General features: G+C 42.9%; 1 protein-coding gene across 1 annotated transcript; it reads right to left on the bottom strand.

Annotated features, from left to right (window-relative positions):
- Window positions 1–27,685: 27,685 nt before the first annotated feature.
- On the bottom strand, window positions 27,686–118,878 carry LOC137373883 (rho GTPase-activating protein 11A-like). Its single transcript, XM_068039413.1, has 13 exons — window positions 118,624–118,878; window positions 101,219–101,304; window positions 100,059–100,155; window positions 94,019–94,272; window positions 88,094–88,257; window positions 69,152–69,298; window positions 65,845–65,919; window positions 60,773–60,869; window positions 57,147–57,244; window positions 52,057–52,189; window positions 46,938–47,043; window positions 33,429–33,576; window positions 27,686–30,396 (listed from the first exon to the last, which is right to left on the bottom strand). The coding sequence occupies exons 1-13, from the start codon at window positions 118,747–118,749 to the stop codon at window positions 28,673–28,675; spliced, it is 3,255 nt and encodes a 1,084-aa protein (XP_067895514.1). The 5' UTR covers window positions 118,750–118,878; the 3' UTR covers window positions 27,686–28,672.
- Between the last annotated feature and the right edge of the window lie 25,301 nt (window positions 118,879–144,179).

Here is a 144,179-nt window from a genome sequence, read left to right as displayed (position 1 = left end):
TGAATGGAAAGTGGTTTCCAGTGGTGTTCCACAGGGCTTGGGTCCCTTGCTGTTTATGGTATATATTAATGGTTTGGACTAAAATGTGGGAGGCTTGATTGGGAAATTTGCTGATGACATAAAAATTGGCCGTGTAGTTGAAAGTGAGGAGGAGAGTCGTGGACTCCAGGGCGGCACAGTGGCGCAGTGGTTAGCACTGCAGCCTCACAGCTCCAGCGACCCAGGTTCAATTCTGGGTCCTGCCTGTGTGGAGTTTGCAAGTTCTCCCTGTGTCTGCGTGGGTTTCCTCCGGGTGCTCCGGTTTCCTCCAACAGCCAAAAGATTGCAGGTTGATCGGTGAATTGGCCATTATAAATTGCCACTAGTATAGGTAGGTGGTAGGGGAATATAGGGACAGGTGAGGATGTGGTAGAAATATGGGATAAGTGTGGGTTTAGTATAAATGGGTGGTTAATGGTCGGCACAGACTCGGTGGGCCGAAGGGCCTGTTTCAGTTCTGCATATCTAAATATAAAAACAATCTAAAATTATATCAATGGTTTGGTTGAGTGGGCGGGAAAGTGGCAAATGGAATTCAATCCTGAGAAGTGTGAGGTGATGCATTTGGGGAGGGCAAATAAAGTGAGGGAATATACAATAAACGGGAGGATATCGAGAGGTGTAAAAGAAGTGAGAGACCTTGGAGTGCATGTTCACAGGTCCCTGAATGTGGCAGGACAGGTAGATAGAGTAGTGAAGAATGCATATGGATTGCTTTCCTTTATTGGCTGAGATTTAGCGTACAAAAGCAGGGATGTGATGCTGGAGCTGTATAGAGCACTGGTTAGGCCGTAGCTGGAGTATTGCACGCAGTTCTGGTCACATTACAGAAAGGACATAATTGATCTGGAGAGAGTACAGAGGAGATTTGAGGGCTTGAGGGTTGCAGCATTGAGGAAAGATTGGATAGGTTGGGGTTGTTTTTCCTGGAATTGAGGAGGCTGAGGGGTGACTTGATTGAGGTGTACAAAATTACGAGGGGCCTAGATAGAGTGGACAGGAAGGACTTGTTTCCCCTGGCAGGGAGGTCAGTTACCAGGGACACAGATTTAAGGTGATTGGTAGAAGGATTAAAGGGGACATGAGGAGAAACTTTTTCACCCAGAGGCTGGTGGGTGTCTCGAATTCACTGCCAGGATTGGGGAGTGGAGGCAGAGACCCTCAATTCTTTTAAAAGGTACCTGGACATGTACCTAAGGTGCTGTAGCAGTGGGGCTATGGACCAGGTGCTGGAAGGTTGGATTAGTTTGGGTGGATAGCTTATTCGGCCGGCACAGACACATTGGGCTGAATGGCCTCCTTCTGTGCTGTACTTTGTTCTATGTTCTCTGAAAGGTGCAAAGGAAATGCATGCTCTTCCTTTCCTTCTCACCACCAATCAGCTGTATAACTCACCTTATCTGGCACATATTCATACACACTCTCTCCCTCTGACAAATACACACCTCATAATGCATGCTTCAAGTTGAAGTCTGCACAGTTCAGTTGCAGAATATTAAATAGAGAATAAGAGAATGGGAAAGGTTGGAGTGCTATATGCAAGGATAGTCTTTGTCATTATGTGAGTCCAGCAGGACCTCTTTCTTTGCATCCTCCTCACAGCTTGCTTTTAGTATTCTGAATGATGTAGCTCCTAGTTTTAATGCTGGAGCCCCTTGTTCTGATTCCTGGCCATTGGTGGACTGGCTTCCAGGATGGGCTGGGGAATGGTCAAGTAAAATGGAGACACGAATTTGTGGACTATGTCATTGTACCAAAATGAGAAAACAGCTAATTTATTACATGTATAAGGGTCAGTTTCCACTGCCTTTGCCTGGCACTAATGAGGCAGTAACAACCTGTTTCAAATGATAGACAAATATAATGTGGACCCCTGCTACCCAGTGACCCCACCCTTCATGATCATGACCCCTCCTCTCCCAGCCACTTACCTTGCTAGCGGTAGCCCCTGCCCTATTTCCAAGTTTCAGTCTGGTGAGTTGTGTCGGGGTGCCTCTTTGGAGCCCTGCAGCTCACCTGGTGGATTTAAATGGCAGCTGTTTTACCACAGGATTTAGTGGCTGGTCAGCGCTTTACCAAATGGCCAACCAAAAGTCACATTTAAAAGTAAAATCATTTTATTATAAAAATCGAAGGGATGATTGTGTAAAATCGATCATACTCATTTCATATGCGAGGCTGTTACAAATGAGGATATAAACTACTCAATTAGGGAAGAAGTTTGGGAGATTGCTAGGCGTATTCCTTTGATATCCTAACCTTTAAGATGTTCCTTAAAACCTACCTCTTTTACCAAGCTTTTGGTCATCTGTCCTAATATCTTTTGTCAAATCTTTGTCCGATAACACTCTTGTGAAGCACCTTGAGAAGTTCTACTGCATTAAAGGTGCTATATAAATGAAAATTGTTGTTGTAGATTAAACTGGATTGATTATAGAAGCTCCTTCCATCCTTCAGAGTTTTTTCCATGGCTTTTCTAGTGATATTTAGGATCAAATACAGAAAGTAAGCTTGTTGCTTAACCAATTTACTGCTTTACTTCTTACTGAGCAACACAATCCAAGCTGTGTTAATTTGAACACTTAAAGTGTATTAGAAATACAAATGATTTCAAGGAGTTTGTGTATGAAATTCTAAATATGTTTCCCTGATGGGTGTATTGCTTCAAGGGTGGGCAATAATCTAGGACACCAAGGATTTGGCATTTTGTGACCTACCTTGTGAGTTATCAGTTTCATCTTCACTGGAATGATCACTACAGCTATTTCCAATACTGAGGCATGTTTTGATTTTTATTTTATAGTCCTTAGTATAGGTGGCCTATGGATTTGGTCTCAGAGAGGAAGCCTCTGTTCTCCACTTCTCCATCTGACTCTGCTTCTCTTAACGTGCATTTGATCATTTTTTCAGCTCTTCTTTCAGCTTTCATTTTTTTACTCTTAATGCTGGGCAAAGCAGGTTATCTGCCCATCAAATCCCCTCTGCTTTTCCATTCTCATGCTCCATTGTTTGCTATTTTTAGATTTCTCAAAGCCTTGGTAGAGGGAGTCCTTTAACTTCAGTCTGTCCAATAGCATACCATCTGACTTCAGATGGTGGAATCCTGGTCTAATGTTAAATTTCTAATTTGAAACAGTATTAACGACAGAGCAGAGGAACACAAGGCTGGAGACTGGACAATGAGATAGTGATAGGGCTCATTATCCAATTTTGCCCATTCTCCCACCACTATCCTAACTGATTTGAAAGGAAATTCTAGTTGCACATGTAACAAAACTTTTCATATTATACTTCAAAAAAGTATAAAGATCTCTACAGGAACGTAAAATATCAGGGCCAGGTTGTCTTCAGTCTCTGTGGTAGGAAAATAATAGCATCTTTACTGTGGTAGGAAAGATAATTAGAATTTTTATTGAAAGATACAATAGAAAAACAGCTAGAAACTGAAAATATAATGAAGTATAGTCAGCACAGATTTCAAAAGGAAAGATCATGTTTGACTAACTTTATTGAATTCTTTGAAGAAGTAATAGAAACAGTATACAAGGATAAAGTAATAAATCTGAATTTTCAAAAGGCCTTCAATAAGCAAACTCCTAAGTAAGGTCAGAACATATGGCGCTGGATTTTAAAGCCCTTCCGCCGCTGGGACCGTTGGCGGGGGTGGCAATGAAGATCAGTACAGCAGAGGCCCGCCACCGACCCCAACGGTGGCAGACCCCATACTGATCTCAGCGGCGACAGTGAGGCCTCATGGCAGTCGTCCCGCCGCTCAGCGACGGGACAACGATTTCCATATGGAAATTAATTTACATCCTGATTTAATGAAGGTCCTGTTGCCTCCTTTATCACTGCACCAATCTTCAACTGGGCAGCCGACAATGCTGTGCCTTCAAATCCCTGTTCAGGGAAATGAGGTGCGACACCCGGGGGAGGGGGGAGGAGTTTTTATCCTCTGTACGAGAGAGTGGGAGCAAGGTTACAACGCTGCGGATTGGTCGGAGGGTGTGATGGGAATGGGGTTATGGACATAGGTGTCAAACTTTGGGGGTGGGAAGGACAAATTTTCAATATCTGTATTCCAGGGGGGAAAGGGCAGGAATGTTGCGATATGTCATTGGGGGAGTGGGACAGTGCATGGTTAGGTTATTTTATTCAGTTTTACGATACTTGACATTACCTGGTCCTCTTATTTTAAAATGCACAGTAAGCCCTTTAAAATAGTGCCGGCGCCTGCGCATTGGCACCAAAAGCTGTTGCCGGTGACAGCTTACCCGCTCCCTCCACATCATTATGGGGGGCGGGTGCCGCAGCCGTGCAAATGAGCTCTGTGATGTGGTCCCCATGCGCGCGGGCCACATTTTTTTTTACGTCCGTCACCTACTTCGGCGGCAGAGTCTTAAAATGCAGCCCATGGTGTCAGGGGACAAGTAGCCAAATGGATAACAAGTTGGCTGCAGAACCGAAAGCAGAGAATAGGGGTTAAGTATAGCTACTCAGACTGGCAAAAGGTGGGAAATGGTGATCCACAAGGATCACTGTTCTTCTCAATTTACATAAACAATTTGGACTCAGAAATCAGAAGTACAATTTCAAAATCTGTGGGCAACACCAAATTGGGGTTATAGATAATACTGAGGAAGTCTGTGACAAAGTACAAGAAGGCATTAATATACTTGCAGAATAAGTGTGTAATTGACAGATGAATTTCAATATAGATAAGTGTGAGGTGTTACATTTTGGTAAGTAGAATAAGGAAGCCAACCTCATACTGCTTGGATAATAAGAGTCTAAATGGAGTAGAGGATCTGGAGGTACAGATACACAATTTACTATAAGTAGCAATACAGGTTGATAAAGCCATAAAAAAGCAGTGCAGTTCATCTCTAGAGGGATAGAATTGAAACGCAAAGAAGTTATATTAAACTTGTTTAGAACGTTAGTTGAACCACACTTAGAGTTCTGTGTATAGCTCTGGTCTTCATATTAGAAAAGGGATATAGAGGCACTATAATGGGTGCAAAAAGGATTTACTAAGATGATACCAGAACTGAGTGGATATATATCAATCAGGAAAGATTGGAACAGCTCGAGGCTCTTTAGAGATCTTTAAAATTATGAAAGGGTTTGATAGGATAGCTGTAGAGAAAATGTTTCCGCTTGTATTGGAGACCAAAACTAGGGAGTATAAATATAAGCCAGGCACCAATAAACCCAATACAGAATTTAGTAGACTCTTCTTTACCCTAAGATAGGTAAGAATGTGGAATGTGCAATTTTTTGGATTAAAAACAGCAACATCATAAACTGTAGATCGGAACACCTAAAAAAATGGTCCCCACTGATTCAGCTGTGGGATCAATGACTGCTCAGATTGGACACAGACTATTCCACTTTAAATTGGTATGATTTGTGTCTGTTTTATGCCTGAAAATGGGCGGAATACATACCAATTTCTGCCCCATGATATACAGTTATATGGGGGTCTTATTGTTACACCTATGGGTTACGCTATCTTAAAGCTAGATATTAGGCAGCATGGAACACACTTAAATACAAGAGACTCAGACTGCTTATGGGAATAACCAGAGCCATTGTACCTGAGAGAAGGCGCAATTTGAAAATCGCAACATAAACCTTTAGTTACAGTGTGGTATTCCACTCCAGTATAATTATTGCAGTGATTTTTTTTATAAACGAGTTATGCAGAAATATGTGGGGAATTATTTACAGAATCAATGTTCTGATGTCTGAATGTGTTATCTTATTCATTAAATAAGTGGTAATAACAGCCAATAATCAAAGCTCGATCTCCAGCCTGCTCTTTGCTGACATGAATCTTTTTTGTGGGTAGCTAAAGCGATTTTAAAAAATTACAGCAGAATCAGATGAGAAATCCATATAAAAACCTGGTTATCTCAATGGAAATGAACATTGCAAATGCATTGCATAATCTGGATGTTTTAAAAATCTAGTCCACATTTAGTAATAAAGGATTGTATCAGTTTGTGTTTGTAGCTGTTTACTTGCTTTTATTCACTCAAAAAATCTCATTATTCAATTGTTTGTCTCTAAAATTCGATTATTAATATAAAACTGTGTGCAGGTACAGTTAAATAATGTGCAATTTTACTTGCTCGCTTTAGTGAGCAAAATTAGTCAAATATGTGGAACATGTTTTTGACTATAATAGTCCAATAGCGACAGCTAAAGAATGATAAAAGATGCTGTTCATTATTATTGCTGGAACAGTTAGTTGCATGCATTGTACTACACTGTAATTGAAGCTTTCTAAATGTTCCCATTTCCTTTGTACAAAAGCTAACTTTGTATTAGATCAAACCACAAAGCAAAAGACATTATTTGAAAAACACCGGTCTCCAATATGTAGCTATTTGCTGAACAATATATCTCTTGGAAATCTGTAACAGCTGAAAAAAAATGCTGTTGCTCTTTTTTTCCTGTGTTGATTTTTCTTTAAAATAAACAGGTCTTAAATAAGATGACTAAAAGAACTGTGGGTTGATTTTAAATTGATTAAAGTTGATATCTCAACGGAAGAAGTTCACTTTCAACAAGTTCTCATCAGGCAACAGTACTATTTTTACCAACCATTTTAATAACTTAACCAAGTGCAAACTTGTAATTTGATAATGTGTATATTGTTATGACCGAGCCGGGTGTAATGCACTGTCAATTCAGCCCCATTACTCCACAGGTCACAGCACATTATTAAAGTTTCCCACCTACCAGAAATTAGCCAAATTAAACACTTTATTAAGCCCCCAGAATAAAACGCACCAAACCAGGTATCTTTAAACAACAGCAAATTAACTATTCATTAATAAACTAAATCTTAAACAATACTGAGATAAATCTATGTCTGAAAAGACTTTATAACTTCTTATTCCTTCTAACCCTCATGCACACACACGTACATTCAAAAAGCAATGGTTAACTGTTCCAAAAATAATGTTTTATATTAGAGCTGTTTCTTGGGAATAATAAAATAACTGGGTTGTAAGTCCTGGTGGGTTATGTTCCCGGTTGAGTGAGGTGTCCCAGAGTCAAATAGTCAGAGGCCACTTGAAGTCTCCAGGTCAGTTTGATGAACAGTCTGTAATGGATAGACATTCAAGGTACTTCAGCTGTAGCAGGCATCACACAGATCTTTCAACGAGGAGTATAACAACAGGTCTATTTAGATTTTGAATTAGCAGTCTATCAGTAGAAACTTTACTGCATTTCCAGAACTCCCAGAAACACAAAAGACACATGGACTGCAGCGGTTTAAGAAGGCAGCTCACCACCACCCTCTCAAGGGCAATTAGGGTTGGGTAATAAATGATGGCCAAGCCACCAACGTCCGCATCCCATGAATGAATAAATAAAAGTCATTCCTGAGGCAGAGACTTCTCAGAGATGGGAGTAAAAAGGAATTTGCTGCTTCCAATAATGCAAAGATTCCTTTACAGGGGTCGTTTCCTCTTTAGGTGAAACTCAGTCAGTAGGCCAATGTAGATTTTCTGCTGGTCTGCCAGATCAAACCGGTTCTAGCCAGTCTTTACACACAGTCAAACTGCTACAATATGGCATGAGACTGCATCTCTCTTGCTGTTGCTTAGGAACAGGCTTATAGCTCGCACACACTATTCCCAGAGAATATTAAAACTTCTTTCAGTCTTAAAGGCACACAGACTCCCCTTAATTTTTAAACAGAGAGAAAAAAACACTTCCATAACAATATACATGTATGCAAAATATCGCAGATGGATAGTAGATACCTAATTTGTCAAATAACATGAGTGCGATTAAAATCAGTACAAATAAAATGTATAGTACCTTGTATCAAAATATTAATACTAAGTGTTGTCAACAGTCGCAATGATGTGATGGAGTTTGTTTAAATTTGATAATATTTAAATAACCTTTAGTTTTAATATAATTTTGCTGGCATCCTGTCATACAGTTATGTCACTATGACCAGTAGACGAGTTACTGTTGCTGTCCCCTGGTGGATTTTAATTTAATTGCAAGGGCTGATATGAGCAAAATAGATTTCTGTGATAAATGCCTTTACATAGCCTTTTGAATCATCCAGTTAACTTCCATCATAGAGGCATCTAATGCACACTACAATATGCATCATGCTGCTTGTTCAATTGAAGGAAACAAATAATAGTACTGGTCTAAGAGAGAAAAGAAATAATTAGATGATTCAAAAGGCTATGTAAAGACATTTATCATAGAAATCTAGTTTGCTTCTATCAGTCCTTGCAATTAAATTAAAATCCACTAGCGGGTTTCTCTTATCTACTCTGTCCAGATCCCTCATCATTTTAAACATCTCTATCAAATCTCCTCTTGACCTTGTCTTTTCTAAAGAGAACAGCTCCAACTTTGCCAATCTATTCACATAACTGAAGTCTTTTCTCCCGGGAACTATTCTTGTAAATCTTTTCTGCACCCTCTCCAATGCCTTCACATCCTTGTGAAAGTGTGGTGCCCAGAATTGCAGTTGAAGCCAAATCAGTGTTTTATACAGGTTTATCATAACTTCCTTGCTTTTGTACTCTATGCCTCAATTTAAAAAGCGCAGGATCCTGTATGTCTTTTTAACCACTTTCTCAACCTGCCCTGCTACCTTCAATGATTTGCGCACGTATACTCCCAGGTCCCTCTGCTCCTGCACCACCTTTAGAATTGTATCCTTTATTTTATATTGCCTTTCCTCATTCTTCTTACCAAAATGTATCACTTCACACTTCTCTGCTTTAAATTTCATCTGCCACGTGTCCGCCCATTCCACCAACCTCTTAATGTCTATCACTATCCTCCTCACAATTCACAATACTTCCAAGTTTTGTGTCATCTGCAAACACTGAAATTGCGCCCTGTACACCCAAGTCTAGGTTCATTAGTACATATCAAGAAAAGTAATGGTCTTAATGCAACATCAAGACCATGGAGGAGTCCAGCGCCAACTTGTCACAGGGCTTTGTGAAGAACTTGGAACTCATCTATTCTGTCATGAAACAGGTGGCCAACTGCATCAACACACTTGTGGAACCCACCATGATGCAGCATCTGAAGAAGTCTGAAGGGTTCTGAAGAAGGGTCACTGATCTGAAACGTTAACTCTGCTTCTCTCCACAGATGCTGCCAGACCTGCTGAGTATTTCCAGCATTTCTTGTTTTTATTTCAGATTTCCAGCATCTGCAGTATTTTGCTTTTATATTATGATGCAGCGTCTAATGGCTGATGTCTCATTTTCTATTGCAACACAAACATCATCCACCCAACATTTGAGTGCTGCAGTGTAAGCTCAGACTGCTGCCATTGTGGCTCTGGCTACCAGTGTTCAAAGGGCCTTTCAGGGTGTCACAGCGGTCCAGCAATCTGTTCTCCAATGGATTACTAGGCTTGCAGAGGCACTGCCCTAGGAGAGTGGCCACAGCTCCATAGCTCTTTCCAGAAGACAGCATTCTTGCTCCTACCAATGCCGCTCTGCCAGTGCCTTTACCATTGTCTGTCAGTCAGCCAGACCAGACTGCTGCCACCAATGCCAAGATGATGCAGTTTGAAGCTGGGCCTTCTGGGCTCAGAGCTGCTCAAGGTTGTCCTCCAAGGCCATCTGCAGTTGCCCCCAGTGAAAGTCAGCAGCCTTCCACCAGCCATGCTGCAGCCATTAGGGTAGCACTGCGTGGTAGAACGAGGACAGGCAAGGGCACACACAAGACAGGGACGAAAGAAATGCACAAGGGTGATTGATATATTTTTGAATGCAATATGGCATGATTTAATTTATAAATTTGGATTGGAATGTGTATTTTGTGTTGACTTTTATTTTTGCATTGTAGACGAGGACGTTGTGATGTTCAGTGACAGAGGCAATGTAAAAATGTTAGTCCCTGAGTATTTTTTAGGTTCAAATAAACAGAGAAATTATTTTTTTTTAACCTATGAGAAAACCTGTTTTTACACAATTCCTGAAATAGTCGCAACCTCACTCACGCACACACATTCCCTCACACACACACATAGACCAGAATAGATAGATAGAGAGAAAAGGGTAGGATGTTGTTCAAAATGAAGAAGGTGTTCATGATTTACAGTAAACCTGTTGAATCTTCTAAAGAGTACAGTCTCTTTTAAAATTGCAGTCCTGGGTGTTTGTAGTTTTGACCGTATTGCTGTGTTGTAGGTTTTGGGTGGTTAATACTTCAGACTGGAGGTGGTGGTTACTTTAAGTTCTCTGCTGCAGCAAGTTGAAGTTTAAAATCATAAGAACACAAGAAATAGGAGCAGAAGTAGACTATATAGCTCATTGAGCCATTCAATACAATCATGGCTGATCTCAGGCTTCAATGCCACTTTCCTGCCCTCTCCTCTTTTTCCCTTGATTCCCTGTGAGACCAAAAATCTATCTAAACCAGCCTTACATGTATTCAATGATGGAACGTCCACAACCCTCTGGGGTAGAGAATTCCAAAGATTCACAACTCTTTGAGTGGAGTAATTTCTTCTCATCTCAGTCCTGGATGATTGGCCATTACTCTGAGACTGTATCCCTGTGTTCTAGATTCCCTGGCCAGTGGGAACAATCTCTCAGCTTCTACCCTATCAAGCCCTTTTAGAATCTTGTACGTCTCAATTAGATCATGTCTCATTCTTCTAAACTCCAGAGAATATAGGCCCAATTTACTCAGCCTCTCATCATAGAACAACCACCTCATCCCAGGGACTAATTTAGTAAATCTTTGCTGCACTGCCTCAAGTGCAAGTGTATCCTTTCTTAAATGTGGAGACAAAAACAGTATTCCAGGTGCAGTCTCACCAAAGCCCTGTACAATTTTAGTAAGACTTCTTTATTCCCATACTCCAATCCCCTTGCAATAAAGGCCAACATGCCATTTGCCTTCCTAATAGCCTGCTGCAACCTGCATGTTAACTTTGTGTGTTCCTGTTCGAGTACCCCCTAGTCTCTCTGAACATCAACACTTACCAGTTTCATATCTTTTAAAAAATATTCTGCTTTTCGATTGTTACGACCAAAGTAAACAATTCACTACTCCATTTGCCATCTTGTTGCCCACTCACTTAACCTTTCTATATTTCTTTGCAGCCTCTCTACTTCCTCCCCGCAGCATACCTTCCCACCGAGCTTTGTATGATCAGCAAACTTAGATATATTACTCTCCGTCTCTTCATCTAATTAATATAGAGTGTAAATAGCTGAGGCTCCAGTACTGATCCTTGCAGCACCCCACTATTCACTGCCTGCCAACTTGAAAATGCCCCATTTATGCCCACCCTCTGCTTCCTGTCTGTTAATCAATCCTCTATCCAGGCTAATATATTACCCCCAACACCATGAGCCCTTATCTTGCCTATTAATCTTTTATGTGGCACATTATTGAATGCCTTTTGAAAATCCATGTATACTACATCTACAGCAGCAGGCCTTCTTCTTGCTTGGCTGGATCTCTTTCCACAGCCTCTGGCTGGACTGCTTTCTGAAGGTGTTGGCTTGATCTCCCCTCCCTCTCCAGAGGGCTACCTTTTAAGGTCAAAATCCATCACATTGAGGTTCTTTTAGTTGACACATGGCCTTCTCCCCTGGTGTGATCACATAATGGACCAGGATGTGGAATCCATGGTTATCTATTAATGTCTGGATGAGTGCCATTCTGTTATGATGTGTCTACTTCACTCCTATTTATTTTTGCTAAAGCCTGTAAGTCCATCTGTCGCCAGAACCCTTTGCTCATTAATTCTTGTAGCTAGAAGTTATCAATATGCAATAGTGCTCCTTTCCATTTCAATGGGCTTTTCCAGAGATATTTCAGACAAGGTTAAAGTTCCATTGTTGCAGACAGGTTTGTAGAATCCCAGTACAGGAGGGGTCATGTGACCACTACTCCATTTTGACTGTGGTCCCAGCGCCCGTGTTCTAGTGGTTTTAATTATTGACTTTTTCAATTCATCATCCTTACATTTCATTGTTTACTTCATCATGGCTTCTTCTGTGCATGGCGCTCCTGCTACTCCAGCAGTGTGCTTGCTGGTGCTTGTCAACCAGCTCACATTCCTGCAGCCCATGCCAAGATGGCACAGTCTAAAGCTGAGCCTTCTAGGCCCAGAGCTGCTCGAGATCATCATTTAAGGCCATTTGCAATCTCTTCCACTGAAAATCAGCAGACTTCCACTAATCATACTGCTGCCACTGAGGTAGCACCTTGCAGCAGCACTATGGCAGGTAAAGGGAGACAGAACACAAGCACTAAGGGAATGGACAAGGATAATTAGTTTAATTTTGTATGCAGTATAGAGTCATAGAGAGATACAGCACTGAAACAGGCCCTTCGGCCCACTGAGTCTGTGCCGACCAACAACCACCCATTTATACTAATCCTACATTAATCCCATATTCCCTACCACATCCCCACCATTCTCCTACCACCTACCTACACTAGGGGCAATTTACAATGGCCAATTTACCTATCAACCTGCAAGTCTTTGGCTGTGGGAGGAAACCGGAGCACCCGGCGGAAACCCACGCGGTCACAGAGAGAACTTGCAAACTCCTCACAGGCAGTACCCAGAAGTGAACCTGGGTCACTGGAGCTGTGAGGCTGCGGTGCTAACCACGGCACCAAATATGGCATAATTTCATTTATAAATTGGATTGGAATGTGTATTTTGTGTTGATTTCTATTTTTTCATTGTGGCCAAGAGGACACTGTGATAATCAGTGACAGAGGGAATGTAGGGATTATGGGATTGTTGGTGAAAGGGGAATTGGGGTTTGAGATTACCAGTATTGTTCTTGAATTAGTTGTTCACGTATGCTGCAGGCAGAAAGGGGCTGTCTGTGTTGCAACCTCCTTTCCTCTTCCTCCACCTCCTCTTGTCATAAATGTGCATGCCCACTGTGGACCCATTTTGGAATCTAAAGGGGCCTTATAACCTCTCAAACAAAGGGCACTACCTAACCCAATTTCTTTCCCTATATATTGATTATTCACTGCTTCCTTCAAGGTCCTTAATTCTAAATGTACATTTGCTCACTGAAAGCAGTCATGGAGGCATCGGGATCCAGAGACGCCTTCCGGGAACACAATCTTCATTTCGTGTCCCCACTCGTGGTTGCCCCCAAAGTGCTTTGAAAATCTAGCCCCTGGACTCAGTTCTCTTTTACTTCCATTTGATGTTTTTAAATTTGCTCACAACACATGTGCCATACTTAGGATTTAAGGATGATTAGAACTTAGAATCTAATAGAGCCTGCCATGTTTTTTTTTTAACACTGCACTGATCTCCATGCCAAGATAAAAGAGTCCATGGCATTACTCAAAGAGCAAGGGAGGTCTCCCAGTGTCCTGACCAATATGAATCTGTCACACACACCAGAAGTACGATGATACAATGATCATGGACTAACTCTGAAGAGTTATGAAAAACAAACTTTGTCTTTAAAAAATGAACCTTTGTTTTAAAAAGTGAACAATGGTCCAAAATGGCCACCAAAGTAAAGGGGATTGGCCTTTTGTGTATTCAAACTGTCTGACAAAGACAAAGGACAAATCTTCAAAACCCAAAAGATGTTAATGGAACCCATCTTACATCGATCCTAAAACATTCCAGAATTGAATGTATTCTTCTGAAACAAAGGAGGTGTGAAGTAGCCACATCCTGGGTCACTGTGCGATCACCATGGGGAAAGAACCAGTGTGTCTCCTAACAGGAGGTGAGAGATAACAGCTTTTCCTAAAAAAAAAAGAGATAGCCAGGGAGAGGGAGAGACTCACCCAGAAGGAGAAGCAACATCTAACAGTTTGTATTTCCAGCAAGCCAGAAAGCACATGCCCTGCTGAAAAAATCTGACATCTACATTATACAGCAGTGAGAGCTAGACGTAATCCACTGTTTTCAACAGAACCTACAATCAAGAGAGAAATCTACAATCATCTCAGGCCTGTATCCATCTAGAACTTGATTCTCAAGAGAATTCAACAGGTTTTTCGTAACATTTCCCTCCCCCACTGAAAGCCACCTTCCTTTTTCCCTTCTCTATGTTTCTTCGTGTATGTGTGTGTGTGTGCGTGTGTGTGTATGTGTGTGCGCACGTGCACACACGTGAATGCATGAGTGGATGCAGTTATGACAATTTGGGATAAGGTGTACTGATCAATAAACAATTGATTTTCTGTTTTTAAAACCTACAAGAAAACCTGTCGCTGTCTGGTTATTTGAAAAATAAAACACCAAGGGACTGAACTCTAATACATATACTCTTGCTGCTGTCAGGTGGGGAGTTGAACAGTGGGAACCACCCACGTCACACCACATGGCCGTAATAGTATCCGTCAATCAATATCACAAAAAATAGATTATCGGGTCATTACCTCATGGCTGTATGTGGGACCTTGCTGTATGCAATTTAACTACCACATTTCCCTACATTACAATAATGACTACACTTCAAAAAAACATTAAATTGGCTGTAAAGCACTGTGGGACAACATGAGGCCATGATAGGCATTACATACGTGCTTCCTTCTTCTTAAATGAAATCACGGAGTGTCTGAAGACATTTCTTTGACCTCTCCTGAGAACTGAGAGACCATAAATCATAGTTTCGTGGAAGCACCATAATGTGTAACAATATGCCGTAATACAGAGCAACAAAAAGTGATCTTCTATCTTGGAACTTCCATGCAGTGATTTCCCTCTATTTGGGAGCTGAGGACAAATGGGGGAAAAAATGACATGCCAACACTGTGAGTTTCACTTGTGCATCTTCTAGTCCACCTGTGTAAGGAAAATATCTATAAAGAGTGTATGAACCACTAATTATATAACTATTGATTTTTTACAAAAGTAATCTGTTGGAGTGGAGGTTCAGGATAAAGTTTCCTTGGCTTCCCTTTTTAACATCTAATTGCAGTTCTTTCGCCCTTCAATTCACTCTTCACTTAGAAGGAAATGCATACAAACAAATGTTTGCTAAATATCTGAGTACATGTTCAATGTTTTGAAAGTGTTAATTTCACAGTGTCGGCTGTGGGTCCGTTGGTAGCACTCGTGCCCCCGAGTCAGAAGATGGGTTCAAGTTCCATTCCAGGGACTTGAGCACAATAAATCTAAGCTGACACTCCAGTGCAACACTGAGAGAGTGGTGCACAGACACAGAGGTGCTTGCAGATGAGATGTTAAGTCGAGGCCTTATTTGCCCTCTCGGGTGGATTCAAAAGATTCCATGGCACTATTTCAAAGAAGAGCAGGAGCATTAACCCTGGTGTGCTGACCAATATTTATTCCTCAAACAACATTAAAAAAAGGTCATTATAACATTGCTGTTTGTGGGAGCTTGCTGTGTGAAAATTGGCTGCTGTGTCTCCTACAATAGCGACTACACTTCAAAAGTACTTCATTGATTGTAAACCACTTTGGGACGCCCTGAGGTTGTGAAACGCTCCATATAAATGTAAGTCTTTCTTTCACGCAGTGCTCTTTTTGATGTATCCTGGTACAGGGATCAGTGCTGGAGCCTCAACTATTTATAATCTATATGAATGACTTGGATGACGGGATCAAGTGTATGGTAGCCAAATTTGCTGCCAATACAAAGTTAGGTCAGAAATCCAGTTGTGAGGAGGACACAAAGAGTCTGCAAAGGGATATAGATAGGTTAAGTGAGTGGACAAAAATTTGGCAGATGGGATATAATGTGGGAAAATGTGAGGTTGTCCACTTTGGCAGGAAGAATAGTAAAGTAGAATATTATTTAAACTGAGGCACTGCAGAATGCTGTGTACAGAGGGATCTGGTTGTCCTTGTACATGAATCACAAAAGGTTAGCATGCAGGTACAGCAAGTAATTAGGAAGACAAATGGAATGTTGGTCTTTATTGGAAGAGGGATGGAGTATAAAAATAGGGTAGTCTTGCTACAACTTTACAGGGTGTTGGTGAGACCACACCTAGAGTACTGTGTACAGTTTTCATCTCCTTATTTAAGGAGAGATATACTTGCATTGGAAGCAGTTCAGAGAAGATTTACAAGGCTGCTTCCTGGGATGAAGGGGTTTTACAAGGAAAGATTGAACTGTTTGGGCCTATACTCACTGGAGTTTAGAAAAATAAGAGGCAACTTATTGAAACATATAAGATTCTGAGGGGACTTGACAGGATAGATACTGAGAGAATACTTTCCCGAGGGGGAACCTAGAACTAGGAGCAGTTTCTCTCAGAGCGTCATAATGTTTGGAATTCTGTTCCCCAGAGTGCAGTGGAGGCTGAGTCATTGACTATATTCAAGGCTGAGTTAAACAGATATTTGAATTACAAGTGTGTCAAGGGTTATGGGATGCTGGCAGGAAAGTGGAGTTAAGGCCAATCAGATCAGCCATGATCTTATTGAATGGCGGAGGAGGCTTGAGGGGCGGAATGTTCTACTCATGCTCCTATTTCTTATTATCTTAAAACCCCGTGCCTTTATAGATCTGGCACCTTCATATACTCTTCAAAAAACTCCAGGACTGCTGAAGCTCCTATATGTAGAAGATTTGCAGTAAATATTTGCCATATATCTAATGTATAATAGATGGAAACAGACTGAAATGCAAAGACATGACCACCAAAAGTTCATAGCCAACAAAAAGGAAAACTTCAGCTGAAAATTCTGATGATGGTAGAGGATCAACCAGATTTTTGAAAAAGCCATTAATATGAAGGCTGTGCAAGAATTACCCATCCTTGGAGTCTTCACGTATTGTATGCAAATGTAGTTCTTGGAGAAGTATCTCCGTTCCAGCAATGTTGAGGAGATCTTACTTCTGCCTTGGTTGCTGATGGCTGGTTGAATTTTAGAGACTAGAAAGCTAGTTGACTCCTCCTTGTCAGTGTTGACGAGAGGAGATCACTGGACAAGCACCAAATGAAATAAGAGCTGTATCAACCAATTTGGTATTTACAGAAGTCCACAGCTTTGGCATTAGCATTGAGGAAGGGAGAGATGAAACAAAGATTGAGAAATTTTCAAAAATGCCCCTATTTTTGGCAGATGCAATCTTTCATCAGGATATCCAAAAGATAGAAAGAAATACATCAGAAATTACTCGGCAATAAATGGCATCTGCACATCTAAATACAGTATGCATTCATAAAAAGCTTGTTGATGTCATTATGACAATTTAGGTGAAAATATATAGGGTTCGAAATTCATTTCGGGCGGTGGTGCAGGACGGACGGTATTGGATTGTCCGCCCCATATGTGCAGCCCCCGATATTTAATTCCATTGCAGTCAATGGAACTGAATGTCAGACACCATGTGAAATGGGCAGTCGATCCAGAGTCAAATTTTTATCCCATAAGCTCTACTTCTCAAATTCTTTTTATAGGTAAAAGTGCTCAAAATTGCACTGTCTCAGGAGAGTACTGAATACTTGTATAAAACTTGGACGGCACAATTGGCACCTCTTTAAAAAAAAGAACAAAATAGGAAACACATGGACTTCATGTATTCTTGGAACAAAATAAATCTTGAATAACCCTTTCCTTCTCATGCACCACTTCCTAACCTCCCTCTTCAACATCCTCACAGACCATAAAGGTGAAATACTCACATTGGAGATAGTCGGCAACACCGTTAAACCACATACCTTTCACAATGGATAGGTCAGAATTAAATTGTGAAAACACAGGAATACTACTTTTGAGGCTGAATGAAGCGAAAGTGTTTAATTTTGTAGTATCCAGGCTCCAAAGTAGCCAACTTCAATTTTTTGTGACCATTAAAGAAAAAAACTTGCACTTATATAACACCTTTCCAAGCTTAGGACATCTCAAAGCACTTGACAGCCAAATGAAATACTTTTGAATTGTAATTGCTGTTAAGTCCAGTTACTGCTGTAATATAAAGAAAAATAGCAGCCAATTTGCACACAGTAAGGTCCCACAAACAGCAAATGTATAATGATCAGATAATGTGTTTTTCAGTGATGTTGGTTGAGGTACAGGCCAGGACACCAGAGAGAATCCGCTGCTCTTCGAATAATGCCATGGGATCTTTTACATTACCAGAGGGCAAACAGTTTTAATGTTTCATCCAAAAGATGGCATCTCAAGACAGTGCAGCACTGCTCCCTCAATGCTACACTTAAGTATCAGCCCAGATTTTGTACCTAAATCTCTGGAGTGAGTCTTGAACCCACCACCTTATGACACAGAGGAAAGAGTGCGACCAATAAGTCAGGCACTAAAGGCATAATGCAATGGTAAATAATCCACATGGGATCCTAAGCCTTTGTAATTAATTTGGGAATTTTATGACTGCAATTTAAAGCTATATTTTGTTTGATAAGTAGGTAATTCTATACACAATGAGCAGCACCACACCATCAGGTGTTAAGTAGATAGGGAAAATCTTAAGCCAGCCATGTAAGGCATCTTCATCAAAAGAATATTGCATATAATTGACCTCAAGAACAAGAAAGAAGATATAATGCCTTTTACAACCACAGAATGTCCGAAAGTGCTTTACAGCCAATGAAGTACTTTGAAGTGTAGGGTGGAATTTTATGCTCTCCCCCGTGACAGGTTTGGAACCCTGCCACCATCCCGCCTCCGCCAAAATTTGGTCCAGATCGGGAAGGCCTGTGAAAACCTTCCCGCCCCACTGCCAATTGAGGCCCTTAACTGGGTAATTGAACCCTAATTAAGGGCCTTTCCCACTGCAGCTGCAATTATCCATTGCGGGGCCCTGTCGCCACAGGGGAAACATGGCACAAAAAAGCACTGCTTCCACGCTCCAAGGTGGGCAAGGGCTCTTGTTCAAAGGCACTTAGTGCCTGAACAAGGGACACGGCATTGAGTAAGGGGGAGGCCCGCTGCTGACCCCCACCTCATGAGACCCTCCCCGCACTGATTCCAGCGATGCTCCTCTGCCTCTGGTAGGTGGAGCTACAGCAGCAGCCACCGCTTCTGCAGTGGTGCTGCAGCTGCCGGCCTCTGATTGGCCAGCAGCTGGGCAAGGCCGGGACTTGTAGCGTTGGGATCCTAAATCCTATGGAAGGCCTGCCGCTATCCAGTTAAGTGCCCGATTGGCACTAAATTCGGCGGGCCTTCCATAGAAGAGGCAACATGGGAATCTCGGTGTAGGTTTCCCCCGACATCAAGATCCCCGTTGCCAGCATAAAATTCTCCCCCCCACCAAAATCACTGTTGTAGTATAGCAAATGTGATACCCTACCTGGGCACAGCTAGGTCTCAAAAAGAAATGGGATAATGATCAGGGCTGGAAATTTACCCTTGCCGGACAGAAGCTGTCCACCGACTCAAAAGTCGGTGGCGAACCCACCTCTGCCTGGCCTGGGCACCTGATCTGCATTTTGCAGTCCCCAAGCCCTTAATTGGTCTGAGGCAGGACTTCCACCTCATTGGGGCAGGAAGTCCTGCCTAATAGAACTGCCGGCCAATCAGAGGGCCAGCAGCTCTCTGTCCCAGCACCACCACCGGGAGTGGTGGCCACTGCTGGGACTGCAACCCAGCTTCCACAAGATGATGTCAGAGAGCCCTGTAACCAAGGTAAGTTTTTGGTGCCCTGCCGGGGGTGATTGGTCATGCCCCGGCAAGGCAAGCATGATCGATTGGGGGTTGGGGGTGTGTTGGGTGCTGGGGGTGTTTGGGTCAGTGGCAGTGGCTCTCCATCGGGCACAGGGTGCCTGATCGTGAGGGTTCTTTCCCTACCCCTCCAAGGCCATGAGAGCCATCTGCTTTTGTCAGGGGGCTTCTCTTGGGTCTGGGCTGCCCAACTGGCAGCGGGCAGAGGCCCTTAAGTGGCCACTTAAGGACCTTGATTGGCTTGGGGCGGGCAGGCCGTTTTTTGCCACCACCCTGCATAAAATGACGGCAGAGGCGGGAGAGGCCCGCTCCATTTTACTCCCCCTCCCCGCCACCTTCCCACTCTTTGGGGGATGTAAAATTCTGGCCCAGATCATGTTTCTGTGATGTTGGTTGCGGGTTAAGTGTTGGTCAGGACACTGGTGATATGTGCCCTTCTTATCATCAACATACTGCCATGGGATCTTTTACATCAAACCAAGGAGGCAGACGGGGCTTGGTTTAACATCTCATTCAAAAGACAGCACCTCCGACTGTGCAGCACTCCCTCGTAGTGCACTGGAGTGTCAACCTATTCAGGAAAGGCCATTTTAAGCCATCCACTGGTCATGTGCAATGCAAAGTTTCTTTCTTCATCAGCTTACTCTATCTCCCAAAGATTGTATCTAATGATTAATTCATTAGCAGAAAACATGAAGCTTTTCTTTCAGTATCATCTTATTCTTAGTTTCTTTTCCCATATTTTATTTCTCTGGACACTGTCTCCAACTCTTGACCAGTCATGGGCATTTGCTCAGATACATTCCCCTTAATGCCATGCACTGCCCGTCAAATGTAGTTGAAGTGAATTAGTTATAATTTCGCACTTTGTGGAAATAATGCAGCTCATCTGGTTATGTGGAGCCATCCTTCCTGTATAATTTTTTTCCAACCAATAAGTCTTCCTAGTTATCTATAAAGTAACTGTCAGATAAAGCCCTTTAGGCTAGCCTGACGATGTTATAGTTACTCTAGAAGTAAAGACCTTGCATTTTATATAGTAATTCCTCCCCTGTTCACAATGGAACTGCCACCCTTGAATGCTGTCTTATATTTCCTTAATTTCTCTTACCTGTCCATTATATCATTTGTCTACATGTGGAATATCATGACTCAACTCCCCTCCTCTTTATTAGCTCATCAGTCTTGTACTCTTCATCGAACCATTGAATGTGATATGTAGACATATTACCATCCTCATCTCTGCACAACTCATTATCTGCATCTTATATTTAAGTCCCCTTTGGCAGCCCTATTACAGATCTATATAATAGCAAATGCACTTTAGTCATCCACAAGGTGCTGCAATATGAGATGTGATACATCATATAAATGCAATTTAAAAAAAATCTAGTTACATAATTGTCTTCTATTGCCTACATTTCACCTTTATTACCACTATGACATTTGCCTTTCTTACCTTTTCCCTCTTTCACCCAAGGATCTAGTACTGTGCACCTGTTGAAGGTCCCCACAGCATTGTCCCCTACGTATGTATGTGTGACAACCTCAAGCAGCTTCTGGTTCTCTTGTAAAACTTACTATTAAATTCAGTTTTGAAATTCAACTCAACTAAGCTCTCCCATTTTGCAAACATTTTCTAGATTTTTCTTAGTTTATATCCCTCATCTTTTTAGCACAAGTCTCCATCTAATATTCTCCATGAAATCTCAGATTTCAAATTTCATTATTTCAATTAATTATTTTTTGGATTAAATTTAGGTGATTTAATCCTTTTAATAGTACTGCCATCAATGCAACCCTAGCCTTCATTGTTTGAACTGTAATGTAAAGGACTAGCACTACTGCCTTAATAAGAGGAGAATCACCTTAAGAGGTGGTAGTCCTATGCTTCTCTCAAGGTTGCAACACCACTAGAAGGCAAGTATGAATGTTTTTGGTGGTTGATACTTTTGCTAGTCATCAACAGGTTGAGCATTCAGCCTGCACAAGCTGATTCAGTTCTTCAGCACTGGCAGACTCTTCATTCTGGAACAGGAACAAAAAGGTGAAACTAAAAAATGATTATCCCTGGGCAGTTTTCAAGCTAAAACATAACAGCAGGACAAGGTGAAATAGCTTCTGAAGTAGAGTGTATGGGCTGATGTGAGACAGCACTTCTTTACACAAAGAATACCTTGAACCTTGAACCAAAGAATACCTGGTTAGGTTAGTGGAGGCAAAAACTCTTGAACCATTCCAGCATTGATGGGGAGGAACCATGGGTTTCAAAATGGACCAAAATATCTCTCTCAGCTGTAATTACTTTTGTGATAATTATTTGAAATCTTGACACTAGCCTTAATGAAGAATAAACTGGTTCTCATGTTATTTTAAGTATATAGCATCAATAAACAATGCCTGCATTGTTCATTGAGCCACCTGATCCAGATTGCCTTTTACATCTTTAGTTTATAAAAAACCATGAGCTGAAAGCCATGTTCTGTAACCATGTCCAGTGTTAATATCTAGATGAATGGGAATTGGTGATTATAAGGTTTGGAAGCAATAGTTCATAAATCTATAAATTCAGATGTGGGTAGAAAACAAATAGCTGTTTCACATACTCCAATAGACCCATTGCAGAAGTTCCTAGCATGTTGGAATATATTTTACTCTGCAAAACAAATTTCAAAATCTCCACTGAAAGAAAGCATTGCATTTATTTATTACTTCATCACATCTCTCAGGATGTCCCAAAGTCCTTCACATATAGAATAAATTAACTCAATGTGCAGTTACTGTTACTATGCAAGCGTTTTGCATGAACAGCAATGAAACAATTGAAGAGTTAATTAACTTTTGGTAGTATATTGGTTGAGGAAAGAAAGTTATGCAGGAGTATGGAAGAACTCACTTTCTTTTAAGAACAAGTATGGTTAATGTCTAGCTGAACAGGCAGATGAAGTTTCAGTTTAATATCTTATCCAAAGGAAAACCATGCAATATTACACTAAACCATCAGTTTAGATTACATATTCAGATCCTGGAGTGGGAGGCAAAACCGTCAATCTACTGACTCACAGGCAAGACTGTCACAACAAAAGAAAATTTACTTTTGTGCACCAACCACAAGATACTTTAATTTGCAGCCATCATTTTGTACTAGTCTGTGTCCCCAATAATCAGTTTGTGATCTTAATCTATCTCAGTTAGTGATTAAAATATTAGATTCAGGTTTTCAAGGGAGACCTTTAAACATTTACTGGGATAGTAGGTTTGTCTAATCTAGTGGGAGATAAGGACAGAATAAGGAGATCACAGTACTATGACTAGTTTTGAGAGCCAACGGAATGACTTATGATCCTGCTGCTGGAACTCTGAGTCTTTTGGGACTTCAGAAGGGTACAAAATGTATGTAGGAGCATCCCTGTATGCACAACGGGACAGAAAATGAAACACCAGGATTTCAGGTTGTTTTCTGAATATGTAAAACATTCAAGAAACATTCATTATCCCTCAAGATAAAACAGCACACTTCTAAGCACATCCACATCTGCGAAATCATCATTTTTTAAATTTTGCATTCACTCATAAGGTTAGAGCATACTTCTCTTAAATCTAAGTATAATCCGGCAGTATACTTGATAAATTCCAGGAAATTAGCTACATCCAAAATCTCAAGTAGTAATGAATCAAGTTGTCACGTGTCTTTGTACAAACCTTTGTACTGCCTGTTTGTACCATGTTGGTATTGATCACCTGCACTAAAAGGACACACTAATCAAGTCATTCTTGGTGTTTAAGGTGTGCGACCAGTGACTGTTATCTGTAAAAACCACAGGAGCCAGGACAAAACAGAGGAACAATATTAATTCGACATTCTTTTTAACTTGAAGGCAAAGAATTGTTTGGCTGGCACTACATTGTCATATCAAAGCATGCAACTTCGAGGTGAAAGATCAATGGCAAATTTGATTCCTTCTTGAGAATGAGGCATTGCACAATTTGATGCCAAAATATTAGGTGTTGTGTAAACTCAGTACAATACTATTATGAACAGGTAGCACCACAAATTGTGAATTGATTGCTTATGCACTAAGGTTACTACATCAGTTCTAGCATCACCTCATAGATTCTTTTATAGAATCATAGAATGGTTACAACACAGGCGGCCATTTGGCCCATCATGTCTGTGCCAGCTCTCTGCAAGAGCAGCTCAATTAGTCCCATTCCCCTGCCTTTTCCCTGTAGCCCTGCAATTTTTTTCTCTTCAGATTCTTATCCAATTCCCTTTTGAAAACCACAATTAAATCTGCCTCCACCACACTCTCAGGCAGTGCATTCCAGATCCTAACCACTTGCTGTGTAAAAAAAGTTTTTCCTCCTGTCGCCTTTGGTTCTTTTGCCATTCACCTTAAATCAGTGTCATCTGGTTCTCGACTCGTCCACCAACGGGAACAGTTTCTTCCAATCTACTCTGTCCAGACCCCTCCTGATTTTGAACATCTTTATCAAATCTTCTCTTTCCTCTTCTCTTCTCTAAGGAGAACAGCCCCAGCTTCTCCAATCTATCCACGTAACTGAAGCTCCTCATCTCTAGGACTGTTCTCATAAATCTTTTCTGCACTCTCTAATGCCTTTACATCCTTGCTAAAGTATCGTGTCCACAATTGGAACACTAATGTCTGCTATGGCTGAACCAATGTTTTATAAAAGGTTCACCATAACTTCTGTGCTTTTGTAATCTCTGCCTCCATTTATAAAACCTAGGATCCTGTATGACATTAACCAGTTTCTCAACCTGCCCTGCCATTTTAAGTGATTTGTGCACATATACCCTCCAGGTCCCTCCACTCCTGCACTCTTTAGAATGTTATCACTTATTTTATATTGCCTCTCTTCATACTTCCTACCAAAATGTGTCACTTCACACTTCTCTGCATTAGATTTCATCTGCCACATGTCTGCCCATTCCACCAGCCTTGGCCATTTTGCAGTCTGTCACTATCCTCCTGTTCAGAGTACTCCCACATTTTGTCATCCACAAATTTTGAAATTGTATCCTGCACACCCAAGTCTAGGGATCATTAATATAGATCAAGAAAAGCAGTGGTCCTAATACTAACCCCTGGGAAGCCCTACTGTGCACCTTGCCTGAAAAACAACCATTCACCACTACTGCTTCCTGTCACTCAGCCAACTTCATATCCATGCTGCCACTGTCCCTTTTATTCCATGCGCTTTAACTTTGCTGACAAACCTGTTACGTGGCACCTTATCAAACGCCTTGTGGAAGTCCATGTACACATCAACCGTATTACCCTCATCAACCTGCTACCTCATCAAAAAACTCAAATCAAATTAGTTAAATACAATTTGCCTTTAACAAATCCGTACTGGCTTTCCTTAATGAACCCACATTTGTCCAAGTGACTTAATCTGGAATAAAATTCTCCTTTCAAAAGCTTTCCCACCACAAACGTTAAACTGACTGGCCTGTAGTTGCTGGACTTATCCTTACACCCTTGTTCAAAAAAGGGTATAACATTTGTAATTCTCCAGTCCTCTGGCAGAATCCCTGTAACTAAGGAGGATTGAAAGATTTTGGCGAGTACCTCCACAATTTCCACTCTTACTTCTCTCAGTATCCTTGGATGCATCTGATCCAGTCCTGATGACCTATCAACTTTAAGTACAGACAGCCTTTCTAAGACCTTCATCAATTTTTAGCCCAGTATCTCAATTATCTCCTCTCTCACTATGACTTGGGCAGCATCGTCTTCCTCTGTAAAGATACTCATTTAGTACCTCAGCCACGCCCGTGCTTCCATGTATAAATCCTCTTTTTGGTTCCTAATTGGCCCCACTTCTCCTTTTGCTACCTTTTTATGATTTATAATTATAGAAGACTTTTGGATTCTCTATTATGTTAGCTTCCAGTCTCTTCTCATACTCTCTTTGCTTCTCTTATTTTTTCACTTCCCCTCTAAACTTTCTATTGTCAGGCAAGCCCCCCCCCTCCCACCCCCACCCTCCAAGACTGAGGCACACATTATTTTGCCACATGAACATTAAAACTTAAAATTGTAAGTCCCCGACTGTAAAGACATTTGCATAGTAACAGTGTTGGAACAATGAGGAACCAGTCCCTGCCTCAATACACAGAAGAGACCTGGTCAAACCAGTCAGTCACGTGACCACCTGCTGGCCAACAGGATTTGAACTCAGAAAGCAGTGTTCCTGGTTGGACCAGAACCTCCTCTCCAGTCCTGCCTGCCTCAATCTCTTCCATGGAACTGAATCTTGTGAAAACAGATGATCCTCAAAAGAGAGAAGTCTCCTACGTGAACAAGGTTTAAGAACACTGGAGGACAGCGAATGTGGTACCATTATTCAAGAAGGACACTAGGGATAAATCAGATAATTACAGGCCAGTGAGTCTATCTGTGGTAGGGAAACTAAGCCTGTGACCAGTGGTGTACCATGGGGATTAGTGCTGGGACCCTTGCTGTTTGTAGTGTACATTAATGATGTAGACGTGAATATAGGAATATCATACGATCAGTAAGCTCGCAGATGACAGGAAAATTGGTAGTGTCGTAAATAGTGAGGAGGAAACCCTTAGATTACAGGACGATATAGTAAGATAGGCAGATGAAATTTAATCCTGAGAAGTGAGGTGATGCATTTTGGGAGGACTAACAAGACAAGGGAATATACAATGGATGGTAGGACCCTAGGAAGTAGAAGGTCAGAGGCACCGTGATGTACTTGTCCATAGATCACTGAAGGCAGCAGCACAGGTAGATAAGGTGGTTAGGAAGGCATATGGGATACTTGCCTTTATTAGCCGAGGCATAGAATATAAGAGCAGGGAGGTTATGATGGAGCTATATAAAATGCTAGTTAGGCCACAGCTGGAGTACTGTGTATAGTTCTGGTCACCACTCTATAGGAAGGATGTGATTGCACTGGAAAGGGTGCAGAGGAGATTCACCAGAATGTTGCCTGGGCTGGAGCATTTCAGCTATGAAGAAAGACTGGATAGGCTAGGGCTGTTTTCCTTAGAGCAGAGAAGGCTGAGGGGGGAACCTAATTCAGGCATACAAAACTATGAGGGGCATAGATAGGAAGAAATTTTTTCCCTTAGCGGAGGTGTCAATAACCAGGGGGCATCTATTTAAGGTAAGGGGCAGGAGGATTAGAGGGGATTTGAGGAAAAATGTCTTCACTCAGAGAGTGGATGGAATCTGGAACACACTGCCTGAAGCGGTGGTATAGGCAGGAATCCTCAACATTTAAGTAGTATTTCGATAAGCACTTGAAACACCATTGCATACAAGGCTACGAGCCAAGTGCTGGAAAATGGGATTAGAATAAATAGGTGCTTGATGACCGGCAGGGACACGATGGGCCGAAGGGCTTGTTACTGTGCTGTATAACTCTATGATTGGGCCTCGACAAACAGCAAGACTACCTGCAATCAAGTGAGCTCGAAGCACAGTAAACAAGAAACTCTTCTGATATTGCCTCTATTATATTTTCCTCTCCTCTTTTCTGTCCTTATTTGCATGTATCACATGTGCATGCTAGTGTGGACACGTCGTATATCTGTTGACGTTAACCATATTAGAGATTAAGTTTAAATAAAATTTCATCTTTCTTCTTTAAACCTCAGAAAACCTGTGTGAATTGGTTTCTTTGTCTTATAATTGGAAAGCTGTGAACAAGGATTCACAAAGGGGGAGCTCAAAACAGTGCATTTAAAATTAAATCCTGTTACAATAAGACCAGATGAAGATAGCAACAGACCCCTAGACACCTTTCGCACCTGGTTCTAACACTATATTCAGCCTGGTTCTCACATGTATTATCAACCTGACATCAGTTATATGCATCCTTTTTCTGCTTCATCTTACTCTCTATCTCTTTCATCATCTAGGGAGCTCTGGGTTGGTTTGTCCTACCTTTCCCCATCAAACAGAGCTCTTCAGTAGTCAAGTCAACTACAACATTTTTAAAACAACTGCACAGCAATTAGAAAAGAATATTTTTTTTATTTCAAATTCTGCTCCACTCAAGTCAAATGCTGTAAACATATACACGTATACTCAAAAATACATTGAGTATGTGTGAACAATTTCTTACCGTTTACATTTATGCTCAAATCAACCGACAATGATCTCATTGGAATAATTGCAGTATTAAGTCACACCCAATAGGATTGGTAGTAAAAAGTTGAGACAGACAACTTACATGTGTATTTCATAATAAAGCACAGTAATCTTAATTTATAGAGTACAACTTGAAATATTCCTGTTCATTTTAAATGAATATAAACTACAGTACAATATACTGTATTAAAAATTACAGTACAATAAACTAAAGGTGCTTACTGGGATTTTTGGAAGAGGAGACTTTAATGTACAGAGAGAAATATTTTTAAATAGAATCAGCATGACAAAATAAAATTCAGCCTAGCCCATCAACCTGCTTTACATGTTAGTAGAATTCAGGACATCATTGAGAAGCAGGTGAAATTTTACAATGATTCATTGCTTTAAAATCTTTAAACTTAAATTTCAAAGGGAATTTCGATTCCCCATCATACCACTAAGTTAAACATTAATAAAGCCTTATTGAGAATTACTCAGTAGTAAATTTGAAAAAAAAAATGCATTTAAAAAAAAATGACCTTGTATTTCTAAGAAAGCTACCACCACAAAATGACAAAAACTATTAGTTGACTAATAACACTCAAAAGTAAAGGGCAAAAACTCAACTTTATAGTATACACTACAGCATAAGTGAAATATATACTAATATAGAAAATATTTAAATACAAAAATTGTTCAGCATTATACATTGGAAAGTAGTTACCTAATTTATCAAATTCCAGCATTCCAAATAATTATAACCTGAAAGTCAAAGCTGAAGCTCACTTTAGAAGCTCAACTCGTGCAATTAGAAGCATCAAACAGCAGCAATGAAGAATGACAACAGAATAAGCTTTTCCCCACATATTTATAGGTCTATAGGTTTAATTATGAGTTTTGCTGATGACATAGGACACTTTGGTGAACCTTTATAACGATTTTTCTCTTTTTCTGAGACTTTATGCAGCATGGAATTACAAATAGATTTTTCTGGAGTTACACTAGACATTCTCTCAATAATTGCACTATGCTTTGGCAGCACACAATCAACTGGATGGATTCGTGACATTTTCCCATTCGTCAAATCCTCAAAAACTGACTGGTTAATATTTTGATCAAAGGAATTCTTCTGCTGGGTGATTAAATGCTCTTGTTTAAAGGCAGCAGAATATTGTGCTTGTATTGCTGATTTGGTTTTGCAAAATCCTTCAACAGATAAATTATTTAGCTGTACATCACTTTTGTGTTTACTTTGCTTTACATTTGCATTTTGTGTGAATGAAAATGAATTTGGATTAAATGACAGAGCACTTTCATGACTTACTGACTTAACCAATGGAGAGCCAACTGCAATTTTACATGATCTGGTCCTATTTGCTATTGATTTGTCATTGCCATACAATAATGAATTCATCCTTTTAATAGACTGACGAACTGGGGTACGCTTGAACTTTAAAGGTGATTGGACAGTTTTGTATTTTGGAGTTTGATCATTTAATGAAAGACTATTAAACCACTGAATATGTTCAACCACTTTGAAGTGATGACCACATTCAGTCTCTGTCAGAACTTCTTCTGAAATCTTCCTCAAAGAAGCATCCAAAGCAAGCATCTTTGAAGGAAATTCCAAAGCTGGAGTTCCACCTGTAGATAATAAGTTGTCATCCCTCTGGTTTAAAGTAGGTTCCAATTCATTAGGTAAGAGCACAGACTGGTGTAATTCAGGGGGATGATGACTTCGATCTGTGCCTGCAGATTTTGGCACAGTTAAACTTTCTACAGAACTAATAGGTTCATCTTGTTGTTTCAATTCTTTATAATTTGATGGCACCTCATCAGGAGATGCTTGTCCTGTGAATGAAAATACTGTAACACGCTTAAAGGATGTTTGGGTTTTGTTTAAATTACTATGATCATCATCTAAAGGTAGAAAATACATGTTTTTGTCTTGTAGAACTGCAGCTCCATTTATATCTTGCTGATCCAAATTACTAATGCAATTTAAATTATTGCTGATGCCAAGTGTTTTGCTCATGTCTGTTGAGCAGGGATCCACTTTAGCATTTTGAAGCTTTATTTCAGAAACTTGTTGGGATGGCAATTCACAGTGATCTGATGAATCTTCAAATGGTCTAACAGGTTTCTCAGGGGCAGCCACATTCCGAGTCTGCTGGAAAAGCAAGTCACTTTTACACAAGTCATTCACAGTGGAAGGTTTATGGTCTCCAATCAACGAAGACCTGTCACTTTCCAATTCAGAAAATGCCCTTTTAATTTTTAACATAGTTTCTCCAGTCACAATGTTTGCATCCTCACTTAAAGAATCTCTGCTCTTTCTACTATCATTTCTCCGAGTTACACTCTGACTCCGGAAATCTCCTGGTATGGTGGGTGGTTTTCCGATGACCAGTGCAGGTTCTGATTGGTAACTTCTTGAATTTAGATAACACTCTAATGGGGTCCCCATATCCACATAGCCACAAATTACTTGGGACTCTGTAGGACTGGCACCATTCCAAGACATTCGATGAGTATCTTTATTGCATGCTGGAGTGAGAAGATTTTCTTCTGATTTACTTATGCACTTTGAGCCTGAAAGGAAACAAAGTGATTATAAAACCTAATTTTAAACGAGGTGTACTAGTACAAGGTGGAGCATGGAACGAATATCAAAAAGAACACATATCAAAACCTAGAAGATGAATCTTATCTGTTATGTAGTTAGGGATGATGAGCTGTTTAAATGGCCTACCATACTGGAATCATAACATATTTATTACAGAAATTTATAATTGTTTCGATCTTTGATCATTAATTAATAATGGCACACCATTAAGGAGATAGGTACAAGACCAAAAGGACCTGGTCTTGCTGAGTATATTAAATACACTTCACCACTGAAAGAAAATTCACAATCCATTTGAGAACAGGGATCTCCTCTCTTAAAGGCATGAATCTCTATTTTCTCCCAAATCCTTCATTAGTGCAAGAATTTGGGCAGAAAACATACTCCCAGGCCTTCGTTGATTTGAGCTGACTACGAGGTGCACCACAGCAGTCCAGTGAAAAGATCTCTATTTTGCTTTTCCCTGTGGAGAGTCACCTGACATCCATTCAATAGAATAGGCAGCTCAACAGCATGAGAAATTCAAGGCAGTGCTCAAGTACCACATCTAAAAATCAAACAAAAACTACTTAAATACAATCTTTTAGTAGCAAGAACCCATTGCTTACGATGATTTCATCTTGATTCCAAAAACGAAAATAGGTAAATTCTTTGATAGATTTCTTTTCCCTTTAACATTTTTGTTAAAACTACAACCTGCATCAAATTGCATTGATAATGGCATTTAAAAAAAAAAAAATTTACTTACTGACACATGGGGGCGAGTGGTGGGGGGTGTGGGGGTAGCGCCCGGGAAACCTGGAAGTATGGGTTTCCCAACATTCTGTGGAGTTTTAACTCCAGTGTACTTCTTTTCTCATTGACAGGCTCCCCAAGCAGAAGTCAGCCTGATTGATAGGCTTGACCAGGTTGAGTAGGGAAAACGCCAGAGGCGGCTGCAGGACCAGATAGGCATGATGCATGTCTGTAGGGAGGCTGGGCAACCATTCTTCAAATGGGGTACAATCTTGGGTGATTGGGAGGTAAAATCTGATGGTGGGGGACATGGGAGGGCCAGGAGGAAGCACTTGTACTCTTCCTGGCCCACAAAGTGCTGGAAAAGCAATTTAAAAAAAAATTTGTTCTGGGGATGTGGGCGTCACTGGCTAGGCCAGCATTTATTGACCATCCCTAATTGCCCTCGATAAGGTGGTAGTGAGCTGCCTTCTTGAATTGCTGCAGTTCTTAGGGTGTAGGTACACCAACAGTGCTGGTAGAAAGGGTGTTCCAGGATTTTGATCCAGCAACAGTGAAGGAATGGCAATATAGTTCCAAGTCAGGATGGTGTGTGGCTTGGAGGGGAAGCTGCAGGTGGTGGTGTTCCCATGCATCTACTGCCCTTGCTCTTTTAGAAGGTTGAGGTCACGGGCTTGAAAGGAGCCTTGGTGAGTTGCTGCAGTGCATCGTGTAAATGATACACATTGCTGCAACTGTGAATCTGTGGTGGAGGGAGTGAATGTTGAAAGTGGGGGATGGGGTGCCAATCATGAGGACTGCTTTGTTCTGGATGGTGTTGAGCTTCTTGAGTGTTGTTGGAGCTGCACAGGTCCAGGCAGGTTGAGAATATTCTATCGCACTCCTGACTTGTACCATGTAGATGGTGGACAGGCATCAGGGAGACAGGGGGTGATTTACTCATCACAGAATTCCCAGTCTCTAACCTGCTCTTGCATTTATGTGGCTGGTCCAGTGCATTTTATGATCAATGGTGACCTCCAGGATGTTGATAGTGGGGGATTCAGGGATAGTAATGCCATTGAACGTCCAGGGGAGATGGCTAGATTATCTCTTGTTTGAGATGGTCATTGCCTGGCACTTGTGTGGTGTGAATGTTACTTGCTACTCATCAGCCCAAACCTGGATGTTGTCCAGGTCTTGCTGCACATGGACATGGGCTGCTTCAGTATCTCAGGAGTCGCAAATGGTGCTGAAAATTGTACAATCATCAGTGAACATCCCCACTTCTGACCTTCTCCACAAGGCTGTCCTCATCCCGCTGCACCAGTGTTGTTTCTTCGAGGGCTGGAAAACCCAGCCGGTCACAGTTAAAGCTGCAAAGCAGGTTAAATCTGAGGCTTTCAGCCTCTTTAGCATATTTAAAATGGCTACCCACCTCCTAGGAGCACATTGGCTGTCTGCCCTCTCCCATCTCATTAAAACCTGCAAGTTGGCAGGTTGAAGACGGTTTGCTCATGTGCTTGGAATTTTTGCCCATTTAAACCAACCCCCACCCCACCCCCAATCCTACATGCTCACCCATGTTAAATTCTCCCCCCTCCCCCACAACCCCAAGTGTCAACATGAAGCACTTCCTTTGTCTGTCTCAACCTCGAAATGTGAATTTTTCCAGTTTTTCTGACCAAATGGCAACAGAGTGCAAAATATGAAAAAAAGTGATAATTTTGTGTTTCAAACCCATACCTACTGGGGACAGGGTCGAAACTCCCCAAACTCATTTCACTTAAGATTCTTGTGGAAGAGACCTCTATCTCATTAGTCTGGGCTGAATTGGAATTCATCCCAAAAACAAAAGAACAACTGTACTTAGCAACAGCACCATTTGTTGCTCCATTGTAGGGTTCAACATTCCGCAATTGATTCTCGAGAGTTTTCAGCATCAATCCCCTTTTACTTCAGAGTTTCTTCATTTTTATGGCAACTGAAGGGCAAAGAAATACTCTATTATCTGACTCCTGGATAAAGGCTGAAGATTTGGCAAATATTTTGGCAACAAAAAAGGTCCAACTCAAGGAGAAGCAAGTTTTTAAATAGGGATAAATAAAACTGAAAAAATGCAGATCTGGAACATTATACAATAAGGAGACTACTTGCAGTACTGCCTAGCCACAATCTCATGATAATTTCATTTTTGCGCTCAGCACATGACTATTCTAAAACCTATCATGCCACGTATGTGGAGGGTGCCTGATGAAAATAAATGAACTTTATCCACATTTACCTTTTGTATCTTTGTGCCTTACAACTGGGGTAAATGGGAGGTCTTCCGCTGAGAACCAATTGTAGTTGTGAACGTCACGCTGATTTGCAAGTCGCCAGCCAATGTTTTCTGATCCATTTGGAGCTGAGCCTCCAGAGGATAATGTATTCTGTGCAAAAGCAAAAAATGCATATAATATTTAATTTGAAATAATGCACTGCATATAACCCAAGATTTAAACTGGTGCACCTGTTTAACTGGTCAGCAATTTACATAAATACAGAAATGGATCATTCTGAGATACAATGCAAATTTTGTGAAAGCTTAAAGTACACTTCGGACCAGATTTTGTATTAATAATAATAGTGAGACCAACAGTGCTCACAGCCATTTTGGAGTAAATTGGACAGCGACGTCTTGCGTCCACATGTGCATTCAAATGCTGAAATTTGGAGTGGGTGTCAGATGGCTACGTTTGCTGACAACGCAACCACTAGATAGCGCAGTACGGGCACATGCACAAATGCAGCCTCATCAACCGAAACGTCACTATCTGTGGCGTCTCAGGCAGCTTTTTTTTTAGTTCCTGGGGTGTGGGCGTCGCTGGCTAGGCTAGCATTTATTGCCCATCCCCAATTGCCCTCGAGTAGGTGGTGGTGAGCTACCTTCCTGAACCGCAGCAGTCCATGTGGGATAGGTACACCTACAGTACTGTTAGGAAGGGAGTTCCAGGATTTTGACCCAGCGACAGTGAAGGAACAGCGATATAGTTCCAAATCAGGATGGTGTGTGGCTTGCAGGGGAATTTGCAGGTGGTGGTGTTCCCATGCATCACTGCCCTTGTCCTTCTAGGTGGTAGAGGTCAGAGGTTTGGAAGGTGCTGTCTAAGGAGCCTTGGTGCGTTGATGCACTGTATTGTCCAGATGGTACACACTGCTGCCACTGTGAGTCAGTGGTGGCGGGAGTGAATGTTTGTAGATGGGGTGCCAATCAAGTGGGCTGCTTTGTCCTGGATGGTGTCGAGCTTCTTGAGTGTTGTTGGAGTTGCACCCATCTAGGCAAGTGGAGAGTATTCCATCACACTCTTGACTTGTGCCTTGTAGATGGACAGGCTTTGGGGAGTCAGGAGGAGAGTTACTCACCACAGGATTCCTAGCCTCTGACCTACTCTTGTAGCCACATTATTTATTGTTCAGTTTCTGGTCAATGGTCACCACCAGGATGTTGATAGTGGGGGAACTCAGCGATTGTAATGCCAATGAATGTAAAGGGAAGATGGTTAGATTCTCTCTTGTTGTAGATGGTCATTGCCTGGTACATGTGTGGTGCGCAAGTTACTTGCCACTTATCAGCCCAAGCCTAGATATTGTCCAGGTCTTGTTGCATTTCTACATGGACTGCTTCACAATCTGAGGAGTCGAGAATGGTGCTGGACATTGTGCAATCATCAGCGAATATTCCCACATCTGACCTTATGATTGAAGGAAGGTCATTGATGAAGCAGCTGAAGATGGTTGGGCCTAGGACACTAACATGAGGAACTCCTGCAGTGATGTCCTGGTAAATTGGCCGTTGTAAATTGCCCCTACAGTAGGTAGGTGGTAGGAGAATGGTGGGGACGTGGTAGGGAATATGGGATTAATATAGGATTAGTATAAATGGGTGGTTGTTGGTCAGCACAGACCCGGTGGGCCGAAGGGCCTGTTTCAGTGCTATATCTCTATGACTAGCGCAGATGATTGACCTCCAACAACCACAACCATCTTCCTTTGCGCAAGGCAAGACTCCAACCAGTGGAGAGTTTTCCCCCTGATTCCAGTTTTACTAGGACTCCATGATGCCATACTCTGTCAAATGCTGCCTTGATGTCAAGGGCAGTCACTCTCACCTCACCTCTGGAGTTCAGCTCTTTTGTCCATGTTTGAACCAAGGCTGACATGAGTTCTGGAGCCGAGTAGCCCTGGTGGAACCCTAATAGAGTGTCACTGAACAGGTTATTGCTAAGCAAGTGCCGCTTGTAGCACTTTCGATGATACCTTCCATCACTTTACTGATGATTGAGAGTAGACTGATGGGGCAGTAATTGGCCGGTTTGGACCTGTCCTGCTTTTTGTGTACAGGACATACCTGTTAATTTTCCACGTTGCTGGGAAGGTGCCAGTGAGTAGCTGTACTGGAACAGCTTGGCTAGCGGCACGGCAAGTTCTGGAGCACAGGACTTCAGTACTATTGCTGGAATGTTGTCAGGGCTCATAGCCTTTGCAGTATCCAGTGCCTTCAGTCGTTTCTTGATATCATGCGGAGTGAATCAAATTGGCTGAAGGCTGGTATCTGTGATGCTGAGGTCTTCAGGAGGAGGCAGAGATGGATCATCCACTCAGCACTTCTGGCTGAAGATTGTTGCAAATGCTTCAGCCTCATCTTTTGCACTGATGTGCTGGGCTCCCCCCTTATTGAGGATTGGGATATTTGTGGAGCCACCTCCTCCAGTTTGTTGTTTAATTGTCCACCATCATTCACAACTGGATGTGGCAGGACTGCAGAGCTTAGATCTGATCTGTTGGTCATGGGATCGTTTAGCTCTGTCTATCGCATGTTGCTTATGCATTTTGGCACACCAGGTTGACACCTCATTTTGAGGTATGCCTGGTGCTGCTCCTGGCATGCCCTCCTGCACTCTTCATTGAACCAGGGTTGGTCCCCCGGCTTGATAGTAATGGTCGAGTGGGGGATATGCCGGGCCATGAGGTTACAGATTGTGGTTGAGTACAATTAGGCTACTGCTGATGGCCAACAGCGCCTCATGGATGCCCAGTTTTGTCTTGCTAGATCTATTCAAAATCTATCCCATTTAGCATGGTGGTACTGCCACACAACACGATGGAGAGTAACCTCAACGTGAAGACGGGACTTTGTCCCCACAAGGACAGTGTGGTGGCCACTCCGACCAATACTGTCATGGACAGATGCATCTGCCACAGGCAGACTCGTGAGGATGAGGTCAAGTATATTTTTCCCTCTTGTTGGTTCCCTCATCACCTGCAGCAGACTGAGTCCAGCAGCTATGTCCTTTAGGACTCAGCCTGCTCGGTCAGTAGTGGTGTTACTGAGCCACTCTTGGTGATAGACATTGAAGTCCTTCACCCAGAGTACATTCTGCGCCCGTGCCACTCTTAGTGCTTCCTCCAAGTGCTGTTCAACATGGAGGAGTACCGATTCATCAGCCAAGGGGGGGGGGGGATGGGGGGGGGTGCAGTAGGTGGTAATCAGCAGGAGGTTTCCTTGCCCATGTCTGAGCTGATGCCATGAGACTTCATGGGATCTGGAGACGATGTTGAGGACTCCCAGGGTGACTTCCTCCAACTGTATACCACTGTGCCGCCACTACTGCTGTGTCTGTCCTGCCAGCAGGACAGGACATACCCAGGGATGGTGATGGCAGCGTCTAGGACATTGGTTGTAAGGTATGATTCCATGAGTATGACTATGTCAGGTTGTTGCACGACTAGTCTGTGGGACAGCTCTCCCAACTTTGGCACAAGCCCCCAGCTGTGAGCAAGGAGGACTTTGCTGGTTTGACATGGCTGGATTTGCCGTTGTCGTTTCCTGTGTTTGCCTGCCAGTAATAAAGATTGCACTGCTCAATTTGAAAAAAAAAATGAATTCCCAAACCCCCTCAATGGCTGTGATCGCCACCTTCATCTCACCCCTAACAGCAGCCCACTCCCTCCTGCCATCGCCGTTTATCTTCACTGCTCCCTCTACTGACCACCTCGATCCCCGCCTTACTGCTCCCGCCACCAGGCCGCTCATTCCCTGCCTCGCCTCTTTCTCCCCTCAGCCGCTCCCCCCAACCCCTGGCCGCTCACTCCCCGACTGCTTGCCGCACCCCCCCGGAGAAGCAGCAGATGTGGGGCGGCAGGAAGTGAACGGGGAGCAAGTGGCTGGGAGGGGTGGGGTGAGGGGGGAAGCAATGAAGCAGGAAGCGAACGGTCAGGGTTGGGGGGTGGGGAAGCGGCAAGTAGGCGGGAGCGGGAAACTGAAAGTGGCGATCGAGGTGGGGATGGCAGGAGGGAGTGGGGTACTGCTGGGGAGAATGGAGGCAGTGATTGCGGTCATTGAGGGGTGAGGCGATGCTCGAACATCTTCGTGTGGTGACGTCAGCGCGCACATGCATGCATTGATACTGGCAAGCTAGCAAATGTTCGGATGCACTAATGACATCCATGATCACTCCGCGCATGCTGTGCATAGTTAGGAGGCACTCCGGTTAGAGATATCCCATTCCTCCACAAAGTGCACCAGAACAGTCTTCACCGATAGATTCGACATTGAAAGACATGCAATGGCATGAAGTTTTGGTACTTGCCCATTAGTTCTACACTAAGGACAGCATAAAAATTTAGGCTGCTGCAATCAGGAATAAGTGAATTAACAGTGTGAGAAACAGTCGTTTATGAGTAGAGAACTTAAGTATTGTTGGAAATAGAGACATGTTGTCGAAGCTTTTCGTCTTGCAATAAGAACATAAGAAATAGGAGCAGGTGTCGGCCATTCAGCCCCTCAAGCCTGCCCCACCATTCAATAAGATCATGGCTGATCTGTCGAAGGCCTCAACTCCTCTGACGGGCCTGCTCTGCATAATCCTCGACTTCGAGATTTCAACCATCTATCTACTTCCTCCTTAAATACATTTAGTGATCTAGCCTTCACGACTCTGAGGTAGAGAATTCCAGAGATTCACCACCCTCTGAGGGAAGAAATTCCTTCACATCTCAGTTTTAAATGTGTGACACCCTTATTCTGTAACTATGCCCCCTAGTTGGAGATTCCCCCACCAATGGAAACATATTCTCAACATTTACCCTGTCAAGCCCCCTTAGAATCTTATATGTTTCAATAAGATCACCTCTCATTCTTCTAAACTCCAATGAACAAAGGCCTAACTTGTTTAGCCGTTCTTGATAAGACAACCCTTTCATCCCAGGAATCAGCCTCGTGAACCTTTTCTGAACTGCCTCCAATGCAGTTGGGACCAAAACTATACGCAGTACTCCAGGTGTGGCCTCACCAACACCCTGTACAGTTGTAACAAGACTTCCCTATTTTTAAACTCTAACCCCCCTAGCAATAAAGGTTAAAATTCCATTTGCCTTCCTAATTACTTGCTGCACCTGCATGCTAACTTTTTGTGTTTCATGTACAAGAACACCCAGATCCCTCTGTGCTGCAGTATTTTGTAGTCTTCTCCATCTAAGTAATAATCTGCCTTTTCATTCTTCCTACCAAAGTGGATGTCCTCATACTTTCCCACACTGAATTCCATCTGCCAAGGTTTTGCCCACTCACTTAACCTATCTATATTCCTTTGCAGATTCTGTGTCCTCATCACAACATACCTTCCCACCTATTTCTGTATCATCAGCAAATTTGGATACACTACGCTCTGTCCCTTCCTCCAAGTCATTAATACAGATAGTAAATAGTTGAGGCCTTAGAACCGACCCTTGTGGCACTCCACTAGTTATGGCTTTCCAACCTGAAAAAGACCCATTAATCCCGACTCTCTGCCTTCTGTGTGTTAGCCAATTCTCAATCCATGCCAACACATTGCCCCCAAAAGGCTGAGCTCCTATTTTGTGCAATAACCTTTTACATGGCACCTTATCGAATGCCTTCTGAAAATCCAAATACACCACATCTACCGGTTCCCCTTTATCCACTCTGCTAGTTATATCCTCAAAGAACAAATTTGTCAAACATGATTTCCCTTTCATAAAACCATGTTGACTCTGTTTGATTGCATTATGTTTTTCTAAATGTCCTATTTCTTCCTTAATAATGGACTCTAGCATTTTCCCAATAACAGATGTTGAGCTAACTGGTCTGTAGTTTCCCGGTTTCTGTCTCCCTCCATTCTTGAATAGGAGTGTCACATTAGCGGTTTTCCAATCCGCTGGTACTCTACCGGAATCCAGTGAGTTTTGGTATGTTATGACCAATGCCTCTACTATCTCTGCAACCATTTCCAACTATTCTCAAGAATAACCAATATAAGGGAAAACAACAACTTATGCTGCATGAGAAGAGAGTGCCAATCAGTTGGCAAGTAAACTCTGATTGGTAGAGGTATTGCCACAGAGAATGCACCAGTTTACAGTGACTGACAGTTAATTGCCAAGCTTTTTTGAAATTTAAACCAGGCAGCTTGACCATGATTAGTCAAGGCATTGCCCTGAGGAATGAACCAGCCAATTGTTGTCACTTATCTTGTTCAGCTGAAACAGGCATAAGGTTTGTACATATTCTGTCTGCAAAGAACAGGGCCCTGTGTATTAATATATGTAGCTTCCAGTACGCGCAAATGCGCCACACTGCGAGCCCGGACAATCTTAAATTGGTTGTCAGCGTAATTCTTCGCACACTGAGGATTATTTAGCAAATGTTGTCCAATCGCGGAATCACATCTAATGTTGGACACTGTGTTTTGAGTTTTGCAAGCACGGGCTGGTTGGGTATGGTCCATACCTTGCCCATTGCGAACAGCAGAAGGGACATGTTGTCTGATGTGATCCGCCAGTCTTTGGGACATACGGCCTTTATATCTAGTATCACACTGGCATTGAAATTCACATATCACATTACTCATTTGTGTGATAGGCAAGATGTCTTTTTGGCTTGACGGCAGCATCCTGTCAGTGGCAAACACCACACGTGTTGTTACTGCAAAGTAGCAGTGTGAAACAGCTAGCTTTACCTTTTGCTCAAATTTTTGGGATACATTACCCTTCCAGGGTAATTTGAGGTGGACTGGGCACTTTTCAGGGCCGAAAAAGTCAGCCTTAGGCCCATTCATAAGTTTGCGCGATGTACAGCGAGAAATAATCTGACCAGGGTCGCCATTGTCTCGAAGGATGTCTTTGATTCGCCCTATCTCAGCATCAAGCTTGCATGGTGAGAAAATGGCTCGGGTTCCATTTACGAGGTTGCCGATAAGGCCAATCTTAAAGCGCATGGAACTGTAAGAATCCCAACGCGTGTATTGAACAGCGAAGGCAGGTTTGCGATAGACCGTGTTAAAGAACCCCTTAACAGATTTCTGATGAGTGTGAGAAATGCTAATTACTGCCAAATAATTGTGGCTCTGAAAAATTCAGAGTATTCCTTCAGAAGTTAGTATTGGAGATCTTTAAAATTTTTACTTTTTCTATCCATCTCTTACCTCTCTTAATTCCATGCATCTTTCCCAACCATTTTTTCTGCTTTCTGTACATTATTTAAATCTAATTTATATTTTCTGGTTTAGACTCTGCACGTCTTAGTGAAGGATTTGTCCACCTGATTAGTTGAAGAGTCTCGCTGTTTCTTGCCCTGCTCACAGACACCATAGATGCCCTGTAGAGGGAGACGCACTAAATCCGCCGCTCAAAAGCCCACAAATATTTGTGGGCAGCTGTCAATAAACTGAATGGCGAGAACTATTCATGTGCTGCTGACTGCAAAATCTGGGCCTATAAGTATAAATCTGATCCTTAGCTACTTCAAATCCTTTGTATTTTCGAAAAATTACAGCCTTGTACCCTGTAGATTTAGAAACATGCCGATTGTTTTGTCAACAGTGGACTTCAGCATCAATAAAATGAAGTGGATTAAAAAGGAACAAAAGCAAATATAAATTAAACTTTAAAAATGTAAGATGCAAAGGTCATTAGCACTTTGATAACTAGGTTTTTTTGCATATCAATAGTCTGGAACTTTAAGATGCGTCATAACCTCCAGGTACTTCCACTCAATTACACTGACATCTTCACACTAATCAAGTTGCTAATTTTAAAACACCAGAAACTCCATTCTACTGCCTAGTCTAGTTTTTGTTAAAAATTTGCTTTAATATAACAAGCACAATTATGACAACATGCTTTTAGTTTACTTATAGTTATCTAAAATTATGTGCCCACTCTCATTGTGTAGGCAGCAGAGTCAGGGCATGTCATAAAACATTTTTCTCAAACCAAAAAAAATTTAACAAAAGAAACAATATTACAAAAACAGTCTTGCAACATTTCCCTCAGAAATTAAATTCTAGGACCTATTAGTCTTATAGCCCCAGACAAGGAAATCTACTGTAATGTATTTCTGAATCAAATACCTATTGCACATCAACAACCTTTAACTTTCCAATCATGATGTCTAATTTAGTGTAGAATACTACCAACCAGATTAGGAGTCCCAGATATACCCATCTCCCAACTGAGCAATCCGTTTTCAGTCAGGAGCACAGATCGCAATACTAAAGCAAAGCATTGCACCAAAAATATTTGGAAGCAAGGTAACACAAATTGAACTTATCCAATTAGACTTTGGCTGATCACAAACATATTGAAGATGGAGAGATTAGCAAGGGGAATACAATCAAAGAGATGATAAAGATAAACATCAAATTAGTATAATGAACCACCTGATTAGCAAACGGCAACACCATAAATCAGCTGTATACTACAGTAAAAGTTTTGTTATCTGGCACTTTACCAACCGGCAAGCTTCATTATCTGAAATTTCCACAGAAATTCAGGTTGCCATCTGCGGTTAGAAATGCTACCTTGCCTCGGTGACTGGTTTCCTATTGACTATAATGGGCTTCTCAGTCTCTGCAGTCAGACGTGTTTTGCTCCGGAGTTCTGCATCTGATCTTCACTGGGGATGGCTCACTGGAAAGGGTGGACTCTCCTACGTACTATATTGGTGCACAGACCCTGAAGCGTTATGGGAAAATTACAAACTCGGCTTTCCCGATGCTGGCCCCTGGGTACCCTTTGCTCTCGCGACAATAATTCGAGGCTGAAGGTCAGATCTCCACCTGCCTTGGTAAGTACAACTCTTAAATAACCGGACATTTTGATTATCTGGCACCTCTCAGGTATGGCACATTAGAATTAGAATTAGAACATTACAGCACAGTACAGGCCCTTCGGCCCTCAATGTTGCGCCGACCTGCGAAACCATCTGACCTACACTATTCCATTTTCATCCATATGTCTATCCAATGACCACTTAAATGCCCTTAAAGTTGGCGAGTCTACTACTGTTGCAGGCAGGGCGTTCCACGCCCCTACTACTCTCTGCGTAAAGAAACTACCTCTGACATCTGTCCTATATCTTTCACCCCTCATCTTAAAGCTATGTCCCCTCGTGTTTGCCATCATCATCCAAGGAAAAAGACTCTCACTATCCACCCTATCTAACCCTCTGATTATCTTGTATGTCTCTATTAAGTCACCTCTCCTCCTCCTTCTCTCTAACGAAAACAACCCCAAGTCCCTCAGCCTTTCCTCGTAAGACCTTCCCTCCATATCAGGCAACATCCTAGTAAATCTCCTCTGCACCCTTTCCAAAGCTTCCACATCCTTCCGATAATGCGGTGACCAGAACTGCACGCAATACTCAAGGTGCGGCCTCACCAGAGTTTTGTACAGCTGCATCATGACCTCGTGGCTCCGAAACTCGATCCCCCTACTAATAAAAGCTAACACACCATATGCCTTCTTAACAGCCCTATTAACCTGGGTAGCAACTTTCAGGGATTTATGTACCTGGACACCAAGATCTCTCTGCTCATCTACACTACCAAGAATCTTCCCATTAGCCCAGTACTCTGCATTGCTGTTACTCCTTCCAAAGTGAATCACCTCACACTTCTCCGCATTAAACTCCATTTGCCATCTCTCAGCCCAGCTCTGCAGCCTATCTATGTCCCTCTGTACCCTACAACACCCTTCGACACGATCCACAACTCCACCGACCTTCGTGTCATCCGCAAATTTACTAACCCACCCTTCTACACCCTCATCCAGGTCATTTATAAAAATGACAAACAGCAGTGGCCCCAAAACAGAACCTTGCGGTACACCACTAGTAACTAAACTCCAGGATGAACATTTGCCATCAACCACCACCCTCTGTCTTCTTTCAGCTAGCCAATTTCTGATCCAAAGCTCTAAATCACCTTCAACCCCATACTTCCGTATTTTCTGCAATAGCCTACCGTGGGGAACCTTATCAAACGCCTTACTGAAATCCATATACACCACATCCACGGCTTTACCCTCATCCACCTGTTTGGTCACCTTCTCGAAAAACTCAATAAGGTTTGTGAGGCACAACCTACCTTTCACAAAACCGTGCTGACTATCGCAAATGAACTTATTCTTTTCAAGATGATTATAAATCCTATCTCTTATAACCTTTTCCAACATTTTACCCACAACCGAAGTAAGGCTCACAGGTCTATAATTACCAGGGCTGTCTCTACTCCCCTTCTTGAACAAGGGGACAACATTTGCTATCCTCCAGTCTTCCGGCACTACTCCTGTCGACAATGACGACATAAAGATCAACAACAACGGCTCTGCAATCTCCTCCCTGGCTTCCCAGAGAATCCTAGGATAAATCCCATCTGGCCCAGGGAACTTATCTATTTTCACTCTTTCCAAAATTGCTCACACCTCCTCCTTGTGAATCTCAATCCCATCTAGCCTAGTAGGCTGTATCTCAGTAATCTCCTCGACAACATTTTCTTTCTCTACTGTAAATACTGATGAAAAATATTCATTTAACGCTTCCCCTATCTCCTCTGATTCCGCACACAACTTCCCACTACTATCCTTGATTGGCCCTGTTCTAACTCTCATCATTCTTTTATTCCTGATATACCTATAGAAAGCCTTAGGGTTTTCTTTGATCCTATCCGCCAATGACTTCTCGTGTCCTCTCCTTGCTCTTCTTAGCCCTCCCTTTAGATCCTTCCTGGCTAGCTTGTAACTCTCAAGCGCCCTAACTGAGCCTTCACGTCTCATCCTAACATAAGCCGCCCTCTTCCTCTTGACAAGCGCTTCAACTTCTTGAGTAAACCACGGCTCCCTCGCTCGACAACTTCCTCCCTGCCTGACAGGTACATACTTATCAAGGACACGCATTAGCTGCTCCTTGAATAAGCTCCACATTTCGTTTGTGCCCATCCCCTGCAGTTTCCTTCCCCATCCTACACATCCTAAATCTTGCCTAATCGCGTCATAATTTCCTTTCCCCCAGCTATAATTCTTGCCCTGCGGTATATACCTGTCCCTGCCCATCGCTAAGGTAAACCTAACCGAATTGTGATCACTATCGCCAAAGTGCTCACCTACATCTAAATCGAACACCTGGCCGGGTTCATTACCCAGTACCAAATCCAATGTGGCATCGCCCCTGGTTGGCCTGTCCACATACTGTGTCAGAAAACCCTCCTGCACACACTGGACAAAAACAGACCCATCTAAAGTACTCGAACTATAGTATTTCCAGTCAATATTTGGAAAGTTAAAGTCCCCCATAACCACTACCCTGTTACTCTCGCTCCTGTCGAGAATCATCTTCGCTATCCTTTCCTCTACATCTCTGGAACTATTCGGAGGTCTATAGAAAACTCCCAACAGGGTGACCTCTCCTCTCCTGTTTCTAACCTCGGCCCATACTACCTCAGTAGACGAGTCCTCAAACGTCCTTTCTGCCGCTGTAATCCTTTCCTTGATTAACAATGCCACACCCCCCCCTCTTTTACCCTCTTCTCTGTTCTTACTGAAACATCTAAATCCCGGAACCTGCAACATCCATTCCTGCCCCTGCTCTACCCATGTCTCTGAAATGGCCACAACATCAGGATCCCAGGTACCAACCCATGCTGCAAGCTCACCCACCTTATTCCGGATGCTCCTGGCGTTGAAGTAGACACACTTTAAACCAAGTTCTTGCTTGCCAGTGCCCTCTTGCGTCCCTGTAACCTTATCCCCTACCTCACTACTCTCAACAGCCTGTACACTGGAACTACAATTTAGGTTCCCATTCCTCTGCTGATTTAGTTTAAACCCCCCCGAAGAGCACTAACAAATCTCCCCCCCCAGGATATTGGTACCCCTCTGGTTCAGGTGAAGACCATCCTGTTTGTAGAGGTCCCACCGACCCCAGAAAGAGCCCCAATTATCCAGGAAACCAAAACCCTCCCTCCTACACCATCCCTGCAGCCACGTGTTCAACTCCTCTCTCTCCCTATTCCTCTCTTCGCTAGCACATGGCACGGGCAACAACCCAGAGATAACAACTCTGGTTGTTCTCGCTCTAAGCTTCCACCCTAGCTCCCTGAATTTCTGCCTTAAATCCCCATCTTTCTTCCTACCTATGTCGTTGGTGCCTATGTGGACCACGACTTGGGGGTGCTCCCCCTCCCCCTTAAGGATCCCAAAAACACGATCAGAGACATCACGTACCCTGGCACCTGGGAGGCAACACACCAACCGCGAGTCTCTCTCGTTCCCACAGAACCTCCTATCTGTTCCCCTAACTATGGAGTCCCCAATGACTAATGCTCTGCTCCTCTTCCCCTTTCCCTTCTGAGCAACAGGGACAGACTCTGTGCCAGAGACCTGCACCCCATTGCTTACCCCTGGTAAGTCGTCCCCCTCAACAGTATCCAAAACGGTATACCTGTTGTTGAGGGAAACGGCCACAGGGGATCCCTGCACTGCCTGCTGGTTCCCTTTCCTTCCCCTGACGGTAACCCATGCTGGATAACAAAGCTTTTAGTGCATTTTTTTTTTAAACTTGGGCTTACTTTGATTTTTATTTTATGATGGATAGTGAGAAAAGCATTTTGGCATTAATAACATAACAGGTTCCAATCAGGCTTCTCATTTAACCCAAAACAACATTCAACAACATATTATGTATTTATGTCTAATATAGATAAAAGATTTATTCATTTTTACAGACACAACATTCAAATAATGTTATCAATTTAAGCTATTAGAGGCATATGCACTCCAACTTCATGCAGGTTATGGTGTTTTCTTTTTTTAAAATGCATTTTTAAATAACATCCAAGTAATGCTTCATTCCCAAGGCTGCCATCTTTATGAACTACACCAGTTATTTTCCATAAGGTTCAGCAATAAGACCATTGAAAACTCCATTCCACGATGACACGAACAGATAAAAAGTTATTGTGTATGCTCAACAAAGAGTGGGGAAAAGGGAAAAAACAGTGAAGGGGCAGGGATGACTGCAAGGCACTAGTTCCATTGGATTGCTCCGGGATGTGGTCCTTTTGAAGTTAATGCTTACTTGGTAAAGCAGTGCTTCAATAATTTCAAGCAATCTAATCAAAACACCTGGATGAAATGGAGACAAATCGGTAGAAAATAATAATAAAGTACAGTGGATGTCAAGAACAGGTACAAAATAGTGGAAAAAATACTACTGGCAAGTCAAGCAATGCTTGAAGCTGGATATGGAGAGTAAAATAAAAAAATTCTGAAAAACCCATGGAATAGTAGGTCATGTGGGAAATACCAGACATTAAAGGTTCAAGGCATACCGTCGTCAGAATTTTATGTTTGTTATCCATGCTTATTCCTTATGGTACATGGAGCATCTAAATTGAGTGGGCATATACACATAATAGGGTACCAATTTTAAATGGTTAATACAAAATCAACTTACTGGGTCTCTGCTTTTTCCAAGGCTAAACCTTAAACGCAAGGACTTGCGGACTATTCCTTTTTGATTAAGCTTGGGAGAAAAGCAACCAGTTTTTCCAGACTCCATCCTACAAGACAAATAAATCCTAAATGATTATGGAATTTTGATCAACATAAGGTAATAATTATTCTAGTCTTTCAACTTATTGGCAACAGCATTCTTTCTTTCTTTGTCAACTTTCTCCCCTCCTCATAAAGGTGCTAGCCACTTTCTGCAAGAAACATCAAAGCCAAGCCTGATCGCGTCTTTACACGATGCATACACATGCACACTTCTAGCAGGATCTACTGGATAGCAACTAGAACTGGAAACCCTGGATGATTTCTATCCCCTCTCTCAAACCCACCAGGATCGAGTGCACTTGGAGTGGCCCCATTACTGACCAGCTGAAGTCAACACAGAAATTTGGACCTTCTTGGTTTACATGGCTAAAATACTTGCGTGTCAGCTAAAGATTTCATTACGGAAAAACAATTTTTGAATGCCTCCAATGAGGCAAAACAAAATTCTTCAAAGGTGCAAATACTAATACACAACAAATTCACAGACGCTGCTAAGTGCAGCATTACTGAATTAGGAGGAAATAAATGTTGCCATCTCAAAAAAAATCCAATTGTATTGGAGATAACCTTGCAAGGGCTCAAGCAAAGCATCATCAAAACAAACTCAGTGCTAGTTTTCACTGGTTAAATAATTAACAGACACAAGGCATTTTCCAAACTACAATACAAAACAAGAAACAGTAAAAGCATCCACTAATTACTTATAACTATCAGAATGTTAGATCATTTGAATAAATGCAAGCGATCTATTAATAATTGTATGGCAACTTGCCTTTAATGTTTTAAAAAAAGTCCCAAGGCACTTCACAGATGGGCATAAGGAAAGCAGACACCAAACTGATAAAGAGGTAATCATAAGTTTGGTTGAAGAGATGGGCTTTGAGGAGGTTTTAAAAAGCAGGAGACGTGGAAAGGTTTAGGGAGGGAATTCCAAGAGCAGGTTCCAAGTAACTTTAAAACTCTGCCACTAATGGTGGGACAGAAGAATCGCAACAGCGCAAAAAGCTGGATTCAGTGGAAAAGAGTATCCAAGGAGGGACTGTGGGGGTAAAGAAAATATAGGACTACAGAAGATTACAGATAGGGTGGAGTAAGGTCATGGACGAATTTAAGGACAAGGAAGAGAATTTTATTTTTAAAAAGATGCGCCGTAAACCTTTTAGGGGATGGGGAGCCAATGCAGATTACAAGGACAAAGCTTATGGGTAAACGGGACTAAATGTCGGAGTAGCTACGTGCAACAGTGTTTTGGACAAGCTGAAGCATATGGAGGATGAAGGATCGGCAGTCAGAAAGAAGACCCTTGTAGTTGACAGGTGTACAGATGATGAAGGTATGCACATCTCAGCAATGAAATTGCTTAAGTAAGCGAAGGCAGACACAAGAGGAAGAAGTAGGTACTGTTTGTGATGGAGAGGTTAGTGTGTGCGAAGTTGGCAGGGGGAGGTGGTGCTGTAGGGAGGACTCAGGGTCAAACAAGACATCAAGGTTGTGAATGGCCTCGTGCAGTCTGAGACAGTGGCCAGGGAAGAGAATGGAATCAGTGGCAACAGCAGAGTTTGAGGCAGGGGCCTACGATTATGTCTAACTCTAGTCTCCCACTGGTGAAGTTATAGGAAGTTATGATTCATCCAAAACTGCATGTTGGACAGTCTGACAGCACAGAAACAGTCTAGTTGTCAAAGGAGAGGGAAGAGAAGTAGAGCTGGGTCCATCAGTACACACAGAAACTAACACTGCATCTGTAGATTATGTCACTGAGAAGCTGAAGAAGAATATGAGTGCGCTAAATATAGATTTTTAGATTTTAGATTTAGATATACAGCACTGAAACAGGCCCTTCGGCACACAGAGTCTGTGCCGACCATTAACCACCCATTTATACTAATCCTACACTAATCCCATATTTCTACCACATGTCCTCACCTGTCCCTATATTCCCCTACCACCTACCTATACTAGGGGCAATTTATAATGGCCAATTTACCTATCAACCTGCAAGTCTTTTGGCTGTGGGAGGAAACCAGAGCACCCGGAGGAAACCCACGCAGACACAGGGAGAACTTGCAAACTCCACACAGGCAGGACCCAGAATTGAACCCGGGTTGCTGGAGCTGTGAGGCTGCGGTGCTAACCACTGCGCCGCCCGATCCTATATATCAGGGATATCAGAGATGACTCTGCAGGAAAGGGAAGTTATTTCTACAGATGCACTTGCTAGGTTTGCATACGCAGGAATGAAACCATGCGAGGGCACTCTCAGGATGCTAGGTGTTAGAGGTTTTAAAGGAGGATGGTGTGCCAAAAATTATCAAATGCTGGGGAGAGATCAAGGATAGAAAGCACCATAGTCACTGCCACAGAGCATGTCATTTGGTTAGTGACATTTTGGTTGCTATAACAAGGACAGAAGACTGACTGGACATGACAGATTTCAACCTGAAGTTACAAGAGATGTACATGGAGTTTGAAGGTAATGATATATTCAACAATCCAGCTGAAAAGCAAGGTTGGTAACAGGGTAGGTGTTAGCGAGAGTAAAAAGCTTAAGGATGAGTTTATTTGAGGAGGGGCTGATAACAGTAGAATTTTGGAGGGGCCAAGTATTGCATCAGAGGAGACGGAAACACTAAATGTCAGCTAGCATGGGAGCCAGGGATGGGAGCTGGAGGGTCAGGAGTTGGGTGGGGAGGGGATCAAAAGAAGCAGTAGATGGGTCTAATGGACAAGATGAACTTCGAAAGGACAAAGTGAGATACTGCAAGGACATGGAAGTTCAGGGATTGAGTGGGTGGGAAGCTGGGACCAGGAGGAAGGAGGAGTGGAATACACCTGCACTGATGGGTCTCAATCTTAGCGATGAACAACTTATAAAACTAAAGTTACTGCACTGAAGGGGAATACATGATTTTACAACTTCCAGTTTTCCCAAAGGTAACCTATAGATATGAAAAACCATATGCTACATTTTTTGAGTGAATAAGTGCAGAGACAGACTGAAGAACACACACAGACAGGGAAACAGGAGAAGAGGGGGAAGAGTATGGGAGAGGTTAGCTACAAGTGCATCTTCACCTGCTCCGAGTCTACTCCCATGCTGGATGAATTTACCTCGAGCTTGCAGTCATAAGCAAAAACTTACTTTTATAACTGGTCGGCAGGATCAAGGAGCAAGACAGAAGCATGGAGCTCCAAACCAGTAGTCAAGGACGTGATGCAATGTGCATAATGTTACATCCAGGTGAGTAAGAGGTCTAAGGTTCCCTTTCAGCATTCACTAGGTCGTACTGTAACAGTTTAATTTTAAACACACCGTGTTTTTAGCTGCCCCTTGGTGAAGCCTTGTTCACCGCTTTCCATTATAAGGCAAAGACACCAACACAAACAGGCTTTCTTAGGTTTAAAGAAGATTGAAATTTATTAAACTTAAACTCTAATTCGGTTGATGCCTACGGATACACGATGTGCCCAAGCTAGCATGCATACATGATACACACATGCAAATAGAGACAGAAAAAAAGAAAAATACAGTGGAAAAGTTTGAGGCAATATCTGAAGAGGAATTGTTACATTTCTACGAGCTCACTGTAGAGTCCTTGATTGTAGGTAGATCTTGCTTTTCATTGGAGCCCAGAATTGGTATTCTTCTTAAACCTTGTTTGCTGCAGGAGACATATCTCTCTTGGGGTTCATGTGTCTTCAGTGGATTCAGAGGCTTGTGAGAAAGAGATGGGAGCAGACAGGAGAGAGATCTTCTCAGTCCAGGAGCAAACAGACACGGAGTTCAAACTCTCTGTGGTCAGTTCAAAATAACAACTCTGGAACAGCCAGGTAGTCATGTGACCAGCTGGTCTAACCAGTCCTGGCCCTTGTGGATTGTATCCTCCTTAGCAAGCCCTGGAATGTGCTTCCTCACCTTCAATGTCTGTTAGTATGTAAATTTCTTTTCCTGCCACAGCTGATCTGTTTAACAAGTCATTTCCTCGCTCCAACAGCAGTTAAAAATCAATGTTCGTGACAAAATTGATGTGCCTCATTCTTGGCAGGTGGGGGCTTAGCATGACAATAATTAGGCCTCCCTCATGCAGGTCAAAGACAAGACCAGACAATTCCAGTGACACGGCGAGAGCCGTCTACCTCTGAGGAGAGAAGGGGATCTCAGAAGATGCACTGTCACATCATTCCCCCACCCCCTCCACCAGCCCAGGTACTCTCACGTCAGTGAGTATTTGTTTGCGAGTAGATTTGGGATCACAATCTGGTGAGTGCAGTAGAGATGTGCCTGAGTAGTTGACGGAGGCTGAGACAGCCGAAGCCACCGACGCTCAGAGGACTGTAGGAGGCTAGGCAGATGTGCCCCTGGAGTCGTCAGCAAGATGGCAGATGCTGGAGCTCCTGCATGAAGTATGGGAACATCTAGTGGAGCTCCCAGAGGCTATGCCCACCTTGACATGAACGACAGAGAGGTTCATCCAGTTGATGAGTGCTGCCACGTCTCAGACATGTGCACTTGGCTTCCTTCATGGTTTAAGTACAATAAATCTAACCTTTCTTTTGTTAAACTCAAGAAAACCTGTTCAATTGGTTCTTTTATGACCATAGCATATAAATAGCGAAACATTCACTCAATTGACAAGCACTTTCACTTTAAAAATTAAACCCTGTTGCGGTCAAACAAGAAGAGACACACGAGGGGATCCCTTTGACCCCTCCTCACCTAACTGTAACAATGTATATATACCTACCGATTGTGAAAGCATATACCAACAGAAAGCTACAGAATTTTTGTTCCATTCGTTTCCCCTGCAATTTTAAATCTAATGTTCTTAATACATGCATTGTAAAAGTAAACTGGTTATACATTGATCTTTAAGCAACCTAAATTAAACATTGAAAAATAAAAATTATATTGTTTACTTATTCCTTAAATCAAATATGTCAAAATAAAACTATTAATAGACTTACTAAACCTCAGGAATATTAACTTAATGGGACAAATACAAGTATTTGATGAGTACCTCTCAACTCCTTTGTTTTCTAGTCTTTTACTTTTCCTCCGATTTGCTGATGCAGTTGACTGAAATGAAACACTTCCAGCAGAGAGGGGCAGAGGGCCCTGCAACAACTCCAGTGACACTTGAGGACTACCTTCTGCAAAAGTACATTGCACTTGAGACAAATTGAGCAAAAAAAGTCATCACAAATTCATCATACCTAAATCTATAATCTTTTCAGAAGTTTTATTAAGCCCATCCTGGCCAAATGATTTGGTGGTTCAGGTTCGCAAAGTCCCAAAAACAGCAGCTCAAGTAGATTAGATTAGAGATACAGCACTGAAACAGGCCCTTCGGCCCACCGAGTCTGTGCCGAACATCAACCACCCATTTTATACTAATCCTACACTAATCCCATATCCCCAACAAACATCCCCACCTGTCCCTATATTTCCCTACCGCCTACCTATACTAGTGACAATTTATAATGGCCAATTTACCTATCAACCGGCAAGTCTTTTGGCTTGTGGGAGGAAACCAGAGCACCCGGAGAAAACCCACGCAGACACAGGGAGAACTTGCAAACTCCACACAGGCAGTACCCAGAATTGAACCCGGGTCCCTGGAGCTGTGAGGCTGCGGTGCTAACCACTGCGCCACTGTGCCTTAACAAAAGCTTACAGAATACAGAAGAAAAATACATGTAACGGTGAATCTATTTAGACCTTAGTATTATACATTGAGTATTGTTTGAAGCTTTGAACTCCACGCTATAGGACAGTTCAGGCAATAGACAAGATACAGTAGATTCACTAGGTGGTTGTCTGGTATGAGGAAGTACAACAGAGATCACAGAGCAATTTGATTGATGTGCTTAGTAGGTGGAACTGTTTCCTCGTGATTGAGGGGGTTAAAACAAAGGGACATTGATATAAGATTAATTTTGAGAGACAGGACAGAGCAGGGAAAACTTATTTAACAGAGCTTTATGAGGCTGTTGACTGCACTATTAGAGTTACTGATAAAAGCTGACATGGTCTCTGCTTCTAAGATACGTAGTTGAAGGAAAAGGGGATAAAAGGATATGAGAATAAGGCAGGCACATGGGATAAGGACTATTGCTCATGTGCAGGATAAACACCAACACAATTTGGTTTGACCAAATGGCCTGTTCCGTGTTGCAATTTCTAGGTAATTCTGTGTAACACACAATTTTATTTTGCTGAGAAGTGGCATCCATATCTGACAATAGAAATTCTACAATTTAATCTTATATTCTTTATGTTCTTATATTCTAGCCAGAGATTACAAAGTTTAATGCATCTGTAAGCTAGTCTCCAGTCTAATATTGTACTATCCAAGTTCTTCTGCTTATACAAATATCAACTTTAATTATCGACAGTAGAACTAAGATTTTTCCTCCCCTTCTCACATTCACCATCTTTTTGCAGCAGCGATGGAGAGAAAACATGTAGGTGCTCATCTATGTGGTTTTCAATAATTCAGTGGCCTAGTCATGGGAATTCAAATTTTCATTTGAAACTGGAGTAGGGTAGTTTATAATTCCCACATAGGTTGCTATGAAAGGGAGTCATCAAAATGTACTAGTTACATATTCAAAAACAATAAACAGTTTCTTCACATTACAATTTTCCACATACATTAAACACTACATTACAATAGATGTTAGATAAACTAGTAGTTTATTTTAATGTAAAAAAACTCCTATTCTGCTCTCCCTTTCGCCATGAAAAATCCAGGTTTTTAAAACTTCAAAAAAAAGCTTTCCATCTTGTTGGTGATATTTAAAATTAAGTACAACTTTCAGTCTACCCCAAGACTCATTATTTTCAATAAGTACACAATGAAACCGTGACCTTGACAGCATGGGTGATTTACAACAGAACTTTTCCTTCATAATGAAAAAAATTTAGGACCCTACAACGAGTCCACATCTTTACACATCTGAATTTTATTCATTACTTGGTGGTCTTCAGACTTTCCTGACAGGCTGCAATCTCTATGGTAGTCCCTGCAGATCATCACATTGCCCAGTGGTTTAAAAAAAAAGCCTTGATCTGAGAAATCTTTCACCAAACTTGGGAACGAAACAGAGAGCATAACCACCTTTGTCTGTCTTTGCAGTTTCCTCCTGCTGTTGGGGAGCACATCCTGATGTGTTGGATGGCAAACTTCTTTCTGGGACCCTGCTGAAATTTCTTATTTGTTTAGAGCATGGGAAAGTCTCCTCTGGGACAGAAGAACTATTCTTTATTTTTGATGAGAGTGACAGGTTAGATGTTGGCACTATTAGTTGTTTTCTTTATCTGGGTTATCTTTTGCCAGTGAAAGGTTTCTGTATTGGTTAGCTGAAATAGGGGGTCTTTGGGAGAGTGGAAATTTCACCAAATTTTAACTTAAAGTCTGCAATGTGGAAATCAGTCTCGAAAATGTGAGCCATGTGACCACAGGCAAGCTTATTTACAAGCTTTTAGCAAAAACAGAAACTCCAAAATTCAAATTTTTGCAATTTTAACAACTCCTCAGTCCTTAGGACATAAGGTGAAAGATTTCTCAGAGTAAGAAAATCAATGAAACTTTACAAATAGAATGGAAGCAAGCTACACCTTAGGTGGGGGGGGGGGGGGGGGGTGTTGTGAATGGGAGAGAAAGAATGAGGAAAATTGATAGTTTGCCTCAAAATGAGGCCACGTGCAACACAGTTGAATCAGATCAATAAACACTTGAGAAGTTTTTTTTAAAGACTGTTAGGAATAGCTCTAAAGGGGTCAGTGTCAATTCTACTTGTACATGGAGATTGAACAAATGAGAAAGAACAACTTTTATTTGTATAGCACCATTAACATTGTAAGATGTTCGAATGTGCTTCAAAGGAGCGTTATTAGACAAACATCTGACATAAGATCATAGACAGGAACAGGAGTAGGCTATTTGGCTCCTCGATCCTGCTCAGTCAGTCAGTCATTCAATTAGATCATGGCTGAGCTGATTGTGGCCTTAACTCCACTTTCCTGCCTGCCCCCCAACCCTTATTCCCTTTACTCCCTGGTTGATAAAAAATCTGTCTAGCTCAGCCTTGAATATATTCAATGACTCACCCTCCACTATTCTCTGCAGTAGAAAATTCCAAAGATTAACGGCTCTCAGAAGAAATTCCTCCATGTCTTTTGAAACTGTGCCCTCTAGATTCCCTCATGAGGTGAAACATCCTCTCAGCATCTACCCTGTCAAGCCCCCTCAGAATCTTATATGTTTCAATACGATCACCTCTCATTCTTCTAAACTCCAAGTAGTATAGGCCCAACCTGCTCAACCTATCCTCAAAGAAACCCCTTCATCCCAGGAATCAACCTAATGAATCTTCTCTGAACTGCCTCCAATGCAAGTTCATCATTGCTTAAATTAAGTGACTAAAATTGTATGCAGTTCTCTAGGTGTGGCCTCACCAATGATCTATACTGTTGTAGCAAGACCTCCCTACTTTTATACTTCATCCCCCTTGCAATTAAGGTCAACATTCCATTTGCCTTCCTAACTACTTGCTGTACCTGCATGCAGCATTCTGCAGTGCCTCTCTGTTTAAATAATATTCTCCTTTTCTATTCTTCCTGGCAAAATGGATAACCTTACATTTTCTCATATTACACTCCATCTGCCAAATTTTTGCCCACTTGCTTAACCTATCTATATCCCTTTGCAGACTCTGTGGCCTCCTCACAACTTACTTTCCTACCTATCTTTGTATTGTCAGCCAATTTGGCTACAATACATTCGGTCCCTTCATCCAAGTCATTAATATAGATTGTAAATGGTTGAGGCTCCAGCACTGATCTCTGTGGCATTTCACCAGTTACAGTTTGCCATTCAGAAAATTATCTCAATTTATCCCAATTCTCTATTTCCTGTTATTTAGCCAATCATCTATCCATGCTAATATATTACCCCCAATACCATGAGCTCTTATCTTGTGCAGTAACTTTTGATGTGGCACCTTATCAAATGCCTTTTGGAAATCCAAATACAGTATATCTACTGGTTCCCCTTTATTCACCCTGCTTGTTACATCCTCAAAGAACTCTAATAAATTTGTCGAGCTGCAGGTGGGATTAGTATAGATAGGCATTATGGTCGGCATGGATGCGGTGGGCCGAAGGGCCTGTTTCTATGCTATACGACTCTATGACAATTTCCCTTTCACAAAACCATGCTGACTCTGCTTGATTGTATTATGATTCTCTAAATGTCTTGCTGCTACTTCCTTAATAATGGATTCCAGCATTTTCCCAATGACAGATGTTAGGCTAACTGGCCTATAGTTTCCTACTTTCTGCCTCCCTCCGTTCTTGAATAGAGGTGTTACATTTACAGTTTTCCAATTTGCTGGGACCTTTCCAGAATCTAGGGAATTATGGAAGAATATATGCATCCACTATTTCTGCACCCATTTCCTTTAAGATCTTAGGATGCAGGACATCAGGTTCAGGCGACATGTCAGCCTTTAGTTCCATTAGTTTTCCTATTCATTTTTCTCTAGTAATAGCAATTGTATTAAGTTCCTCCCTCTGATTTGCCTCTTGATTTGATTTTCTACTATTCTTGAGAGGCTTCTGTCTTCTACCGTGAAGACAGATACAATACACTTGTTCAAAGTCTCTGCCATTTGCTTCTTTCCCATTATTAATTCCCCAGTCTCATCCTCTAAGAGACCAAAGTTTACTTTAGCTACACTTTCCCTTTTTACATGCAAGGAGCTATTAGAGCAAATACTTGGTCAAAGAGGTACTTGTCGAGGAACATCTTTAAAGAATGGGAGACAGAGATTTTGGGAGTGAACTGCAGAATATAGGGTTAAGGCAGCTGAAGGCATGGCTGCCAATGGTGGTTGAAGGAAATCTGAGATACCCAAGATGTCAGAATTGGAGTGTTACAATTTTACCCACAAACGAGGATAGAAAACAACACACTATTAGTTGCTCATACAGAAGTTCTTTCCCCTAGATTTACTTTCGCTTTAATGAAAAGTAAGGCTTTATATCAGGTATTAAGTGCAGAAGCACACTTTCTAAAAAAAGAACTGAAGGCTCGATTCATACCATCATCCTTCTTGGCCCCATCTGATGACGGTGTAGAATTCTGACTGAGAAAACCACTGGGTAACAATTCCAAAGCTATATTGTGTCTGAGAGATCGCCTGTGAAGATTAATGTATTTTCAATTTATGTGCATTTCAAAAAGTCTCTTCAATTTTCAAGGAGCAACACAAAATATTCCAGTGACCTGAACTGGCAACTAACAAATAATAAAATTACCAGTATGCCATGTTACTTGCAAAATTGTTCTCCATATCCTACATACATAAAGTATGTAGGCTTTCATTAAGCTCCAATCTCAAAAGCTCAGCAAATGTTTAATTTTACCTGGGGGTGGTGGAGGGTTGTTTGGGGGTGGGGGGGGGGGGGGGGGGGGGGGGGTGGGTGGGTTGTGTGGATTCGGGGAGACAATCAATCTTTAATAGTTATAATTCAGAAGTGGGCAGGGCTACTTTCATGATGCAGGATAAGATTTTACAGGGCAAATTTCACAAGACATGGTCAATGTGTTGCATTCAAATACTTTTCTGTCAAAATTCACATCCTTCAGATTCTTATTTCCATAAGATATGGACAAAGTTTTTAAAAAACACACATTTTAAAGGAAGAAAACTACACTTTTCCAATTGTATTCTAAGGATATCCAACCTATTTATAGCCAATGGATTGAAGTTGTTGCTATTTTCGCAAAAAAGAGAAGACGATGGCAAACATCTCCCAATAATAGCATTCCAAGAATGGTTAACTTCAGATCAAGTCTGAGTAGTCTATTTAACTTGGCTTCAAATAGATCAGAGATTCTCAACTGAGAAGACAAATCCCTTGTACCCTTTCTCAGAAAGCAAAATGTGGATCCTTTTTAAAATCAAAAAGTAGGCTCATTTTAAATAAATGCATACTGATCTTAACATAGAATTGAAATGTTATAAACACTTCACATCAAGTCATTCCATTCCAAATGGAAGCATAAAAATGTTCACAAATTGGAGAAACAGCATATTTTACAATGCTAACCACTTGCGTAAAAATCTGTTTTTGATGCCCATCACCCATTTTTACTCACATTGAATTGCTGCATGATTAAATGAACCATGAAACAGCCAATTTGCAAATTGTCATGGTCCTGTAGTTTTTTTTTTCTGGGAATATGCGGTTTGCCTTTAAGGTTTACAAAGGATCAGTATTGCTTTAAGAACCAGCAAGCCTCAGGAGTTATAGAAAGGTGCACCTTTGGTTGCCATTGGATACAACGATTTGGAGACTACGATTCAAAGGGTGCATTCTCGTTACCATAGATACAGCCACTGGGAATAAGTATTAAGCGATACATTTGTTACAACTGAATTTTGAACTGGCTTTTCAGTTGAAGACAGTTTGTCCTAACAGGACACAGACAGACAGCTGTGGTGTTTAGCACCTGAAAAAAAGAGCTCGCAACCATTTAAACTGAAGGAATAGGATTTCAGTCTGTTTAATTATTATCTCTCCAAGTTCTACAAAAGAAAAGTCAAGCCAAAATGGGGATAACTGAATTTGAACTGAAGGAAGGGAAGTTAGATTGTGACAATCTTTTATCCCTCAAAAACTCTAAAGTCAGATTGATTCTACTGAAAGTGTTTGCAAGTTGTTAAATGTTGAAATTCGCTGGAGAAGGAAAGCTTCACCTACTGCTGGAGTTAGACTACAGACTGTTCTACTGTGGAAGAAACTTTTTTCCCCCGCATCGGACGGCTGTGAGGACTTCAAGCAACATTGGACTGTAAATTTGCAAGGACTCTAATTTTTTTCTACTTTACATGTTGCTTATATCTTCATAGCATTTAAGAATTTAGTTCTTCGAATTAAAGAGTTAATTTATTGATTTAAAGAACACCTGGTTTGGTTAGCCTCATTCGGGGGTTAATAGACGGTGCAATTTGGCTGGGTCTTTAATTTGAAAAGTTTTAAATGATATGTTAAGCGATCTGTGGAGCGACAGGATTGAATTAACAGTGCGTTTCTCCCACCACAATCAGAATCATATATTTTGATTGGGGACTTTGACTGGAGCAGTCGGTCGTAACAAAATCTTTATATCTGCAGTCAACAGAAATTCATAACCTAACTTTCTTAGCAAATACAATACACATTTATCCAAAATCTATTCTGCAACATTTACTGTTGTACTTCTAAAGCTTGTCTGAGCATTTTTTTTAATTCATTCATGGGATGTGGGAGTCGCTGGCCAGGCCAGCATTTATTGCCCATCCCTAATTGCCCTTGAGAAGGTGGTGGTGAGCTGCCTTCTTGAACCGCTGCAGTCCATTTGGGGTAGGTATACCCACAGTGCTGTTAGGAAGGGAGTTCCAGGATTTTGACCCAGCGACAGTGAAGGAACGGCGATATAGTTCCAAGTCAGGATGGTGTGTGACTTGGAGGGGAACTTGCAGGTGGTGGTGTTCCCATGCATTTGCTGCTCTTGTCCTTCTAGTTGGTAGAGGTCGTGGGTTTGGAAGGTGCTGTCTAAGGAGCCTTGGTGCGTTGCTGCAGTGCATCTTGTAGATGGTACACACTGCTGCCACTGTGCGTCGGTGGAGGGAGTGAATGTTTGCAGATGGGGTGCCAATCAAATGTGCCGCTTTGTTCTGGATGGTGTCGAACTTCTTGAGTGTTGTTGGAGCTACACCCGTCCAGGCAAGTGGAGAATATTCCATCACACTCCTGATTTGTGCCTTGTAGATGGTGGACAGGCTTTGAGGAGTCAGAAGGAGAGTTACTCGCCGCAGGATTCCTAGCCTCTGACCTGCTCTTGCAGCCACGGTATTTATATGGCTACTCCAGTTCAGTTTCTGGTCAATGGTAGCCCCTAGGATGTTGATAGTGGGAGATTCAGCGATGGTAATACCATTGAATGTCAAGGGGAGATGGTTAGATTCTCTCTTGTTGGAGATGGTCATTGCCTGGCACTTATGTGGCGCGAATGTTACTTGCCACTTATCAGCCCAAGCCTGGATATTGTCCAAGTCTTGCTGCATTTCTACACGGACTGCTTCAGCACCTGAGGAGTCACGAATGGTGCTGTTGATATGATTACCGGAGCTCAGTTCTTGTGACAAGGCAAAAAATTCAAAGTGCACTACAGGATACCAGTTATTTTCTAAATAATTCTACTGGGTACATGCTTTGGCAACAAATGGCAGTAGTTTGTAATATTTGGTCTCTATTGATCAGTATACATTAGATTTGATATTCACATTGAGATTCACCAGGAGCCATTGTAAACAGCACAAGCTTCTCAGTTGAGCATCTGCTCAGTTGAAAGTTTAGGTTAATAGATACTCAGACTTGACCTCAAATCACAATGGATGAAGGTAACCATTGGCAAGATCCACATTTTTGGCATTTGAATCTTAAACATCTATTATCTGAACACTTAGGTTAGTTAATACTTCAGCATTTCTGAAACACACTATGGTAGTACAAGTCAATGGTTCTAAATTACAAAAATAAAGCAGTTATTCCTACAGCTTCCAATATTTATGTAATTAACAAGAAATTGTTATTTTGACCAATTTCCAAACCTTAATTCTTACGTAGATTGAGAATCTCCCCACCTGAGATCAACAAGAATAGTCAATAGAAAAATGTACCGTTTTTTGTTTGAAAATCCAAGGCTTTGTGAAGAGTCTACTAGTATCTTCCGTTTCCATGTCGGAGTCATAATTATTGGAGTGCCTGAAGATGTTCCTAATCAAGTTTTAAAAAAGTATATTACATCTTATTTGATAACAAGTATTAAATGCTTAAAACTTCTTTAAAGCTTTGTTGCTGTATTCCCTCTCTTTTCCTACATTATGTATGGCACAAAGGAAAAAGAATGATGCTATGTTGTTCCATACATTTAAAAGTTAGAAAATCATGTCAGGAGTAGCTTATCCAAAGTACACCTCTATTTAACAGTAAAAAAAGATTCATTAAAATATTTGGTCAAATTTTGCCTTAAAGGGAAGGTCGGTGTCCCCTCAGTTCCAGGATACTAAGATGGGAAGGCATCCAGAAAGCTCCATTTAATGTAACATGGGCCTGCAACTTTGGGTTTTGCCAACCTCTACAGTACAATGCAGCTGCCCTGGGACACCACTCCTCATTGATTTCACAAGTTGCCCCAGCAGTAACTGGTTTCCACTGAGATAAAAGTTAGACATTTAAAAAAAAGGGTTAAGGAGAAGAGGAACAATGGAACACATTGAATAAAACACTACCCCACCCAGATCTTCCTCCCCATTTAATATTTCAGGTACACAGTCTGTAATACTGAACACATATTTTCCTTGGGTTCAGTATCACCAACACCTCCTACAAGCTAAACTCATACTCCTTTGAAACCAAAGTGTGTCTTTAAAATTGCATGCTTGTTGCAGTTAAAGAGACCCAGGGTCAAACAGAGGAGACCCAGGGTCAAACAGAGGAGACCCAGGGTCAAACAGAGAAGCCCCATCACATACTTTGGCTTACTGGATACAGTACTGCTACCACGTGATATTCCTAACTTTAGTACACTTCAGTGTAAACACCATCAGGCTGTGGCTTAGACTGTAAGTCATGAGACAGGTTTATTGAACTTTTAAGTGGTAGAACAACAGTAATCAGTATAAATAATAGTTACAAACTTCATTATTCTCCTCAAACTGTCAAATTTGACATGAAAACAACTCTCAACATAAAAATAACTCCTGGAACACTGTTGCTTACTCATTACATAGCTATCCACTGTCATAAAGCCTCTATTGGCCTCAACATTAACTACCTTAGATTTACTGCTGCACACATGACCCAAGATTTGGCTTCAAATTCCTTTAATAATAGACCATTTTAAAAAGACTTTAAAAACAATATTTCGCATGATAACATTTAGGCAGTCAGCCATTCTCAGGTTTGCATACCTATGAACATACGAATTAGGTGCAGGCAAGAGCAGGCTACTCAGCCCCTCAACCTGGTCCGCCATTCAATAAGTTCATGGTTGAACTGATTACTCTACATTCAAGTCTACCCCGATAACCTTTTACCCCTTGCTTAGCAAGGATCTATCTATCTCTGCCTTAAAAATATACAAAGTCTCTGCTTCCACTGACTTTTGAGGAAGAGAGTTCCAAAGACTCACGATCCTGAGAAAAAATTTCTCCTCATCTGTCTTAAATGGGCGACCCCTTATTTTTTAAATAGAGACCCCTAGTTCTAGATTCTCCCACAAGAGGAAAAATCCTTTCCACATCCACCCTGTCAAGACCCCTCAGGATCTTATATGTTTCAGACAACAAGGATGTTTGCTCAAGACCTATGATTGTAGGATATCCATATTTATTCCAGATAGCTATCATGGACACGGCTGGAAAAGAAGACACTAATTAAAGTATTAAATCATCTTTTGTCCCATGGGAACAAGCTACCTAATAGTGCATTTGGTATGCCCTCTCGGGTGGCTGCACAATCCACACATAAAAAGGTTATCTGATAATTTATTTAGTTACTGTTTGTAGAAGCTTGCTGTGCACAGATTGATGCAATATAGGAAATATGCCAGCCAATGACTACACTTCAAAAGTACTTAATTGGCTTTAAAGTGCTTTGGGACATCCTGGGGTAATGAATGGTACAATAAAAACAAATGTCATCTTTTAAAAAAATAATTAACTTTTTTTGTTTTTGTGTACAAATTTATTAGCTTCAAGGTGCACATGCAAGAAATTCCAACTGTGAATAAAATATAAATAATGTACAAATGTGTACAGCATACAAAATGGTTCAAGCAAATGAGTTAGTTGGGGGGAAACACACCATATCATCCCACTGAGTTTTAATATATACATCAAAAACTTGCATTTTATAGAGCACTTAATGTTGAAAAATGCCCAAAGTACAACACAGAAGTGTAAGGAAAACATTTACACTGAGTATATTAGATGGGGTGACCAAAAGCTTGATTAAGAGATAGGTTTTAAGGAGGTTCTTGAAAGTGGAGAGAGATATGAAGAGGCAGAAAAGTTTCAGGATGAAATTCCAGAGCATGAGGCCTATGCTACCAAGGCATGGCAAGGTGAAGGGGATAAAGATGCACTAGAACCAGAGTCAGAGGAACGGAGGTTGCACACCTGGGAAGTATGGTTTGACAACATACTGTAGGATAGAGCACAATAAAATAGTTCAACAGTACGGAGGTCAGTACTAATATCTTTGTCTTGTATGAGAATGTATTGTGATAGAGGTTAACACACAGTTTAGATTAAGTTGTAAGCCTTCCTCTGCAGAATCTTAAGTACGCAGGATGTGCCTGGTTAATGCAACTTAAGAAGCAGAGGGTTTACGTAAAATTATAGGTGGCTTGGAGACAACATGTCTAGATTGTTATTTTGGTGCGGTCTGATGTTTATAGCCATGCAAAATTATGTTATCTTCTACACAAAGATCACCTGCAGCCAGTGAGAATGGAGTGTATGTGAAGCAACATTGCCCTCTGTTGGTATAGTAGCATATGACAAAGGTCACATGACACTAATCTCAATTGATGGGTTCAAAGCAAGTCATCTGATATTGTCCATCCAGATGTATAAACATGTTTCAGTAATACTTTAGCATTGGATGCTGAAAACGCGACTAGATTGGTTAATAGCTCACAGACCTCAAAGGATATCCTACTCACAAGTATATAGATCTATAACTTATTGGTACTTCGTGGATAATAAAATCAACAAGTTGATTTATCCCTTAGTGTCCAAACCTATATAATTTGGATTGAGCTACTTGGTGATCCAACACACAGAGGCAGTGAAGGAGTCACATCTCATGTAGATGAGAATGAGGAGGGGACCAAGGATAGATCCTTGGGAAACTCAGAAGGTAACATTGTAGGGAAAGAGAATCTATTGCTGGAAATACTCCAGCAATAATTGGATATGCAATTATGGAGAATTGTCCTGCTGAACAATGGAGAAACGTGGCATGGTCAACTGTGTCAAAAGCTGTAGGGAGGTTGGGAAGGGATAGCGTACCATGGTCAATCACAGAGAATGTCATTTGTTAGTTAGGGCTGCTTTGGTGCTGTGCAAGGGTGAAAACCCAATCGTAGATATTCCAACATATAGCAGCAAGAAAGATGGGCATGGATTTGTCAGGAGGCAATATGTTCAAGGACTTGAGAGGAGAGTGGAGATGGGGCAGTAGTTTGTAAAGACAGAGGGGTCAAGGGTAGGTTTGAGGATGGGGTGGTGATAGCAGTTTGAAAAGCGAAGGAGACCAGTACCTGAAGACAGAGAACCACTGTCGGCCAGTGTGGGGGCAAGCTAGAGAAGATCGGTGGTCAACAGTTAGTGGGAACAGGGTCAAGGGAGCAGAAGGTGGATCTCACGGACAAGGTGAGTTTGGAGAGAGCAGAGAAGAGGAACCGTAGGGAGAAATGCAGGTTCGGGTTAGGGCAGATCAAGTTGGGGGAAAGCAGGAGAGGCACTTTTCTCTTAGTGACAAATGTCATCCATGAGCACTTCACACATTTTAAAATTTATTCATTCTTGAAATGCTGGCAAGCCTGATTACCCTAGATGCCGAGAAGGTGGTTTCTTCTTGGACTAGAATTCTAAGTAACAGTTTAGCACAAATGAGTGGCTTGGGACCAAAGTCATATTTAGATCAGACTGGGCAAGGACAACAGATTACCTTCATTAAACGACATTAATGAGCCAAGTGGGTTTGGTATGACAATCTGACAGCACCATGGTCACTTTTACTGACAGCTGTGATTTTTAAAACTTTATATATTTAAAAGCACGGAATTCAAATTCTCAAATTGAAATGGTGGGATCTGAATTAACATAATCTGAATTATTAGTGCAGTATCACAAGCACTGCACGGCCATATCCTGTTGTTGGAGGTGATGTTACAAAGGACAGGGGGAAAGAGGTTGAAAAGAGACAGTTGGTAAGGCACAAAACAAGCTGAGAGTTAATTGACTCTCCAGAGCAATCCTGGAAATAGTAGGTGAGTTTGGAAGATAAACACACACCGAACTAAGAACGCAATGAACTAAATCTAAAATAGCCGACATTAATTAGCAACCGTTCACATACCAATGGTTAATTATTTGTAAAGTCTCTTCCCGGGGATAAGAGGACTGTGAGTGTAGGGGACGAAGGATCAGTTTAAGATCACAAGAAAACAACACTTTGTAAACATTCAGATAATATAATTTTATACAAAATGCTTGAAAATAATGCAGAGAATGGCATTTGATTTTGGGGGAGGGGGGCCCTTTAATTTTTGATATCCTAAAATTCACTCCTGTACAATTGGTACCTAGGCCTCACTACAATCTAGTGTTCAGTAAAGTCAAAATTTGAATTAATTTGATAGAATTTTAAATTAGAGTTGAAATTTCTCTGATTGAACATGAAAAACTTAACTCCTAATCCAGTAAGAAATCTCAAAAGACGACACTAAAAGTTATCACTTCTAAGATAAGTTTGCAGCAGCTAGCCTGGACTTTACAGAAATCACAATGAGCATTTTGTTACAAGGATGCATAAGGGTTGGAATTATGGTTAGCTACTGTGACGTCTTACTTGATTTACCTTGGGAGAAAACACAAAAATCCTATTGCAACGTTTCCATATATTTTCATCAGTTTTTGAATAACTAACATGAACCATTTACATTTCTTGTTCTACATACCAGATGTGTCAGGCTGAGGAGTAGCAGAAGGTGTTCGATTTGCTTTAAGTTTACTTAGTGCGCCACTAACTATATCTGAAATGCAAGATGCAAATAACATTAAAAGTAACATCAATCTTTCAATAATACTTAAATTCCATGCCACTCGGCCCGTTTTTATGTTTCCTCTCCTCAAATTAAAACAATTCACTTAATAAAATTAAGTGCATATCCCAAAGGTTAAAATGCATGCAGTATTTTCTAAAGTTAAGGGATCAAACTACTTTGAGATCTGGGAAATTAATAAAAAGGTTTCAAACATCTCAACACAAACTATTCAGTTTTAATTCTCTAAGTAATACTTCTGGACTTTATTCTAGAATTTTAAATTCCTAGATAAGCAGTAAACATTTTAAAGATATTTGTATTGCATTAATATTAATCTAATATACATTATATTGAAACAGACATCTTTGCTAAGAGTGCAGGCTCTTGAGGAAATTGAGTCTTTCACCTTGGGAGGCCTCAGTTCACAATCAGATTTGATTTGTGGGCTGCAAGTTCACTGCCTGATGGCTGCAAACATCACATGCAAAATTAGTTTGGGCAGTCTCAATCTAATGCTTAGTGGACATGGGTGCAATGCACAAATCTTCCCCTAATCTAGCACTAAATTGATCATTTGAGGTCACTGAATACGATTTATGGACTGAACTCTAATTGTGTACATGGTCAATATTTACTCCTACGAGATTTCTCAATCTGAGATACTTTTTGTAAAGCTCCAACATCACAATAGCCAATTCCACTGATAATAGGACCTGGAAGTGTAGTTAACAGGACAGACTGTCTGGCTGATGGGCACTGCCGTGAAGTATTGCAAACCTGCCCGCTCAGGTATCAAGAAAAGAACCTGTCACAATGCAAGAACCTGATTCCAATATTCCATTATCATTTTGACTCCAGAGACTCTACTTGTGTCCTCTGCCAAACAGAATAGTGACTAGTTCATCACTGGACAATATACCAATAGTGATTACAGCCCTCCTTCGACTGACAACAGGTATCAGGAACTCATCAGGAGTGACAAGGTGAGCAATTTAACTCACTGTAAAATGTGACTGCATGGCCACCACTTTTCAATTGACATTAAGATAGGCACAGACTATACCCAATTGAGGTTCCACCAATTGGATGCAAGGAACAGCAGGTATCAAATCATCTGCAAGCCAAATCACTGTAATGAACCCTTGATATAAAAGAGAATTCAGGTGCAAACGCAGCAGTGCCTTCTAGTAGTTGTCATCACAAGTCTCAAACGTTTTCTCAATAGCCACATGACAGACATCTGCTTTCAGTATGGTGGAAGGATCTACATGAAACAGTGCCAGTCCTCTTAATGTTGTAGACACCCCAGTACAATGCCACCTTATTAGTCACCAACTGATAAAGCAAGCTCTTCACGGGAAGTGCTTTAGCTGAGAGCCCCTTGTAAGGCTGGCTCATGTTCTCGGGCATAGTGGAAAGTCAGTTTATCTGCAGCCATTTACAGAATGTGGGCACAAGATCCTGTCATCTCTGTAACTGCATGAAAGTACTCCCATTCAATTCAAACACCTTCTCCATATTCATTAAATATAACACAATCCAAACAAGATGATTCAAAATTTTAAAGATGGGGTTCATTATCCACATTAGGAATGTTTGAAAAGCCACAGATCTGGATTACCCATCAGTAATTACATGTTTATTGTACATTTCCTATTAATTATTTATGCCTGAAATAGTCTGGATTGTGCAGTCACAGCAGCAAAGAAAGAGGAGTTCACTGTTCATCTCGCTAAGAGCTGCCCAAAAGCTTTTTCGCAGGGTTTATAGCAGAGACCTGCTCTAATTGGGCATCAGGGCAAGAAATAGCAAGGCTCTTCAACCAGATTAAAGAAAACTCAGAGCTTTCACTATGAGGGAATTGAATCCCAAAAACAGGTTTGTTTGGGTCAGGTGGGTTGCAAAAACATTATAATTCTGAAACTTGATCCCAGCCACTTACTTCTGGTTTAACACCCCGGGGGTGGGGGGGGGGGGAAGAAGAGGAAGAGGAGCAAGCAACAAACCTACCTCATTTAAATATTATGAATGAAGCTATGTGCCTCAGAACTAACCACTATTAAAATTAACCCGGCAGCTAAACAAAGTCAAGCGCTGCAGGATCCAGAAAATCTGCCTTTCTACTTACCTGCTGGATCCAGTTTAACTGCTTCACCCACCACCCTGCTCTCGGACACCCACACACATCTCGGCTCTGATCCTCCCCCGACCTCCACTCAGGACTCCAATCTCACCCCACCCAATCCCCTGTCTTTTTAATTCCTCACTCCCTCCTCTCTGCTCCCTGGCTGCTGCCTGATGCTACAGGCCTATCTGCCCAGAGGCAGCCGACCATTCAATGTGGCTGGCTGCGGCCTAGAAACGGAGACTGAAAATAGTGATCATTTAAATTCGGCAGCTTCTGAGCAAAACTGGCTCTTTCAGGTTTCCCAACTGCAAAATTGCCACCCGCCTCCCTACTCTGTTAAGATTGAGGCCAAAAAGAGTCTAAAGCTGGAATTGTAAATTAGATATAAAATTATGTACAATGAGACAAGTCAAGATTGGAAAAGACAGATGGGATTGGTGGGTGGGGTGGGGGGGAAAGAGAGACAGACAGACAGACAGAAAAAGTTAACTTTTTTTAAACCTCCAAAATTAATTAACATCTGAGGGAGTGAGAGTTTACTCTTGCAAAATTAAATTTTCAGGGCCAAAGGGGTCGTTTGGCTCAGCAAGTTTTTATGATCTAGGGTTCATTGCCTGAATGGGTGGTTAAAGCAGATTTAATAGTAAACTTCAAAAGGGACTTGGATTTGGCAGGGCATGGGAAAAAGAGCACTGGAGTGGGACTAATTGGTTGTTCTTTCAGAGAGCCAGCGCAGACACGATGGACCAAGTGGTCTCTTTATGTTGGAGCGATTCCATGATTCAAACCATCTTCTTCATGTATACACTTGAACAAGTTTGGCAATCGAATTGAGATGAACAACCATGATTCTGAAGTCACAAATTACTAATTGTGGTCAGTAACAAGCAATGCAAGGGATTCCTTTGTTTTAGTCATGGCCAGAAATGCAAATACACTTGAGTCAGAAAGATCTCGATGATAAAACAAAATGGAGCATAAATAAAAAATATTGCTTGTTCATTAGTTATAGCAGACAACATATGCTGCAATGTCCAATTATAAACTTAAAATTGTTTATTCAAAAACATACAGAAATAGAATTCTACTAACCTCCAACACTACGCCGCCTTCGTCTCTTGCACCCCTCCATTGTTGAGCTATCGCCATCTTCCAAATTTTCTAACGAAGGTGTGCTAGATTCTACACAAACACCAATCATTGCTGGAATCTTTTCCAAGACAAACTCTGGAACACGACCTTAAATCGTTGGGAATGATTATTAATGACTTACTGAAACAAAGTATTCGCCAGAATAAAAAGACATTATAGATTTGTCATTGTGTGCCCACAAGTAAAATTTCAACACAAGATGAAAAAAAGTCATACAAGTGGTCCCCCCATTGAGATATTGCTGCCCAGAATGGCTGCTACATTTGCATGCAAGAGGTCACTGTATTTTAAAACAAGTTCATTCTGTGAAGCACTTTGAGATATTTCAATATCTGCAATGCTGCACTACTGCAAATTTTAATGTTACTTTCTAGTGTGTAATTATATAGCACCTGGAAAATGTAGAAAAGTGCTCCCAAGCAGTTCACAGAAGCATAATCAGACAAAAAAAAACTACTGAGGCAAAGAAGCCATTTGGAAGGGTGACTTTAAAGCTGGTTTTAAGGAGGAGCATTAAGAAGACAAAGGTGGAGATGTACAAGAGGCCAGTATTGAAGGAATGTATACTTCTCAGTTGCAGGGTTGGAGAAGGTAACAGTTATGAAGGGGTGAGGCAATAAAGGAGTTTGAACATAAGGAGGAGAATTTTAAAGTTGAGATGTTGGGGGACTGAAAGCCAGGGTAGGTTGGGAAGCACAGACATGATGGGCGAATGGGACTTAGTGGGGGGATAGTATACAGGCAGCAGAGCTTTGAATGAACTGAGGTTTATGGAGGGTGGAGATTGGAAGGCTGGATAAGAGATAAGAATAATTAGGTCCGGAGGTGGTAATGACATGGGCAAGGATTTTGGCAGCAAATGGGCTGAGGCAGGGGCAGAAGCAGGCAATGTTATGGAGGTGGAAGTAACCAGTCTTTATGATGGAGAGGGCATAGGCAGTCTGTTACAGCATTAGTGTCAATGCTTGAAAACTAGATAAGGAATTTTATTTTTATACCCCAGTCTCATCACTAATATGTCACAACGGGAGAACTCAGCCCCGTGATATGCTCCTTCTTCGCTATGTGGGAAATCAGGGATGCTTCCAGTGTCCCTGAAGACCATGTGTGCAGGAAGTGTATCCATCTGCAGCTACTGGCTACCTGCGTTATGGAGCTGGAGCTGCGGGTGGATTCACTGTGGAGCATCCACGATGCTGAGGACGTCGTGGATAGCATGGTTAGCGAGGTGGTCACACCACAGGTAATGGCAGCACAGGCTCAAAAGGGATGGGTGACCACCAGAAGGAGGAGTAGGCGCAGGCATGTAATGCAGGAGTCCTCTGTGGCCATCCCCCTCTCAAACAGATATACCGCTTTGGATACTGTTGGGGGTGGGGGGTATGATCTCCCAGGGGAAAGCAGCAATAGCCAAGTTCGTGGCACCATGGAGGACTCTGCTGCACAGCAGAGGAGGAAAAGGGTTGGAAGAGCTATAGTGATAGGGGATTCTATCGTAAGGGGCGCAGATAGGCGTTTCTGTGGCCACAAACGAGACTCCAGGATGGTATGTTGCCTCCCTGGTGCTAGGGTCAAGGATGTCTCGGAGCGGCTGCAGGACATTCTGAAAGGGGAGGGTGAGCAGCCATAGGTCGTGGTCCATATTGGTACTAACGACATAGGCAGGAAGAGAGATGAGGTCCTGCAAAGTGAATATAGGGAGTTAGGCAGAAGGTTAAAAAGCAGGACCTCTAGGGTTGTAATCTCAGGAGCTCTCCTGTCGTGACATGCTAGTGAGGGTAGGAATAGGAGGATAAGGCAAATGAATGAGTGGCTGAAGAGCTGGTGCAGACGGGAGGGCTTCAGCTACTTGGATCATTGGGATCTCTTCTGGTGCAGAGGTGACCTGTACAAGAGGGACGGGTTGCATCTGAACTGGAAGAGGACCAATATCCTTGCAGGGAGGTTTGCTAGTACTACTTGGGAGGGTTTAAGCTAGTCTGGCAGGGGGGTGGAACCCAAAGTAGTAGTCTCTCTGATGAGTTAGTTGAGGCAAATGTAGAGGTTAAAGCAAGCAAGTCCAGTAGACAGGCCGGGCAGGGGCAGGACAGGGAGCGTGGAAGGTCTGGTAGACTAAACTGCACTTACTTTAATGCAGGAAGCCTTACAGGGAAGGCAGATGAACTCAGAGCATGGATCGGTACATGGGATTGTGATATTATAGCTATTACAGAAACGTAGTTGAGGGATGGGCTGGACTGGCAGCTCAATGCTCCAGGGTACCGATGCTTCCAGCGTAACAGAGGTGGAGGTAAGAGAGGAGGGAGAGTTGCACTATTGATTAGAGAGGACATCACGCCAGTACTTAGAGAGGATATCCCGGGGGGAATATCCAGCGAGGCCAGATGGGTAGAACTTAGAAATAAGAAAGGGGTGATCATTTTGATAGGATTATACTATAGGCCCCCCAATAGTCAATCAGAGGGAATTGGAGGAGCATATATGTAGGAATTATAGGGTTGTAACAGTAGGTGATAACTTCCCTAATATTGACAGGGACTGCCTTAGTGCTAAGGGATCAGATGGGGAAGAATTTGTTAACTGTGTCCAGGACAGATTTCTGAAGCAGTATGTGGATGGCCCTACTAAAGAAGGGGCTACACTCGACCTCCTCTTAGGAAAATGAGGCTGGGCAGGTGGTTGATGTGTCAGTGGGGGAGCACTTTGGGATCAGTGACCATAACTCTATTAGCTTCAAGATAGTTATGGAAAAGAACAGAACTCAAGTTGAAGTCCTAAATTGGGGGAAGGCTAATTTCGATGGCATCAGACAGGAACTCTCAAAAGTTGAATGGGTGAGGCTGTTTACAGGTAAAGGGACGTCTGGCAAGTGGGAGGCTTTTAAAAGTGAGATAGGAAGAGTTCAGGGCCAGCATGTTCCTGTTAGATGGAACGGCAAGGCTGGCAAGTTTAGGGAACCTTGGTTGATGAGGGATATTGAGGGTCTGGTCAGGACAAAGAAGAAGGCATATGTCAGGTATAGGCAGCTGGGATCAAGCGAGTCCCTCGGGGCGTATAGGGGATGTTGGAGTACACTTAAGAAGGAAATAGGGCGAAAAGGGGCCATGAGATTTCCCTGGCAGATAAGATAAAGGAGAATCCTAAAAGATTCTATAAGTATATTAAGAGTAAAAGGATAGCTAGGGAGAGAGTAGGTCCCCTTAAGGATCAGTGTGGTAATCTATGTGTGGAGCCGCGGGAAATCGGCGAGGTCTTAAATGAATACTTCTCCTCTGTATTTACCGTGGAGAAGGTCACGGAAGCTAGTGAGTTCAAGGGAGGGAGCAGCAATATCCTGGAGCATATCAACATTACAAAGGAGGTGGTGTTGGAGGTTTTGAAGCGCATTAAAGTGGATAAATCTCCAGGGCCTGACCAGGTGTATCCTAGGATGCTATGGGAAGCAAGGGAGGAGACTGCTGAGGCCCTGGCAGAGATTTTTGTATCATCATTAGCCACGGGTGAGGTACCAGAAGACTGGAGGATAGCTAATGTTGTGCCTTTATTTAAGAAGGGCAGCAGGGATAAGCCAGGGAACTACAGGCTGATGAGCCTGTATTGGAAGGGATTCTGAGAGACAGGATTTATATGCATTTAGAAAGGCAAGGTCAGATTAGGGATAGTCAGCATGGCTTTGTGCGTGGGAAATCATGTCTCACGAATTAGATTGAGTTTTTTGAGGAGGTGACCAAGAGGATTGACGCGGGCAGGGCGGTGAACGTTGTCTACATGGACTTTAGCAAGGCCTTTGACAAGGTCCCGCATGGTAGGCTGGTCCGGAAGGTTCAAACACATGGCATCCAGGGTGAGCTAGCCAATTGGATACAAAATTGGCTTGGTGACAGGAGGCAGAGGGTGGTAGTGGAGGGTTGTTTGTCATATATATTAATGACTTGGATGTGAATGTATTGGGGCATGATTAGTAAGTTTGCAGATGACACCAAAATTGGTGGTATAGTGGACAGTGAAGAAGGTTGTCTAAGGTTACAACAGAATATAGATCAACTGGGAAAATGGGCAAGGGATTGGCAAATGGAACTTAACGCAGACAAGTGCAAAGTGATGCATTTTGGGAAGTTAAACCAGGGCAGGACATATACAGTGAATGGCAGGGCCCTGGGGAGTGTTGTTGAGCAGAGAGACCTTGACGTGCAAGTACATAGTTCCCTGAAAGTGGCCACACAGGTAGACAGGGTGGTGAAGAAGGCGTACGGCATGCTTAACTTCATTGACCGAGACACTGAGTACAAGAGTTGGGACGTCATGTTACAGTTGTACATAACATTAGTTAGGCTGCATTTGGAGTAGTGCGTGCAGTTCTGGTCGCTGCACTACAGGATAGATGTGATTAAGTTAGAGAGGGTGCAGAAAAGATTCGCAAGGATGTTGCCTGGTTTGGAGGGCTTAAGTTATAAAGAGATGTTGGAGAGGCTGGATCTGTTTTCCCTGGAGCGAAGGATGCTGAGAGGGGACATGATAGAGGTATATAAAATTATGAGAGGCATAGATAGGGTAGATAGCCAGAGTCTGTTTCCCATGGTAGGGGTGACTAAAACTAGAGGGCATAGATTTAATGTGAGAGGGAGGAGGTTTAAAGGGGATCAAAGGGGTAAATTTTTCACACAAAGAATAGTGGGTATCTGGAATGAGCTGCCAAAGGAGGTGGTGGAGGCAGGAACAGTAGCAACATTTAAGAGGCATCTGGACAGGTACTTGAATGAACAAGGCATAGAGGGATATGGAATTAATACAGGCAGGTGGGATTAGTATAGATAGGCATTATGGTCGGCATGGACGCGGTGGGCCGAAGGGCCTGTTTCTATGATGCACGACTCTATGACTCTGTTAGAAAATGATCATTAAGCAGCCTTTATGATGGAGCGGGCATAGGGTCAGAAACACAGCTTGGATTCAAATGGGTTTTGAACAAAAATAACTTCTGGCACCTGTCATAGGTATCCAGGACAAGGCACTTTGATAACGAATTGCTGGAGCATCCACTGTAGGACTATTTTGAGACAGACCAAAAGGATGGTATTAGATTTCCACTGCTATCTAAACATCATTAGCATTCCAGGTTACCCCCTCAAGAGGACGGCACCACTAATGTATTGGGTGATGTCCATTATGGGGATTTCAATTATCTGATGGTGAACCATCTCGTGTAAAGAAAGAAAAACTTCAATTTATATAGCTCCTTTCACAATCTCAGGATGCCCCAAAGCACTTTATCTCTAATGAAGTACTTTTGGAATGTAGTCGCTGTGTAAGGAAGAAAAATGTGGCAACCAATTTGCACACAGCATGCTCCCACAAACAGCAATTTGATAATGTCCAGATAATCTGTGTTAGTGATGTTGATTAAGGTATATAAATATTGGTCAGGATACCAGTGAGATCTCCCCTGCTCTTCTTCAAAATAGCACCAAGGGATCTTATACATACATCTGACAGAGCAGTTGGGACCTTGGTTTAGCCTCTCTGGAAGGCAAATTAGCCAAGACGTCTGTTGATACCATTAATGATCATTTTCTAACACTTTAGTGATACAACTGGGGTATAACAATAAAATTCCTTATCTAGTTTTTAAGCATTGACACTAGTGCTGTAACAGACTACAATGTGGGGGACAACTGGGCAACAGTGGTCACAATATAATTAGACTTGATCTTATTAGCCAAGGAATGGATACTGATAATTTAATGTTAGCTCTTGATTTCAAGGAGGCTAATTTTACAAAAATGCTTTAGGATTTGGAAAATGTTCATTGGAAAACCCTATTAGGCAGAGAAATTAATGCAGAGGAGAAATGGATAGCCTTTATAAGCATTCTAAGAAAGATAAAGAAACCATGCCCATCCTATGGGTTAAAAGGGCACATGGCAAAACAAAAAAAAATCCCTAACTAAATCTGGGCAAGGAAAAATGAGAATTAAAGCAAAAATACTTGTGCAGATTAAAGGAATATAATTCTCAAGAGAATATTCTTTTGCACAATTAAGGGAAACAAAGGCATTTATCAGAGCAACTAAGATGGAGGAGATAGTAGACAATTGTGGTAGCAATGGGAAAAAGCTTTTTTAGTTACACGAGGAGGCAGAGGACCATGAAGGACTGTATAAGGCCACTGAAAGACATCTTCGGACAGATTCAAATTGTCTACCAAGGTATGGCAGTATGTAAATTATTACTTTACATCAATCTTTACTCCTGTGGACGATGCTCAATTTTCAGCTATTGGTTGCACTGTAAAACTGTTGGTCCAAATGGTTTCCACCCGAGGGTGATTAAAAAGATACAACACATGCTTTGTTAGCCCCTTTCCTATATTTTAACAGTTCAAAAGAGTCTGGGACTGCCCTTGGATTGGAAGAATGCTCGTATAGTTCTGATTTTTCAGAAAAGGTGACAAGTCAGATCCAGGGAACAATAGATTCATTAGTCTGATGTCAGTTATAGAAAAGATGCTTGGAGGGATATGAGATGCTCTTTATGATCGCCTGAATAGAGAAAACTTGAGATGCTCAACACAGCTTCTGGAAAAGGTCCTATTTTACTTGATTTTTTTTCAAAAAAGTGCCAGTTTAGCTTTTGGAAAATTCTTGTCAAAATAGCTCATGACTGGTGCTGAAATTGCAAGGTTTGAGCTGAGATTGATTGCAATGTCAAAGATGACATAAGTTTTGCATTAAAAAAGTGTGTTTCATAAGTTTGAGATAAACCCTGTTCAATCATTCATACGGTTCTAATTTGCACACACAGCTGAGTAACCAGTTGCACTGGCAAAACCTTTTAATGCAGCGGGTGGTTAGGAACTGGAATGCACTGCCTGCGTGTGGTGGAAGCATATTAAATCGTGGCTTTCAAAAAGGAATTGGATAAGCACCCTTTTGTGCTACCATTCTATGATTCTACGAGTAGAAGCCCCACCATGGAAAGATTGTTTTTGAAGTTGGAAAATGTAACACTGACGGTACTGAACATTATAACCATTTCAAATATAAAAGGGGCGAGGAAAGATTCAAGTTTTAAACTGCAGTGTAGGAAAGGCATTTAAATCGAAAGTACAATTGAATTTAGGTGCAATGTCCAAATTTTAAAGATCAAAACCATGTTGCATTCAATGTTGTGTTTTGACACCTGCTCACTAAAAGTCAGTTACTGCTCAAAAAGATGAAGGGCTTGCTCCGACTGTCCGAAGCAAAACATTTTTCATGATCTTTATTCCATAAACTTACATGGTCTCTACCAGAATTCAACATTCAATTTCATGATAAAAATGTCCCTAATTACTTTAGCCTTCCAACATTTGAGCCTCATCTCCTCATTTCCAAAATGGCCACCCAAGACATCTGAAATTTTTCTTTATAATCATAGATCCTAGTCTTTAATTTGTGACATGTTGTTTTGCCCTTAGCAACAGCAGACCTCCCATCACTGATATTGTTTCAACAGAAGAGTGGATTATGAGGGTTAAAGCTCCCCCGTTTACCTCAAAAGACATGACTCAAACCATTACTCCAGATCAAAACTCCCGGGGCTGAATTTTCATTTGTGGGTCCTGGAAATGTTGAGAAGAAAACGCGGGTCAGAAATCCACACATACTGGCATTGGGACCCAGAGGGCAATTTTTGAGCAGGCGGCCAATTAAGTGTCACCTCCGGAGCCTTATCCAATTAAAGACCGAGGGTGGCTCACTAAGCCAGAAGGCCAATAGGAGGCCCTCCAGCACTGACATCAGCAGTCGCAGCGTCAGAGGTGGGAGCTGCCAATGTAGGTAAGTGAAACAGAGGACACCTCAAGATGGAGGCACCCTCTGCAGACTTTTTAAAAACTTTAAAACCAAAACGTGGCCACAACAGTGTGACTGCCACTGTGGAGGAGAAACCCCTGCATACAGTTGCCTGTGGTGGCACTTGCGGGTGGGTAGCTGTCACCACCCCAAATCTGCCTCTACCAAAATGGGCCAGAAGCAGGAACATGCAAGCAGCCAGCATGCCACCCTCACAGACGTCAATTTTCCAACCCTCCCGCCTCTGGTGTGATTCAAAAATTCTGCTCCTAGTGTCTCCACCACCACATTAGTTAAAATTCTTAGATACACTAATGAATCTTGTAGTACTCATTATTCTCACCTCAAGCCTAAAACTTTAAACTAAAATTACATTCATTAGCTCCTATCAGCTCATGTCAAACCAACTTCAACTTAAAATTATCCCATTTATTACTCACCTATTACTTCTCTAGATTTTTCTGCTGACTTACTACAATGAGCCAGATTTTGCGAAAGAAATAATGGTATGTGAATGACGCACAGTTATTAATGCGCAAATTGGCCTGCAACTTGTGGCAATGCAGAAATAGCCTGTGAATTGCAAATCGTTAAAAGGTGCTGGATGATTTCCCTGCTCCACGTGAGCTATATTAACCACCCCACGATTTTCATCAGCTGACGCACTTGCCCATTAGTCTTGCCACAGAAAATTAATTCTAGTAATTAAGACTTTCATTTCAACAATGTGATAACTGTTGAAGACAGTCAACCTACCTTCCTTGTTCAGAAAGAGAACAATTATAACTGTGGAATTTCATTCCTTCAGGTTGTGAATTGTTTTGAGATTTTGAAAGTGATTTTTTTCACTTTTAGCCTTTTTCTTACTTTTGTCTTTTCTTCTCTCCCTCTCAATCCAATCTTGCTTTCCTTCTCCATTTCTCTTTCGGTACCTGATTTTACATTGAATTCACTCACACTAACTTACCGTCCTTCTCAGCCCTCCCTCTGTTTACGTCTCAATAGTCAAATCTCATTGGTTAAGCAGATACACTGTTTGTTCTGTTGTTCTCAAGGTCCCAGATACTCTGTTGTCCTGGCTGCACCATTAGCAGCTCCCACTTACAGCAATTGTGTGGGCAAAATTATTTAAAACCTAAACATGCGGAAACAAGTCTGGGGCATGCTGCACCCTGAAAGATTTGGACCATTATCAATTAATGGACCGAGGGATAGACGTTGCTAAATATACTTAATCGCCTTATTAACTCAAGCACAATATATTGAACACATAATATATAAAATGTTAAGTGCCATACAGGAGGTACGCCCATGTTATTACCTCAGAGTGCACTAAAAAAAGTAGACCAGAGGAGAGAATTGAATAGGTAAACGAACAGATTTAGAAATACTTCTTTGCGTGGAGCAATAAATGTTTAGAATTAAGCACGGTAATAAAGCCAAGATATTGAGATTGAAAATACAATTCAATACCATAATTGGCAACCTAATGTATCAGAGGAACAAGTTTCAAAAGGATAGATGGTCTTTTTATGCTGCACGTTGTGTTTTCTCTTTTAAATGAATGATGCCACGGAGGGAATTTAGAATGCAGTCACAGAAAAAGAGAAATGCAAAAACAGGACTGTAGAAAAATCTAGAGGGAGCCAGGGAATATTTGAGCCAGAAATTATAAAACCCAACCCTATTGTGTCAAAAAGAATGATGGTGATTTTTGATCAAGTAACCAGAGTTGTAAATTTGTTCAAGTGAAACATGCAACTAAAACAATCTGATGCAGGTTATTTGGGGTACTTACAGCATTGAGGATAGATTGCAATTTATGATCAATAGAAATAATTAAGAATTTTTTAAAAATCCCTCTATTGACTAATCTAACAGGTCAGTTATCTTGTGAGGTTAGATGCTGAAGATTATTTGATCATCAGGATATGGGAGTGGAAGGAAAGAAAAGCAGTAAAGCTCCATCCAGGGAGTTGCCCGAGGAGTCCTCAACATCGACTCCGGACCCCATGAAGTTTCATGGCATCAGGTCAAACATGGGCAAGGTAACCTCCTGATTACCACCTACCGCCCTCCCTCAGCTGATGACTCAGTACTCCACCATGTTGAACACCACTTGGAGGAAGCACGGAGGGTGGCAAGGGCACAAAATGTACTCTGGGTGGGGGACTTCAATGTCCATCACCAACAGTGGCTTGGTAGCACCACTACTGCCCTTTCTGGCCGAGTCCTAAAGGACATAGGTGCTAGACTGGGTCTGCGGCAGGTGGTAGGGAAACCAACACGAGGGAAAAATCATATTTGACCTCGTCCTCACCAATCTGCCTGCTGCAGATGCTCTGTCGATGACTGTATTAGTAGAAGTGACCACCGCACAGTCCTTGTGGAGTCGAAGTCCCGCCTTCACACTGAGGATACCGTCCATCGTGTTGTGTGGCACTATCACCGTGCTAAATGGGATAGATTTCGAACCGATCTAGCAATGCAAAACTGGGTGTCCATGAGGCGCTGTGGGCCATCAGCAGCAGCAGAATTGTACTCAACCACAATCTGTAACCTCATGGCCCGGCATATCCCCCACTCTACCATTACCATCAAGCCAGGAGACCAACCCTGGTTCAATGAAGAGTGCAGGAGGGCATGCCAGGAGCACCAGGCATACCTCAAAATGAGGTGTCAACCTGGTGAAGCTACAACACAGGACTATCTGCGTGCCAAACTGCGTAAGCAGCATGCGATAGACAGAGCTAAGCGATCCCATAACCAACGGATCAGATCGAAGCTCTGCAGTCCTGCCACATCCAGCTGTGAATGGTGGTGGACAATTGAACAACTAACTGGAGGTGGTGGCTCCACAAATATCCCCATCCTCAATGATGGAGGAGCCCAGCACATCAGTGCAAAAGATAAGGCTGAAGCATTTGCAACAATCTTCAGCCAGGAGTGCCGAGTTGATGATACATCTCAGCCTCCTCCTGAAGTCCCCAGCATCACAGATGCCAGACTTCAGCCAATTCGATTCACTCCGCGTGATATCAAGAAATGACTGAAGGCACTGGATACTGCAAAAGCTATGGACCCTGACAATATTCCGGCAATAGTACCGAAGACCTGTGCTCCAGAACTTGTTGTGCCCACAGCCAAGCTATTCCTGTACAGCTACAACACTGGCATCTACCCTGCAATGTGGAAAATTGCCCAGGTATGTCCTGTACACAAAAAGCAGGACAAGTCCAACCCGGCCAATTACCGCCCCATCAGCCTACTCTCAATCATCAGTAAAGTGATGGAAGGTGTCATCAACAGTGCCATCAAGCGGCACTTGCTTAGCAATAACCTGCCCAGTGACGCTCAGTTTGGGTTCCGCCAGGGCCACTCAGCTCCTGACCTCATTACAGCCTTGGTTCAGACATGGACAAAAGGGCTGAACTCAAGAGGTGAGGTGAGAGTGACTGCCCTTGACATCAAAGCAGCATTTGACCGAGTATGGCATCAAGGAGCCCGAGCAAAACTGAGGTCAATGGGAATCAGGGGGAAATCCCTCTGCTGGCTGGAGTCATACCTAGCGCAAAGGAAGATGCTTGTGGTTGTTGGAGGTCAATCATCTCAGCTCCAGGACATCGCTGCAGGAGTTCCTCAGGGTAGTGTCCTTGGCCCAACCATCTTCAGCTGCTTCATCAATGACCTTCCTTCAATCATAAGGTCAGAAGTGGGGATGTTCGCTGATGATTGCACAATGTTCAGCACCATTCGTGACTCCTCAGATACTGAAGCAGTCAGTGTAGGAATGCAGCAAGACCTGGACAATATCCAGGCTTGGGCTGATAAGTGGCAAGTAACATTCGTGCCACACAAGTGCCAGGCAATGACCATCTCCAACAAGAGAGAATCTCACCATCTCCCCTTGACATTCAACAGCATTACCATCGCTGAATCCCCCACTATCAACATCCTCGGGGTTACCATTGACCAGAAACTGAACTGGAGTAGCCATATAAATACCGTGGCTGCAAGAGCAGGTCAGAGACTAGGAATCCTGAGGCGGGTAACTCACCTCCTGACTCCCCAATGCCTGTCTAGCATCTACAAGGCACAAGTCAGGAGTGTGATGGAATACTCTCCACTTGCCTGGATGGGTGCAGCTCCAACAACACTCAAGAAGCTCGACACCATCAGGACAAAGCAGCCCGCTTGATTGGCACCCCATCTACAAACATTCACTCCCTCCACCACCGACGCACAGTGGCAGCAGTGTATACCATCTACAAGATGCACTGCAGCAATGCACCAAGGCTCCTTAGACAGCACCTTCCAAACCCGCGACCTCTACCAACTAGAAGGACAACGGCAGCAAATACATGGGAACACCACCACCTGCAAGTTCCCCTCCAATCACACACCATCCTGACTTGGAACTATATCACCGTTCCTTCACTGTCGCTGGGTCAAAATCCTGGAACTCCCTTCCTAACAGCACTGTAGGTGTACCTACCCCACATGGACTGCAGTGGTTCAAGAAGGCAGCTCACCACCACCTTCTCAAGGGCAATTAGGGATGGGCAATAAATGCTGGCCTGGCCAGTGTCACCCACATCCCCCATGAATGAATAAAAAAAAAAATTCTGCCCTTATCCGATCTTTGCACACATGCATTTTCCAGAAGACAGCAATCAATATCGGTAAAACGAGCTAATTTTTCCCCTCCCTAACCAGGACATAGGAGATCAATTGTACAAATAATTCCACAACTGAGATCAATTAAATCAACACAAGCCAACAATTCAACATTCCTGGTACGAAAAGCCACTGGGACACATGACAGAGCTGTTTACAGACTGATCTGGTGGGGAGCTAAAATAGATATCGTAAATTCCTCTTAGTATTAAAAACCATTGCTCTGCATTAGGGTAGCACAGTGGCGCAGTGGTTAGCACCACAGCCTCACAGCTCCAGTGACCCGGGTTCAGTTCTGGGTACTGCTTGTGCGGAGTTTGCAAGTTCTCCGTGTCTGCGTGGGTTTCTGCCGGGTGCTCCGGTTTCCTCCCACCTCCAAAAGACTTGCAGGTTGATAGGTAAATTGGCCATTGTAAATTGCCCCTAGTGTAGGTAAGTGGTAGGAGAATGGTGGGGATGTGGTAGAGAATATGGGATTAATGTAGGATTAGTATAAATGGGTGGTTGTTGGTCGGCACAGACTCGGTGGGCCGAAGGGCCTGTTTCAGTGCTGTATCTCTAAATAAATAAAGTAAATAAACTAAATAAATTATGCGATTCATTTGACACAACTGCTGTCCAATGGAATTTCCAAATCTGGAAGCCATGTAACATTCACAGCAGGATCCATAAGATTCTTGGTAAGTAATTGCAAATTATATTTTTAACACGCTGCACTTTGCATAATTGCTCTTTCTACAAATAGTGACTTTTTTTATTCGTTATTGGAATGTGGGTATCACTGGCTAGGCCAGCATTGATTGCCCATCCCGAATTGCCCTCGAGAAGGTGGGGGTGAGTATACCAATAGTGCTGTCAGAAAGGGAGTTCCAGGATTTTGACCCAGCGACAGTGAATGAATGGCGATATAGTTACAAGTCAGGATGGTGTGCGTCTCGGAGGGGAACTCTGCTGTCCTTATCCTTCTAGCTGGTAGAGGTCGGGACTTTGGAAGGTGCTGTCGAAGGAGCCTTGCTGAGTTGCTGCAGTGCATCTTGTAGATGGCACACACTGCTGCCACTGTGCGCAGCGGTGGAGAGAATGAATATTGAAGGTGGCAGATGGGGTGCCAATCAAGCAGACTACTTTGTCCTGGATGGTGTCGAGCTTCTTGAATGTAGTTGGAGCTGCATTCATCCAGACAAGTGGAGAGTATTCCATCACACTCCTGACTTGTGCCTTGTAGATGCTAGACAGGCACTGGGGAGACAAGATTTGAGTTACTCGCTGCAGAATTCCCAGTCTCTGACCTGGTATTTATGTGGCTGATCCAGTTCAGTTTCTGGTCAATGGTGACCCCCAGGATGTCGATAGTGGGGGATTCAGTGATGGTAATGCCATTGAATGTCACGGGGAGACAGTCAGATTCTCTCTTGCTGGAGATGGTCATTGCCTGGCACTTGTGTGGCACAAATGTTACTTGCTACTTATCAGCCCAAGCCTGAATGTTATCCAGGTCTTGCTGCATATGGTCATGGACTGCTTCAGTATCTGAGGAGTCGCAAATGGTGCTGAACATTACACAATCAGCGAACATCCCCACTTCTGACCTTGTGATACAGGGAAGGTCATGCATGAAGCAGCTGAAGATGATTGGGCCTAGGACATTACCCTGAGGAACTCCTGCAGTGATGTCCTGGAGCTGAAATGATTGACCTCCAACAACCATAACGATCTTCCTTTCTGCTAGGTATGCTCCAACCAGCAGAGTTTTCCCTGATTCCCATTGACCTCAGTTTTGATAGGGGTCCTTGATGCCACAGTCGGTCAAATGCTGCCTTGATGTCAAGGGAAGTCACTCTCACCTCTGGAGTTCAGTTCTTTTGTTCAGGTTTGGACCAAGGCTGGAATGAGGTCAGGAGCTGAGTGGCCCTGGCGGAACCCAAACTGAGCATCGATCAGGTAATTTCTGTGCAAGTGCAGCTTGATAGCACTGTTGTCGACCCCTTCCATCACTTTCCTGATGATCGAGAGTAGACTGATAGGACGGTAATTGGCCGGGTTGGATTTGTCCTGCTTTTTGTGCACAGGACATGATGGACAATGAAGCTCCCCACTCAGAGTACATTTTGTGTCCTTGCTACCCTCAGTGCTCCTTCCACTTGGTGTTCAACATGGAAAAGCACCAATTCATCAGTGGGGTGGCGGGGGGGGGGGGGGGGGGGGGGGGGGCGGGTGCTGCAGTTGATAATCAGCAGGTGGTTTCCTTGCCCATGTTAGACCTGATGCCATGAGACTTGATGTGGTCTGGAGTCAATGTTGAGGACCCCTAGTGCAACTCCCTCCCGACTATATACCGCTGTGCTGCCACCTCTGGTGGGTCTGTCCTGCCTGTGGGACAGGACATACTCAGGGATGGTGACGGTGGTGTCTGGGACATTGGCTGTACTGCATAATTCTGTGAGTATGACTATGTCAGGCTGTTGCTTGACTAGTCCGCCGTGCCAGCTGCACTGAGCCACCACGGCAATCAAAGGGGCGGGGGTGGCCTACTGGAAAACAAGAGCTATCACTGACCACATGGCTCAGGACTCTGGCAAGCAACCCCAACCAATGTACAGTGCGCAGCATTCATTCAATGAAAGCTATGCTGGCATACGAAATGCATTAAGAGCATGCCATTGGTGTGCAGAAACAACACTTCCGCTGCCTGAACCACTCTGGAAGAGTCCTGCTGTACCCAGCAGAGGAGATGTCAAGATTTATGGTGATATGGTACATGCTGTGCAACTTTGCCATCATGAGGGGACAGCTCCTGCCACCAGCTACACAGCGAGCAGCTGAGCAGGAGGAACATGAGGAGGAGGAAGAGGAAGGAAAGATGAACCCAGATAACACCTTTCTGGTCAGGGACTCCATGGAGAACTCATCAGTGTCAGACATCAGTAACCGCAATCCCAATTCCCCATTTACCAACAGTCCCACACTTTTCCTTCCCTTTGACACAGAGCATCATCGTGTCAGCTTGGTCACAATGCACTCCGAACATTCTAAACCAAAATTATAAATGATAAAGAACAAAGAACAGTACAGCACAGGAAAAGGCCATTCGGCCCTCCAAGCCTGCGCCGATCTTGATGCCTGCCGAAACGAACACCTTCTGCACTTCCGGGGCCCGTATCCCTCTATTCCCTTCCTATTCATAGATTTGTCAAGATGTCTCTTAAACGTCGCTATCGTATCTGCTTCCACCACCTCCCCTGGCAGCAAGTTCCAGGCACTCACCACCCTCTGTGTAAAAAACTTGCCTCGCACATCCCCTCTAAACTTTGCCCCTCGTACCTTAAACCTATGTCTCCTAGTAACTGACTCTTCCACCCTGGGAAAAAGCTTCTGACTATCCACTCTGTCCATGCCGCTCATAACTTTGTAAACCTCTATCATGTCGCCCCTCCACCTCCGTCGTTCCAGTGAAAACAATCCGAGTTTTTCCAACCTCTCCTCATAGCTAATGCCCTCCAGACCAGGCAACATCCTGGTAAACCTCCTCTGTACCCTCTCCAAAGCCTCCACATCCTTCTGGTAGTGTGGCAACCAGAATTGCACGCAATATTCTAAGTGTGGCCTAACTAAGGTTCTGTACAGCTGCAACATGACTTGCCAATTTTTATACTCTATGCCCCGACCGATGAAGGCAAGGAGGCCATATGCCTTCTTGACTACCTCATCCACCTGCGTTGCCACTTTCAATGACCTGTGGACCTGTACGCCCAGATCTCTCTGCCTGTCAATACTCCTAAGAGTTCTGCCATTTACTGTATACCTCCCACCTGCATTAGACCTTCCAAAATGCATTACCTCACATTTGTCCGGATTAAACTCCATCTGCCATTTCTCCGCCCAAGTCTCTAACCAATCTATATCCTGCTGTATCCTCTGACAATCTTACTCATATCCACAACTCCACTAACCTTTGTGCCATCCGCAAACTTACTAATCATACCAGCTACATTTTCCTCCAAATAATTTATATATACTACAAACAGCAAAGGTCCCAGCACTGATCCCTGCGGAACACCACTAGTCACATTCCTCCATTCAGAAAAACACCCATCCACTGATACCCTCGGTCTTCGATGACCGAGCCAGTTCTGCATCCATCTTGCCAGCTCACCTCTGATCCCGTGTGACTTCACCTTTTGTACCAGTCTGCCATGCGGGACCTTGTTAAAGGCATTACTAAAGTCCATATCGATAGCATCCACTGCCCTTCCTTCATCAATCATCTTCGTCACTTCCTCAAAAAACTCAATCAAATTAGTGAGACACAACCTCCCCTTCACAAAACCATGCTGTCTCTCGCTAATACGTTTGTTTGTTTCCAAATGGGAGTAAATCCTGTCCCGAATAATCCTCTCTAATAATTTCCCTACCACTGACGTAAGGCTCACCGGCCTATAATTTCCTGGATTATCCTTGCCACCCTTCTTAAACAAAGGCACAATATTGGCTATTCTCCAGTCTTCTGGGACCTCACCTGTCGCCAATGAGGATGCAAAGATTTCTGTCAAGGCCCCAGCAATTTCTTCCCTTGCCTCCCTCAGTATTCTAGGGTAGATCCCATCAGGCCCTGGGGACTTATCTACCTTAATGCTTTGCAAGACACCCAACATCTCCTCCTTTTTGATACTGAGATGACTGAGACTATCTGCACTCCCTTCCCTAGGCTCATCATCCACCAAGTCCTTCTCTTTGGTGAATACGGATGCAAAGTACTCATTTAGCACCTCGCCCATTTCCTCTGGCTCCACACATAGATTCCCATCTCTGTCCTTGAGTAGGCCAACCCTTTCCCTGGTTACCCTCTTGCTCTTTATATATGTATAAAAAGCCTTGGGATTTTCCTTAATCCTGTTTGCCAATGACTTTTCACGACTCCTTTTAGCCCTCCTAACTCCTTGCTTAAGTTCCTTCCTACTGTCTTTATATTCCTCAAGTGCTTCATCTGTTCCTAGCCTTCCAGCCCTTACAAATGCTTCCTTTTTCTTTTTGACTAGGCTTACAATATCCAGTGTTATCCAAGCTTCCTGAAACTTGCCAAATTTGTCTGTCTTCCTCACAGGAACATGCTGGTCCTGGATTCTAATCAGCTGACGTTTGAAAGACTCCCACATGTCAGATGTTGATTTACCCTCAAACAGCCGCCCCCAATCTAAATTCTTCAGTTCCTGCCTAATATTGTTATAATTAGCCTTCCCCCAATTTAGCACCTTCACCCGAGGACTACTCTTATCCTTATCCACAAGTACCTTAAAACTTATGGAATTTTGGTCACTGTTCCCGAAATGCACCCCCACTGAAACTTCGACCACCTGGCCGGGCTCATTCCCCAATACCAGATCCAGAATGGCCCCATCCCTAGTTGGACTATCTACATACTGTTTCAAGAAGCCCTCCTGGATGCTCCTCACAAATTCTGCCCCATCCAAGCCCCTAGCACTAAGTGAGTCCCAGTCAATATTGGGGAAGTTAAAATCATCCACCACCACAACCCTGTTACCTTTACACCGTTCCAAAATCTGTCTACATATCTGCTCCTCTACCTCCCGCTGGCTGTTGGGAGGCCTGTAGTAAACCCCCAACATAGTGACTGCACCCTTTCTATTCCTGAGCTCCACCCATATTGCCTCACTGCATGACCCCTCTGAGGTGTCCTCCCGCAGTAGAGCTGTGATATTCTCCTTAACCAGTAATGCAACTCTCCCACCCCTTTTACATCCCCCTCTATCCCGCCTGAAGCTTCTAAAGCCTGGAACCTTTAGCTGCCAATCCTGCCGTTCCCTCAACCAAGTCTCTGTAATAGCAACATCATATTTCCAAGTACTAATCCAAGCTCTAAGTTCATCTGCCTTACCGGTTATACTTCTCGCATTGAAACAAATGCACTTCAGATCACCAGTCCCGCTGTGCTCAGCAACATCTCCCTGCCTGCTCTTCCTCTTAGTCCTACTGGCCTTATTTACTATGTCCTCCTCATTTATTTCACTAGCTGTCCTACTGCTCTGGTTCCCACCCTCCCTGCCAGACTAGTTTAAACCCTCCCGAATGACGCTAGCAAACCTTGCAGCCAGGATATTAGTGCCCCTCCAGTTTAGATGCAACCCGTCCTTCTTGTACAGGTCCCATCTGTCCCTGAAGAGAGCCCAATGGTCCAGATATCTGAAACCCTCCCTTCTACAGCAGCTGCTCAGCCACCATGGAGTCTCTGACCTCACCTATGCTACTCTGGGCAGACATCACCCTTCAAACAGCCAATTCAGAATCATAATGGTATCAGAGTTCCCAATGAAGAATAAAAAGTGGCAAAGAAATACAAAAAACCACAAATACATACCAATTTGTTCAAAATGATCAATTAGCGTGTGCACTGTTGCAGCTTGAAGATGGAGCCGCTTCTCTGTCAGTGCAGTTATTTTTTCACTTCCATCGCATGAATGAAACAAATTTGGTGCAAACACAACAGCAAGGTTACTGGCGTCCATTTTGTTATCTTCTGACCTATATAAAGAAAAAAGTTCACCGAATAAACTCTAAACAATCTTTGGAAACACATTCACATTTCATTACTTCTCCCCTTTTCCATTTTAGGTAGTGTTTTCTGCTTGCCTTTAAATAACTTTACATGGCTCTGTTCCCTGATTATGGGGCCAAATTCATACAAATCTCTTAAAAGTGCTTTATAACTGCTCACAAGATTTAGAAAATCTGTCCAGAGTGATGTCTACAAATTTGCGTTCCCTCCTTAAAGAGAAGTGCAAGTTCCTCAGCTAAGTAAAATTCAGGAATCAATGTGAGTTGTGGATGTTAACTAAATGCTTAATATTTTATGGCGCAGAACCCCAATGCTACAACATATTTGAAGTTTGCTGTATCTTGGGCTCTCTTACTGTTATGAAGAGGACAGGAAAGTAGACTGGGTGGGCGGGGGGGTGGGGGAGGTTATTGAGAACTAAGCTCCAACTTCCTGTGGGAACATGGAAGAGGTACCAAAAAGGACCCACACCTAGCAGTCAACTTTGATTAACAAGAAAAAGCTGAAAGAGTCTTCACTAAGGTAGGGTCGGAAAGTCAGAAATGCTGGAACAGTTAGGATACCCAATACTTGAATCAAGTAACAAATTGCTGGTTCCCATGTTCACCTTACCATAAAATAAAGCAAAAATAAAAGTTGTCTTATCTAGTCGCAACTTGCTTTCAGTGGGATTGAAGAAGCATTGTATTACCTTAGCAGTCTCTGGAATGCGCTTCCTTACACCTTCAATGTCTGATGATCAAAATCCATTTGGGTTAATTGGAGCAGGAAATAGTCCTTTGTCTCCTCGTCTCCATAAGCAGCGTCTCTAAGTATGCAATGTCCTTCCATTCCAGCCCAGTGTCTAGGGATCTTCAAACAAGTCACTTCTTCACTCCAGCAACAATTTAAAATCAATGTTCATATGGCAAAATACATTATCCAGTCTGGATCATAAAGGGATGCTATCATTCCTTCTCTGTTGTATATCTACTTGTACAGTAAAATAAATCAATGTGAGTGAACCTCCAGAAAAAAAAAAGGTCCACAAATAGTTTACAGGAGTGACTGATGCTACTGAACTCAGGAGTAAACACATATTTGTAACAGCCTTAAGAATATAAGAAATAGGAGCACGAGTAGGCCATTCGGCCCCTGGAGCCTGCTCTGCCATTCAATATCATGGCTGATCTGACTGTGGCCTTAACTCCACTTTTCTGCTGGCCTTCCTAGTCCTCGACTCCCTTGTAGATCAAAAATCTGTCCAACTTAGCCTTGAATATATTCAATGACCCAGCCTCTACTCCTCTCTGGGGAAGAGAATTTCAAAGATTAATGACCCTCAGAGAAGACATCTCTGTCTGAAATGGGAGACCCCTTATTTTGAAACTGTGTCCCCTACTTCTAGATTCCCTAACGAGGGGAAACATCTCGTCATGCAGACCCCTACCTGCCAAGAATGAGGCATATTAATTTTGCCATATGAACATTGATTTTGAACTGTTGCAGGAGTGAAAAAATGACTTGTTTGAAGATCACCAGACACTGGGCTGGAAGAACATTTGCATACTAACAGATGCTGCTTGCGGAGACAAAGGACTATTCCCTGCTCCAATTAACCAAAATGGATTTTGATCACCAGGCATTGAAGGTGTAAGGAAGCTCATTCCAGAGACTGCTAAGATAATACAGTTCATAAACCTCACAGGAGGGACTGCTCCAAATAAGAAGCTAGTCACATGACTAACCTGCTGGGCAACCTGGGGTTTTTTGAATTGTGCCACACAGAAAGAAACAGAAGGCAGTTCGCAGCTGAAGCTGGAACAGGGAAGCCGGTCTCGTGCTCTCCCAAGCCACCGGACCCACGGAAGACAAACCTCACGAGAGAAAAGACTCTGACACTGAAACAAGCTGAAGCGCGCACTGAGCCCCAACGAATTGCAAGATTTAGCCGCAACCAAAGACTCCACATTGAGCTTAAAAGGACTGTAACTATCAGATATTGCCTCAAACATTTCCCCTTTATTTCTTCTGCTTTTTTTGTCTCTATCTGCGTGTGTGTTTATCGCGTATGCATGCTAGCGTGGTCGCGTTGCATATTCATAGTTGTTAACTGGATTAGAGTTTAAGATTAATAAACTTTCAGCTTTCTTGTTCAAATCTAAGGAAACCTGTCTGATTTCTTTGCCTTACAATTGGAGCAGTGAACAAGGATTCACTGAGGGGGAGCTAAAAACATGGTGTTGTAAAATTAAACCCGGTTATGGTTAAACCAGGCAAAGGCCGACAGGGAACCCCTTGACCCCTTCTCACCTGGTCGTAACAATCCTTTCAGCATCTACCCTGTCAAGTCCCCTCAAAATCCTAGATGTTGTTTCAATAAGATCACCTTTCATTCTTTTAAACTCCAATGATTATAGGCCCAACTTCTTCAAACCTTTCCTCATAGAACAACCCCTTCATCCCAGCAATAAGCCTAATGAACCTTCTCTGAACTGCCTCTAATGCAAGTAGATTCCTCAAGTAAGGAGACCATTACTGTACACAGTACTTTAGGTGTGGTCTCACCAATGCCCTGTAAGGTTATAGCAAGACTTCCCTACTTTTATACTTTATCCCCATTGCAATAAAGGCCAACAATCCATTTGCCTTCCTAATTACTTGCTGTACCAGCCTGCTAACTTTTTGAGATTCACATAATAGGACACCCAGAACCTTTAGTATTGCAGAATTCTGCAGTCTCTCTCCATTTAAATAATCTGTTTTTCTATTCTTCCCGCCAAAGTGGACAACCTCACAATTTCCAACACTATACTCCTTCTTCCAAATTTTTGCCCACTCACTTAACCTATCTCTATCCCTTTGCAGATTTTGTCCTCATCACAACTTGCTTTTCTACCTATCTTTGTATTGTCAGCAAATTTGGCTACAATACTTGGTCCCTTCATCCATGTCATTAATATAGATCATAAATAGTTGAGGCTCCAGCACTGATTCCTGTGGCACTCCACTAGATAAAGTTTGCCATCCTGAAAATGACCCATTTATCCTGACTTTCTGCTTCCTGTTATTTAGCCAATCCTCTATCCATGCTAATATATTACTACCAACACAATGAGCTCTTATCTTGTGCACTAGCCTTTTATGTGGCACCTTATCAAATGCCTTTTGGAAATCCAAATACACTATATCCACTGGTTCCCCTTTATCCACTCTGCTTGTTACATCCACAAAGAACTGTAATAAATTTGTCAAACTTCCACATTTTCCATTATTAATTCCCCAGTCTCATCTGCTAAGGGACCACTTACCTCTTGCTGTTTTTATATTTCATGCTAATTTACTCTCATACTTTAATTTCTCCCTTATTATAAGCCATCCTTTGCCGATTTCTAAAATTTTCCCAATTTTCTGGCCTACCACTAATCTTCGCAGTATTGTACCCTTTTCTTTCAATTTGATACCATCCTCAACTTGCTAAGCTAGCCACGGATGGTGCATCCTTCTCAGTTTTTTCTTCTGAATGGATTATATCTTTGAGAGTTATGAAATATCTCTGTAAATGTCTGCCACTGCTTCGCTATTTTTAACCTATTTTCCCAATTCACTTTAGCCAACTGTCTTCCTACCCTTTTAGTTGCCTTTAAGACACCAGTTTCAGACCCAAATTTCTCACCCTTAAACTGAAAGCGAAATTCTATCATGTGATGATCACTCTTGCACATTTGCTATGAGGTCATTATTTAATCATGTCTCATTGCACATTACCAGGTCTAAAATAGCCTGCTCCCTGGTTGTTTCCATGTGGCATTTTGTGAAATGCCTTTTGGTAATCGAGGTATACCACGTCTTTGGGCTTTCCTTAGTTCATTTGGGTTGCCACTTCCTCAGAAAGTGAAAGTTGATGTTGAAGCAGGATTTTCTCCTCCTGAGCTGATGTCTAAACAATAATAACCTAACAGTAGTTAGCAAAGTTCTAATGGTCAATTCTGTTACTTTATGTTATAGAAGTTAAACTGTTTTTCCACCTATTTTGAAAATAAGCACATTTGGCTCGTTTCCAATCTACTGGCATCTCCCTGCTGTTCAGTGATTCCACCATTATGATCATAGACACCTCACAAATCTCACTGGACTTTCTTAGCACTGAGCGTTTAGCCTAAGATTCCATCTCATTTATAGTGAGTTATTCACTGTGCTTGATTTATCTATTTGGGGAGTCCATGTTGTTTATATCTTCTCTTGTGAAAACTTGGAGAAAGTAATTACTTAGGATATGGACTGCATTGTGCTCATCCTCTGTTTTGAGCCCGTTCGCATCTTTTATACCTCTCATCTCTTCTCCGACTGCCCCATTATAGTCCTGACTTTTTTTTGTTAAATTTTGGCTTTACAGCTTTCTTATTCTAGCTCTCCCTTGGAAATGTGTAATTTTCAATGTATGCACATTCAAAAACAGAGGAAAGGGCAAGTGTTATTTGCATATTCAAAGTGTAATGATATAGTAAACAATTAAATAGCATTTCTTGGGCTTCATAAATAGAGGTAGTGAGTACAAAATCAGGGAAGTTATGCTGAAGCTTGATAAATCTCTGTTTAGGCCAAAACTGGAGTATTGCATCCAGTTCTGGTCACCACACTTTAGGAAGGATATGAGGGTCCTTGAGAGGGTGTGGAGGTAATTTACCAGAATGGTTCCAGGGATGAGGGATTTTAGCTACAAAGTTAGGGTGGAGAAGCTGGGATTATCCTCCTCGGAACAAAGGAGATTGAGGGTAGATTTGATAGTGGTGTAAAAGATTATTACAGGTTAGATAAGGTAGACAAAAAAAATCTGTTCCCATTAGCTGATGGTACAAGGACAAGGGGACAGACAGAAGGTTTTCTGCAAGACATACAGGGGATGTGAAGAACAACTTTCATTTTTACACAGCGAGTGGTAATGATTTCCTTGCTTACGAGGATGATGGAAGCTGAGACAAATCAATGATTTCAAAAGGAAACTGGATGGGCACTTGAGGGGAATAAACTTGCAAGGCTAAGGTGATAGAGTGGAGAAATGGGATTTACTGGATTGCTCTACAGAGCACCCAGCATGGACTTGATGGGCTGAATAGCCTCCTTTTGTGCTGTAATGACTATGAGGATGGTTAGAATAGCAAATTCTCTGTCACAAACGGTTGAAGCATAAATTATTTTCAAAGAGAATAAGAGTTGCTTGAAAAAAATTAAAATATATGGACAGCAAGCAGAAAACAGAATTAGACAAGGTGCTCACATGGAGTCAAACACCATCGACTTGATGGGCCAAATACCCTGTTTCAGTGCTCTAAGATTCTGATTCTAGCCCACAGATTAGAGGAGGAAGACAGTGAAAGTAGAAAGGATGAATGATTCTCCACCAATGGATTGGAACATGTAGCTGTAGGTAAATTATCAAATCACAACATCGCTCTCAGTATACATGAATCTACATCTGATGTGTTTTTGAAATGAGTGCCTGAAATTAGAATCCCATTCCCCAATATGAAATTATTAAATAAAAATGTAGTAACGGATCCAGCATTAGCAGATAGAGCTTTAAAATATGGAGTCAAGAGATAGAAATAATAACTAACAGGCTGGGCAAAATGCAGACAAGCAGTTTTTTTGCTGTGAACAACTGCACACTAAAATGCTTCATAATTCTTTATACATTGACAACTAGCTTGGTTCAAATATACCATACAGTACTTCCACAATACGCACCTGAGAGATACATTTTTGAGAAAATTCAGGAAGTAGCGCAGTGTATCTGCAGTTTTCTCAGGTAATAAACAGGATAGAAGAATTGTAGCAGAAATACTCTCATCATTTTGCAGTTCTTGTGCCTTGAAGAAGGCTGCATGCAATTCCGTTGGAAGCACAGGCTCAGGTAGCTCCCTAAAAAACTGTTTCACCAGCCCGGCCACATCACAGGGGGGCGCCATAGTAATGCATTTTTCACCTTGGTCCACTTTAGCCTGGATAGACAAACAAACAATTACAACATTGCACACACATACCATTACTGTGCAGAGAGGGAGAAGAGCAACTGGTGGTATCACACAACCTCCCCATCCAAAAGAAAACAACTTCTACTTGGTATATACTCATCTAAAAGTCGGTCTCGTGTAGAAGTCGATCCATGATTTTAGACCAAAAAAATCTTGACATTTTTCCTATATCTCATGTAAAAGTCGACCTTAACTTTCAGAGCAGACAGAACATTCTAATCATGCAGTGGTATAAGTACTCGAACGTTCAGTTAGGACCCCTACATTTTTCAATATGGTGCCAAGGAAGATCAACAAATACACAAGCGTACTTTAAACTAAAAGTCATTGCGTGTGCAGAGAAGGCGAATAATTGTGCGGCAGCGAGAGAATTCAAAGTATCAGAGAAGACAGACAGATTGGAGAAAGCTTTCCACACAGCTCACGAACATGCCAAAGAATAAAAATGCTATCGGGGAAAGCCTAGCAAGTGGCCACAATTAGATGGTTAAGTTGCAGAATGGATACATAGTTTCCTACACATTCATCTGACTCTACGTCCTGTTTCCATGGCGGCTATTATTTTGTTATAAAAATGACTCGTCAAAGTCAACACCCCTCCCCCCCGCCAAATTTCAACTTCAAAAATTGGACTTTTACACAAGTAAATAACAGTATCAAAATATGTTTTCCCCAAGAACTGCACTAGTTACTGTCAGGGATGTTAAACAATTAGGAAACGTTTTTCTCAAATGCCAAGTTCCCCTTTAACTGAACATATAAGAAAACATTCAGCAAGAAAATTAACTGCACAGCTTTTATTTCACAAAAGCAATTTCCTTCATTACTAAAACAGTTGAGTATCACTATGAGATTCTAAATTTTGAAAAAGTGACAAAAAAGACCCATTAGATTACCCACTGAAATATGGTCTTATTTTATTTTAATTCATTTTAAATACTATTACATACAAATTAATTTACATGGCAAAGACAATACATTTGAGCTTGTATCTTTGAAAAACTCATAATGCTAAGACCACGTTCATGCATTCAATAAAAAGGTCTTGATTCTGAGAAGGTAACAAGGAAATCTGAAGATACAAGAAAAAGCTACAAGCTGCACCAGTTCATAAAAGAGAACCAATAGGAGCCGAATGATGAGGGGTTTAATATAAATGAAGATCTGTTCCATATATAAATTATACTGTAAACAGAAGGAGGGGATGATTATCTACTTCCTCAACCCACAAAGTACAGCTGTTTCATACATTAGCTCAAGAATAAACTAACTTTCCCTGTAAAATAAGAAAAAAAACTGTTAGAAATCTGAGGGGGGGGGGGGGGGAGGGGAATTGCTGCAAATATGCAACATAGTCAGTAAACACCAGTAAAGACAAAAGCTAGGCCATGATGATTCAGCTGTGTAATCCTTTACCCAAAATTTAATAACCTGTATTTCTCTTTACAAATCCTGACTGACCTGCTGCCTCTTTCCAGCATAGCCACTGAAATTTCCTACTTAAACATAGGAACAGGAGTAAAATATTCAGCCTTTGAGCCAGTTACACCATTCAATAAAATCATGGCTGATCGCTGACCTAACCCCATGGCTCGGCTGAGATTTATTTCATGCCATCCATTGGGTAGCCTTGGAGAAGAACCCTCTCATTCAATAACTTCATTGCACTGGCAGAAGGTATTATTGGCCAAAGTTAAGTCCTGATGATCCTTCAAGGACGCTTGCATTTAATTTAACTGAGAATGGAATCTCAATCTTCAAAATCGCCTTCATATTGCAGCAACGCCAGACAGCCATTTCTTATCCTCTCAAATTGGATGGAAGGATACACAATAGCCATTTGCATATTGTGAACAAGTGAAGAAAAAAGTGTTTTAGATATAGAAAGGAACATTGTACATAAAAACTCGAAATTGCACTTCACAACAACTTGCATTTGTATACCACCTTTAACATAGTAAAATGTCCCAATGTGCTGCAAACAAAATTTGACACACGCATAAAGGAGATATCCTGAATGATGACCAAAAGGTTGGTCAAACAGATAGGTTTTAAGGAGCGTCTTAAAGTGGAGGAAAGAGAGGTAGCTGGGTGAAAAGCATTATGGAGGGAATTCCAGAACTTTGGGTCTGGTCAGCTGAAGCATGGCTGCTAATGCTAAAGTAAAGAAAATCAGGGATGTGCAAGAGGCTAGAATCATAGGAGCATAGAGGTCTCGGACAGTTTTTAAAAAATGTATTCATGGGATGTGGGCGATGCTGGCCAAGCCAGCATTTATTGCCCATCCCTAATTGCCCTCGAGAAAGAGGTGGTGAGCTGCCTTCTTGAACCGCTGCAGTCCATGTGGAAGAGGTACAGTCACAGTGCTATTAGGAAGGGAGTTCCAGGATTTTGACCCAACGACAGTGAAGGAACGGCGATATAGTTCCAAGTCAGGATGGCGCATGACTTGGAGGGGAACTTGCAGGTGGTGGTGTTCCCATGCATTTGCTGCCCCTGTCCTTCTATTTGGTAGAGGTCGCAGGTTTGGAAGGTGCTGTCGAAGGAGCCTTGGTGCATTGCTGCAGTGCATCTTGTAGATGGTACACACTGTGCGTCGGTGGTGGAGGGAGTGAATGTTTGTAGATGGGGTGCCAATCAAGCGGGCTGCTTTGTTCTTGATGGTGTTGAGCTTTTTGAGTGTTGTTGGAGCTGCACCCATCCAGGCAAGTGGAGAATATTCCATCACACTCCTGACTTGTGCCTTGTGGACAGGCTTTGGGGAGTCAGGAGATGAGTTACTCGCCGCAGGATTCCGAGCCTCTGACCTGCTCTTGCAGCCACGGTATTTATATGGCTACTCCAGTTCAGTTTCTGGTCAATGGTAACCCCCAAGGATGTTGATAGTGGGGGATTAAGCGATGGTAATGCCGTTGAATGTCAAGGGAAGATGGTTGGATTCTCTCTTGTTGGAGGTGGTCATTGCCTGGCACTTGTGTGGCACGAATGTTACTTGCCACTTATCAGCCCAAGCCTGGATATTGTCCAAGTCTTGCTGCATTTCTGCACGGACTGCTTCAGCATCTGAGGAGTCACGAATTGTGAACATTGTGCAATCATCAGCGAACATCCCCACTTCTGACCTTATGATTGAAGGAAGGTCATTGATGAAGCAGCTGAAGATAGTTGGGCCTAGAACACTACCCCGAGGAACTCCTGCAGTGATGTCCTGGAACTTGGATAATTGACCTCCAACAACCACAACTATCTTCCTTTGCGCTAGGTATGACTCCAGCCAGTGGAGGGTTTTCCCCCTGATTCCCATTGACCTCAGCTTTGCTAGGGCTCCTTGATGCCATAGTCGGTCAAATAGCTGCCTTGATGTCAAGGGCAGTCACTCTCACCTCACCTCTTGAGTTCAGCCCTTTTGTCCATGTTTGAACCAAGGCTGTAATGAGGTCAGGAGCTGAGTGGCCCTGGCGGAACCCAAACTGAGCGTCACTGAGCAAGTTAATGCAAAGCAAGTACCGCTTGATGGCACTGTTGACGACACCTTCCATTACTTTACTGATGATTGAGAGTAGGCTGATGGGGCAGTAATTGGCCAGGTTGGACCTGTCCTGCTTTTTGTGTACAGGACATCCCTGGGCAAATTTCCACATTGCAGGGTAGATGCCAATGTTGTAGCTGTACTGGAACAGCTTGGCTAGGGGCGCAGCAAGTTCTGGAGTACAGGTCTTCAGTACTATTGCCGGAATATTGTCAGGGCCCATAGCCTTTGCAGTATCCAGTGCCTTCAGTCGTTTCTTGATATCACGCGGAGTGAATCGAATTGGCTGAAGTCGGCATCTGTGATGCTGGGGACTTCAGGAGGAGGCAGAGATGGATCATCAACTCGGCACTTCTGGCTGAAGATTGTTGCAAATGCTTCAGCCTTATCTTTTGCACTGATGTGCTGGGCTCCCCCATCATTGAGGATGGGGATATTTGTGGAGCCACCTCCTCCATTTAGTTGTTTAATTGTCCACCACCATTCATGGCTGGATGTGGCAGGACTGCAGAGCTTAGATCTGATCTGTTGGTTATGGGATTGATTAGCTCTGTCTATCGCATGTTGCTTATGCAGTTTGGCATGCAGATAGCCCTGTATTGTAGCTTCACCAGGTTGACACCTTATCTTGAGATATGCCTGGTGCTGCTCCTGGCATGCCCTCCTGCACTCTTCATTGAACCAGGGTTGATCTCATGGCTGGATGGTAATGGAAGAGTGGGGGATATGCTGGGCCATGAGGTTACAGATTGTGGTTGAGTACAATTCTGCTGCTGCTGATGGCCCACAGGGCCTCATGGATGCCCAGTTTTGCATTGCTAGATCTATTCGAAATCTATCTCATTTAGCACGGTAGTAGTGCCACACAACACGAAGGAGGGTATCCTCAATGTGAAGGCGGGACTTCGTCTCCACAAGGACTGTGCAGTGGTCACTCCTACCAATACTGTCATAGACAGACGCATCTGCGGCAGGCAGATTGGTGAGGAGGAGGTCAAGTATGTTTTCCCATCTTGTTGGTTCCCTCACCACCTGCCGCATACCCAGTCTAGCAGATATGCCCTTTAGGACTCGGCCAGCTCGGTCAGTAGTGGTGCTACCAAGCCACTCTTGGTGATGGACATTGAAGTCCCCCACCCTGAATGCATTCTGTGCCTTTGCCACTCAGTGCTTCCTCCAAGTTGTGTTCAACATGGAGGAGTACTGACTCATCAGCTAAGCGAGGGCAGTAGGTGGTAATCAGCAGGAGGTTTCCTTGTCCATGTTTGACCTGATGCCATGAGACTTCATGAGATCCAGAGTCGATGTTGAGGATTTCCAGGGCAACTCCCTCCTTACTGTAGACTACTGTGCCGCCACCTCTGCTGGGTCTGTCCTGCCGGTGGGACAGGACATACCCAGGGATGGTGATGGCAGTATCTGGGACATTGTCTGTAAGGTATGACTACGTCAGTCCGTGAGTATGACTACGTCAGGCTGTTGCTTGACTAGTCTCTGGGACAACTCTCCCAACTTTGGCACAAGCCCCCAGATGTTAATAAGGACTTTGCTGGGTCGACAGGCCTGGGTTTGCCCTGGTCGTTTCTGGGGTGCCTAGGTTGATGCCGGGTGGTCCGTCCAGTTTCATTCCTTTTTATTGACTTTGTAGTGGTTAGATATAACTGAGTGGCTTGCTCGGTCATTTCAGAGGGCATGTAAGAGTCAACCACATTTCTGTGGGTCTGGAGTCACATGTAGGCCAGACCAGGTAAGGACAACAGATTTCCTTCCCTAAAGGACATTAGTGAAGTTGCAGTAGTTTACAGAAATAGGGATAGGCGAGGCCACGGAGGAATTTGAAAACAAGGATGAGGAATTTAAGAGAGACATTGCCGAACCAGGAACCAATGCAGGTTAATGTGTAATCTACACTGCAGATAAATAATTACATATAACATTTAGCATAAATCAATAAATGAGGTTAAAATCTGTACTACCTCCAGCACTCCTAAGTACTGGTCCCAGATTTCTTGATTCTTTGGATAGCCTCCTGAGTAAGTGATTATATTGTGCACTACGGAAATGGACACAGTAGTTTGTCAAGATTCCACAATAATGTAGGTGAAAACAGCCACTTCTGTGTCCGTGATAGATTGAGAAAAATGGAACTATCCCCACTTCAATATAATTCAAGTGCAAAGATAATATTTGGCATTAAGCAGTTTTTAAAAAAAATATTCATTACCTTTAAAGCTTTAAGGCGAATCACAGATCCTGATTTTCTGAAGAGTCCCTCTGTGTGAATGTGCTTTTCTAAATAGTCACAGGCATCAACTAGAAACCTGGAAAGTCAGTTCATGACAGATCATTACAAAACCGTAACGGTTAAGAGTCACTGCATTTAGTTTAGTTTAGTTTAGAGATACAGCACTGATATCTTTGAATTATATTTTCAAGCTATAAATTTTTCAGTAAATACAAATACCGCAATATATTTAAATGAGCTTCAAAAGGGTGAAAAATCACATGACAGAACAACGTTCACTGAAATGCTCCAATTTCATAGAGACTGCAATGAAAAGGGTAATCAAATGTACCAGGGAAAGTACAAGACTTGAATTCTGCTGTCATGCTATGCAGTTTATCGGAGCATTCCGAAGAAGGGTCACTGACCCGAAACATTAACTCTGCTTCTCTTTCCACAGATGCTGCCAGACCTGTTGAGTGGTTCCAGCATTTCTTGTTTTTATTTTAGTTATCTACTAAGTCTGTCCAAAGGTATTCTATCTTTGTTTAAAATGCATTTTTGTTTGGTTACCAACAGTCCTAATGCTTTCTGTGCTGTATCGTTCTATGATGGAAGTTATTCAGCCAGTTTATAACATAATTACCCACTGTATTTTCAATCAGCTATCCCTTTTCTGGATTTTCAAAATGAAGGCCAATAATTTATGTCAAAAAGTACAAACTTAACTCTCATCTGGCCACTTCAGTTTCTCCAAAAATATATTTTGCGAACAATAATAATGTTAATGTCTAGTCTACTCCTGCACTAAAAAGATTTAAATTATCCAAGTGATATAAATAAAAGCGGGAAATAGGGTTAAAATGATTTGACTTATCAGGTAATTTGAATAAAATAACTTTAACTTAATAGACTAAGGCATAAAACATAGGAATATAGAATTAGCCTGCTAAAAGTATTCTACCTTCGTAATCATAAAAAACTGCATTTAAACAAACAGTTCGATTACTTTTTCCGATACTAAAAAATATTCAACAGCAGTGATCTATTTTTGTTTACAAACATTTAAAAAAATACAAGCACAAGATCACGAAGTAAAGATTTCATATTCTCAGCCTTTCAACCATGTGAAAAAATAACCAACCTCTTTCTTTACTTACTGAGGAACGGTGGCATGTTCAAGGACAGTGCATTGCGGCACAGCATGCAGAGGGGTGCCAAACACTGCACTGTATATTTTCTTGTCCTAAAAACAATTCATAAAGAATGTAAGAGTGCAGAACTTGCATCAAAGATGTTACCAAAATAACCCAAAGAAAATGGAAGCACATCAATTTTTTTTTAAAAAGAGATACAGCTTATAAAATTATATTCCTGGTTAAATTCCAGCAGTATCCTTCCAAACACTTGACTGTCAACCTTTATCTAAATTTTCTGGACTTGGGCAAGGGTCTCCTATAGAAAAATAGTGTGCAACTCCACAGGTAGGTGTAGACATTCTCAGTAGCTTGATTTGAAGATTGCAACATGTTTACGGAAGTTGTATTTAATTTAGTTAACAAGTTAATGAAAGCAGGCTCAAAAACAAGTTTTCTCGTTGAAATTCGATCACGAACAAACCAAAATTCTTTCAAAGCTAAACCGTTTGAAGTACTGCCATTTAAAAGAAAATAAATCTATTGAACTACTCAAATCCCCTTCTGATTGGAAAACACTTTACTCTCAACTGTGCCTTATATTACATGCTAAATTAAAAACAAAATGTGCATTGATAAGGGCAAGTGATGCAAAATAACTTCACAGGACCATTTCTCTTTTAAAAATGAGGGGAAACTGAATATAGTCTGCAAACTCAAGATTGCAATCCATTGGTACAAGTGACCTCTGGACACACAAAGATCATGCTTGTCACAACCACATTATTGAATTTGTAGTAACACTTCACTTCCTGAAATTAGGCCATTCATTTTCAAAGTTTAGTAAGGTCAATCCAAATACTATCACAGGGCTGCCTGACATCCTAAGTGTTAACTTTTTAAATGGATCATTCATTTTCTAGCACAAACATTATAAATGAATGCCATAAAATCAAAGCATTTTCACCACTTTACTGCAGTACAATGCCTTTAGCACCAAATGCTTAACAAGCAAAACAAAGTGTGTCTAAGGCGTGACTGATGACTCATTATGAAATTTGACTGGATTGTATGATACTGGAACATCGGAGCAGGAGTAGGCCATTCAGTCCATCAAGCCTGCCCTGCCATTCAATATGATAATGGCTGAGCTTCCATTTCCATGCCTTTTTCCCCCACACGACCCTCATTTCCCCATGTCATTTGTATTTAGAAATCTGTCAATCTCTGCTTTAAACATGCTCAATGATTGAGCTTCCACAGCCCTCTGGGGTAGAGAATTCCAAAGATTCACAACCCTCTGAGTAAAGAAACTTCTCCTCATCTCTGTCCTAAGTGGCTGCCACAATTTTGAAATTGTGCCACAGAATAATACAGTGCAGAAGAGGCCCTTCAGCCCATCGAGTCTGCACCGATGCATTAAAGACACCTGACCTGTCTACCTAATCCCATTTGCCAGCACTTGGCCCATAGCCTTGAATGTTATGACGTGCCAAGTGCTGATCCAGGTACTTTTTAAAGGATGTGAGGCAACCCGCCTCTACCACCCTCCCAGGCAGTGCATTCCAGACCGTCACCACCCTCTGGGTAAAAAAAGTTCTTCCTCAAATCCCCCTTAAACCTCCTGCCCCTCACCTTAAACTTGTGTCCCCTCGTAACTGACCCTTCAACTAAGGGGAACAGCTGCTCCCTATCCAGCCTGTCCATGCCCCTCATAATCTTGTACACCTCGATCAGGTCACCCCTCATCTTCTCTGCTCCAGTGAAAACAACCCAAGCCTATCCAACCTCTCTTCATAGCTTAAATGTTCCATCCCAAGCAACATCCTGGTGAATTGCCTCTGCACCCCCTCCAGTGCAATCACATCCTTCCTATAATGTGGCGACCAGAATGGCACACAGTACTCCCTACCAAAGTTCTATACAACTCCCACATGACCTCCCTGCTTTTGTAATCTATGCCTTGATTAAGGCAAGCGTCCCATATGCCTTTTTCACCACCCTATTAACCTGCCCTTCTGCCTTCAGAGATCTATGGACAAACGCGCCAAGGTCCCTTGGTTCCTCGGAACTTCCCAGTGTCAGGCCATTCATTGAATACTTCCATGTCACATTACTCCTTCCAAAGTGTACCATCTCACACTTTTCAGGGTTAAATTCCATCTGCAACTTTTCTGCCCATTTGACCATCCCGTCTATATCTTCCTGTAACCCAAGACACTCAACCTCACTGTTAACCACTCGGCCAATCTTTGTGTCATCCGCGAACTTACTGATCTCCAGACCTGGAGACTTGTCCACTTTTAAGCCTGCCAAAACCTTGTCACTTCCTATGAAAATTTGCTCAAGAACCTCACAGTCTCCCTCTGAGTTCCATATTTACATCCTCATTCTCTTGGGTGAAGACAGATGTGAAGTATTCGTTCAACACCCTACCAATGTCCTCTGGCTTCACCCACAGATTTCCCCCTTGGTCCCTAATGGGTCCTGCTCTTTCCCTGGTTATCCTCTTCCCATTGATATACTTATAGAATATCTTGGGATTTTCCCTACTTTTACCAGCCAGAGCTTTCTCATATCCCCTCTTTGCTCTCCTAATTGCTTTCTTAAGCACCATCCTACACTTTCTGTACTCCACTAATGCTTCCGTTGATTTGCTCTCCTTGTATTTGCTAAAAGCCTCTCTTTTCCTTCTCAACGTACCCTGAATGTTTCTGGTCATCCATGGTTCTCTGGGCTTGTTGCTCCTACTTATTACCCTGGAGGGAACATGTTGGGCCTGTACCCTCCCCATTTCCTTTTTGAATGCCCCCCACTGCTCTTCTGTAGATTTCCCGACAAGTAACTCTTTCCAGTCTACCTTGGCCAGATCCTGCCTTATTTTACTAAAATTTGCTCTCCCCCAATGCAAAATCTTTTTCTGCAACTGGTCTATTTCTTTCTCCATAACAAGCTTAAATTGTACCATGTTATGGTCGCTATCACCAAAATGCTCCCCCACCAACACATCAACCACCTGTCCGGCTTCATTCCCCAGAATTAGGTCCAGCACTGCACCCTCCCTTGTTGGATCCTCTACATAAAAAGAGCTAAAAAGTTCCCCTGTATACATTCTAAGAACTCCACTCCATCTAAGCCCTTAGGACTATCCCAATTAATGTTGGGAAAGTTGAAATCACCTAATATAATTACCCTATTATTATTTTTACACACCTCTGCGAATTGTGCACATATTTGATCCTCAATTTCCCGCTGACTATCTGGGGGTCTATAATAAACACCTAGCAATGTGGCTGTCCCTTTTTTATTCCTAAACTATACCCATAAAGCTTCATTTGATGCCCCCTCCAAGATATCATCTCTCCTTACTGCAGTAACTGACTCCTTAACTAATATTGCAATGACCCCTCCTCTTTTACCCCCCCCCCTCTGTCTCGCCTGAAGATTCTATATCCCGGGAGCTGCCAATCCTGCCCCTCCCTCAACCATGTCTCCGTATTGGCTACTATATCACCATTCCACGTGTCAATCCTTGCCCTTAACTCATCCGTTTTACCTGTAATACTCCTGGCATTAAAGTAGAGGCCATCCATCCTGGTCTTACTCCCTTGAAACTTACTTCCGCTGTATTCCCTCTGACTTGTTTGCTTTCCTGTGTTTAGCTGTGTCCCTATTCTGCTGGGAGTCTGCGTCCCCTCCCCCTGCCAAATTAGCTTAAACTCTTCCTAACAGCACGACCAAATCCTCCAGCAAGGATGTTAGTCCCCCTCTGGTTCAGATGTAGACCGTCCCGCTTGTACAGGTCCCACCTTCCCCAGAAACGGTCCCAGTGGTCCAGGAATCTAAAACCCTCCCTCCTGCACCAACTCTTAAGCTACGCATTCATCTGTGCTATTCTCCTATTTCTATATTCGCTAGCACGTGGCACTGGGAGTAATCCAGAGATTATAACCCGAGAGGTCCTGCTTTTTAGTCTACTGCCTAACTCCCTGAATTCTTGATGCAAGACCTCATCCCTCTTTCTACCTATGTCATTGGTACCAACATGTACCATGACCTCTGCCTTATCACCCTCCCCCTTCAGGATGCCCTGCAGCCAGTGACATCCTGGACCCTGGCACCAGGGAGGAAACACACCATCCTGGAGTCACGTTGACGGCCACAGTAGCGCCTATCTGTTCCCCTGACTATAAAATTCCCTATTACTATTGCTCTTCCTCTCTTTCCCCCTTCCTGTGCAGACGTGCTGCTTGTGGTGCCAGAAGCATGGCTCTGTCCACACTCCCTGGAGGAACCAGCCTCATCAGCCTCCAAAATGGAATACCAATTTGCAAGCAGGACCCCAGGGGACTCCTGAACTACCTGCCTGTTTCTCTTGGACTGCCTGGTGGTCACCCATTCCCTTCCTTCGAGTCCCTTCAGCTACGGTGTGACCGGGACCAGCATGTGTGCAAGATGTGTCTAGGACCCCAGCTATTCACAATATACATTCATGATTTAGATGAGGGAACTAAATGTAAGATCTCCAAATTTGCAGATGACACAAAACTAGGTGGGAGGGTGAGTTGTGAGGAGGATGCAGAGAGGCTTCAGGGTGATTTGGACAAGTTGAGTGAGTGGGCTAATGCATGGCAGATGCAGTATAATGTGGATAAATGTGAGGTTATTCACTTTGGTAGAAAAAACAGGAAGGCAGATTATCTGAACAGCTATAAACTGAGAGAGGGGAATACGCAGCGAGACCTGGGTGTTCTCGTACACCAGTCACTGAAGGTAAGCATGCAGGTCCAACAGGCAGTAAAAAAGGCAAATGTTATGATGGCCTTCATAGCGAGAGGATTCGAGTACAGGAGCAGGGATGTCTTGCTGCAATTATACAGGGCCTTGGTGAGGCCACACCTGGAATATTGTGCGCAGTTTTGGTCTCCTTATCTGAGGAAGAATGTTCTTACTATAGAGGGAGTGCAGCGAAGGTTTACCAGACTGATTCCTGGGATGGTGGGACTGACGTATGAGGAGAGATTGAGTTGGTTAGGATTATATTCGCTGGAGTTCAGAAGAGTGAGGGGGGCGGGGGGAAATTGCATAGAAACCTATAAAATTCTAACAGGACTTGACAGGGTAGGTGCAGGGAGGATGTTCCCAATGGTGGGAGAGTCCAGAACCAGGGGTCATAGTCTAAGGATACGGGGTAAACCTTTCAGGACTGAGATGAGGAGAAATTTCTTCACCCAGAGAGTGGTGAGCCTGTGGAATTTGCTACCACAGAAAGCAGTTGAGGCCAAAACATTGTATGTTTTCAAGAAGGAGTTTGATATAGCTCTTGGGTCTAAAGGGATCAAAGGGTATGGGGCGAAAGTGGGAACAGGCTACTGAGTTGGATGATCAGCCATGATCATAATGAATGGCAGAGCAGGCTCGAAGGGCTGAATGGCCTACTCCTGCTCCTATTGTCCATGTTTCAATGTATCCACGAACTCCATAGCTACCTCTTTCAACAGTCTGGGATGTAGAATATCAGATCCTGGGGACTTATCAACCTCCAGCCCATTAATTTCTCCAATACAACCTTCTTACTAAAACTAATTTCCTTCAATTCCTCATTCCCCCTAATCCCTTGGATCTCTAATTCTGGGAGATTTATTGTATCTTCCTCAGTGAAGACAGACACAAAGTAATCATTTAACTTCTCTGCCATTTCTCTATTCCCCATTATAAATTCCCCTGACTGCCTGTAATGGACCCACATTTGTCTTAGCCAAATGTTTCCTTCTTACGTACCTATAGAAGCTTTCACTGTCCATTTTTTATATTTTTTGCTAGTTTACATTCATATTCTATTCTCCCTTTATCAGTTTCTTGGTCCTCCTTTGCTGCATTCTAAAATCCTCCCAATCGTCAGGTTTATTACTATTTCTGGCAACTTTATAGGCCTTTTCTTTTAACCTTATACAATCCTTAAACTTACTTTGTTCTCCATGGTTGACTGCCTTTACTTTTGGGGTTTTTGTGCCTTGAAGGAATGTATAGTTGCTATAAACTATGTCATTTTTCTATGTAATATATACTGAGCAACAGATAACTTTAACATCGCAGGTTTGTCCCATAAGCTGTGCTGAATATGAAGTGTACAACTGACCTCAGGGTCCTCTAGCTTAAGGAAAATATTCTGCAAGTACAATATTCAGGTTAAAAAGTTTATTTTTAAATCGATGATGATGTACTGACAAGAACCCACTCTCAGCCTCAACATTATCCTCTGCATTCTCCTTTTTAGATGTTAAAACCATGTTTGCCAATAAGTAGGTTTCAAATCAGAGACCTGCAAGGAATTTTGATTTTCTTTTTAAAGCAAATTCCTAAAAGTAACATTTACTGAAGATACTCTTTGCTATTTTAAGTACAACAGTTAAAAAAAACTTCATAATGGTTGAAGATGTTTAACACCAATCCTAGTGTTTTATAGAATAGAGTTTATCAAGAAGCCACTTTAAGAGCTGAAACCATTCATTATTATAAAATGGTACAACCATTTAATAGCATCTTTACACACAAATTTAAACAAACAGTGAAACTGAAAGTTGGAAACCTGAAATAAGGATTGACACAGGGATACACACACAATATTAAACTTTTTCAAATAGTGATCTAGGCCAATCCAAATACTATTACAAATTCAACACTGAGCCATAGACAACTTTCTGTGCACTAGCAGTACAATGATCAGTCATCCACACACATATCTGCCATGAACTTATGCTGCCTCCTTTATTAGAACTGCAACCCTAGAGTATGAGGGGTGTACTACCACTACAATGCATCGTTCTAATTATCAAACTACTGTACATAGACCCAATACACATCACACTCCAAATATTCTGTCATTACATTAATTCAACAGCGTGGAAAGGAAAACAATTCACAACTACAGCACAAACATCAAACCTATCAAAGGATCTAGTTAGGAAACACAAAGAGAAACACAGCCTGATAAAAGGGCTTACAGCGTATATTGTTGTAGAGGGGGTCTTGAAGCAAGAGAGCAAGTCCAGAAGAGGACGGAGGCAGATAAACGCTCAGTGCCGCCGTACTTTCACACAGCAGTTTCTATTTCCCTGCCTTGGGGTACTCTGCAACCAATGTTTTTTTTTAAATTACCATAACTGCATGTGTATAGTAAATATATTTTTCAAAAAAATTCAACCATTTCTTCAGTTGACTCTCAAGGTAATTCAGTGTACGGAATGGGTGCTTTACGACTTTTAATTATACAAGAGTTTGCATAAAATCTGCAAGCAAATTTTATTATAAAATCACAATTTCCAGATTGATGTATATGTAGTAATAAAATTTATGATCAGAGTGGTAGAAATTAAACTAATCTAAAAAATAGAGGTTTTATCAAGACTAGGTACAACAGTTTTAATGGCCCAGATTTTGCAGTGGTAATGACAATAAAATTATCAGCATTCGCCATCATTGCTCTGCCGAAACTGACAGCAACTTCTGGAGTCTGAACACGTTTAATTAAATGTGGATATTCAGAAGCTGCTGTCTGTGATTCTACACTTCTCCATGCACGATGCCAATATCATCACCCTCTATAAAAGAACAAGGGTGAAAAGCATAGTGTGGAAAGTCTTCGCTCGAGTCACTTTAAACAGGCTCCAGAAGCTGGCTGAGCGCGTCTACCCTGAAGCACAGTGTGGCTTTCGAGCAGAGAGATCCACCATTGACACGTTGTTCTCCCTTCGCCAACTACAGGAGAAATGCCGCAAACAACAGAAGCCCCTCTACGTTGCTTCTAATGATCTCACCAAAGCCTTTCACCTCGTCAGCAGACGTGGTCTCTTCAGACTACTAGCAAAGATCGGATGTCCACCAAAGCTAAGTATCATCACCTCATTCCATGACAATATGAAAGGCACAATTCAGCATAGCGGCGCCTCATCAGACCCCTTTCCTATCCTGAGTGGCGTGATACAGGGCTGTGTTCTCGCACCTACACGGTTTGGGATCTTCTTCTCCCCGCTGCTCTCACATGCGTTCAAGCCTTCAGAAGAAGGAATTTTCCTCCACACAAGATCAGGTGGCAGGTTGTTCAACCTTGCCCGTCTAAAAGCGAAGACCAAAGTACGGAAAGTCCTCATCAGGGAACTCCTCTTTGCTGACAATGCTGCATTAACATCTCACACTGAAGAGTGTCTGCAGAGACTCATCGACAGGATTGTGGCTGCCTGCAACGAATTTATCCTCACCATCAGCCTCAAGAAAACAAACATCATGGAATAGGATGTCAGAAATGCTCTATCCATCAATATCGGTGACCACGCTCGGTAAGTGGTTCAAGAGTTCACCTACCTAGACTCAACTATCACCAGTAACCTGTCTCTCGATGCAGAAATCAACAAGCGCATGGGAAAGGCTTCCACTGCTTTGTCCAGAGTGGCCAAGAGAGTGTGGGAAAATGGCGCACTGGCACGGAAGACAAAAGTCTGAGTGTATCAAGCCTGTGTCCTCAGTACCTTGCTCTACGGCAGCAAGGCCTGGACAACGTATGTCAGCCAAGAGCGACGTCTCAATTCATTCCATCTTCGCTGCCTCCGGAGAATCCTTGGCATCAGGTGGCAGGACCGTATCTCCAATGCAGAAGTCCTCGAGGCAGCCAACATCCCCAGCATATACACCCTACTGAGCCAGCGGCGCTTGAGATGGCTTGGCCATGTGAGCCGCATGGAAGATGGCAGGATTCCCAAGGACACATTGTACAGCGAGCTCGTCACTGGTATCAGACCCACCGGCCGTCCATGTCTCCGTTTTAAAGACGTCTGCAAATGCGACATGAAATCCTGTGACACTGATCACAAGTCGTGGGAGTCAGTTGCCAGTGATCGCCAGAGTTGGCGGACAGCCATAAAGGCGGGGCTAAAGTGCAGCGAGTCGAAGAGACTTAGCAGTTGGCAGGAAAAAAGACAGAAGCACATGGGGAGAGCCAACTGTGTAACAGCCCCAACAACCAATTATATCTGCAGCATCTGTGTAAGAGTCTGTCACTCTAGAATTGGTCTTTATAGCCACTCCAGGCGCTGCTTCACAAACCACTGACCATCTCCAGGCACTTACCCCCATTGTCTCTCGAGACAAGGAGGCCAAAGAAGAAGGAGGTACAACAGTTTTAATGGCCCAGATTTTGCAGTGGTAATGACAGTAAAATTATCAGCATTCGCCATCAATGCTCCACTGAAACTGACAGCAACTTCTGGAGTCTGAACACATTTCATTAAATGTGGAAATTCAGAAGCTGCTGACTGTGATTCTACACTTCTCCAGAGCATGCGCTGTTGTGTTGAGGCACCAGATGACAATCAATGGTAAATCAATGAATTTAATAAGAATTTCACTCTTACATTGTTAGTCTTTCTGTAAGAACCGTTGAAAAATGTACACCTTGTTGAATGAGGTGTAACTGGGTTTTTAAATGGAACATTAACTTCATAATTACTACTAAACACCTTCACTGGCCCCAAAAAACTAATTTTGTATTTGTAGAATGGCAAAATTTCCCACTAAAAAAATGCACATATTGTAAATTTTTTTTTGAAGTTTGTATTTATATTTTAGCTTCGATCTAAATCCAAATCATAATGGATTTCACTACATGAAAATTTAAATTAAAAGGCTATTAACTTCTTGGTTTGCTGTGTTTGAATATTTCAACGAGATTGGCTGCTTACCTACTTCTGATATCACTGCTTCTGCATGCCAAGACATCCCCTTGACTTGGTGCCAGATTTAAACCGCTGTCCGGAAATTGTAAAATTATGCCAGAGATCACTAGCTCTTTGTGGGCAGCTTTGCAAGAAGTCAGCAACAAGCGCCATTGCTTTGCAGCTGACAGCAAAATTCAGCCCAATAAAAAAAATCGACAAGACTATTTTGGTCCGTTGTACTATTTTAAACAGATCAAAGGTTCACGAGACTGAGCAAAACTCTATCCCATCGGATCAACAAATGCTTCCCCTTTTTGCAAGGAATTGGGTGGAATTATGGAAGCAAACTTGCCATTAGGTTTCCATATGTAAGTATGAAAGAAAGAAATCGCCTTTCACAATCTCAGAAAATCTCAAAGCGTGTTAATGCTAATGAAGTGCTTCCAAAGTATAATCACTGTTGTAACATCGACACTGCAACACACTTGCGCACAGCAAGGTCCCGCAAACAACAATGAGATAAATTACCAAATAATCAGTTTTAGTGGGGTTGAAGGATAAAGGTTGGCCACAACACCAGGGAGAACTGCCCTGCTCTCCGTCAACATAACAAATTGGGATCTTTTGCATCCATTTGAGAGGGAGATGGGGCCTCGGTTTAATGTGTTCTCCAAAAGATAGCGCCTCTGACATTGCAGCACTCAGCCTAGATTATGTACTCAAGTTTCTCGAGTAGGATATGAACCTATAACCTGTTTCAGACCTTATTTCGGTCTTCCTTAATTAATGAATCCATATCACACCTTAATCAGTCAACTCCACATACTGTAGACGTACACCTACTGTCTGGTACTGAGCAATTGAAAGAATCTGCGACTAGGACACTCATTACCAGACTGAAGCTTCTTGCGACCAATACAATTCCTTCTGATTGATCAGTAGCGTCATCCTCGCCTTCCGAACCTACCACGTCATGTGTCATCTCAAAAACCCTGTAATTCTTTTTTGGACAATACAACATAGTGATACTTTCAGTCACATCAGAAACACCTGTCGACCATCCCGCGGTTATCCCTGGGGTTCATCCTTCTGCCATAATTACCCAATTCCTGCCGTCTGTTATAGTTGCCAAAAGGGTCTCTATCCTCATTCATTTTGTGTGTGTTTCTTCTTTCGTACTGACGTCTGGGCCCCATACTGGGCCTCGAAATGCTGCTAGCATTATATCCTCCACCTTCGGTGTCACCGCTAAAGAGCCCATCTGTGCCAGGAAAGCGGCAGGAATGGAATGTTTTTGATCAAACAGCATACTCTTTCTTTGAATCTAACTCCAGTTAATACCAAGAGCCTATCCATATTCGATATCCTAGCACAATCCAACAATTTGAAGGCAAGTACTGATCTAAGAATTTCCAAGCAGAATCGCTGCAACCTTGCATATAGTCAGTTAAACTCCATAATATATTCTGCTATGGAAGAACCACCCATTTTTCTAAATATATCGAAGTCCAACCACACCTCATAGGCACTCAATACGTCATCTTTCACATATATTTTATCCATATATTTCAAGAGTTTGTCCAAACCTTCCTCATCGTTCAAATGATGAGCCTCTAGCTCAGAGAACACTTTGCCCCGATCTTGCTTCTGGCAGAAAGTGCAAGTGCAAGGGCTATGCCTTGCTTCCTTTTGGGTAAAGACGTAACCTGTATCCATATATCAACTTCATTCTTTCATTGATCGTAATGTTTGGCTTCACAAAACAGCAGTGGAAAAACATATCCCGACACCTTACACTTTGTTTCAGTCACCTTTCTTTGAAAAAAAGGTCCAAATACAGCTTTCTCAAAAAAAAACTCAATTTCTAATCTCCTGTCTGAAAATAAATCTTTGCCTCTAACTAATCTTCACTTTCAGGCAACCATCCTCTACTACCAATGTTAGAGAAAACTCCAAGTTTGTGAAGACGACACTGGGACTAGGATATCTTGGTGTAGATTGTTTATTGCTCGTCACAGAGCTTACTTCTGCTCTCCAAACAATACCCACCAGCCAGTGCTGGCTGGCTCTTCACATATATACACACACACACACACTTGAACACAATTAACTAATTAACACCCAACACCTGCTCATATTATCTTGAACTACCAGGTATTTATCATCCATTCACAGAACTTCAGACCCTAACATTCGGTGGGGGGATGGAGTTTTGTCTCTTGCAGTCAAAGGATGTCGATCACCACTATTGTCCAGACCAAAATAAAAGCAAAATACTGCAGATGCTGGAAATCTGAAATAAAAACAAGAAACGCTGGAACCACTCAGCAGGTCTGGCAGCATCTGTGGAAAGAGAAGCCGAGTTAACGTTTCGGGTCAGTGACCCTTCTTCGGAACTGACAAATATTAAAAATGTCACAGGCTATAAGCAAGTGAGGTGGGGGTGGGGCATTGTTTGCCTTTGCTCCATGACCTTTTGGTCAGCTATGTGGCCTTGTCCAATCTACACCTTCTCCTTTGTTATCTCTTGCCCCACCCCCACCTCACTGGCTTATAACCTGTGACATTTTTAATATTTGTCAGTTCCGAAGAAGGGTCACTGACCCGAAACGTTAACTCTGCTTCTCTTTCCACAGATGCTGCCAGACCTGCTGAGTGGTTCCAGCATTTCTTGTTTTTATTGTCCAGACCAATCTTGTTAACTGAATCAAGGAGCACCCCCATTGTCTCTATTCAACTGGCTCTCAGAATGTACATGTGCAACTATGTTTTCAGCGGCTCAGCTCTGCTTTTATTTTTTAAAAAGTTATTTTCAATGTCTAGTAAAAAGTTTCAAGTAGTGTCCCATGACAAAATTAATATATTTCCATTTGGCAGGTGTGATTTCCATCACATCATATACTACCATATTATTAGCATGCATCACAACACTATGACTTTTGAGAAAAGACATGAAGAACACGTCTGATCTGTGACTGAATATGGACTTCTGGCAGTCCGCAATAGTCCATTGACTTCATGCTGTTGCCCAAAAACCAGTGGTCAGAGTCAGCATTAAAGTTGTGAACTCAAATAAAAAAACCTAGACCATCATGCAATTTGAAATCGAAGTGAACTTGGATCAAATTCTTAACAAAATATCCTTCAACCTCCGAAATGCAGTTGGCATTTCTCTGAATTATTTGGACAAATATCTGTGCCCAACTTAATATATAAATAACCACATTAAACAAGTATGGAAACAGATGAACATGACGTTATACAACAGGGAATGACGGGAGTGCCAGTTAAGTTAGTTCAGAAGTAAAATTTGGAAAATATTTTCAAAAAGGCTTACAAATACACAGCATTTAGTCTTATGTCCTGAGCTCACTCCAAACCAAGATAAACACTGATATTTCATTCCAGTTCTCTGCTTTACCCTTGTCCTTTATAAACACTGAAGCTCATTGTAAACAAAAAAAACATTCAGAACGCACATAAACATTCTATTTATTACGCTTCAACACAGACCTCTGGTTTAACATGACCCGCAATTCAATAGGTACCTTGTAATTAATTGAATCCATTCCCCAACATCCAATATTTCACTGACTCTTTCCCCAGCCAATTTAAACATTGTATTTCACTGAACCTCCCAGTATGATTTACACACTGAACTTCATTGAGACCCTCCCAAACAATTTAAATATTGTATTTCACTCTGAATCTACCCAATGAAATATTACATCTCTAACAATTTAAACATTTTGGGTGAGAAATAGGGCTAGTTGTGCCTGTTTTTTGAGAGCTACAAGTGCCCTTAGCACTCCAAAATGGAACCTGTGGTACAGACAGCTTTTGCGGTGAGTTGTGATGGATGCCATATTGGTGATGGTGTTAAAGCACACGTAGTGAACAGCCAACGGAAGTATGCAGGGCAGGCAGACTGTGACATCAATCAGCATGCAATGCTGATTTGACGCTAATGGTGGCATTTTGGAGTTCAACGTTCCAGCTAACGCCCTTTCAATCTCATACAGCTGAACAGTCAGCAGCAGGAACGAATCCCACCACCCGCACCCCCAGCACTATTTAAAGAAATTAACAATTTACAGGTTAGTTGCTGGTTGATTTCATCTGGCTTTGCTTCGATTCTATAAGTGCTTGGTGCTTTCAATAGTTGCTTAAAGTTGCTAAAGTCTATAGGGAGTGGTGTGGCAGGTGCTGAAGGACTTGGTCCAGACATCTGCACAATCCAATTGCTCCCAAACACGGGTGCATGAACAGGCATTCCCCTTGGAATAACAGCATGAGAGGAAGAGCAAAGAGAGGCCACGCAGAGTAGGTCAAGTTGCTGGAAAGTAGGGAAAAGTAGTGCTCTCAGTAGGAGACCATATCCACCCAGTGGGTTCAGATGTAAATTTTCCTATTCGAACTCAGCGAGGAAGAACACGACATGTCTGCACTTCGGTAAGTAAGTCCTCACTGAAACCGGCCATCCTCTGCGGCCACAACTGCAACATCAGAGCAGGGCATTGACAGTGGCTGTGCAGATGAAATTTTACATATCTCGTTCCTTCTAGGCTGGAGCTGGAAATATTTGCAACGTTTCACAGTTTGCCATCCATTGTTATGTGAAGGCACTGAGATTCTCCACTGAGAGCTAAATAAATTTCATTTCTTCTTGCCAGAGAGAAGCAGAGGGAACAAGCATATGATTTCACTCGTATTGCAGGCTTCCCCATGGTACAGGGTGCCACTGACCACATGAACATTGCTTTGTGGGCACACAGGTCAATTCTATCTTGGAACCAAAAGGGATTCCACTCTCTCAATGTCCAGTTGGTGAGTAACCTTAGGCAGCAAAGCATGCAGGTCAATGCCTGGTATCCTGGCAGTAGTCATGATGCCTTAATTCTGCTCCAGTCCGCCGTGCCAGCTGCACTGAGCCACCACGGCAATCAAGGGGGGGGGGGGGCGCCTGGAAAACAAGAGCTATCACTGACCACATGGCTCAGGACTCTGGCAAGCAACCCCAACCAATGTACATGTGCGCAGCATTCAATGAAAGCTATGCTGGCATACGAAATGCATTAAGAGCAGGCCATTGGTGTGCAGAAACAACACTTCCGCTGCCTGAACCACTCTGGAAGAGTCCTGCTGGACCCAGCAGAGGAGATGTCATGATTTATGGTGATATGGTTACATGCTGTGCAACTTTGCCATCATGGGAGGACAGCTCCTGCCACCAGCTACACAGCGAGCAGCTGAGCAGGAGGAAGAGGAAGGAAAGATGAACCCAGATAACACCTTTCTGGTCAGGGTCTCCATGGAGAACTCATCAGTGTCAGACATCAGTAACCGCAATCCCAATTCCCCATTTACCAACAGTCCCACACTTTTCCTTTCCTTTGACATAGAGCATCATCGTGTCAGCTTGGTCACAATGCATTCCGAACATTCTAAACCAAAATTATAAAATGATAAAATGCCATATTGCATATAAAAGTGAACTAATATCATCCTTGTGCATTCCCTTTGTGCCTGTGTTCCATGTGCCTTTGCCTGACTTGTGCTCCTATGCTGTACTACCCCAGTGGCTGCAGCATGGCTGGTGGAAACCTGTGAACTTCCTGTGCAGGAGACTGTAGATGGCCTTGGAGAAGATGACCTCAAGCAGCTCTGGGCCCAGAAGGCCTGGCTGCGGACTGCACCATCTCTGCAGCAGTCTAGACAGGCTGCCAGACAACAGAAAGAGTACTGGTGGAGTGGCAGGGGTGTGAGGACAAATGTCTTCCCGAGAGAGAACAGCAGGTTTGCTTTCCATAGAACCACAGCCAATCTCCCAGGGCGGCACCCCAGCAATCCTAGTAATCATTTGGAGGACAAAGTGCTGGACTGCTGTGAGACCCTGCAAGCCTCTTTCTGCACTGTAATAACTGTAAACGAAGATTGCAGCAGTCTGAGCTTCCAATGCAGCATTCAGATGTTGGGTGGCTGCTGCTTGTGCTGCAATTGGAGCTGTGACATTGGCAATCTGATGCTGCACCATGGTTGGGCCCACAAGCATATGCACAGAGTTAGTCAGGACTTCCACACTGGAAAAGGACGAGTTCCAAGCTCTGCACAAAGCCTGGTGCCAAGTTGCAGCCAGACTCCTCCATGTTCCTTGAGAGTGACAGCGGGCTTTCTGGCAGGCCTGCCAATGCACCAAGCATTCAGCCTTTTTCTATGCACTGCCCCATCTAAGTCTTCACCTGAGACCTCTGCAGCAGAACTCGTGCATGACCTTGCCCTCCGAGGAGCTGGCATCCGCACTATTCTTTGCCCCCGCACTGACTGTCGCCTACTCATGCCCATGACTCACTGCGTGCAGTTCCTTTATGCTAACCTCTAAGTTACATGCAGTGTCAGTATCTGAGTAGGTGGCTGCAAGGGTGAAAATGAGTGCATCTTCATCATCACTGTCTTCTTGCAGTTACTTCACTACCTGGCCAGGTTGCAATTCTTGGATGGGAGAGGGAAAAGGCACAAGGGCAAAGTTGTGGTGAGGGAAGGTGAGAATGTAAAAGGTGCAGGCTTACACTACCTGCAGGTTGTAAAGCAGAAGAGTTCATGGGATGAGGGGGAGTTGGGATGTGAACAGGAGAATCAGGTATGAGGACACTCTCAACTTCGATACTTTCAACCCTGCCGCTGGCCACGGCTTCAGCAATGGCCATCCCAATAATGGCCAGTGCAGTCTGTTGCATGCAGGCACAATTGTGCCCCTCCAATTAGCTCATAATGTCTCAATTGTATGTCAACTCGCCCTGCAAGAGAAACTGTGTCAATAAGTATTGAGTAATCTATTTGGATGATGTGGTTGTCTCCTTGAATAGCTGGCAGTGTGTGTAAAGCTTGCAGCAGTGCAAATTGTTTAAGGGTGCAGCAGAACATATGAATGTCAAGTATGAGTCCCGATTGATTTAGATTGTTGGGTAAGTGACGGAGGTGTGATGAATTGAACAGTGTCGGAGGCGAGTGGTGCATTTTGGAAGATATGGCATTTAACAATGCATTCACTGATCTTGACCACTCCTGTAAGGTCATTGAACTTCTTGCAGCACTGCATTCTGGTCCTCAGAACTCGACTCCTGATGTTGACCTCCACAGCTATTTGCCCTGATTTCCTTCTGAGCATATGTCTGGAAAGCTTCCTGGCCCCGTGCAGATACAGACATCTCTCTTCCACTTTTGCAACCAAGGCCCCCATTATAGTGCCCAGAAACAAGCACTGCACCCACTTTCAGGGTTATCGAATTTAGCCCCCTTCATTTCACTGACACCTCTTCAGTCCAATTTAAACTGTATACACCACTGATCCCCTCCCCCCGGTCCACTGTAAACATTGGACTCCACTCCGAGCTCCCCCGGTCCACTGTAAACATTGTCAGCTATGTGGCCTGGTCCAATCTGCACCTTCTCCTTTGTTATCTCTTGCCCCACCCCCACCTCACTTGTTTATAATCTGTGACTTTTCTAATATTTGTCAGTTCCGATGAAGGGTCACTGACCCGAAACGTTAACTCTGCTTCTCTTTCCACAGATGCTGCCAGACCTGCTGAGTGATTCCAGCATTTTTTGTTTTTGTTCCACTGTAAACATTGTTTGACAGCGAACGCTCCATCATCCCCTACCCCTCCAAGTGTAAACATTGTAATGCACTCTGGCCAGAATTTTTGGCCTATGGCTTACCCGGCCGTGGTCCCGGCCCAACGCTCGGCTGCTGCCGTTGATCCTGTTCCAATGTTTCAGTTTGATCCCATAACCTCGGAGCTGCTGCACCACAGCCAGCCTCAGCACGTTCCTATCGGCCTTCATGTCGGCGCCACGGGTTGCAATTGCGATCAATCAATGAAGATCCCCTACTTCGAGGTCGGCCCCTCTCTCCCTGCAATGTCGCTCCACGCTCAGCCCCTCTCTCCCTCCTCTCTCTCTGCCCCCGCTTGCCCTCTGCCTCTCTCTCTCTACCCCCGCTTGCCCTCCGCTCCTCTCTCCACTCGAAAGGTGGCGCTCCTCCAACGCGCGCCTCTCATTGGTCAAAGCTATTTCAAATGTGGGGTCTTGAGGGGTGAAGGTGGCCGCGGCGCTGCCTGAAGTGAAGCCGGTGCGCGCGCAGCCTAACGGTCGACTGGAGTGCTGGGGCTGGCGATGTGGGTCATGATCCCGAGAGTGCGAGAAATTGTAAACTTACTGTAACAAGTGCGGTTGTGTTGACATTTCATGAGTAATGCTTTACCAAAAGTGAATCAGCAATTATTCTGAGGTTCGCTATATTGAAAATAGACCAAGGTGCTGCTGCTCAAATTCAAAAAAAGTAAACAAACACAATCAACCACACACCCATTGGTGTCACTTACATTATTTTACATGGATTGGAATTGATCATCAGGAGTAAATTTGAGCATTGGTACAACAATCTAGACAAGAAAGCTCTTTAAATTATTTTTGGAAGCAGAAATCTGTCAACTGTGGTAAGCTTTGTGCTATTTTGTATTTAGACTTGCAAAACAGACTTGCCAAAGTTCCCATAAAATCTGTATAGATTCAGGATAAAACCTAAAACTGGATAAGAAATTAGTAGATATGTAAAAAGCAGCGGATGCAGATTTGATGAATAATGTTAATAAGTGCTGAGACCGCTATTGTTTCTAATTTACATCAATGACTTCAATTTAGAAACTCGATGCAAATTGATTAGATTTACAGATGATACCAGGAGTAGCACCAGGCATACCTAAAAATGAGGTGTCAACCTGGTGAAGCTACAAAAGATTACATACATGTTAAACAGCAGAAGCAGCACACTATAGACAGAGCTAAGCGATTCCACAACCAACAGATCAAATAAAAGTTCTGCAGCCATGCTACATCTAGAAGTGAGTGCTGGTGATACAGATATTTAAAAAGAAAAAAGTTGACAAAATGAGCATTGGTCCTATAGAAAGTGAGTCTGGGGAATTAATAATGGAAAGTGAGGAGATGGCAGATGAATTGAACAGGTAGTTTGCATCAGTCTTCACTATAGAGAATACAAGTAACATCCCAGAAATAGCTGTAAATCAGGAATTGGGAGGGAGTGCGGAACTGAAAAAAAAATTACAATCACCAGGGAAGTGGTACTGAGCACATTGTTGGAGCTGTGGGCTGACAAGTCCCTGGGTCCTGATCGACTTCATCCTAGGGTCTTAAAAGAAGTGGCTAGTGAGATAGTTGATGTATTGGTTTTAATTTTCCAAAATTTCCTAGATTCGGGGAAGGTTCCATTCGATTGGAAAATAGCGAATGCAACTCCTTTATTTAAAAAGGGAGGAAGACAGAAAGCAGGAAACTACAGGCCAGTTAGATTAACATCTGTCATGGGGAAAATGTTAGAAGCTATTTTTAAAGACATTACAGCAGGGCACTTTGAAAAAATTCAAGGTAATCAGGCAGAGTCAACATGGTTTTGTGAAAGGGAAATCATGTTTACCCAATATATTGGAGTTTTTATTTTTATTTGTTCGGGGGATGTGGGCATTGCTGGCTAGGCTGGCATTTATTGCCCATCCCTAATTGCCCTTGAGAGGGTGGTAAGCTGCCTTCTTGAACCACTGCAGTCCTTGGGTTGTAGGTACACCAACAGTGCTCTTAGGAAGGGAATTCCAGGATTTTGACCCAGCCACAGTGGAGGAACGACCATATGGTTCCAAGTCAGGATGGTGTGTGGCTTGGAGGGGAACTTGCAGGAGGTGGTGTTTCCATGCATCTGCTGCCCTTGTCCTTCCAGGTGGTAGAGGTCGCGGGTTTGGAAGGTGCTGTCAAAGGAGCCTTGCTGTGTTGGTGCAGTGCATCTTGTAGATGGTGCACACTGCTGTCACTGTGTGTCAATGGTGGAGGAAGTGAATGTTAAAAGTGGTGGATGGGTGCTGATCAAGAGGGCTGCTTTATCCTGGATGGTGTCGAGCTTCTTGAGTGTTGGAGCTGCACCCATCCAGGCAAGTGGAGAGTATTCCATCACACTCCTGACTTGTGCCTTGTAGATGGTGGACAGGCATTGTGGAGACAGGAGATGAGTTATTCGCCACAGAATTCCCAGCCTCGGACCTGCTCTTGTAGCCACAGAATTTATGTGGCTGGTCCAGTTAAGTTTCTGGTCAATGGTAACCCCCCAGGATGTTGATAGTGGGAGATTCAGCGATGGCAATGCCATTAAACATCAAGGGGAGATGGTTAGATTCCCTCTTGTTTGAGGTAGTCATTGCCTGGCACTTGTGTGGCACGAATGTCACTTGACACTGACAAAGCCTGGATGTTGTCCAGGTCTTGCTGCATGTGGACATGGGCTGAGGAGTCGTGAATGGTGCTGGACATTGTGCAATCATCAGCGAACATTCCTACTTCTGACCTTATGATTGAAGGAAGGTCATTGATGAAGCAGCTGAAGATGGTCAGGCCTAGGACACTACCCTGAGGAACTCCTGCAGTGATGTCCTGGGACTGAGATGATTGACTTCCAACAACCACAACCATCTTCCTTTGTGCTAGGAATGACTCCAACCAGTGGAGTGTATTCCCCCCCGATTCCCATTGTCTCCAGTTTTGCTCGGGCTCCTTGATGCCATACTCAGTCAAATGCTGCCTTGATGTCAAGGGCAGTCACTCTCACCTCACCTCTGGAGTTCAGTTCTTTTCTCCATGTTTGGACCAAAGCTGTAATGAGATTGGGAGCTGAATGGCCCTAATGGAACCCAAACTCAGCAGAGCAGGTTATTGCTGAGCAAGTGCCGCTTGATAGCACTGTTGATGACCCCTTTCATCACTTAGCTGATTATCAGGAGTAGATGGTAGATAGGGCGGTAATTGACTGGGCTAGATTTGTCCTGCTTTTTGTGCCTAGGGCATACCTGGGCAATTTTCCACATTGCCGGGTACATGCCGGTGTTGTAGCTGTACTGGAACAGCTTGGCTAGGGGCACGGCTAGTTCTGGAGTACATCTTCAGTACTATTGCTGGAATGTTGTCAGGGCCTATAGTCTTTGCAATATCCAGTGCCTTCAGCTGTTTTTTGATATCACACGGAGTGAATCGAATTGGCTGAAGACTGGCATCTGTGATGCTGGGAACTTCAGGAGGAGGCCGAGATGGATCATCTACTTGGCACTTCTGGCTGAAGATTGTTGAAAATGTTTCAGCCTTGTCCTTTGCACTGATATGCTGATGTGCTGGGCTCCCCCATGTTGAGGGTGGGGAGATTTGTGGAGCCTCCTCCTGTTAGTTGTTTAATTGTCCATCACCATTCACGACTGTACGTGGTAGGACTGCAGAGCTTAGATCTGATCCTTTGGTTCTGGGATCGCTTAGGCCTGTCAATTGCATGCTGCCTCTGTTGTTTGGCATGCAAGTAGTCCAGTGTTGTAGCCTCTCCAGGCTGACACCTCATTTTTAGATATGCTGGGTGCTGCTCCTGGCATGCCTTCCAGCACACTTCATTCTTTGAAGAAATAACATGTACTGTGGATAAAGAGAAACCAGTGGATGTACTGTACTTAGATTTCCAGAAGACATGTGATAAGGTTCCACATCAAAGGTTATTGCGGAAAATAAAAGCTCATGGTGTACAGGATAACATATTGGCATGGATAGAAGATTGGCTAGCTAACAGGAAACAGAGAGTAGGCATAAATGGGTCATTTTCTCGTTGGCAAGATGTAACAAGTGATGTGCCACAGGGCTCAGTGCTGAGGCCTCAACCTTTTACAATTTATATAAATGACTTGGATGAAGAGACCAAAGGTATGGCGCTAAATTTGCTGATGACACAAAGATGGGTTGGAAAGTAAGTTGTGAAGAGGACATAAGGAGGCTACAAAGGGATATAGATAGGTTGAGTAGTGGGCAAAATCCTGGCAAATGGAGTATCATGTCGGGAAATGTGAAATTGTTCATTTTAGTAGGAAGAATAAAGAAGAAGCATCTTATCTAAATGGTGAGAGACTGCAGTGCTCTGAGATTCAGAGGGAATTGGATGTCCTAGTGTATGAATCGCGAAAGGTCAGTATACAGGTTCAGCAAGTAATTAGGAAAGCTAATAGAATGTTATCATTTATTGCGAGGAGAATTGAATCGGATGTCCACCAAAGCTACTAAATATCATCACCTCATTCCATGACAATATGAAAGGCACAATTCAGCATAGCGGCGCCTCATCAGACCCCTTTCCTATCCTGAGTGGCCTGAAACAGGGCTGTTTTCTCGCACCTACGCTGTTTGGGATCTTCTTCTCCCTGCTGCTCTTACATGCGTTCAAGTCTGCAGAAGAAGGAATTTTCCTCCACACAAGATCAGATGGCAGGTTGATCAACCTTGCCTGTCTAAGAGCAAAGACCAAAGTACGGAAGGTCCTCATCAGGGAACTCCTCTTTGCTGACGATGCTGCAGTAATATCCCACACAGAAGAGTGTCTGTAGAGACTCATTGACAGGATTGCGGCTGCCTGCAACGACTTTGGCCTAACCATCAGCCTCAAGAAAACGAACATCATGGGACAGGACGTCGGAAATGCTCCATCCATCAATATCAGCGACCACGCTCTGGAAGTGGTTCAAGAGTTCACCTACCTAGGCTCAACTATCACCAATAACCTGTCTCTCGATGCAGAAATCAACAAGCGCATGGGAAAGGCGTCCGCTGCTATGTCCAGGCTGGTCACGAGAGTGTGGGAAAATGGCGCACTGACACGGAACACAAAAGTCCGAGTGTATCAAGCCTGTGTCCTTAGTACCTTGCTCTACGGCAGCGAGGCCTGGACAACGTATGTCAGCCAAGAGCGATGTCTCAATTCATTCCATCTTCGCTGCCTCCGGAGAATCCTTGGCATCAGGTGGCAGGACCGTATCTCCAGCGCAGAAATCCTTGAGGCGGCTAACATCCCCAGCATATACACCCTACTGAGCCAGCGGCGCTTGAGATGGCTTGGCCATGTGAGCCGCATGGAAGATGGCAGGATCCCCAAGGACACATTGTACAGCGAGCTCATCACTGGTATCAGACCCACCTGCCGTCCATGTCTCTGCTTTAAACACATCTGCAAATGCGACATGAAGTCCTGTAACCTTGATCACAAGTTGAGGGAGTCTGTTGCCAGTGATCGCCAGAGCTGGTGGACAGCCATAAAGACGGGGCTAAAGAGTGCCGAGTAGAAGAGACTTAGCTGTTGGCAGGAAAAAAGACAGAGCGCAAGGGGAGAGCCCCAACAACGAATTTTATCTGCAGCACCTGTGGAAGAGTCTGTCACTCTAGAATTGGCCTTTATAGCCACACCAGGCGCTGCTTCACAAACCACTGACCACCTCCAGGCGCTTACCCATTGTCTCTCGAGATAAGGAGGCCAAAGAAGAAGAAGTGTATGAATCGCGAAAGATCAGTATGCAGGTTCAGCAAGTAATTAGGAAAGCTAATAGAATGTTATCATTTATTGCGAGGAGAATTGAATACAAAAGTAGGGAGGTTATGCTTCGGTTATACAGGGCATTGGTGAGACCACATCTGGAGCACTTTGTACAGTATTGGTCTCATTATTTAAGGAAGGATGTAAATGTGTTGGAAGTGGTTCAGAGAAGGTTTACTTGACTAATACCTGGAATGAACGGGTTGTCTTATGAGGAAAGGTTGGCCAGGCTAGGCTTGTACCTGCTGGAGTTTGGGAGAGTAAGAGGCAACTTGATTGAAACATATAAGATCCTGAGGGGTCTTGACAGGGTAGATGTGGAAAGGATGTTTCCCCTTGTGGCAGAATCTAGAACTAGGGGTCACTGTATAAAAATAAGGGGTTGCCCATTTAAGACAGAGATGAGGAGAATTTTTTTCTCTCAGAGGGTTGTGAGTCTTTGGAACTCTTCCTCAAAAGGCGGTGGAAGCAGAGTCTTTGAATATTTTTAAGGCAGAGGTTGGTAGATTCTTGATAACCAAGGGGGTGAAAGGTTATCGGGGGGTAGGCAGGAAAGTGGAGTCGAGGTTGCAATCAGATCAGCCATGATTTTATTGAATGGCGGAGCAGGCTCAAGAGGCCCAGTGGCCTGCTCCTACTTCTGCTCCTAATTCGTATGTTTGTATGGTGAACAATTAAATGACTAACTGGAAGAGGTGGCTCCACAAACATCCCCAACCTCAATGATGGGGGAGATCAGCACATCAGTGCAAAAGACAAGGCTGTAGCATTTTCACCAATCTTCAGCCAGAGGTTCCAAATGGATGATCCATCTCGGCCTCCTCCTGAGGTCCCCAGAATCGCAGATGCTAGTATTCAGAGAAGTCAATTCGCTCCATGCGATATCAAGAAACGGCTGAAGGCACAGGATACAGCAAAGCCTATGGGCCCTGATAACAACCCACCTGTAGTACTGAAGACTTGTGCTCCAGAACTAGTTTATTTTTATTTAGAGATACAGCACTGAAACAGGCCCTTCGGCCCACTGAATCAGTGCCGACCAACAACCACCCATTTATACTAATCCGACATTAACCCCATATTCCCCACCACATCCCCACCATTCTCCTACCACCTACCTACACTAGGGGCAATTTACAATGGCCAATTTACCTATCAACCTGCAAGTCTTTGGCTGTGGGAGGAAACTGGAGCACCCGACGGAAACCCACGCGGTCACAGGCAGAACTTGCAAACTCCACACAGGCAGTACCCAGAACTGAACGCGGGTCACTGGAGCTGTGAGGCTGCGGTGCTAACCACTGCGCCAATGTGCCACCCACCGCCCCTAGCCAAGCTGTTCCAGTACAGCTACAACGCTGGCATCTACCTGACAATGTGGAAAATTGCCCAGGTATGTCCTGTCCATAAAAAGCAGGACAAATCCAAACCAGCCAATTACCGCCTCATCAGCCTACCCAATCATCAGAAAAGTGATAGGAGATTTCTGTGACAGTGTTATCAAGCAGCATTTACTCAGCAATAACCTGCTCACCGATGCTCAGTTGGGTTTCTGCCAGGCTCACTCGGCTTCAGACTTCATTACAGCCTTGATCCAAACATGGACAAAAGAGCTGAATTCAAGAGGTGAGGTTAGAGTAATTGTCCTTGACATCATTTGACCTAGTGTGGCCTCAAGAAGCCCTAGCAAAATTGAAGTCAGTGGAATCGGGGAAAATTCTTCACTGGTTGTAGTCATACCTAGCGCAAAGGAAGATGGTTGTGGTTGTTGGAGGCCAATCAGGAATTCCTCAAGGTTGTGTCTTAGGCTGACCTTCAGCTGCTTCATCAATGACTTTGCCTCCATTATAAAGTCAGAAGTGGGATGTTTGCTGATGATCGCACAGAGTTCAGAACCATTAGCATCCCCTCAGATACTGAAGCAGTCCATGCCCACATGCAGCAAGATCTGGACAAGGTCAGCAATTGAATGGGAACACCACCGCTTGCAAGTTCTGCTCCAAGCCACACACCATCCTGACTTGGAACTATATCACTGTTCCTTCACTGTTGTTGTCAAAAACCTGGAGCTCCCTTTCTAATAGCACTATGGGTGTATACCTACACTATATAGACTGCAGCGGTTCAAGAAGTCAGCTGATCACTATCTTCTCAAGAATAATTACAGATGGGCAACACATGCTGGCCTTGCCAGCGATGCTGACATCCAATGAACGAATACCAAAAAGATAACAAATTCAGAAGGAGGCAGCTGAGAAATTACAGAATAAGTTCAACAAATATGAGTAGGCCAAACAATGGCAGATAACGTTTAATGCAGACAAGTGTAAAGCACACAGGAAGTAAAAATGGGTGAGACATACTCCATGAATTGTGTTCAAATACCTATGAATGAAGAGGAAAGCGACCTAGCAGCATGAGTAGACTCAATGCTAAACACGTTCAATCAATGCAGAGCAGCAATCAACAAAACCAACAGAAATTTGCTGTACAAAGCCAGAACAGTGTAGTACAAATCGGAGACAGTTGTGATCAAACTGTGCAGTGCTCTGGTCATAGCGCAACTTGATTGCTGTGCCTAGTTCTTGTCAATGAGAGGAATGGAGACATTTAACCACTAGAGATAGAGACATGAAGCTGTATCAGGGTTCTGTAAAGTCTCAGAGGTGATCTTGCAGGGCATATGAAAGAGTAAATGGTATAGAAAAAGTTGATCTAGAGTACTAAAATTAATTGGGACTAGGACAAGAGGACACTGGATCACTGTAGTGAAGGTAATTTTAGGACATTGTTACGACCTGGTGAGAAAGAGGTCTAGGGTTCCCTCTCTGCCTTTACCTGGTCTTACTGTAACAGGGTTTTATTTTAAACAGACCGTTTTCTTAGCTCCCCCTTAGTGAATCCTTGTTCACCGCTTTCCAATTATAAGGTAAAGAAACCAGCCAAATAGGTTTTCTTAAGTTTAAAGAAGCAAGGTTAAAATTTATTAAACTTAAACTCTAACTCGGTTGACCCTACGGATACGCGATGCGCCCATGCTAGCATGCATACGCGATACACACATGCAGATTGAGACAGAAAAGAGCAGAAGAAATAAAGTGGAAAGAGTTTTAGGTGATATCTGAAGATGGTTTTGGTTACTGTTCTTAGAGCTCGCTGTAGAGTCCTTGATTGTCGGTAGGTCTTGCTTTTCATTGAAGCCCAGTATTCTTCTTAAACCTTGTTCGATGTAGGAGACTTTTCTCTCTTGGGGTTCACGTGTCATCGGTGGATTTGGAGTTCTGTGAGAAAAAGATGGGAGCAGACAGGCGAGGTCTTTCTAATAAAAATGAAGCAGACTGAAATCTCCAAAACGACTAAATAATTGCGAGAAAATGCCCGACGAAACCTCTCCTCCTTCCACTTTCAGAAACCCGCGCCGAAGCTTTGACGCATGCGTGAAACGCATAAAGCGCATGCACAGAGGCCGACCAGGTGCGTTGCCCGAAGAAGCACAGGTCACGCGATGATGTCATTGGTGCTTGCGCTAACCAGTCCTAGCAAGCCGGAACGCAGCGCATGCGCAGAGACCAGGAGACCATCTGCGCATGTGCGCACCGCGGCGCAGCCTGATGACGTCAGTGGCAGGCTGCGTTGTCAGGAATCACTTTGATGTCCAAAACTCTCAACACAGGTTAAACTTTTAACAGTTCCTCCCCCAAGAAACTTCAAAAGATACTGTATTTATGAAACTGTGTTTGACAAACTTGGTTCACAATTACACAGTGCTACCACATAAAATCTTTTTTTTAAAAAAAGCTTCATCGTGCGATATTTATGTGGTAAAGTTTTTCACATGAACTTTAAATGGGCTAAAATATTGTGAATTCATTGTGGACTTCCATTAGCTGAAGAGCATGGGTTCACTTCACACTCCAGAGGCTTGAGCACATAATCTAGGCTAATTCAGGGCAGTACTGAGAGTTCTTCACTGTTTGAGATGCTGATTTTCAGATGAGATGTTAAATAAAAGACCCATCTGGGTTCCCAGGGGGACATAAACGATCCCATGATACTATTGAAGAAGAGCAAGGGACTTCTCCTGGTTTCCTGGTCAACGTTTAAACAGCAGCCACCAAATAAGAACAAATTATCTAGTTATCACATTGCTGTTTTTGGGACATTGCTGTGCACCAATTGTCTGCTGTGTTTCCCTGCATTACAACTGTGACTATACTTAAAAAGTGCATGTAATTGGCTGTAAAGCACTTTGGGGCACCACAAGATCGTGAAAGGTGCTTTATAAATGGAAGTTTGTTTTTTCTTTTTTTTGTGTGGGGAAGTAAAGCAAGACAAAATTGTTTCAGAATATTGTTACTTTCAAAGTGAGGTAATCCATTTTATTAGTGGGAATGCCTGATCAGTACTGATCACATCAAGTTTGCTTGGTTAGTGCTTTCAGATTTTAAAACAATGGGCTGGACTTAGTTCTCCTCCAGGCGGGCTCCGTGGCCCGGCGGGGGGCGCGTGCATGGCCTGAAGATGCCTCCGGGAGAGGGCCGCCGCACACCCTGATATACCCGCGGCGACGAGGCCTACTGGGGGCACCGCCCACCCCCCGGCTGCTCAGCGATGGGACTTCATGGAGGCAAGTACTCATTTTGAACAAATACTCAGTTAAAAGATTTTGGAAGGAAACTAGAATTTTGGACTTACTGCTTTCAGGACAGTTTAAAATGTTGTGTTAATCGAATATTGTTCTGCTATTTATTTCCTGTGTTCTTGTGCTAGAGTAATTGTAATTAAATTTGGACAGTGGTGTTTTCCACCTTTTGTAGTAGACACATGGTGGCCACTTGGGTTTCTACTGCTTAACATTGTAGCAAATGAGTAATTTTTAGCCTGCAGCAATCTATTTCACACATGTCGCAAATATAAGGTTGTACATTTCAAGTCATCAGATATGTGGGTCTGTTTGTTGCAATTACCATTTTGCTGTGAACTTGAGAGCATTTGGCAAAAGCAACTTCATTTTTGTTTGACCTGGCTCTTTTCCCTCCCCAAAAGGGTTATCAAAATTGTCTGAAGCAAGCTTTAAATACACAGCACTAATACATAACAAAAGCAAAGTATAAAAGCATCCCATTTTCATTTGGCACTTGTGCCATGTTAATAAAACTATTATATATTAAAAATGCCGATTGAGTTACAACATTTAATTCCAAACTTTATTGAAAATAATTATATCAGGCACCGTATATGGCAAAATCCATTGTAAAAGCGGATGAAGCACCAGTTACACCTGTAGAGGGCATGTGATAGGCATTTGCAATTTTAAAATACTTATCATGTGTTATTAGCTGTATAACACATGATGCATGTGTTATGTTGTCTGAAAGTCAGCAATTGCACGACAAAAACAGAATGGCAATGCACGAATCCCATAACTTTTATTACAGTGCATCAGTATTAGGATGGAAGATAAAATTCTGATGCACTGAAACAAACTTTGATACTAATATATCTTGAAAGTGAAATGAAACACAGTTTAACTTGACCTAACCTGCTTCCCAGCTTCTTCTGGCCTCGATGATAAATTTTATTTCAGCCTGAAATCAACTCCTAACATCAGATCTTTGGAGCTCTGATCTTCTTATTTGCTTTCCCCTTCTGAGTCTTTAATTTTTTTAAAAAGCAAAATACTGCAGATGCTGGGAATCTGAAATAAAAACAGAAAATGTTGGAAATACTCAGCAAGTCTGGCAGCATTGGTGGAGAGAGGAACAGGGTTAATGTTTCAGGTCTGTGACCTACCATCAGAACTGGCAAAGGTTAGAAATGTAATAGGTTTTAAGCAAGTGAAACAAGGGTTGGGGGAAAGAGAACAAAAGGGAAGATGTGTGATAGGGCAGAGGGCAGGAGAGATTAAATGACAAAGATGTCATGGGACAAAGGCAAAGAGAGTGCTCATAGAGTTATACAGCACAGAAACAGGACCTTCGGCCCACCGTATCCGCACCGGCCATCAAGCCTATCTATTCTAATCCCATTTTCCAGCACTGAGTCCATACTCTTGTATGCTATGGCATATTCCTGCCTCTACCACCCCTTCAGGCAGTGTGTTCCAGATTCCAACCACCCTCTGGGTGAAATTTTTTCCCCTCAAATCCCCTCTAAACCTCGTGCCCCTTACCTTAAATCTATGCCCCCTGGTTATTGACACCTCTGCTAAGTTTCCTCCTATCTACCCTATCTATGCCCCTCGTAATTTTGTATACCTCAATCAGGTCCCCCCTCAGCCTTCTCTGCTCTAAGGAAAACAACCCTAGCCTATCCAGTCTCTCTTCATAGCTGAAATGCTCCAGCCCAGGCAATATCCTGATGAATCTCCTCTGCACCATCTCCAGTGCAATCACATCCTTCCTATAGTGTGGCGACCAGAACTGTACACAGTACTCCAGCTGTGGCCTAACTAGCGTTTTATACAGCTCCATCATAACCTCCCTGCTCTTATATTCTGTGCCTCGGCTAATAAAGGCAAGTATCCCATTTGCCTTCCTAACCAGCTTGTCTATCTGTGCTGCTGCCTTCAGTGATCTACGGACAAGTACACCAAGGTCCCTTTGACCCTCTGTACTTCCTAGAGTCCTACCATCCATTGTATATTCCCTTGCCTTGTAAGTCCTCCCAAAATGCATCACTTCACACTTCTCAGGATTAAATTGCATTTGCCACTGCTCTGCCCATCTTACCAGCCCATCTATATTGTCCTGTAATCTAAGGCTTCCCTCCTCACTATTTACAGCACCAATCCCTGCGGTACACCACTGGTCACAGGCTTCCAATCACAAAAACAACCCTCGACCATTACCCTCTGCCTTCTGCCACTAAGCCAATTTTGGATTCAATTTGCCAAAATGTCCTGGATCCCATGGGCTCTTACCTTGATCAATCTCCCCTGCGGGACCTTATCAAAAGCCTTACTGAAGTCCATGTAGACTACATTAACTGCTTTACCCTCATCTACACACCTCGTCACCTCCTCAAAAAATTCAATCAAATTTGTTAGACATGAACTCCCCCTGACAAAGCCATGCTGACTATCCTTGATTAATCCCTGCCTCTCCAAGTGGAGATTAATCCTGTCCCTCAGAATTTTCTCCAATAGTTTCCCTACCACTGATGTTAGACTCACTGGCCTGTAATTACCTGGTGTATCCCTACTACCGTTCTTGAATAATGGTACCACATTCATGTCCTCCAGTCCCGTAGCACTTCTCCTGTGGCCAGAGAGGATTTGAAAATTTGTGTCAGAGCCCCTGCAATCTCCTCCCTTGCCTCACATAGCAGCCTGGGATACATCTCATCTGGGCCTGGGGATTTATCCACTTTTAAGCCCGCCAATACCTCCTCCCTTTCAATGCTAATTTGTTCAAGTATATCACAGTCCCCCTCCCTGATCTCTACACCTACATCGTCCTTCTACATAGTGAACACAGATGAAAAGTAATCATTTAAAACCTCACCCACGTCCTCTGGCTCCACACACAGATTGCCACTTTGGTCCTTAATGGCCCTACTCTTTCCCTGGTTATCCTCTTGCCCTTAATATATTTCTAAAACGCCTTGGGATTTTCCTTTATCTTGCCCACCAGTGTTTTTCATGCCCCCTCTTCGCTCTCCTAATTACTTTTTTAAGTACCCCCCCACACTTTCTATACTCCTCATGATGTGGTGAAAGACAAAGCATTCGTCCAGAGAGAGTGTTAATGACAGAATAATAGACAGCTCTGCGCGAACATGAAAAAACAAGTTTAGGGCAGGCACATAGTTAAAAAATAAAATAAAATAATAATGCTCTGACATTATTGGACTCATTGTTCAGTCCGGAAGGCTGTAGAGTGCCTAATCGGAAAATGAGGTGCTGGTCCTCGAGCTTGTGTTGATGTTCACTGGAACACTGCAGCAGACCAAGGACAGAAATGTGGGTGTGAGAGCAGGGTGCTGAATTGAAATGACAAGCAGCCAGAACCTCAGGTTCATGCTTGTGGAATGAGCGGAGGTGTTCCTGCTGAGTATTTCCAGCATTTTCTGTTTTTAATTTTTTTTTATTTGTTTCTACTTTCCAATATAATTTTAAGCATTTTTTCCAGTTTTTAATCTTTTAATTTCACTGAAATGGGGCCTCCCATTCACTCGCCAACTTCGACTCCTGCCTTAATAAACTTCTTAATTCAGACCTCCAGAACCCTCTCCCCTCTGTTCAATTTTTTTAATTGCTTCTAATTTTCATCTATTTTTAGTTCATTGTTGTACATTTATTAATTGTTAGTTTTCCAAAATCAGGCATCTGGGCCATTCTGCCAACCCCAAGCTCTGAAGGCCACCTATCCAGCTCCCAGACTTGAAGAAATTCTGCCCTCCCTGACTAATCCTTTGCTGTCCGTTCCCAGCTTCCTCTCAGCCACCAATAGAACATGTGTATGTTCCTATAAGTTGTTCCTCAACTGGCCCCACTCTCTCTTAGTATACTTGTCAAGGCTTTATGGTCTGATCCTCAGCAGGCCCATACTCTGCTTCCACGCTCAATATTTTTTGAACCACTCCAAATGTATTCTTGTGGCCTCGTGTCCCAATTTGCATCTGTCTGCATCTCTTTCTCCTCCACTGAGTGTTGCTTTTGAGCCTTTTAGCCCAATCGACCTCCCTGGCCTACAGCAATGTTTTCAGGTGTGCATCTGCAGTCAACCTTCCCTCGACTCATCCCCTGTCTCCTTTCTCTCCTCTCTACTCTGTCCATTTTTCTTTTGCCCTATCCCTCTCCCCATCCCCTCTCACCCTCCACTGTCCTTCCCCATCTTCTTGCCTCCCTTTATTCCCTTCGCAATTCCCACTCTTCCTCTGCTTGTCTCACTCCCCTTTTCACCCAACCAATCTCCTCATCCTCCCAATTTTCCTTTCCTCGAACCTCCTCTATTGCCCCTCCTCTTCGACTGCCTTCCCTCCTCTAGTGGGAGGGTGTCAACACATGTGATAAGCTTACATGGACAGTTTCCATTCCACATGTGAATGTAGGAACCCATAATGAAAATGTAAAAATATAAACAGCATGCACAGTATTAAAATGGGAACTGACTGAATCCTGTGTGCCATGGGTCCATTTATCCCATGACCTCTGACCCCACTTCACCGGAAGACCAATGTTTCCTGTAAGCAGCGCAGCAATCTGAAAGTCCCCACGCAGGCTGTGCACAAGTCAGCCCCTTTAAGTTATCATGCATGCGGGATCGTGTAAAATCATTTAAAGGAGCCGTGGACTTAAATAAATCATGTGCACATGCCACAAATATAGAGGGTATGTTGCTGAAGGCTATACTTTGTTGTTTTTACTCCCCATATACAACTAGTATAATGCTAAGACTGACAGCAACACTGTTATATATTGTTATACTATCTGTAAAGTGCAGGGAACTAATTGTTATGCGTGAGTGTCCCGGGGGCCACATTCATGGCTGCAGTAGAGAGTTATGTGACATGTAACAGGACATCAGCCTACGGCAGACTTATACCAGAAAGCATGGAAGATGCATGATTAAAACAAAGATTCCAGTCTTTTCAAGTCTAAAGTGTGATTATTTCCAATATGTGGGAACCAGAAAATAAGTAGGAGACATAATATGGTGGCAGCAAGTGTCTGTAAGTAGCCCTAATACATTTTAAACAAATTTAATGCTGAATTAGAATGAAAAAACTGACTCAAATTAGTGCCAGAGAGAGAGAGAAAAACTGCTTGGATCATGGGAAAACAAAAAACGAAATGTCAGCCGGCACAGCACAGAATGCACAGCTACAGCCCATAATGAATTGGGAAGCTGATGATGTTGCAGAAGCATTTGAGAAGTTTAAACAAAAGTGCAGATTGACATTCAGTAGTTTCCTAAAAGGCACTATCGAAGAGGAGAGGGTCAGTTATATCCTTCTGTGGGCAGGGGATAAAGGATTATTTCAAAGCTGGGAGCTGAGTGAAGAGGACAGCAGAAACCCAGACAAAATTTTTGAAAGATTCAGCACCCATCTCCAGCCAAAATCATATCATCAGATATATCGATATGAATTTCAAGGCCTCAGGCAGCAACTGAGTGAGGCTATTGACAATTTTGTAAGAAGACTGAAAAATACAGTCAGAAAATGTAAACTTTCAGGTGAAAAGCTAATAGGCCAACTGATTTTGGGTTGTGCACATCCTGAAGCACAGAAAGTACTAAATGAAAAGGACAAGCTCGCATATTGTAGGCTGTAGACACTGCCAGAGCACATGAAGCCACAAGCAGAAGATGAAAACACTGATTACCCAAACAGCTAGCCTTCAGTTAAGCCAAGAGAAATGCAGCAGGGCTGATGCAGTGAAATAATAACAAAAGAATGTACACCAAACAGGAAGACGTGCAGGATCTGTGGACAACCACATGAATTCACCAACAGAAGGAAATGTCCCGCATTATGGATCAATCTGCAGAGCTTTGGGAAAGACTAATCACTGGGAAAAGATGGGCAGAACAAGGGAAGAAGGTGGTAGATGAGTCACCAGAGCCAGAGTAATAGGGCGAATGAGTAGGGAAAGAAACCAAAACCTCCATACCCTGGAAGGTGACGATGGGTTTGAGAATATGACAGACATAGGAACCATACAATTGCACGAAATGTCTGGATGCAACAGTTCCCAGAGAAAAGAAATTCACATGACCATTCAGATCAGGATGAAGGTGAGAAATAAGACCACCACAATAAATCTGCAGATGAAAATTGCTACTGGAGAGCAGAGTAATGTTATGAAAGTACTTCCATTTTTTAATATTTTTGTGAGGACTCATGTTTTAAAATTGTGCAAATGGATTATTTGGAGGACTGAAGTGATTCCATAGATGCTGGACTTTGATTTTTTTTTAAAGACGTCACTGGGGCTTTGTTTAAAAACACACTGACTGGAAGTCACATGTCTTCAGCTAAGTAAACAACAGGTACCTTCTGATTATGGGAGTTGTTTACGGAGAAGTGACATGTCATGATCTATGGTGGTCAGGAGTTAGTTTCCGTTTGGTTATTGTTTTGAGTCAGTTGGGTTTGCAGCCTGCCGAGAGAAGCACCCTGCTCATCCTTTCTCCACCGCTCTGAGAAACTCTGAGAATCCAGTGTGTGATAGCTGAAACCAAACAATGTCATGCTGACATGGTCATAGAAGACAGAGGATAGCAGTGGAAGGGTGCTTTTCTGAATGGAGAGCTGTGACTAGTGGTGTTCCGCAGGGATCAGTGCTGGGACCTTTGCTGTTTGTAGTATATATAAATGATTTGGAGGAAAATGTAGCTGGTCTGATTAGTAAGTTTGCGGACGACACAAAGGTTGGTGGAGTTGTGGATAGTGATGAGGATTGTCAGAGGATACAGCAGGATATAGATCGGTTGGAGACTTGGGCGGGGAAATGGCAGATGGAGTTTAATCCGGACAAATATGAGGTAATGCATTTTGGAAGATCTAATACAGGTGGGAAGTATACAGTAAATGGCAGAACCCTTAGGAGTATTGACAGGCAGAGAGATCTGGGCGTACAGGTCCACAGGTCATTGAAAGTGGCAACGTAGGTGGATAAGGTAGTCAAGAAGGCATACGACATGCTTGCCTTCATCGGTCGGGGCATAGAGTATAAAAATTGGCAAGTCATGCTGCAGCTGTACAGAACTTTAGTTAGGCCACACTTAGAATATTGCGTGCAATTCTGGTCACCACACTACCAGAAGGACGTGGAGGCTTTGGAGAGGGTACAGAAGAGGTTTACCAGGATGTTGCCTGGTCTGGAGGGCATTAGCTGTGAGGAGAGGTTGGATAAACTCTGTTTTCACTGGAACGACGGAGGTGGAGGGGCGACATGATAGAGGTTTACAAAGTTATGAGTGGCATGGACAGAGTGGATAGTCAGAAGCTTTTTCCCAGGCTGGAAGAGCCCGTTACTAGGGGACATAGGTTTAAGGTGCGAGGGGCAAAGTTTAGAGGGGATGTGCGAGGCAAGTTCTTTACACAGAGGGTGGTGAGTGCCTGGAACTTGCTGCTGGGGCGGTGGGTGGTGGAAGCGGCTACGATAGCTTAAGACGTTTAAGAGGCATCTTGACAAATACATGAACAGGATGGGAATAGAGGCATACGATCCCCGGAAGTGCCGAAGGTTTTAGTTTAGATAGGCATCAAGATCGGCGCAGGCTTGGAGGGTTGAATGGCCTGTTCCTGTGCTGTACTGTTCTTTGTTCTTTGACAGCAAACAGGGGAACTGAGATTCAATAGCTAGGATCAACCCAAAACAGAGGGACACTGTCACAAGAGCTTTTTTTTATTGAAAGCTAAAAATTATGTTTGCTTTTAAAAACTGAGAAAAAGGATTTTTCTCTGTAAACATTGAATGCTGAAACTTGGTGTTCGAAATGAGTGCATAGACTGCAAGACACCTGTTTCCAAGCAGCTCAACAGGGAAATGACAGGAAGATTTATGGCTGTCACATGGCTTATTGTTAGAGTTTCAGTTTCAGTTTTACAGTGTGAAAAAGACCAGGGAGCTGGAAGCAGCTAGCAGTGAGCTGGCTGGGACCTGTATTCGCAGACCAGAGAAAAGGCCTACTCTCTGAAAAAAGGTTTGCCTCCCTTGTAAAAAGAAATTCTACATTTGAGGTGGTGGCTGTGGTCTGCCTGTAGAGAGGAAAAGACCCCTGGAGAGGAAAAGACCCAGGAAAAAAGGAGTTTCTGCTCTCTGTGGAGAAAGGCTCCTTTGCTGAGAGGAAGCCCTGCATTTTAAAAGGTAGCAGACTCCTACTGCCTCCAGCCTCTGAAAAATCCCTGCCTCAAGAGTGATTCCTGTTGCCTCTTATGTTTTGGGAGATTCTGAAAGCTCAAGAAAGCTTCTATTGTTAGACTGCTGTTTCAAAACCCAAGTAGACCTGTTGCTACACTCTTTGCTGAAAGATCTGCGTGATGCCTGCTACAGACAAAGTGCCGTGAATGCCTACCCATCACCCTCAACCTCATCAACCTCGCCTGGAGAGACTTCGAGTGGCATGCGACTATTTGATTCTGGGACACCTCACCGACCCTGAAATATCCTAATGGAATGTTACCAGCCAGTTATTTTGTTATTCCTAAGAAGCAATTGTAATCCGAAAACAACCTTTTTTAAACTGGTTTACCATTTTTTTTTTTGAAAGTATGAGTGTGTGCATGAGCATTAGGAAGAATAAGAAGTTTTAAAGAATCTTTTCATATATAGATTTGTCTCAATATTGTTTAAGACTTAGTTTATTAATAAATAGTTAATTTTTTTGTTGTTTAAAGAAATCTGGTTTGTTGTGCTTTATTCTGGGGACAAATAGTGTGTTTAATTTGGCTACTTTCCCATAGTTGGGAAACTTTACTAATATGCTTTGTGACCTGTGGAGTAGTGGGACTGAATTAACAGTACATTACTCCCACCTTGGTCATAACAGACACACAAAGGAAAAGATATTAACTGTATCTTCTATGTCACTGAAACAGATGTTCCTGCTATCCTGGGGTTCAATAGTTGCGAAGAGCTTCAGATTATCTTAGTAAACCATGAGGTGAAGGAGGCGACACTGAGGGCTGAAGAAAGTACACCCATTGAAAAGTGCGCTCTGATCAGAAGCAAAGAAGATCTGGTGCATATGTACGCAGAGATTTCTGATGAGACGGTTGGATGCTTTGAAGATTTGAAGTATCACATCACGATTAACCCAGTGACGAAACCAGTGGTTCATCACCCCGTAAAGTACCAAAAGAACTAAAAGGAAAGCTTGAAAGAGAGCTCCAAGAAATGGAAGGAAAGTCACAGAGCCTACAGATTGGGTAAATTCTATCGTGAGAGAGAAGCCAAATGTCCTTTAGGGAAGGAAATCTGCTGTCCTTACCTGGTCTGGCCTACATGTGACTCCAGATCCACAGCAATGTGGTTGACTCTTACATGCCCTCGAAATGGCCTAGCAAGCCACTCAGTTCAAGGGCAATTAGGGATGGGCAATAAATGCTGGCCTGGCCTGCGATGCCCACATCCCATGAAATAATTTTTTTTTAAAATGGACGGCTAAGAATTTGCCTAGCTCCGAAAGATCTTATCCAAACAATAAAAAGGAATCACTACCTGATTGCAACACTGGAAGAGATCACACCAGCACTGGCAGGAGCCAAAGTTTTCAGCAAGTTAGATGCAAGAAATGGCTACTGGAACGTGAAGCTAAATCTGGAATCTTCGGACGGTACAAATTCCTGTGTCTATCTTTTGGCTTTAAAGTGAGCCAGGATGTGTTCCAGCAGAAAGTAGACGAGACATGCAGGGGATGCAAAGGTGCAGTCGGCATAGAAGATGATATCCAGACTCTACTCATGTAGATGGAAAAGATCATGACAGCCATCTACATGAATCCTTGGAGGGAAACAGGAAAGCTGGGATCAAGCTAAACACAGACAAATGTATAGTGAAAGTGTCAGAATGCCAGTTCTTTGGAATGGTGTACACACCTGACAGAATCAAGCCGAGTCCTGAAAGAATCTCAGCTATTTCTGTGATGGAAGTCCCAAGAGATAAGAGAGGGTTGAGAAATTTCCTTAGCTTGATCCAATACATGAACTGCTTCATATCACACATGTCAGAACACACAGCAAACTTGTGGGAGCTGATGAAAGAAGATGTAGAGTACCAGTGGTCAGAGTCACATGACATGAGTTTCAACAAACTCAAAAAGTTAGTATGCAAGGAGACAAGTCTGTCATACTACAGCAGAAAGAAACTTGTGACTCTGCAAGTAGATGCTTCCACAAAAGGACTAGGAGCAGCCTTGGTACAAGAAGGAAAGCCAGTAGCACTCTCAACCAAAGCCCTAAGATCAGCTGAGATCAGATATGCCAACATTTTGGCAGTCATATATGGATGTGAGAAGTTCCACACATATCTTGATAGGAGAAAGCTCATAGTGGAAAGTGATCATTGTCCACTGAAATAGAGAAAAATCTATATAAAGCACCAGCAAGACTGCAGAGGTTACTCTTGCAGGTTCAGAATTACAATTTCACTCTGAAGTACAAGCCAGGAAGAGAAAGGTGGTGGAAGTTACCCTATCTCGATTGTTGCCACAAGAGATACATGAAATAGAAGATCTAGGTATAAAGATTCATCATCTAGTGAATGTAACACCACCGAAACTGAATTAAATTAGAGATGAGACCAGCAAAGACAAGGGGCTGAATTTTATGTTGTTGCCACCGATTACAACAGCGGCCGTAAAAGATGGCGGTCCGCATGCGTGGGTTTTACTCCATGGAACCGCCGCAATATTATACGCAGCATCTCATTTATATAGCCGGGGCAAAGCCCCCACCCGATGACATGGATGGAGCGGGCGAGCTGTCCCCTGCAACGGCATCCGGCCCCACTACACAGGCTTGGTGCCATTTTTAAAGGGCTTCCAGCCCTTACATTTAATTTAAATGTTTAAAGGGAAAATTTAATAAAACTGATTTATAAAAAAATACATACATGCTTGTAGCCCCTCTCCCACCCCACCTCCCCCCCCCCCCCCCCCACCATTGACAATACACTTATTCCTTGCCCTCTTCCTCCCAAAATACTTACCTTGTGTACCTGAACTTTCCCTCGCCCAAAATTCACAAACTTTTAACTTTAGCACTTCCCACCATCCCCTCTGCCAATCATAATAGTTTGACCCTGTTCCGCCCCCCACCTCCCAAACAGAGAAACTTACCTCCTCCCCCTCCCCACAAGTGTTGCGCCTCATTTCCCTGGATGGGGATCTGAAGGTGCGGCAGTACTGGCTGCTGGGATGAAGATTGCGGTGACACTTCAGCTAACATGCCAGACTTCTCCCTGGGTAGTCCTGTCCCACCAGCAGGACAGACCCACCAAAGGTGGCAACACAGTGGTATATTGGCTGAGTCCTGAAGGACATAGCTGCCAGATTGGGCTTGCAGTAGGTGGTGAGAGAACTAACACAAGGGAAAAACCTACTTGACTTTTGTCCTCACCAATCTACCTGTCGCATCTATTGATGACAGCATTGGTAGCAGTGAACACCGCATAACCTTTGTGGAGACAAAGTTCCATCTTCACACAGGGGACACCCTCCATCATGTTGTGACGCACTATCAATGTGCTAAATGGAATAGATTCAGAACAGATCTAGCAGCTCAAAACTGGACATCCATGAGGCGCTGTGGGCCATCAGCAGCAACAGAATTGTATTCCACCACAATCTGTAACCTCACGGCCGAGACTATCCCTTACTCTATCATTATTTGATCAATGAGGAGTGCAGGAGAGCGTGCCAGCCGCAGTAACAAGCATACCTAATAATGAGGTATCAACCTGGTGAAGCTACAGCACAGGACTACATGCTTGCTAAACAGCTGAGGCAGCATGCGATAGAGCTAAGCAATCCTAACCAACGGATTAGATCAAATCTCCCCAGACCTGCCACATCCAGTCATGAATGGTGGTGGACAACAAACAACTAACAGGAGGAGGAGGCTCCATGAAAATCCCACCCTCAATGGTGGCGGAGCCCAGCACGTGAGTGCAAAAGTCAAGCCTAAAGCGTTTGTAACTATCTTCAGCCAGAAGTGCTGACTGGATGATCCATCTTGACCTCCTCCTGAAAACCCCATCATTACAGGTGACCATCTTCAGTCAATTCAATTCATTCCACGTGATATCAAGAAACGGCTGAGTGCACTGGATGCAGCAAAAACTATAAGCCCTGACAACATCCTGCTGTAGCGTTGAAGCAGGGAGAATGGACCTGGGATAAAAGGCAAGAGCAGAAATGGGATAAAGCAGTCGGAGCTGGGATTAAGCAATGAGAGGAGGACCTGGGATAAAGCAGCGAGAGTGGAAGCTCAGATATAGCAGCGAGTGCGGGAGCTGGGATAAAGCAGCGAGAGCGGAAGCTGGGATAAAGCAGCGAGTGCGGGAGCTGGGATAAAGCAGTGAGAATGGGAGCTGGGACAAAACAGTGAGAGCTGTAACTTAGATAAAGCAATGAGAGCAGAAGCTGGAATAAAGCTAGGAGGTCCGAAGGAACGCAGGTAGGACCTTCCAAACCTGCGACCTCTACCACCTAGAAGAACAAGGGCAGCAGATGCATAGGAACACCACCACCTGCAAGTTCCCCTCCAAGTCACACGCCATTCTGACTTGGAATTATATCATCGTTCCTTCACTGTCGTTGGGTCAACATCCTGGAATGCCCTCCCTAACAGCACTGTGGGTGTACCTACAAAAGATGGACTGCAGCATTTCAAGAAGATGGCTCACCACCACCTTCTCAAGGGCAATTAGGGATGGGCAATAAATACTGGCCTTGCCAACGAAGCCTGCATCCCAAGAACGAATTAAAAAAAGAAATTGAAAGAGTAACATCAGATTGATGCAGTCAGAGTGGTTGGAAAGTGTGGCAGAACCCAAGGGAGCTTAGATCATGATCAAGGTTAAGTATTGAGATAAGGATCTAAGAGCTAAGAGAAAGAACTAGAATAATTGAATTGAGTTCAACAAAAGTGTGAGGTTTTAAGTTTTAAATCTTGTTTGTTTTTTAAGTCTTAAGTTTTATTTTATGATAGGTTTAATTAGTTATCCCACAAATAAAGGCAAGGCAGAGCTCCTCAGTCCATCAGATACATATCCTGCTGCATGTGAGAACTCCAGGACACTTCTTATGTCCTGAACAAGCACATGTGCAGGAAGTGTGGTCAACTGGAGGAGCTTGAACTCCAGATTTCGGAGCTTGAGCAGCAGCTGGCGTCACGGCTTTAACGGAGCTTCTGCTCTCACTGCTTTATCTCAGGCCTGCGAGGCTGAAAGCTACATGGATAGTACATTTCTGGAGGTGGTCACCCCGCAGCTTAAGGGTGTGCAGGCAGAGAGGGAATGGGTGACAACCAGACAGTCAAGTCGGATCAGGCAGATAATGCAGGTGTCCCCTGAGTGCATCTCACTCTCCAGTTGATATTCAGTTCTGAATACTGGTGAGGGTGATAGTTCCTTTGGGGAGTGCAGTCAGAGCCAAGTCCATGACACCACAGGTGGCTCATCTGTACAGAGGGACAAGAGGAAGATTGGAAAAATAATAGGCTCGAACACTCAATAGTTAGGGGGACAGACAAGTGTTTCTGTGGCCGCAGATGTAATTCCAGGATGGTATGTTGCCTCCATGATGCCATGGTCAAGGATGTCACTGAGTGACTGCAGAGCATTCTGAGGGGGGACGGTGAACAGCCAGTTATAGAGGTTGTAGTCCATATTGGTACCAATGACAGATAGAAAGAGAGAAGAGGTCCTGCAGACAAATTTTAGGGAGTTAGGAAGGAGACTAATAAGCAGGACCTCAAAGATAGTAATCTCTAGATTTCTCCCAGTGCCACATGCTAGTATGTATAGAAATAGGAATATAGAGCAGATGAATGCTTGACTGGACAGATGGTACAGGAAGAAAGGCTTTAGATTCCTGGGGCATTGGGATCGGTTCTGGGGAGGTGCAACCTATATAGGCCGGACAAGTTGCACCTCAACAGAGCCGGGACTACTGTCCTCACCAGGCAGGGGTGGGGGGTGGGGGGGGGGATGGTGGTTGCTAGTGCTGTTGGGGGATGGGGTTTAAACCAGCTTGTCAGGGTGATGGAAACCAGGATATAGCATTAGAAAGCAGAAAGAAGGTCCGCAAAGGATTGGGAGAGACATAACATTACAGTAAGAAATAGTAACGTGTTAGCTGGGATCAGACTGAGAGGGAACACAATAATATCTAATTCAGGTTTACAGCACATGTCTGTAAATGTAGGAAGCATGGTAAATAAGCTTGGTGAGCTGCAGTGCAAATAGTCACAAGGAAATATGATGTTATGGCAATAACAGAGACCTGGCTCAAAAAAGGCAGGGCTGAGTACTAAATATTCCTGGATACGAGTTGTTCAGAAAAAATAGGGAGGGAAAGAAAGGAGGAGGGGTGGCAGTATTGATTAAGGAGAATATTACAGTGCTAGAGAGAGAGAATGTCCTGGAGGGGTCAAGGTCAGAATCTATTTGGTTAGAGTTAAGAAACAATAGAGATGTCATTACACTACTGGGTGTATTCTATAGACCACAAACTAGTGGGAAAAATATAGAGCAACAAATTTTCGGGGAAATTGCAGAGAAGTGCAAGAACATTGGAGAGTGACATTGGGGACTTTAATTATTGTAATTTAGACTGGGATTATAAAGTGTAAAGGGTGAAGGGAGGAACAGTTTTGAAGTATGTTCAGGAGAACTTTCTTGATCAATATGTTTCCAGCCCAAAGAGGAAGGAAGCAATTGCTAGATCTGGTTCTAGGTAATGAGGTAGATCAAGTATCAGTAGGTGAACATTGAGGAAATAGTGAACATAGTATCATAAGGTTTAGATAAGCTATGGAAAAGGACAAGGTGCAATCTATAATAAAAATACTTAATTGAAGCAGGGCCAATTTCAGTGGGTTGAAAACAGATCTGTCCTGGTTAATTTGGAATCAGACTGGCAGGCAAAACTGTAATGGAACAAAAGGCTGTCTCTGAAGAGGTGATGGTTTAGGTACAGTTGAAGTACATGCCCACAAGGGGGAAAGCTAGGGCAACCAAAGCCAGAGTGCCCTGGTTGACAAAGAGATTGAGAAGCAGAAAAAGAGAACATATGATAGATAAAAAGCAGGACAAGTCCAATCCGGCCAATTACCGCCCCATCAGCCTACTCTCAATCATCAGTAA

The sequence above is a fragment of the Heterodontus francisci genome, chromosome 9 (assembly GCF_036365525.1).
Source record: "Heterodontus francisci isolate sHetFra1 chromosome 9, sHetFra1.hap1, whole genome shotgun sequence".
In the NCBI taxonomy this organism is placed as follows: Eukaryota; Metazoa; Chordata; class Chondrichthyes; order Heterodontiformes; family Heterodontidae; genus Heterodontus; species Heterodontus francisci.
The sequence above is the reverse complement of the archived record's forward strand: the minus strand, read 5'-3'. Positions and strand labels throughout refer to the sequence as shown.

Coding starts and splice junctions, on each gene's coding strand:
- LOC137373883 (XM_068039413.1), bottom strand. CDS start 118,749: ATGAAGGCCGATAGGAACGTGCTGAGGCTGGCTGTGGTGCAGCAGCTC. Junction 47,044..52,056: donor GAAAACAAAGGAGTTGAGAG/GTACTCATCAAA, acceptor TTTGTCTTGTAG/GATGGAGTCTGGAAAAACTG. Junction 33,577..46,937: donor TTGGAAAAAGCAGAGACCCA/GTAAGTTGATTT, acceptor GCTTTTGCACAG/AATACATTATCCTCTGGAGG.